Raw genomic sequence first — 143,728 nt, 5'->3', positions numbered from 1 at the left:
CCCCGTCTCTACTAAAAATACAAAAAAAAATTAGCCAGGCGTGGTGGCAGGCGCCTGTAGTCCCAGCTACACAGGAGGCTGAGGCAGGAGAATGGCATGAACCTGGGGGACGGAGCTTGCAGTGAGCCGAGATCACGCCACTGCACTCCAGCCTGGGCGACAGAGCGAGACCCCGTTTCAAAAATAAAAATAAAAATAAAATTGCTATAATAAGGCCAGGTGTGGTGGCTCACGTGGGTAGATCACATGAAGTCAGGAGTTCGAGTCTAGCCTGGCCAACATGGTAAAACCCTGTCTCTAGTAAAAATACAAAAATTAGCCAGGCATGGTGGTAGGTGCCTGTAATCCCAGCTACCAGGAAGACTGAAGCAGGAGAATCACTTGAAACCAGGAGGCAGAGGTTGCAGTGAGCCGAGATTGCACCACTGCACTCCAGCCTGGGCAACACAGTGAGACTCTGTCTAAAAAATAAATAAATAAATAAATAAAGACTATAATAATGTTACTTAAATCAATAGTAAACATTTTAAATTAACATTAACTTCACCAATAAGGCAGATTAAACTAATCTGAGAGGCAGAATGTAGGAAATGCTTCTCTCTAGTCTCTTTTCTCTATCATCTTTCTCCTCGCAGTTACTTCTAATGCCAGGTTTAGAAGAGAAGGATTCAAAAGAAATTTCCAGATTTTAAAAAGGGTTCGACCTGGAAGGCCTTAACAGAAAGTCTAAGGAATATTTCCATAAATGCTGGGGTGATCCTCAACTAGCCCAGGTAAAGTGACTGGACAGACGCCCAAGCAATTCCTTCTGCTCTTTGCCCACCCACACAAGTGCAGCGCACTGGGTTTCCCGAAGGGTCTGTTCTTCTCCCTCTCACTCTCATTAACTCTGTTCTTCAAAAATGACCTGAAACTCATTTACACTTAAGTAAAAATAATGTGTGCTACCCCTCACAGGAATATCTGTATTTTGGCAATGCTAAAAATCTTAAAGGATCTCCAAAAGCTGAGCATTTTTAAGGCATTTGAATGTGGGCATGTATGCATGACACCACTCTATTAGGGAAGCTGGGTCAAAGAGGACCTAACTTTTGTCTCCATTTAAATAAGTTTCTGGGCAGGCGTGGTGGCTCACACCTGTAATCCCAGCACTTGGGAGACCAAGGTGGGTACATCACCTGGAGTCAGGAGTTCAAGACTAGCCTGGCCAACATGGTGAAATCCCATTTCTACTAAAAATACAAAAAAAAAAAAAAAAAATTGCTGTGCATGGTGGCAGGCGCCTGTAATCCCAGCTACTTCAGGAGGCTGAGGCAGGAGAATCGTTTGAACCTGGGAGGGGAAGGTTGCAGTGAGCCGAGATCACGCCACGGCACTCCAGCCTGAGCAACAAGACTGAAACTCTGTCTCAAAAAAATAAAAATAAGTTTCTACGAGTTAATTGAATATTTGTGTGCATGCTGATGAGAATTAGAGGCAGCAACAAGCCAGAAGTTGAAGGGGCTGTAGCCTATTAGGATATTCACATTAGACAAGGGGTACCGCTTATATCATATTCTACATGAATGTCACCCCACAACACAATATAAATGGTGCTCCCTGGAACTGTGCAAGGTAGCATCCCTACTTTCTATAAGAAGTACTCTGAAGAGGAAATACAAAGGATAAAAGGATAAGTTTTGAAACGCTGAGTATAGTCTGAAAAAACTGTAATGTAATAGGAAGTTACACATCTCTGTTCCACACCATGTATTTCTGCATGATCCTGAACTAAAAGAAGCAACTGATTCTATTACTGCCCATCAGTCTGTCTCTAACTTCAAGACAAAGGGTCACCAAGTACGATAAAACAGGATTCTTAAATCCAAAAGAAAACATGTATTTAAGTCTTTACTCTGGCTCAGATCATCACTTTAACCTTCAAAATGCAGGAAAAAAGGAAGGAGGCAAGTCCATCCAGAGGTGAAGTGATTCACAAAGTAAACCTAAGAAAACAAAAACCTTAGAAAACATAATTTTATCAACCCAAAATTTTTTATTTATTAATAAAACAAAGAAATTTAAGGAATTATATTGTCATGGCTTTGAGTTTGGGGTGTGACAATAATACTGTGGTTATGTTTAAAAATAGAGTCCTCACCATTGGGAGATATATACCGAAATATTTCTAGGTGAATGATGTCTTGAATTTGCTTTAAAAAAGCCAATGGGGTGGAAGCAAACGGGTAGAGGTAGAGATGGGCCAAGAGTTGATGAATGAAGTTGAATTATAAGTACATGGGAGGCCGGGGACACACTGGCTCCCGCCTTGTAATCCCAGCACTTTAGAAGGCCAAGGAAGGTGGATCACAAGGTCAGGAGTTCGAGACCAGCCTGACCAACATGGTGAAACCCCATCTCTACTAAAAATACAAAAATTAGCCGGGCATGGTGGCGTGCACCTGTAACCCCAGCTACTCAGGAGGCTGAGGCAGGAGAATCACTTGAACCCAGGAGGTAGAGGTTGTAGTGAGCTGAGATCGCATCATTGCACTCCAGCCTGGGGGACAGGCCAAGACTCTGTCTCAAAAAAAAAAAAAAAAGTACATGGGATACTCTGGTTTCTCTTCAGATCATACAAATCTCTCACCCTTTACTAAAGATTTCTTTGAAGAGGAACAATTCTATGCCTTAACCCAATTTTTGAGGCCCTGTATCTACAAGGCTAGTAAGAAAAAAAAAATAAAGTACATGGGGTTCATACTATTTTGTAGTTTTCATTAAATGAAACACTCTCACACACAAGGTATCTCCAGAATTTACAAAAATATTTGGTACACATTAGGTAATCAATAAGCATTTGTTATAAAAATAAAATCCTGTTTACAACTAAGTAGTAAAGAAAAAGCATACAGAATGACAATCGATAAATTATTGAAGTGGAACTACATTTCTTCTCTTATTTCCAAAATGTTCTTAGTGCACAGGTTATTTTATAATTTTTAAAACCTAAGTGTTAAAATATCTGTTAGAGATCAAGATAGTAAAAACTAATTTAGTTCCTCATTACTGTAGTTCCATACTAACAAATCTTTGATTCTAACAGTCCCCATATAAGAGCTAACAAGTACCAGGTCAACAAGAGCTAAACTTAATTCAAGAACACTGAAACTTGAACTCACTAGCTTATTTTGTGAAATGGAACAATAATTTAATAACTGATACCTTTGGGAGGGCTGAATTTGTCTGTTTTCAAAAATATTTATGTCTATGGGTCACTTAGGTATACGAAACACTTAAGACTAACATCTGCAACCCCAAGATTAGGGTCTTTTCACAGACAACTCTAAGCTAAAATTTTATTATCCTCATTCTGAAAACTGGCATTATTTGGCTTTTCTTTCTCTACTATTTTTCACTCAGCCACTATTTCCTGATTCAGATCAACAGATAAACTGTCATCAAAGTTTAAAGGAGGGGAAACAGGAGACAGAAATACACTGAACCAAAAAGGTAAGAAGAATTCACAAGGCTAATGATAAAAGCTTTTCCAGGGGCAGTTTGAAGAACATAACCTTAAAACGCCAAGATTTGTTGTAGATAATAGCTCACTGACCACTGCTTTAATCAAGTTTTAAATCAATTCAGCTGCCTTTTCCCCTTCCATTAGCAGTTAATTTCTGTATAAGAATTTTTTTTTTTTTTTTTTTGAGACAAGGTTTCATTCCCATTGTCCAGGCTAGAGTGCAGCGGCACGATCTTGGCTCACCACAACCTGTGCCTCCCTGGCTCAAGCAATCTTCCTGGCTTAGCCTCCCAAGCAGCTGGGACTACAGGCACGCACCACCATGCCTGGCTAATTTTTGTATGTTTTGTAGAGACGGGTTTCGCCATGTTGACCAGGCTGGTCTTGAACTCCTGGGCTCAAGTGATCTGCCTACCTCGCTCTCCCAAAGTGCTGGGATTATAGGCGTGAGCCACCATGTCTGGCCTGAATCTTAAATAAATATATATATATATATATATATATATATTCATCTAGCAAATAATATACATTAAAAAACAGGGTATGGTTTACTAAGTACGTTGGCCCAGATATACAAAAAAATTCAAAACGACCATTTAGGCATTAATTAAGGAAGATTCATCTTGCCTATACAAATTTACTAAGAAATCTTACTACTGAGATTTGAATTAATAGATCTGTAGTTTGCTTACATAAATTCATTTTCTACCTTTTTTATAGATTCAAAAGAGCAATATAAGAAGTGGAATCTCTAAGAATGGCTTCCAGCCTCTGGAATGAAACCACTACCTCTGTTTATCAGTACCTTGGTTTTCAAGTTCAAAAAATTTACCCTTTCCATGACAACTGGAACACTGCCTGTTTTGTCATCCTGCTTTTATTTATATTTACAGTGGTATCTTTAGTGGTGCTGGCTTTCCTTTATGAAGTGCTTGACTGCTGCTGCTGTGTAAAAAACAAAACCGTGAAAGACTTGAAAAGTGAACCCAACCCTCTTAGAAGCATGATGGACAACATCAGAAAACGTGAAACTGAAGTGGTCTAACACTCTACAGAAGATGAACAAAATCTCTGAAAGCAGCTCAACCTCTTCCGAGAAAAAAAAATCTTCTGAAGCCAACTGTTGCTACAAAACAAATTCTGACTGAAAAGTTAAAAGATTTCTAGTACAAGGGGAAAAACAAGTTAAATATGCACTGTTTCTGTGTGTAGCCATGTCATTAAATATACAGTAAAACTTCAAAAATGTGAATTTATCAATCTGTTTAATACTGACACTTCGAAAACTGGATAAAAGATTCCTAGAGTTCAATATTAAACAGCAAAAGAAAGCTAAGCTGGAAAACACAAGCAAGGCTAATGATGCTAAGATAATTTTATACCTAACCAATTCACGTAGACCAAAAAATAGTGTGTTGGTAACAAAAATGCTATTTAAAATGTGTTTCTAAGCCCAAAGTAAAATACTTCCACTTATATATATATTTGCATAAAATTCTCACAAAACTGACTTACTGTTTAGTTAGAAATGCATGATATAGGAAAGGCTTAGTCTATTTTCAAACTAAAACTTACTACTACACCCCTTCATTTCCTGAGTTTGTTCTTTCATTTTACCTCTCTTATTTATACCTCAAAGGCTAAGATAACCAAGGCAGAAAGACTAAAAAAAAAAAAAAAAAAGGTGAAAATACCAAAAAAAAAGAAAAAAAAAGTTCAAAAGATAGGGCCACTCAACACCTGTTGAGAAATATGGTAGTTTTATTTCTTTGAATTCCAAGGGCTATATATTTTGTGACCCCCTAACACTACTTTGCTATCACCCATGAGCAAACCAAAGCATGCTCTTAACCAGTATACTACCCCTAAGTCAGAAATGCCACTCCTGGAAATGTATCCTGAGCACTTAGTTCAAATATAAAAAGCTCAAAGTACAAAGATTTTTACAACAGCATTACTCAAAATAACAAAAAATGGAAAATAGTTAACTAAGCCTTTAACTAAATGTGGCACATCGACTTAATGAATTATTAAAAAGCAACTGAAGGCCGGGCACAGTGGCTCATGTCTGTAATCCCAGCACTTTGGAAGGCCAAGGCGGATCGATCACAAGGTCAGGAGTTCGAGACCAGCCTGGCCAAGATGGTGAAACTCCATCTATACTAAAAATACAGAAATTAGCCGGGCGCAGTGGGGGGCACCTATAATCCCAGCTACTTGGGAGGCTGAGGCAGGAGAACTGCTTGAACCCAGGAGGCAGAGGTTGCAGTGAGCCAAGATTACACCACTGCACTCTAGCCTAGGTGACAGAGCAAGACTCCATCTCAGCAACAACAACAACAAAAAGGCAACTGAAAATTCTGGCAAGATAGAAAAGTATTTAAAAGTAAATAAATTCAGCATATAAAAGTTTTAGTACAATTATTGATGATATTATAAATTAATATGCATATGAGTAAGGTTTGAAAACAAATATGGAGAATTAGAATAGCTGGTATATTAAGAGGGCTCTGGGGACAAAAAAAGCACGAGGTATTATAAAAGACTTTTTTTTTAAATCTCCATTACTGATGGAATTTTTTGTGTATAATAAATAACTGTGTGGTAAAGAGAGGAAATCTGTTATTTTCAATTTAAAGAATCTTGGCCGGGTGCAATGGCTCACACCTGCACTTGGGGAGGCTGAGGCAGGTGGATCACCTGAGGTCAGGAGTTCGAGACCAGCCTGGTTGACATGGTGAAACCCCATCTCTACTAAAAATACAAAAAAAAAAAATTAGCCAGACATGGGGGTGGGGCCCCTGTAATCCCAGCTACTTGGGAGGCTGAGGCAGGAGAATCACTTGAACCTGGGAGGCAGAAGTTGCAGTGAGCCGAGATCACGCCATCACACTCCAGCCTCAACAAGAGTGAAACTCCATCTCAAACAAACAAAAAAAAGAATCTTAACTGCCAGTCTGAAATAACTCTTCCACAAAGTTTTTTTTGTATTTATTCTCACATTAGAAACACAAATAACGTAACCAACTTTAAAAGGACTTGTGAAGCTTGGGTATATAAAATACTTTGGTAACCAGGAACTGAGCACTGTTAAAACCATATACATTTTCATGAACGTTGGATTCTTGGCAATAGATGGGAAGTATGCAAGTCCTCTAATAACCAGATTTTTTAATAGTGTACATTATCAACTTTCTCCCCCACCCTATGCTGTAATTTATTTAGTCATCCAACAAATATTTATTGAGTGCTTACTACATGTCAGCAATTGGGCCAGATACTGAGGGCAGAATGGCAAACAAGGAACCACGTCATTACAATGGAGGACATTGGGAGCTCTGTCAGAAAGAGTGCTACGGGAACTCAAAGGTTATACACTAAATTCACACTGAAGAATGAGAATAATATGACTTTTAAGCTGAAACTTTAACAGGACAGAACCAAAAGAGGGTAGGAGATAAGAAATAATATTCCAGGAAGAGGAAATAATATGAATATTATGATATAATATGAATATTAATATGAAGCCAAGAGGCAAGAGAAAATAAAGCATGTTGGAGGAGCTACAAGTCAGTATCACTAGGACAGAGTACAAGGAGAACAGCATGATACCATGCCTAAGAGATAATTAGAGGCCAGATCAGGTAGACACGTGGCCTGCAGTAAAACATGGACTGTATCTAAAAAACAGTAACGATTAGCTTGAGCAGAAAGCAACATGATCTAATGAGAAAAATCACTGCCGTATGAAGAACGAACACAAAAGCAGCTAAACCAGGAGACCTGATCAACAGCTAATCTAGCAGTCCAATGATCGTGGCCTGAACTAGAGTGGCATGGTAGCCTTCAGTGTTTACACCCAATATTTCCAGCTCTCTTCATTAAGGAAAGCATTCACTTCAGAGCCCCCTATGGTTGGGAACATAACTTGGGCCAATGAATGACTTGTGACTAACTCTGGCCAATCAGCTGTGACAGGATGTGACGTGTGTCACCTCCAGGCCACAGCACTTAACTGCTAGTGCAAGCTCTTCCAGAGTTCATTTTCCTGCTAGCACAGGGCTCACAAACATTTGAGCTACCAGCTGCTCTATCAGCCTGGGCCCTTGAGTGACTATAACTAGCTAAGACTCCTGCCAAACCATGATAAATATGTAGTATGACGGAGAAACAAGCTTTTGTTGTTTTAAGAAACTGAGATTTTTGGGACTCTTACCACAACACAGTTTATCCTATCCTGACTGTTAGGGAAAACCCTGGCCAACCAAAGAGAAATAAAGCCCTAGAAAGGCTCTTCCTGCTGTTGAACCGGGACCTGTTTGTGTGGAAGATGAAATTCGCTACCCTATACCTGTAGCCTAAACTACAAAATGCAAAGACATTCTTGAGCAGGTCAAAGGCTCAAGTGGCTTAAGCCTAAGAGTGGCTATGTTAATGTTTAAAACAGTTTTTTACATTTCTGTTTACAATGAGTTAATTCTAAGTAAAATTCAATGGAATGACAAACCTAACATATAAGAATGACAGGCCTACTTTGATTTTTAAAAAATCTTTGCTTTAAAATCAGTTATTAAAACAGCTTGTAGGATATGTAAAAAATTAACATCAATAGAAATTATTATTACTACAATTTGAAGTAGCTAAATAATTTCAGCTGTGAATTAAGTGACTGACATTGTTTAAAAGATAATAATGTAAGAGTAAACTAAACCCAAAGCAAGCAGAAGGAACGAAAAAATAAATACTGATGTGGAAATAAATAAAATTAAAAAAAAAAAAAAACAGAAAAGCCAATGAAACCAAACGTTGGTTCTTAGAAAAAAATCAACAAAATTGATGAACCTTTAGCCAAACTGATCAAGAAAAAAGGGAGAAAACACAAATTCCTAAAATCAGAAATGAAAGAGGGTACCGGGTGCGGTGGCTCAAGCCTGTAATCTCAGCACTTTAGGAAGCAGCGGCAGGGGGATTATCTGAGGTCAGGAGCTCAAGACTAGCCTGGCCAACATGGTAAAACTCCATCTCTACTAAAAATACAAAAATTAGCCGGGCATGGTGGCACACGCCTGTAATTCCAGCTACTCTGGGGGCTGAGACAGGAGAATCACTTGAACCTGCGAGGCAGAGGTTGCAGTGAGCCGAAATCGCACCACCGCACTCCAGCCTGGGCGACAGAGCAAAACTCCGTCTCAAAAAAAAAAAAAAAAAAAAAAAGAAAGAGGGGATATCACTACTGACTTTATAGAAATCAAAAGGATTATAAGGGAATACTTTGAAAACCCTTAGATAATGTAAATGATAAAATGAATAAATTCCTAAAAAGCCACAAAGTACCAAAATTAACTCAAAAAGAAATAGAAAATCTGAGTAAACTGAAAAGAAAAAATTCTTACAAAGAATTTTCCACAAAGGAAAGCTGAAGCCCAAATGGCTTCACCAGTGAATTCTACCAAACATTTTAAAAAACAACAAAGTTTCAAAAACTCTTTCAGAAAATAGGCGAAAAGGGAGCGCATCACAAATCGTTTAAGGAGGCCAGAACTACCCTGAGAGACACAAGAGAAAAACAAAACTACAGATCAAGTTCCTCGGGAATAGAGATGCAAAAATCCTGAACGAAATACCAGCAAATTGAATACCACAACAAATAAAAACGATTATACACCATAACCAAGTAGGATTTTATTCCAGGAATAAATGCAAGGTTGTTTGAACATCTAAACATCAACTAATGTTAATATACCATATTAATAGACTAAAGGCTGAGAACATGATCATCTCATTAGATACAGAAAAAGCATCAGACAACATCCAGTACCCACTTATGACTAAAACTCTTGACAGTCAGATGCGGTAGCTTATGCCTATAATCCCAGCACTTTGGGAGGCTAAGGGGGATGGATCCCTTGAACCGAGGAGTTTGAGACCCACCTGGGCAACAAAGTAAAACCCCCTACCAAAAAAAACCCTCTACCAAAAAAAAAATTTTTTCATTAGCCAAATGTGGTGGGCATGTGCTTGTAGTCTCAGCTACTGGGGAGGCTGAGGCTCGCTCGAGTCAGGGAGTTTCGAGGCTGCAGTGAGTCATGATCACGCCGCATACTTCAGCCTGGGCAACGGAGTAAGACCCTGTCTCAAAATAAAACAAACAAAAGGCCGGGCGCGGTGGCTCACGCCTGTAATTCCAGCACTCTGGGAGGCCGAGGCAGGTGGATCACAAGGTCAGAAGATCGAGACCATCCTGGTTAACACGGTGTAACCCCATCTCTACTAAAAATACAAAAAACATTAGCCGGGCGTGGTGGTGGGCGCCTGTAGTCCCAGCTACTTGGGAGGCTGAGGCAGAAGAATGGTGTGAACCTGGGAGGCAGAGCTTGCAGTGAGCCAAGATTGCGCCACTGCACTCCAGCCTGGGCGACAGAGCAAGACTCCATCTCAAAAAAAAAAAAAGAAAAGAAAAGAAAACAAACAAAAAACAAAAAAACCCACCTCTCAACAAACTAGAAATAGAGGGGACCTTCTTCAACTGGAAAGGGCATGTACCAAAACCTGCAGAAATATCCAACATACAGCCAGTCCAGACAGGCAAAATAAATAAAAATTTAAAAGTTCACACTGGAAAGAAAGACAACTGTTCTTATTCACAGATGACATAATCTTGACGTAGAAAATCCTAGGGAAACCACACAAAAAACTACTAGAAATAAAAAACAAGTTCAGTCAGGTTATAGAATACAAGATCAATGTATGAAAAAACTCGTTTCTCGGCCGGGCGCGGTGGCTCAAGCCTGTAATCCCAGCACTTTGGGAGGCCGAGACGGGCGGATCACTAGGTCAGGAGATCGAGACCATCCTGGCTAACACGGTGAAACCCCGTCTCTACTAAAAAATACAAAAAACTAGCCGGGCGAGGTGGCGGGCGCCTGTAGTCCCAGCTACTCAGGAGGCTGAGGCAGGAGAATGGCCCGAACCCGGGAGGCGGAGCTTGCAGTGAGCTGAGATCCGGCCACTGCACTCCAGCCTGGGCGACAGAGCGAGACTCCATCTCAAAAAAAAAAAAAAAAGAAAAGAAAAAACTCGTTTCTATATACTAGCAATGAGCAACCCAAAAAAAATCAAAGAAAACAATTTAATTCATAAATGAAATTGAATCAGAATAAAATAACTGCTAGGTGCAATGGCTCACACCTATAATCCCAACACTTTGGGAGGCCGAGGTAGGAAGACTGCTTGAGGCCAGGAGTTTGAGACCAGCCTGGGCAACAGAGCAAGATCTTGTCTCTACAAAAAAAATTTTTTAAAAGCCATCCATTCATTGACTGGAAGATCTAATATTGTTAAGATGGCAATTCTTCCCCAAATTGATTTATAGATTCGATTCAATCCCTATGGAAATCCCAGCAGGCTTTTTTGCAGGTGTTGATAGACAGATCCCAAAATTTATACAGAAAAGCCAAAACAATTCTTGAAATAAAAAAGAACAAAGTTGAAGGGCTTACATTTCTCAGTCTCAAACCTTAATTACAATGCTACAGCACTCAAGAGAAATAATACTGGCATAAAGACACACATAGAAGTCAACAGAACCAAATTGAGACTCCAGGAATAAACTCTTTCATTTATGGTCTACTGATATTCAACAAGGGTGCAAAGCAATTCAACAGGGGAAAAGATCATCATTTCAAAAAACGATGCTGGGACAACTCCATAGGAACACTCAAAAAGATAAATTTTGACCCTTATGCTAACCCATAGGCAAAAATCAACTCAAACATACTATAGACCTAAATGTAGGAGCTAAAACTACAAAACTCTTAAGAGGAAAACACAGAAATAAATTTTCATGACCTGTGTCAAAGATTTCTTAGATACGACACCAGGAATAGAAATGATAAAAGAAAAAAACTGATAAGTTGGACTTCATCAAAATTAAAAACTTTTGTACATACAAAGACACCATTAAGAAGGTAAAATGACAAGCATTTGCTTGGAGAAAATATTTGCAAATGTATATCAGATCAAAGAATGATTGCCAGAATATATAAAGAATTATTAAATCAATAGGAAGAGGAAATATACCTCAGTTTTTTTAATGGGCAAAAAAATTTGAATTGACATTTCACCAAGGAATATATATGAATAGTCAATAAGCACATGAAACAATGTTCAACATCATTACTAATTAAAGAAATGCATATGAAAGCCACAGGATAGCACTTCACACCTATAGAAATGGCTAAGATAAAAAAGACAAAGAATATCAAGCAATAGCAAGGATGAGAAAAAACTGGAACCCTGATACATTGCTGGAGAAAATGTAAAATGGTACAGCTATTTTAGCAGTTTCTTAACAGGTTAAATATAAATTCGACATATGACCCAGAAATCTACTCCTAAGTCTCTATCCATAAGAGATAAAAAGATAAGTCTACACAAAGACTTGTACATGAATATTCATGGCAACACTATTCAAAACAGCCAAAAAGTGAAAATAATCCAAATAACCGTTAACTGGTGAACGGATAAACAAACTGTGGTACATATATCCATACTATGGAATACTCTTTAGCAATAAAAATGGAATGAAGTACTGACACACACTACATGGATGGAACTCAAAAATATGCTAAGTGAAAAAAAACAGGCCGGGCGCGGTGGCTCAAGCCTGTAATCCCAGCACTTTGGGAGGCCGAGACGGGCGGATCACGAGGTCAGGAGATCGAGACCATCCTGGCTAATACGGTGAAACCCCGTCTCTACTAAAAATACAAAAAACTAGCCGGGCGAGGTGGCGGGCGCCTGTGGTCCCAGCTACTCGGGAGGCTGAGGCAGGAGAATGGCGGGAACCCGGGAGGTGGCGCTTGCAGTGAGCTGAGGTCCGGCCACTGCACTCCAACCCGGGCGACAGAGCGAGACTCCGTCTCAAAAAAAAAAAAAAAAGAAAAAAAAAAACACACAAAAGACCACTTATTATACAATTTCATTTATAGGAAATATCCAGAAAAGGCAAACATATAGAGACAGAAAGCAGATTATTGGTTTTCTTGGGCAGGGGTGGGAAAAGTCACTGCAAATGGGCACATCAGATCTTTCAGGGGTGATGGGAATGTTCTAAAATTGGACTGTAATAACAGCTGCAAAATTCTGTAAATTTATGAAACATCTTTGAACGGTACACTTAAAATGAATGAACTGTATGGTATGTAAATTTAACCTGAATAAAGTTTTTTTTAAAGAGGTAATAACCTAAATTTCAACTACAGCACAAGACTATTAACATCCTAAGAGCTTAAATTCTCTTATTGTCTCATCCTTTATATTCAACAAAGTGCCTATCAACAGGAGAGCTGAACTGAAAAATGAACTAGCCATAACTAAATGGTTTCCTCCTGAATAATCTGAAGAAAAACCAAACAGTCCTAACCAATTTTACTAACCAGAATTTTGTTTAGAGCCTGATGATCCTCCATGTTCTACCTTTGTTTTCTTCTTCTTCGACGATGATGATGATGACTCAGAAGATGCTGAACGTTTTTCTACTACAGGAGTGGAAAGAGCTCGTTTTTTGAACAGCTCCCTTTCTCTCAACAGGCTTGGATCCATAATGCTACAAAGAAAAAATAAGTGTCTTTAATACAAATTCAAGTCACTCAAACCTGCACTCTAAATCCATAGATCTCAACAAGTTACTTCCCAAACAAAATTACCTTTTATTATTAATTCTCTAGCACTTGTATTTATTCACTTATTCATACACTCAAATAAATATTTCAATAGTGCTCATTACATGCCAAGCACTGTACTAGCCATTATAGGAAAAAAAGAGGCCAGGCATAGTGGCTCGAGCACTTTGGGAGGCCGAGGTGGGTAGAATGCCTGAGCCCAGGAGTTGGAGACTAGCCTGGACAACGTGGTAATACCTCATGTCTACAAAAAATACAAAAAATTAGGCAGGCATGGTGATGTGTGCCTACAGTCCCAGCTACTCGGGAGGCATAAGTGGGAGGATCGCTTGAGGCTGGGAGGTCAAGGCTGCAGTGAGTCGTGATAACACCACTGCACTCTAGCCTGGGTGACAGACCAAGACCCTTTCTCCAAAAAAAAAAAAAAAAAAAAAGGAAGAAGGAGGAGGAAAAGAAACAGAATTATTCTTTAAAGCTCCAGAACTGTGCTGTCCAATACGGTAGCCACTAGCCACATGTGCCTATTAAACACATGAAATGTGGCTAGTTAGAATTAACATGGACTTTCAAGTGTAGAAACACACAAGATTTCAAAGATTTAGTATAAAGAAAAAAACTAATTACTAACAAGATATTTTACATTCATTACATGTTGAAGTGATACTATTTTGAATATACTGGGTTAAACAAAATGTTAACATTAATTTCACCAATTTTTCTTTTAAAATATGGCTATTAAAAAAAAATTAAGAGACAGTGTCTCACTGTGTTGCCCAGGCCGGAGTACAGCGCCGTGATCATAGCTCAATGTAGCCTTGAACTCCTGGGCTCAAGCAATCCTCCCACCCCAGCCTCCTGACTAACTAGGACTACAAGTACACGCCACCACACACAGTTAATTTTTTTAAAAACTTTTTAGAGATAAGGTCTTGCTACGTTGCCCAGGCTAGTCCTGAACTCCTGGCTTCAAGCAATCCTTCTCAGTCTCCCAAAGCACTAGGATTACAAACATGAGCCACTGCACCCAGCCTAGAATATTTTCAATTAAATGTGTAGCTCATACTTCCCACTCCCATTATATTTCTATTGGACAACATTGCTGTAGAAACAACATGAGGACTACAGGGCAGAAATTCGAAGGAGGTGGATTTAGGCTCACTGCAAAAAAAGAGAACCATCAGAACTGCTTATAAATAAAACAGCATATTTTTAAAACTGGTGAACTCTTAATAATTAAGTGATGAAGAGGCTGAATTATTATACTATTTGTTAGAAATGTCTACAGGGAGCCAGGCACAGTGGCTCACATATGTAATCCCAGCACTTTGGGAGGCTGAGGTGGGTTGATCACTTGAGGTCAAGAGTTTGAGACCAGCCTGGGCAACACAGTGAAACCCTATCTCTACAAAAAATACAAAAATTAGCCAGTCATGGTGACACACACGTGTACTCCTGGCTACGCAGAAGGCTGAGGCACGAGAATCATTTGAGTCCAGCGGAGGTTGCAGTAAGCTGAGATCCCACCACTGCACTCCAGCCTAGGTGACACAGCAAGACTCTGTCTCAAAAATAAAAAAATAAAAAAATAAAAGTCTACAGAAAATTTCCAATTTGGAGGGAGGTGGTTTGAGGCAACTTCTATGTTGTGGTTGTTTGTCCAGTTCTAAAATTACAACTCTAAGCAACTTCAGTACAACCAGGGAAGCTACAGGTCAACCAAGAAGAATTCTAAACACTCCTCTCTTCTGAACTCTGCTAGAACCTTGCAGAGGGTCTATGAAGACCTCAAGCTGACTATATAAATGAATTTGACACTGTTAAGACTAGTGTCAGCTGGGAGGAAAAAGACTCATACTTTGAAAGCTTCTAAGCACAGATAGCTCAATAAATGTTAAATGAACAACACATGGAACAACATCTTTAAATTGCTCTGGTCCCATTATTACTGGTTTCACAAGCCTTTATTAAATGTCTTCTGTTTGTGAGGCACTGTGCTCTAAGCTTTGAAAGGTTATGGAGGATAAATCCTTGTCTGCGTGCTGCTTAGATTTGAGGAAATGGAGCATTCAGCTAAAAATTTAAAATATAAGCATTAGTAAGAAATAATCAGAGTGAATTCCAATTAAGGCGTGAACAATCACTGTACGGTGAATCAAAAACCTGCCTTCTCTCAGTATCAATTTTTTTTTTTTGAGACAGAGTCTTGCTCTGCCGCGCAGACTGGAGTGCAGTAGGGCAAAATCGGCTCAATGCAACCTCCGCTTCCTGAGCTCAAGCGATTCTCCTGCCTCAGCCTCCCGAGTAGCTGGGGCTACAGGTGCGAAGCACCACGCGACGCTAATTTTTGTACTTTTAGTAGAGACGGGGTTCATTCACCATGTTGGCCAAGCTGGTCTTGAAGTCCTGACCTCAAGTGATCCGCCCACCTCAGCATCCCAAAGTGCTGAGATAACAGGCGTGAGCCACCACACCCGGCCTCAGTTTCAATTCCTAAGAGCCACCTGGCTAGGCAACCCACAAGGCCTCTACATTCAATTTCATAAGTAAAATGAGGACGCTGCGAAAGCTATCCACATCCAGCCCAATTGTAAGAATGAGAAAACGTGTGTTATTTTTTAAATAGTAAAGTCATAAAAACATATGTCATTTCAGTATTACTATTTCGAGTTGGATCTGAAAGAAGAGAACGATTTACTGCGCTGAGGAAGGTAGGAGACAGCCTTGGGAGGAGGGAAAGCGTGGGGCCAAGAACAAGAAAGGAGAATTGTTAAGTGAGAAGGTGGGGGCAACAAGCTGATTGTGAATTTCTAGAACAGGAAACATTTGTGTCTTATTATTTCACGTTGCAAAGGCAGGACCTTAATCTGGACTTTTAAAAAACGACTCTAAAATATTTAAATAGGCCGGCCGCAGTGGTTCACGCCTGTAATGCCAGCCCTTTGGGAGGCCGAGACGGGCGGATCACGAGGTCAGGAGTTCTAGACCAGTCTGGCCAACATGGTGAAACTCCGTTTCCGCTAAAAAATTTTTAAAAATTGCGGGGCGTGGTGGCGGGCGCCTGTAATCCCAGCTACTCGGGAGGCTGAGGCAGGAGAATCGCTTGAACCAGGGAGGTGGAGGTTGCAGTGAGCCAAGATCGAGCCACTGCACTCCAGCCCGGAAGACAGCGCGAGACTCTGCACAAAAAAAAAAAAAAAAAAAAGATGTAAATAAAGCCGTACAGTTTACAACAAACTAAATGCTTACAGTATTTGACCCTCGCAACTCCAGGAGCAAACAGGTATTAGTGTCATTCCTATTTTAATACATGAAATCTGAAGTGAAGCTGTCTGGTTAAGGTCGCACAGATGGAATAGCCAGGGCCAGAACCCAAACCTCCTGACTCCTAACTCAAGTGCTCCTTACAACAGACCTGGAATGCTGGTAAAGGCCTTTAAAACAAAGGCCACCTATGAGGTTCGGGAACGTTCAAAGGCATCTAGAGCAGAAGGCTTCGCAGTGTCTTCACGTGCTCCGCCTAACTTTTCCTCCTTTTTCAAAGACTACTCAATATGTGTAGTACGCTTTAGATCTCTGGACCCACCTATGTAGTAAACAGGTTACATCACCATGTTCATTTTACAATTAAACAAAACTATCACAACTCAAGGAGTTGGCTGGTTCCTCCGCGGGCAGATATGGAAAACCCAAAAATTAAACTGAAATCTGCCTCCAAGCCCACGATTCTTGCCATCATTCGACCTCTTTCAACCTTCCTACCTCCCCTCTGTTTTACTTTTTCCCAGCCTCGTTAGTGTCCCTGGCACCTCAGGATCCGGCCATGAAAAGCGGGCTGCTTCGCCCTTAAATGACGGAAGTGAGGAGGTGGGCGGAAAGCGGGCCGCAGCATTGTTGTGGAAAACGTCTTTAGACTGCAGAAATCAACGACTATCGTTAATGTTTAGGGATCATCACAAACCAAGTCTCCAAAAGGTAGCCCAGAAAGCAGTCCGCGTACAAGCATCATTTTAAATCACAGCCTTGAGCTGGCTGGACCCCGTGGCTCCTCAAACTCCACACGTGGTTCGCTTGGCTACCGCGCCCGTGAACTTGGAGGCTTGGAAGAGGCACAATCAGGCAGCAAACAGCGAATTTTCCCTCTTTCCAACCCAAAAGTTTGCTCAATGAACCTCCGGCCTAAAGACAATGCTCCGGGGAACGGTTCGCGTGCTCGGTGTTTCGCTTCCAGAACGGCGGCCCCAGCTTCCCGTGGGGTGGAGGTCACGCTCAGCCTCCCGGGAGGCGGCGGCGCGCCTGGATCCTGGGGAACAGCAGGACTGGGCTCTGCGCCCCTCACCCGGCGGCCGCAGCCCCTACCTGAGTGAGGCGGGCAGCCTCTCACGACTCGCCGCCCAGTTCCTGCGCCTCCGCCTCGGCCAGCCGCCCACGCCGGCACTGCAGCCTCTTCCTGCTCCTCGTCAGCGCCCCCGCCTGCCCGCACGCACGCCCAGCGCTGACCCGCCAGGTCGGGGTCTCGCCACTGGCGGCGGCGGCGGCGGTGGCTGAGGCGACGACTCGACCCGGGACTCCGCCCGCCACTTCCCGATCTGGTGCTAGGAGCTCAGTCCCGGCAGCCACCGCGGCGCCAGGGCAGCGAAGCGAGCGCATGCGTCATAGGGTGCCCCGCCTCTGGTGCCGCGGGAGCAGAACTATCCCGCTGTGGCGTCCTGGAGCCTCCATGACAACGAGGGAAGGGCCGGGGCGGGGCCGAGGAGTGGACTGAAGTGGGAGGCGGTGCCAAGGAAGATGGAAGACAGCTTTCTTTACGCACATTTAATTAAAGCTGCTACAGCCTGCTCCCGCCTGCGCTGGGATGTGGTGAACCCAACCAGCGACGCTATCTTTCAATGGTTACTTTGTGTTTTTTGTCTTTTTCTTATTAGAGATGGGATCTCACTCGGTCGCCCAGGCTGGACTGCAGTGGCGCGATCTCGGCTCACTGCAACCTCCGCCTCCTGGGCTCAAGCCACTCTCCCACCTCAGCCTCCGGAGTAGCTGGGATCACAGGCGACTGCCACCACGACGGGCTGATTTTTGTTATTATTGTTATTGTTTGTATTAATAGGGTCTCACAGTGTTGCCCAGACTGGTCTTGAACTCCTGAGTTCAAGCGATCTGCCCGCCTCGTCTTCCCGAAGTGCTGGGATTACAGGCGTGAGCCACCGCCTCCGGCCTCAACGGTTATTTTGTGAGTTTACCCCAGTGCCACCCACCAGCACCTGCTCTCCGAGAACGCGGTTCCAGCTATTTTGCAAGCGAAGAACAGAGGGCCAGGAAGCTAATTAATAAATGACTTGCTCAAGACAGCACAGCTAGCAAAGGCAGCCTGATGTGGAGCTCAGCCCAGCCTCTTCCCTCCACCCCTGTGAACTGTCTTAGAAAAGGATTTTGGATTTAGAAGCCAGATAAATGGGTGGAAATAAAGCAATGGAAAAAATAATTGTCGTTGCTCGAACCCTGCAGCGTGGCAGGCCTTCCCTCACTCTTATAACCTAAAGCGCCAGTACAGCCAGTGCTCAGCCATTCTGTGGCTGTCGTTGAATTACTTAACTACTGGTTACTCTTCAAGTTACTAAAACTGTGGCTCAGTTTTCTCACCTGGAAAATCGGGATAATCATTGTACTACTACAATGAGTTACTTGCATTGGACTGTGGTGAAAATGAGAAATACCTAAAATTTTATTCAAAACTTGGAAAAAAGTCAAAAGATAATATTTTGTGACCTTTTTGATTAGTTTCATTCTAGAGAATTTTGTAATAAGCCTACTTGATCATCTGACACCCACAGGAAATGTAACTTTGAATAACAATTGATTAGGGCCCAGAAGATTTACAAAAGGATGAAATCAAAGATTAATTGGTAGGAAACTGATGAGGTGTAAGGGGAGAAAGGGGCAGGGAATTCAGTGCCAAGCTGAATTTATATATATAAAAATATATAAATATAAATATATTATTTATATATAATATATAAAATATATAATATATTATATATTATAATATATTTGTATATAATATATATTTATATATAATGTATAATATACATTATCTATTTATATATAATATATAATATATGATATATATTTATATATAATGTATAATATAAATATATATCATATATATTATATATCATATATTATATATTATGTATAATATACAAAATAATATATAAATATATATTTGTATATAAATATATATAAATATGTATAAATATGTATGTAATTCCAAAGGTTAAGGTTGCATTGTTCTAAGAAAAATTAACCAGTTTTGTATCAACTGAGCAGTTGTATTTCAGCACTCCTTTCCCCAACAATTGTATAAATTTCATTTTTCAGAACTGGTAGAAATCCATTTTACGATTCTGCTGGCTCCCATATTAATGAGTGAGAGACTTAAACATATGGACAATGGCTAAACTGCATATGATAATAACACTCTAACTCACATAAGCCAAACCACAACCTCTACAGCAATCAGCTCAAAATGGTCAGGATTTTCTCAAGAAGGCTGCCAACTTTTCTATTTTAATCTCTCTGTCCCCAGACACCAGTACCAGCCAGAGAAAGCCAAATATTCTCCCCCAAACCAATCCTGTTAAGTTTCCTGCTTCAAGTTAGATTACCTCCAGCTTCTCTGCCAACAACCCTAAATCAGAACACATCAGAAGCATCCCTTTTTTTCTCCACTATAAAGCCTCCCCTCTTTCCCATTGCTTTTGTGTCTCTGCCAAACTCAAGTGTGGTCGCTGCCTCCATTGCTATAGCAAGCTCTGAATAGCCTCTGTTCTCACTTGGGAGGTCTGCATTTCTTGCCTTAAATAAAACTTTGACACATATTCACTGTCTCTTCCCTTGAGACTTAGAAATCTAACAATTAGAGAACCTTTACAGAAATAAATCTGCCACATAGAAGGTGCTCGGTAAATGCTTACAGTGATTAATTTCATGTCAATATCTTGACTCATTTCAGCCAGTTGAAACAGCTAAGCTACTGATAATATCAGAATGTACTATCTATAATCCAGACTCTCAAATCTCAATTGCATCCCCTTTACCCAGAAGTTAGCTCTTGTTATTAATATCATTGAAACCCTCTCATACAAACCCCAGCACACCCTATTACAATACAAACTCCTGCTGATACTACCTGTTGCATGTGTCTAGGTCCTAACACTGAAAGCAATGGCTTCATTCATTCTGAGGCAGGAGAATAGGGTCTGGAGGCAGGGAAGCTAAGGCCAATTCACGCTGACTCCCTAGAAAGAACTGAATCAAAAGGAAAACCCTAACTTTCCACACCCAAGTAACAAAAGGACCAGAGGCTACTCTCTTTGCAACCCCTCATCCCCATTTTTCTGCCTGGCAGATGAAAAATTGAAGGTACCTCTTGCCGGGCGCGGTGGCTCATGCCTGTAATCCCAGCACTTTGGGAGGCCGAGGCAGGCGGATCACTTGAGGTCAGGAGTTCAAGACCAGACTGGCCAACACGGTGAAAGTCTGTCTCTACTAAAAAATACAAAAATTAGTGTGTGGTGGCAGGTGCCTGTAATCCCAGCTACTCAGGAGGCTGAGGGAGGAGAATAGCTTGAACTGGGGAGTCAGAGGTTGCAGTGAACTAAGACCATGCCACCACACTCCAGCCTGGGTGACAGAGTGAAATTCCATCTCAAAAAATTAAAAAATAAAGTACCTCTGATTGGACTCCTTACTGGTTGCAGACCAAGTCTTCATTTGCATAGGAGTATAGTTTTGTACCTTCACTTTAGCCTCTGATTGGTCACTTTCTGCAACCAATCAGATATTTGCATAGGATGTAACATTGTGACTTCACTTCAGCCTCTGACTGGTCCCTTCCTGCAACCAATGAGACTCATCATGGGCCACTGCTTTGTTTACATAGGGTGTACACCAAGTAACCAATGAGAAACCTCTAGAGGGTATTTAAACCCCAGAAAATTCTGTAACTGGGATCTTGAGCCACTATGCTTGGCCCGCTCCCGCCCTGTGTAGTGTATTTTCATTTTCAATAAATCTCTCCTCTTGTTGCTTCGTTCTTTCCTTGCTTTGTTTGTGCATTTTGTCCAATTCTTTGTTCAAGATGACAAGAACCTGGACACCTTCCACCGGTAACAATTCTAAACACTTTGGGGTAATATCCTGTAACCTGAAGGTACTCCTCAAGTGAAGACAAAAATGGGATAACTGTATGGCTTGTAATTATGTCAGGGGTACTTGTACATGGACACCACACTACAAATGAACTAAAACATAATTCTTTCTGTCTGCTGGTAGTGTGGACTATAATGACCAACTTAATATTGTCCAAACAGCATCCCGAATTGGCTTGATTTCAGAGAGTTCAATATTAGGAGTTAAACATAAAGTGTGCATCCTGCCTTCTCTTATTATATAACCTAGATATTACCTGGGTTCCTTCCGAGGCACCCTCTAGTCAAGGTTTAAGGAGAGGAAAATAGCCCACTCTGAGGTGAGAAATACAGCTGTTTATATGTTCTATAATGCGAACAGTCTCCACCACTGATGTTTAAATAAACCTCCATCATAATTATAACCACCTAAATGTTGGCAGTCTAAGTATTTCCAGGCCACAAGGGTGTGGCTGTCAAATTATATGAAGAACTAAGCAACTAATGCAATAGCAATTTATGTCTTACCTCACGAATGCTTGTAATATCCTGCATACTCTTTGGTAGAAAGCGTGGTGGCTCCTTTAGGGAAATATAATTTGTATATCTTACAAAACGTTATTCTTTTCAGACCTATCTAACCCTTCTCACCCTCACCTTCAAAAAGTAACTCAATATAACCACAGTTTAATTCCAATTTGGTAGATTAATTTACTGTTGTATTTGCTTGTGGTAAAAAAAATATATATATATATATATAAAAAACAAAAAATTTGCCATCATAAAATGGTTTACCATTTTAAAGTGTACAATTTGAAGGCATTAATACATTCACAATATTGCACAATCATCACCACTATTTCCACAACTTTTTATCACCCTGATCAGAAACTCTGTACCTATTGAGCAATAACCCCCTATTCTCTCCTCCTCCCAAACCCTGGTAACCTCTAATCTACTTTTCTGTCTAGACAAATTTGCTAGATATCATACATAAGTGGAATAATACAATATTTGACCTTTGGTGTCTGGTTCGTTTCACTTGGCACAGTGTTTTCAAGGTTCATCCGTGTTGCAGCATGCATCGGAACTTCACTCCTTTTCATTTAGTGGCTTAATTTTACATTTTAATTGTTTTTTCTGTTTTTAGAGACAGGGCCTTGCTGTGTTGCCCAGGCTGGAATACAGTAATGCGATCATAGTTCCCTGCAGCCTAAAAGTAGGCTCAAGCAATCCTTCTACCTCACCCTCTTGAGTAGCCAGGACTACAAGTGTACATCACCATGCCTCACTCGTTTTCCTATTTTTAATTTTAGAAGAGACGGTGCTATGGTTTGGATTTGTGTCCCCACCCAAACCTCATGTTGAATTGTAATCTCCAGTGTTGGAGGAGGGTACTGGTGGGAGGTGATTGGATCACGGGGCATATTTCTCCCTTGCTGTTCTCATGATAGTGAGTTCTCACTGGTTGTTTAAAAGTGTGTAGCACCTATATAATCCCAGATACTTGGGTGGCTGAGGCACAAGAATCGCTTGAGCTTGAGAGGCAAAGGTTGCAGTGAGTTGAAATTGTGCCACTGCACTCCAGCCTGAGAGAGCAAAACTCTGTTTCAAAAAATTAAAATAAAATAAAAGTGTGTAGCACCTCTCCCTTTTCTCTTCCTCCTGCTCTGGCCTCGTAAGATATGCCTGCTTTCCCTTTGCCTTCCACCATGATTGTAAGTTTGCTGAGGCCTCCCCACCCATGCTTCCTGTACAGCCTATGGAACCATGAGCCAATTAAACCTCTTTTCTTTATAAATTACCCAGTCTCAGGTAGCTCTTTATAACAGTGTGAGAATAGACTAATATAGATGGGATCTTGCTGTGTTGCCCAGGCTGGTCTCAAACTCTTGGCCCCAAGTCATCCTTCCACCTTGCCCTCCCAAAGTGCTGGGATTACAGGCATAAGCCACTGTGCATGGCCTATTTTAAATTTTTACTTTATATTCATTGTTTGGAAGAAGGAAACTTAGGGAAAGCTGTTGTTACAGTCAGGCATGAGCAGGGCAGGAGAGGGCTCCTCTCACCCCACCAGGAATGTCAGGTGACCATTGGTTGTCAGACTCTCTCTAAAATAATAACTGGTCACAGCCGGTGCCAGGGAAAGGCAGTCTCCCAATAGAAACACCTGAAACTGGTGATCAGCAGCTTCCCGATAAGATCTCAGGAGTTGGGTAAGAGGGCTCAAGCATGCGCATTAAGAGGCACACGGGCCAAGTTTAACTGGTATGTGACCTTCCAGGAACATCCAACTGGTAAGGGAAGAATGCTTCAAGGGAGCAGGGGTACAGTTCCAGTAAACACACTGAACATGCTCACCTCCCAAGTGCTGGTAGGCCGCTGTGCATGCAGACAGACGGCCCCGAGGGAGGAATCAGGGGAGAAGGGACGCAAGACCCCAGAAGTATGTCAACATATTACACCCTAAGTCAAAGGTCAAATGGCACACTTGATCTCTCAAGTCACACGCTTGGCCCTCTTGCCAGTGTACTTCCCTTCCTTTCATCCCTGCTCTAAACATTGAAATAAACTTTCACTGCTGCTCTAAATGTTGCCTGAGTCTCTTTCTGCCTTATGCCCCTCAGTCGAATTATTTCTTCTGAGGCGGCAAGAACTGAGGTTGCTGCAGACCTGTAAGACTGCACCACCAGTAACAAATTTACTTCATTCTGCCATCAAGTGATAACTGCCTTTGACTCCCCTCACCTGTTAATCATCTCAACCAACTAAAAAGATACCTAAATTCTCGGCCGGGCGCGGTGGCTCACGCCTGTAATCCCAGCACTTTGGGAGGCCGAGACGGGCGGATCACAAGGTCAGGAGATCGAGACCATCCTGGCTGACATGGTGAAACCCCGTCTCTACTAAAAGTACAAAAAAACCAGCCGGGCGAGGTGGCGGGCGCCTGTAGTCCCAGCTACTCGGGAGGCTGAGGCAGGAGAATGGCGTAAACCCAGGAGGCGGAGCCTGTAGTGAGCCGAGTTGACGCCACTGCACTCCAGCCTGGGCGACAGACTCCGTCTCAAAAAAAAACAAAAAACAAAAAACCAAAAAAAAAACCCTAAATTCTCAAAATACCCCACAAAGCAAATTAGTCCACACCCACACGAACCAAGAGTTATAAAGTGTGTGCATATATTACCCTTCACCTGTTCTGGGTTTCTCTAGCATTAACAGTCTCTCTGCCAGGCCCAGTGGCTCATGCCTATAATCCTAGCACCTTGGGAGGCCGTGCAAAGCTTATAGCTTGCAGTGAACGCCAAGAATTAGTTCTCAGACAATTCCAGCTGAGCGGGGCGGGAAGCAACTCTTCTGAAAGAGTGCCGCCCCAGAATCCGTCCACCAAGTATTTATTGAAGGGTTTGTTAAACTGCACACATCCACCAGATGGCCATTTGAGGTCGGGTACTTTAGGCACGTATGACCTCGTAAGAGCCCTCCAACCGCATTCTCAGGAGGCTGTTTTCAGCGTTCCTTATCACACACTCCACTCCTTGTCCTGTTTTCAGGGTCAAGGAGTTACATTCTTATGCACAAATAACATACACACAGTGCCTCAGCATTTTTCCATGCCCCGACCTCAAATGCCATGTACCTAAGCTTGAATGTGTTGCTGTGCACCCCCTACAGGCCAAGGCAGGTAGATTACTTGAGCCCAGGAGTTCCAGCCAGCCTGGGCAACATAGCAAGACCTCATCTCAAAAAAACACAAAAAAACCGTTTTTGTCCCCTCAGAACCTTTTCCCCGCCTTCTAATTCAACTTGCCCAATCCTGAAAATATCTTCCCAAGACCCTGATTCCTTCTCAAGCATTCATCCTCTATCAAACTTTAAAGGGCCAACATTTTCTTTTTTCTTTTTTTCTTTTTAGACGGAGTTTCACTCTTGTTGCCCAGGCTGGGGTGCAATGGCACGATCTTGGCTCACCACAACCTCCACCTCCCGGGTTCAAGCAATTCTCCTGCCTCAGCCTCCTGAGTAGCTGGGATTACAGGCGCCCGCCACCATGCCCAGCTAATTTTGTATTTTTAGTAGAGACGGGGTTTCTCCATGTTGGTCAGGCTGGTCTCGAACTCCTGACCTCAGATGATCTGCCCGCCTCAGCCTCCCAAAGTGCTGGGATTACAGGCGTGAGCCACCGCGCCCAGCCTCCAACATTTGCTTTTGCCTCCACTTAGTAACTTTCAGTCTTCAGGGGTTTAAATACTGGCCTTGGAACCAAACAGAACTAACTTGCATTTCTACTTCACCCCTACTGGTCTTATGACCTGGAGCCAATATTCGACCTTTCTAAGCCTGAGGCTTAGAAATGAGAGAAAAAATGGAAAGTACTCAACACAGTGTGAACTAAAATAGTAAATTATAGTTACAGGTTGAATATCCTTTAACCGAAATGTCTGGGACCAGAAGTGTTTCAGATTTCAGAAATTTTTGGATTTAGGAATATTTACATAATGGGATACTTTGGGGATAGGACCCAGGTCTAAACATGAGTTCATTTATGTTTCATATACGCCTTATATACACAGCCAGAAGGTTGTTTCATATGCCCTATATACACATAGCCTAAAGGTAACTTTATACAATTTTCTTTTCTTTTTCTTTTTTTTTTTTTTTTTTGAGACAGAGTCTTACTCTGTCTCCCAGGCTGGAGTGCAGTGGCGCAATCTCAGCTCACTGCAACCTCCACCTCCCTGGTTCAAGCAATTCTCCTACCTCAGCATCCTGAGTAGCTGAGATTCCAGATGCACGTTACCATACCCAGCTACTTTTTGTGTTTTTAGTGGAGTCAAGGTTTAACCATGTTGGCCAGGCTGGTCTTGAACTCCTGAGCTCGAGGGATCTACCCACCTTGGCCTCCTGGAGTGCTGAGATTACAGGCATGAGCCACTGTGCCAGACCTATACGGTATTTTTCATAATTCTGTGCATGGAACAAAGTTCATGTACATTGAACCATCAGAAAGCAAAGGTGTTACTCAGCTACCCATGTGGACAATCTGTGGTTGTTTGTTTGGCATCATCAACATTCCTGACTCTGAATTTATATGCTTCTGTTTAGAAATAATTTTCTTTTTTCTTTTTTCTTTTCTTTTTTGGAGACAGGGTCTCACTCAGTCACCCGGGCTGTAGTGCAGTGGCGCAATCTCAGCTCACTGCAACCTCCACCTCCCAGGTTCAGGTGATTCTTGTGCCTCAGCCTCCTGAGTAGCTGAGATTACAGGTGCATTCCACCACACCCAGCTAACTTTTGTATTTTTTGGTAGAGACGGGGTTTCACCGTGTTGGCCAGGCTGGTCATAATCCACCTGCCTCAAGCTCCCAAAGTGTTGGGATTATAGGCATAAGCCACCATGCCCAGCCATTTTCTTTTTCTTTCTTTTCTTTTTTTTTCTGAGACGGAGTCTCACTCTGTCACCCAGGCTAGAGTGCAGTGGCACAATCTCGGCTCACTGCAACCTCCGCCTCCTGGGTTCACACCATTCTCCTGCCTCAGCCTCCCCAGTAGCTGGAACCACAGGCGCCCGTCAGCATGCCCGGCTACATTTTTGTATTTTTAGTAGAGATGGGGTTTCACTGTGTTAGCCAGGATGGTCTCAATCTCCTGACCTCGTGATCCGCCCGCCTCGGCCTCCCAAAGTGCTGGAATTACAGGCATGAGCCACCGCGCCCGGCCAATTTATTTTTATTTTTATTTTTTTAGAGATGGAGGTTCATTCTTGTTGCCCAGGCTGGAGTGCAATGGCATGATCTCGGCTCATTGCAACCTCCGCCTCCCAGGTTCAAGCAATTCTCCAGCCTCAGCCTCCAGAGTAACTGGGATTATAGACATGCGCCACCACGCCAGGCTAATTTTGCAATTTTTTAAGTAGAGACGAGGTTTCTCCTTTTAGTCAGGCTGGTCTCAAACTCCCGACCTCAGGTGATCCGCCCGCCTCGGCCTCCCAAAGTGCTGGAATTACAGGGGTAAGCCATCGCACCTGGCCTATGTGTAGAATTTTTTTTTTTTTTTTTACTTGTGGTATCATGTTGGTGCTCAAAAAGTGTCAGATTTTGGAGAATTTCAAATTTTTAATTCTCAGATTAGGGATGCTGAACCTGTGTTATTATTATTAGAACCCAACTCTCCAGTTAACCTTTGTTTTTCTTTTTTTAGAGACAGGGTGCACTCATAGCTCACTATAACCCCAAACTCCTGGGCTCAAGCTATCCTCCCACCTCAGCCTCCCAAGTAGCTGGGACTATAGGCACTTGCCACCACAACTGGCTAATTTTTTCCAATTTCCTGTAGAGACAGGGGTCTCACTATGTTACCCAGGCTGGTCTCAAACTCTAGCCTGAAGTGTTCCTCTTACCTTGGCCTCCCAAAGTGCTGAGATTACAGGCATAAGCCACCTCACCCAGCCCAGGTTAAACTCTTTTTCAAAGGTCACCAGTGATTTCCCAATTGCCAAATCCAGTGGCCTCTGTGGCAGGTTGTATAATTGCTCATAATTATTCATTTCCTCTTCCTGAAGCAGGAGTACGCCTCCCACCCTGTGGAACACAACAGTGGCATGTGACTTGCTTTGGATAATAAAATATGAACAGGACACATATGGCATCCAAGGAGAAGCTTTGATGTAAGAACTAGCCGGGCCAGGCGCAGTGGCTCACACCTGTAATCCCAGCTCTTCAGGAGGCCGAGGCGGGCGGATCACCTGAGGTCAGGAGTCCAAGACCAGCCTGGCCAACATGATGAAACACTGTTTCTACTAAAAATATAAAAATTAGCTGGGTGTGGTGGCATGCGCCTATACTCCCAGCTACTCAGAAGGCTGAGGCAGGAGAATCACTTGAACCCAGGAAGTGGAGGTTGCAGTGAGCTGAGATTGCACCACTGCACTCCAGCCTGGGCAATAGAGCGAGACTTTATGTCAAAAATAAAATGAAATAAAATAAATAAAATAAAGAACTCGCTTGAGATTCACTGTCTTGCCTGTCCCTCACCCATAAGACTCTGCAGTATTCCAGACTGGGGCACTTGATCCTGGAGCAAAGATAACCTGGAGTGTTGCTGTGGCCCATCCACAATGACACACAGTAGGCATGAGATAGAAGCTTTGAGGCTAGGCCGGGTGGGGTGCCTCACGCCTGTAATCCCAGCACTTTGGGAGGCCGAGATGGATGGATCATGGGGTCCAGAGTTCAAGACCAGCCTGCCAAGATGGTGAAACCCTGTCTCTCCCAAAAATACAAAAAAAATTAGCCAGGCATGGTGGTGGGCACTTATAATCCCAGCTACTTGGAAGGCTGAGGCAGGAGAATTGCTTCAACTCGGGAGGCAGAGGTTGTAGTGAGCCGAGATCGTGCCACTACACTGCAGCCTGGGCGACAGAGCGAGACTCTGTCTCAAAAAAAAAAAGCAAAAAACCTCTACCAGAGAGCCAAACCCCATTGCCGCACATGCACACACACACACACACACACATTCTCTCTCTCTCTCTCACACACACACACTCTCTCACACACACACACACACACGTAGACTTTCCCCAGGTAGTTATTGACAGGATGGAGTCACATACCTCATCTAAATCAATCAATCCCCATGAAAGGGAAGGAAACTACCATGACAATGTGAAAGAAATTTTGATTCACCTTTCTGGAGATGGGGAGGGAGTAGCCTTCCTTGAACACACGAGGGAGCAAAGACTGAACTCACATCTTCAAAAAGTCGGGACCAAACTAGCTTCTTACCTTGCAGAAACAATAAAAAGTCATTCCATAACTCAAACTTTCTTTCAAGTTTTCTCTTTGATAACCGTCATATCTTCACATGCAATACTAAGTGTTTATGATCAACTTCGATAATAATTATCATAATAAAGAAAATAATATCTCATAACATTTACATAATTCATGATTTTTGCTAAATCAGTATATTAGAGTTCTCCAGAGAAATAGCAAATAGGATATGTGTGTGTGCGTGTGTTTGTGTATAGACAGGAGGAGAGAGAGACCGAGAGAGAGGGAAAAAAAGAAATAGAGACAGAGTTAGAGAAGGATGTATTTATTTATTATTTAAGACACAGTCTCACTCTGTCACCCAGATTGGAGTGCTGTAGCATGTTCTCAGCTCTCTGCAACCTCCACCTCACAGGTTCAAGCAATTCTCCCGCCTCAGCCTCCTGAGTAGCTGGCATTACAGGTGCGCACCACCACACCTGGCTAATTTTTGCATTTTTAGTAGAGATCGGGTTTCACCATGTTGGTCAGGCTGGTCTTAAACTCCTGAACTCAAGTGATCTGCCCACCTTGGTCTCCCAAAGTGCTGCAATTACAGGCGTGAGCCAATGCGCCCAGCCAGAGAGGGATTTATTATAAGGAATTTCTCACATAATTATAGAGGCTGACAAGTCCCGAAATGTGCAGCTGATCTGGAGGCACAGATGACTGAAGATGTCCTTCCAGTTTAAAGCCATGCAGGCTCAAAACAGGAAGAGCCAATGTTTCACTTCTAGTTCTAGTTTCAGTTCTATCCTAGCTCTAGACAGTCAGGCAGGAGGAGCATTCCTCTTACTCATGGGAGGGTCAGCTTTTCTGTCCCATTCAGGCATTCAATTGATTGGATGGGGCCTTGCCACATTAGAGAGGGGAATCTGCTTGATACATCTGCCAGTTTAAATGTTCATTTTGGTCAGGTGCAGTGGCTCACACCTGTAATCCCAGCACTTTGGGAGGCTGAGGCGGGTGGATCACCTGAGGTCAGGAGTTCAAGACCAGCCTGGTCAACATGGTGAAACCCCCATCTCTACTAATAATGCAAAAATTAGCTGGCTGTGGTGGCAGGTACCTATACTCCCAGCTACTTGGGTGACTGAGGCAGGAGAATCACTTGAACCCAGGAGGCAGAGGTTGCAGTGAGCCGAGATTACGCCACTGCACTCCAGCCTGGGTGACAGTGTGAAACTGAGTCTCAAACAATAAATTAAATAAATAAATGTTCATCTCATCCAGAAACACCCTCACAGACACACCAAGAATACTGCTTGACCAAATGTCTGGGAACCCTGTGGCTCAGTCAAGTTGACAAGTAAACGTAACCATGGCAATTTGGCACCCAGACCCCTCCTTAAACCATACTGAATAACCAAATAAAGACAATAACAAGGTCATAATTCCACCTACCATGATACCACTATCCTGCATACAAACAAAAACAAATTTAATCCCTTTCCTAGAAGAGAAGGTCAAGTCCTTGGGTCATGTTTTCTCTTTGATATCCCATAACTTTTTTTTACTTGTATAAATTTAAGGGGTACAAGTACAGTTTTGTCACATGGATATTTTGCATAGCAGGGAAGTCTGGCCTTTTGGGTAAGCATCACCCAAACAGTGTACATTGCACCTATTAGGTAATCTCTCATCCCTCATCGCCCTCCCACCCTCCCACTCTTTCAAGTTTCAATGCCTATTCTTTCATACTCTACACACTCTATGTCCATGTGGACACATTATTTAGATCTCATTTATAGATAAGAACACATGGCATTTGACTTTCTGGATTGTTTCACTTAAGATAATAGCCTTCAGTTCCATCCATGTTGCTGCAAAAGACATGGTTTCATTCTTTTTTATAGCTGATAGTATTCTGTTTTATTTATACACACCCCCCCCCCCACATTTTCTTTCTTTTTTTCTTTTTTTTTTTTTTTTTTTGATATGGAGTCTTGCTCCATCACCAGCCTGGAGTGCAGTGGCGCGATCTCAGCTCACTGCAATCTCCGCCTCTCAGGTTCAAGTGGTTCTCCTGCCTCAGCCTCCCCAATAGCTGGGACTACAAGTATGCATCAACATGCCCGGCTAATTTTTTGTATTTTAGTAGAGACGGGGTTTCACCATATTGCCCAAGATGGCCTCGATCTCCTGACTTGATCTGCCTGCCTTGGCCTCCTAAAGTGCTGGGATTACAGGCGTGAGCCACTGCACCTAGCCTACCACATTTTCTTTATCCAGTCACCCCCTGATGGATACTTACGTTGATTCCATATCCTTGTTTTTGTGTATAGTGCTGTGATAAACATAATGAGTGTAAATATCTTTTTGATATAATGCTTTTTCTTTTGGGAAATCTCATAACTTTTTAAACAATTCTTAAATACTACAATATTGCATCAATACATCTTAGGTTATATGATGCAGGAAAAAGAGAAGGAAGAAAACAAAGATAATTTATACACACACATACACACACATGTAATCATGGCAATTACAGTCCTCATTTCTATAACTGGTCACATGGCTCTCCTATGTTAAGTGGGAACATATGGTACTTGTCCTTTTATCCCTGGTTTATTTCACTTATGATAATGAACACCAGTTATATCTATGTTGCTGCAAATGACAGAATTTCATTCTTTTTTATGGCTACATAGTATTCCATTGTGTGTATGTGTCACATTTTCTTTAACCATTCATCTGTTGAAGGACACTCAGAGTTCATCTTTTTGCTGTTGAGTATAATACTCCTTAGGCTTTAGATCTTTTTCTCTAGAGTATACCAAGGCAATGCTGGCATTTCTTTCTTTTCAAGACAGAGTCTTGCTCTGTTGCCAGGCTAGAGTGTAGTGGTGTGATCTCGGTTCACCGCAACCTCCACCTACTGTGTTCAAGCGATTCTCAGCCTCCTGTGTAGCTGGGCCTACAGGTTCACACCACCATGCCCAGCTAATTTTTTCTATTTTAATAGAGACAGGGTTTCACCATGTTGGCCAGGATGGTCTCGATCTTCTGACCTCATGATCCACCCTCCTTGGCCTCCCAAGTAGCTGGGATTATAGGTGTATGCCACCATGCCCAGCTAATTTTTGTATTTTTAGTAGAGACAGGGTTTTGCCATGTTGGCCAGGCTGGTCTCGAACTCCTGACCTCAGGTGATCCCCCCCTCCCCCCAAACTCAGCCTCCCAAAGAGCTAGGATTACAAGCATGAGCCACCATCCCTGGCCTTGTTCCATGTTTTAGCCAAACAAACTAACTTTTAGAGCCCTTTCTAACCTCCTAAGCTGTAACATTAAATTGGCAGATCACTTGAGGTCAGGAGTTTGAGACCAGAGTGGGCAACATAGTGAAACTCCTTCTCTACTAAAAATACAAAAATTAGCTGGGCATGGTGGCAGGCACCTATAATCCCAGCTACTTGGGAGGCTGAGGCAGGAGAATTCCTTGAACCTGGGAGGTGTAGGTTGCAGTGAGCCAAGACTGCACCACTACACTCTAACCTGGGCAACAGAGCAAGACTCTATCTCAAACAAAAAACAAACCATTAAATTGACAGTCTCTGTTTAGTGGGCCCGTGTCAGTAAATTTGACTTGATCCAACTTTATTTTTCTTTCACCATTATCCCATAGTCTTAATATCCATTCCCACACATTTCGCCCTGGATTTCTGTATGTGTAAATTGGAAAAACGATGTACTCCTTTTGGAGTACAGCTTACCTCTTCACGGGTCATGTTTTGTACTTCACCTTTTGTGGCTGGCTGGAACTTGAGTCTAGTCATAGGTTTAGAAGCAAAGACAGGTGATGAGGGTGTGTCCTGAATAGAACCAGCAGAGTCGTGCAAGTTAATTACCTCAGAAGAGGACATTATAATATCTTCAGGCAAAGCAGAGACGGAATAGCTGCTTCTACTGGCAGAAGACTCAGCAGAATTTAGGGGTTCAGTGTCCACACCCTCATCAGGATCTTCCCATATATCCCCATTCCAATTTTCAGGATCTCATTCTTTTCCTTCCCAATCAATGCCCTCACTTTGACAGCAGATGCCCCGAGAGGTTGGGAATTTGATTTGCATTGTAATTCAGCCACTTGCTGGATAAGACTCTGGGAGTGCTTTTCAGTAATCTCAGCTCTGAAGCTACAAAGATTTTAAATGCTGCCTTAATCATATCATATATTATAATTATATATTTCTGGACTCTATTTTGATCAACCAATGTGATTTTAGCCATATATTGTGGACTTTCTTGAAGAGGGATACACATACACGACGGTGATACAGTTTTATTTCCAATGGGTGACCACAAGATGGCGCTAGGTGACTACAATGATCTGCTTACCAAACATTAAAGCCCAAAATTAAGCATAAAGGTTAAGTAATTGCCATATACACAAAAAGGAATACCTTTTAATGTAATATCTTAAAGTTAATACATTTTAAAGCCTGATATATTTTTAAAAGAAATGTGGCACATAAAAAAAAGTGCTTGATTAAAATATGCACTCAGCTGAGCACAGTGGCTCACGCCTGTAATCCCAGCAGTTTGGAAGGCTGAGGCGGGCAGATCATCTGAGGTCAGGAGCTCGAGACCAGCCTGGCCAACATGGTGAAACCCTGTCTCTACTAAAAATACAAAAAATTTGCCAGGCACAGTGGCGCATGCCTGTAATCCAGCTAGTCAGTCAGGAGGCTGCGTCAGGAGAGTTGCTTGAACCTGGGAGGCAGAGGTTGCAGTGAGGCAAGATCGCACTTTTGCACTCCAGCCTGAGTGACACAGCAAGACTCTGTCTCAAAAAAAGAAAATAAAAAATAAAAAAACAATAAAATGTGCACTCAAACAAGGAGTCTCCTCTCTTGTTATCGAGGGACAATTCAGAATCAATGCCAAATATTGTTTTAGTGTGAAAAATCCCTGCTTTAAATTGAGGCTCATGATTTTATGCTCCTGCTCTAGGGAATTAGACCTACCATGTTGTATTAGCTATGCCTTTTGTTTTCTGTATTCCGATACTTGGACATTTGGGAGCCTTGCTAATCCTGGAGGGCTGCCTGTCCCAGTCCCATTGCTAGCAAATTTCTAGAGACAGTAAATGATTAGGGGACTAATCATTTACTTCATAGGATCTGTGAGCGTAACAACTATATTTTCTTTTCTTTCTTTTTTGAGGTAGGGTCTGGCTCTTCACCTAGGCTAGGGTGTAGTGGTACGATCCGGCTCACTGCAGCCTCCGCCTCCTGGCCTCAAGGGATCCTCCCACCGCAGCCTTAGGAGTAGCTGGGACTACAGGCACTTGCCACTACAACTGGCTAAGTTATGTATGTTTTGAGGAGAGACGTGATCTCACCGTGTTGCCCAGGCTGGTCTTGAACTCCTGGACTCAAGTGATCCTGCAACCTTGGCCTCCCAAAGTGCTGGGATTACAGGTATGAGCCCCCATGCCCAGCCACAACTATATTTTCAGTGGCACTTGGCTCCTCATCTAATGACCTTGCCATACTAAATAATAATAAAACCTATATTTTTAAAGCAAGTGTCAGACTTTGCTGGTTACCTTCTCAACCATTCCCCTACTTTCTTGCTAAAGGCTTTGTTCAAGACAGCAGTGGATTCAGCTTAAATGCTTACCTTGCCAGGTTCCTTGCAGCTAGCTTGTCGTGTGACACACACATGATTTCTACATAAGGAGAAATCTCCTGGCAATTTTGGGGTAAGTTTTTGTTTCCTGATTCAGATACCACCTCTTTCTCCTTTTTCACCCTTTTTGGAACACAGACATGAGACTAGAGATAAAGGAGCTATTTTACAATCATGAAGTGACCAACTCAAGCATGAAAGCTACCTTGTAAGGATAGTGAAATGGAAAGACAAAGGAAGCTTGGGGCCACATACAGTGGTTCATGCCTGTAATCCCAGTACATTAGGAGGCTGAGGCGAGAGGATTTCTTGAGCCCAGGAATTGGAGACCAGCCCTGGCAACAAAGCAAGACCCTGTCTCTACAAAAAATATAAAAATTAGCTGAGTATGATGGTGCATACCTGTAGTCCCAGTTATTCAGGAGGCTTCAATGGGAGGATTGCTTGAGCCCAGGAGGTCGAGGCTGCAGTGAGCCATGATCACACCACTGCACTACAGCCTGTGCAACAGAGCAAGGCCCTGTCTCTAAAAGAAAATAATAATATACTAATATTTAATATTAATACTCATAGCTTTTTGAGGGGTTTCTCATTGAATCCTTCCAAAATGGTATGAGGTAGATAAAAATGTTCTGACTTTACAGATGGAGAAGCTGAGGCATAGAAGTGTTATATTTTCCAAGGACATACAACTCTAAGTGGAGGAGTCAAGATCCAAACCCACTTCTGCCTGTCTCTAAAGCCTGAGCTAACAACTATGAACTATTGCAATTAATTGAAAGGTAAACTCTTTGGAGAGTCATGTTTGTATCTTCACAGTGCCTAGTGTACTGCTAGATACCAGTGTTATTTAATCAAGATAAATAGACCGGGCGCGGTGGCTCACGCCTGTAATCCCAGCACTTTGGGAGGCCAAGGCAGGCAGATCACGAAGTCAGGAGATCCAGACCATCCTGGCGAACATGGTGAAACCCTGTCTCTACTAAAAATACAAAAAAATTAGCCGGGCTTGGTGGCGGGCGCCTGTAGTCCCAGTTACTCTGGAGGCTGAGGCAGGAGAATGGCGTGAACCTGGGAGGCGGAGCTTGCAGTGAGCCGAGATCACGCTACTGCACTCCAGCCTGGGCAACAGAGTGAGACTCTGTCTCAAAAAAAAAAAAAAAAAAAAAAAAAAAGATAAATAAAATTAAGAGTAATCAAAAGAAAAGAATTACATTTTGGGCCATATCAAGATAAAGTAAACATAACCAAAAACTTAGTTTCAGTATATTTAAATAGACTTAATCTTTATTATTTGTGGATTCCATATTTGCCAATTTGCCTACCCATTAAAATGTATTTGTAAGCCTGAAATCAATACTTGTAGCACCTTCATAGTCACTTGCAGACATGTGCAGAGTGGAAAAAAATTGGAGTGCTGGGATTACAGGTGTGAGCCACCACGCCCAGCCGATTTCACTGTTTAAAATGGCCCTACATGGTGGCTCAAGCCTGTAATCCCAGCACTTTGGGAGGATGAGGTGGGTGGGTCCCTGGGGCCCAGGAGTTTGAGACCAGCCTGGCAACATAGAGAGACCCCCATCTCTACAAAAAATATTAAAATTAGCCAGGTATGGTGGCAGGTTGTCTGTGGTCCCAGCTACTGGGGAGGCTGAGGCTGGATGATCCACTTAAGCACAAGAAGCAGAGGTTGCAGTGAGCTACTCTGCACTACTGCACACCAGCCTGGAAGACAAAGTCAGACCCTGTCTCAAAAAAGAAAAAAAAAAAGACATTTTCTCACCACAAAATAATGACAACTATGCAAGATAATGCCTATGTTAATTAGCTTGATTTAGCCGTTCCACTATATATACACAATTTATTAATTTATTATTATTTTTTGAGAGGGAGTCTTACTCTGTCACCCAGGCTGGAGTGTAGTGGTGCAATCTCAGCTCACTGCAACCTCCGCCTCTTGGGCTCAAGCTATTCTCCTGCCTTGGTCTCCCAAGTGGCTGGGATTACAGGCACGTGCCACCAGGCCCAGCTAATTTTTGTATTTTTAATAGAGACGGGGTTTCGCCATGTTGGCCAGGCTGGTCTCTTGAACTCTTGACCTCTGGTGATCCATCCACCTTGGCCTCCCAAAGTGCTGGAATTACTAGGCGTGAGTCACCATGCCTGGTCTTTATTTATTTATTTTCTGGAGACAGGGTCTTGCTGCCATCCAGGCTGGTGTGAAGTGGTGTAATCTTGGCTCACTGCAGCCTCTGCTCCTGAGTTCAAGCGATTCTCCTGTCTCAGCCTCCCGAGTAGCTGGGATTACAGGCATACGCCACCACACCCAGCTAATTTTTGTATTTTTAGTAGAGACGGTGTTTCACCATGTTGGCCAGGCTGTTCTCAAACTCCTGGCCTCAGGCCATCTGCTGCTATAAAGATACTACCTGAGACTGGGTAATTTATAAAGAAAAGAGGTCTAGGCTGGGCATGGTGGCTCACGTCTGTAATCCTAGCATTTTGAGAGGCCGAGGCAGGCAGATCACAAAGTCAGGAGTTGGAGACCAACCTGACCAACATGGTGAAACCCCATCTCTACTAAAAATACAAAGATTATCTGGGCATGGTGGTGAGCGCCTATAATCCCAGCTACTCAGGAGGCTGAGGCAGGAGAATCGCTTGAACCCAGGAGATGGAGGTTGCAGTGAGCCGAGATTGCGCCACTGCACTCCAGCCTGGGCCACAGAGCAAGACTCCGTTTCAAAAAAAAAGGAAAAGAGGCTTAATTGACTCACAGTTCCACACAGCTGGGGAGGCCTTAGGAAACTTACAATAATGGCAGAAGGGGAAGTGGACACCTTATCACCAGGCGGCAGGAGAGACACAGAGGACGTGAGAGTGCAGGAAAAGCTATCATTTACAAAATCATCAGATCTTGTGAGAACGAACTCACTATCACGAGAACCACATGGGGGAACCGCCTCCAGAATCCAATCACTTCCCTCCCTCCACAGGTGGAGATTACAGGTCCCTTCCTGTATACATGGGAATTACAATTCAAGAGGAGATTTGGGTGGGAACGCAGCCAAACCATATCAGCTGGGGTGATCTTTTTTTTTTTTTTTTTTTTTTTGCAAAGACGGTCTTGCTCTGCCGCCAAGGCTGGAGTTCGGTGGCATGATCTTGGCTCTCCGCAGCCTGGAACTCCTGGATTCAAGTGATCCTCCCGCTTCAGCCTCTTGAGTAGCTGGGACTGCAGGCATGTGCCACCATGTGTGGCTGGCGAGGGTAATTGATAATGACCACCAAGGTGAAATTGGACTGCTAGTCTACCAAGAAGCTAAAGAAGACAACCTAGAGATCCTGTAGGAGATCTGCTAGATTGTTGCTTAGCATTCCTATGCCATTTTTAAAGTCCATGGAAAACTATAACAGCCCAATTCAGGCAGCACCACTAACGCACAGACTCTTTCCAGACCAAAGATTTGGGTCACCCCAACAGGTAAAGCACCACAACTGACTGGGCGCAGTGGCTCACGCCTGTAATCCCAGCACTTCAGGAGGCCAAGGTGGGCGGATCACCTGAGGTTGGAAGTTCGAGACCAGCCTGACCAACATGGAGAAACCCCATCTCTACGAAAAATACAAAATTAGCCAGGCATAGTGGTGTATGCCTATAATCTCAGCTACTTGGGAGGCTGAGGCAGGAGAATCGCTTGAACCCGGGAGGTGGAGGTTATGGTGAGCCAAGGTCATGCCATTGCAGTCCAGCCTGGACAGCAAGAGCGAAATTCTGTCTCAAAACAAACAAACAAATACACAAAAAAACCCACAAAGAACCACAACCAGTTAAGCAGCTAAGGCACTTGCTAAAGGCAAAGGGAAAATGGAATTGGTAGTGAAAAAAGGTATTACAGATACTAGCCATGACCATGTGTCCAGTTACAGAAACAAGGACGATAACTATTATATTTCCTTGTTTTATTATGAATGTTTGTGCACAGGCACGCGTGCACACACACACACACACACACACATATGTATCAGATGTTTTTTCCCTTATCCATCTACTATGTGACATAAGATGTATTAATTTTGTTATAGTATTTAAGTGCTATTAACTTTACATTACAGAATTTGAATTATGGGATATCAAAGAGAAGAGCAAACATCAACCAAGGACTTTGTATCCTCTTCTGGGGAAAGGGTTTGTGTTGTGGTTGTACCCAAGATAGTTGTATTCTGTTAGGTGAAAGTATGACCTTGTTATGTCTTACTCAGGTATTAAGTATGGTTTAAAATGTAGGGACTGGGCTCAGTGGCTTACCTGTGCCTGTAATCCCAGCACTTTGTGAGGCCAAGTCGGGAGGACTACTTGAGCTCAGGAGTCGAGACCACTCTGGGCAACACAGCAAGACCCCATCTCTACCAAAAAAAAAAAAAAAGTAGCTAGGCAGGCCTGGTGGTGTACACCTGTAGTCTCAGCTGCTTGGGTAGCTGAGGTGGGAGAATTGCTTGAGCCCAGGAAGCCAAGGCTTTAATGAGCCGTGATCACACCACTGCACTCCAACCTGGGTCACAGGTTGGAGCAAGATGCTGTCTCGAAAAAAGAAAGAAAATTATATACACACACACACACACACACACACACACGAATGTCTCTTAGTATTCCTATACCATTATTACAGGCATAGGAATGCATATATTACACATATATTTATATATAATGTATATTATATATGATGTATATATATGTTTATATATAATATATATTTATAATATATAATATACTAATTATATATAATTATATATAATAGATAATATCATATATTATATATAAATATATATATTTATATTACATATATAATGTATATAGGTGCCAAGGTGACTGGGGTGAACTTGGAATGATTGGTCACAATGGTATCAACTTGGTGGGTATTTTTGGATAAGATATTAATCTCACAATACGTTGGTGAACTTTGTGTAAAGCAGATTGTCCTCCGTTATGTGTGTGTGTGTATGTGTGGGATGCTTAACTGGTAAGTTGAATGCCTGAGCAGAACAAAAAGACCACTTCTCTAAGCAAGGGGGCCTCTCTCTCAACCTTCAGACTGTGTCTGAACCACTGGGTCTCCTGGTCTCCAGCCTGCCGGCCTCCACAGCACATTTTGGACTTCCCAAACTCCATAATAGTATGAGTGAATTCCTTATAACAACTCTGTTTCTGCATGCGCACATATCCTATTATTCTGAAGAATCCAAATATGCCTGCTTACTCATTTTTCAAAAAGGTAAAGAATTAAAATGTTGACGTTTCCAATACTTTTGATCTTAGTGTCAAAAAATCATAGTAACACACTCTGCTGCCTTGCATCCAAAGTCGCTGCCTGACATCCCAGGAATGATACTGTGAAACACAACATCGGGAAGATGGAAATGAGTAATCTAAGTGAAAAATGTCATACACAAAGTGAATATGTAGTGCAGACCTACAATGTGACAAGATGTTATGGCAACACATAATAGAACACACAAAACTACTTACGTCTTCACAAAGGTGATGTTTTAGTCCAGTCTGATAAAATGAGTAGGAGATTGCCAGGTACAATTAAAGATTAAAGACAGGCAAATTCTTCTTCTTCTTCTTTTTTTTTTTTTTTTTTTTTGATGGAGTCTCACCCTGTTGCCCAGGATGGAGTGCAGTGGCACGATCTTGGCTCACTACAACCTCCACCTCCCAGATTCAAGCAATTCTCCTGCCTCAACTTCCTGAGTAGCTGGGATTACAGGTGGCTGCCACCATACCTGACTAATTTTGTACATTTTTAGTAGAGCCAGGGTTTCGCCATGTCGTTCAGGTTGGTCTCAAACTCCTGACCTCAGGTGATTCGCCCGCCTCAGCCTCCCAAAGTGCTGGGATTATAGGCGTGAGCCACTGCACCCAGCCAACAGGGGCAAATTCTTTACTATTCCTTTCCACCTAGAGGTGAAGTTCAATTCACTTCCTCCTGAATCTGAGCTGGCCTTAGTGACTTGCTTAACCAATATCATGTAGCAGAAGTGATGTTCTAGAACTTCCAAGGTTAAGTCATAAGGCTTGTAGCATCTGCCCAGGATTCTCAGAACACTTTGACAGCCGAAAGGTTCCACTTAAGTCCACTGCTCTGAGACCGCCATGCTGAAGAGGCAACATGTAGGCACGGCTTTCCCTCGTCTCTGCCTATGTGTCAGACATTTGAATAATTCTCTTTTGGACTCTAGACCAGCCCATTTGCCAGTTGAATATCACCAAATAACCCCTGCCAACACCAACAGAAGAACCAGCCGCTGAGCCTAGCCCCAATTACTGATCCACAAATCATGAGATTTAAGATGGTCTCTATTATAAGATAGTTTGTTATACAGCAATTTTTTTTTAAGACCGAGTTTCACTCTTGTAGCCCAGGCTGGAATGCAATGGGCCATCTCTGCTCACTGCAACCTCCAACTCCCAGATTCCAGTGATTCTCATGCCTCAGCGCCCCGAGTAGCTGGGATTACAGGCACACACCACCATGCCTGGCTAATTTTTGTATTTTTAGTAGAGATGGGATTTCACCATGTTGGTCAGGCTGGTCTTGAACTCCTGACGTCAGGTAATCCGCCTGCCTCAGCCTCCCAAAGTGCTGGTACTACAGGCATGAGCCACCATGCCCATCCAGCAATACAATAATTTATCCAATCCTTCCTTCACTGTACTTTCTACCTGCTCTGGCCTTTTCCTCTACAGCCCCCACATTTCAAATCTTACCTAACCTCCTTTGTGAACTTTTTCTCGCTTTTCCCAGCAACAGTGCACTTCTGGTCCTCTGAACCGGTATCCTTTTACCTCTCTAATAATATGTAATGAGGGCGGTAATCTCCTATTTATTTAGGGCAGTACTAATCTGTACCAATTGTGTAAACTGTCAGTGACACTCCTTTCACTCTTGAAAGTGTGCCATTTTAGTCAATAAATCATATAGTCATCCTGTACTTACTTGCTTTATTTGTATAGAAATGGTCTCTCATTCTAGATTATAAGATTACTTGAAAGCAAGTAACATGTCTTTCCTTCAGTAAACATCTATTGTGCAACTACAATGTGGTCCATATTATACAACGTGCTGCTTTGTATTTTTTTTTTTTTTTTTTTTTAAACAGAGTCTCACACTATTGCCTGGGCTGGAGTGCAGTGGTGCCATCTTGGCTCACTGTAACCTCCACCTCCGAGGTTCAAGTGTTTATCCTGTCTCAGCCTCCTAAGTAGCTGGGTGGCACCAGCCACCACGCCTGGCTAATTTTTGTATTTTTAGTAGAGATGGGGTTTCATCATGTTGGCCAGGCTGGTCTCGAACCTGTGACCTCAGGTGATCCACCCGTCTTGGCCTCCCAAAGTCCTGGGATTATAGGTGTGAGCCACTGTATCTTTACATTTCTTGGTGCTTTCAGTAATAGAGGTTGTTAAGCCACAACACCTCAAGGGCTGGACCAGTTCAAGGACTGATGAGAAAGCAGACAGGAACTCAGATAAGGGTACTGTACTTTCTTTTTGGTTTACTATGGAACCAGCACACAGGCAGCAGAAAGGATAAACGTGAGATTAAGAACACATGATGTTAAAATAGATGTTAAAATAGGGCCTCCCATTTCCCTGACAGAGGCACATCTCAAGGTTGGGGTCTGTGCACAGTGAGAAATCCACCAGCAGAATGGAGCCTAGAACCTTGGTCCACTGTCTTTTAGGCTAGGGGAAGAGGGGAGAAATGGCTACATTTGTCCACGCCCAAGTTTGGGGATCCTATTTTCTTAGCCCACCACAAATACATATAATTTCCTTGCTAATACAATATTTTTCTTTCATTGACATTGGGCCTACTTAAGAAGTCAGTGCAGGCTGGATGTGGTGGGTCACGCTAACAACTGTAAACTACTGCAATTAATTGAAAGGCAAACCCTTTGGAAAGTCATGTTTGTATCTCCACAGTGCCTAGGGTACTGCTAGATACCAGTGTTATTTAATCAAGATAAATAGGCTGGGCGCGGTGGTTCATGCCTGTAATCCCAGCACTTTGGGAAGCTGAGGTGGGCAGATCACCTAAGGTCAGGAGTTTAAGACCAGCCTGGCCAACATGGTGAAACCCCATCTCTACTAACGGTACAAAAATCAGCCAGGTGTGGTGGTGTGTGCCTGTAGTCCCAGCTACTTGGGAGGCTGAGGCAGGAGAATCACTTAAACCTGGGAGGCAGAGGCTGCAGTGAGCCAAGATGATGCCACTGCACTCCAGCCTGGGCAACAGAGCCAGGCTTGGTCTCAAAAAAAAAAAAAAAAAAGTCAGTGCAGTAACTGGCCATCACTAACCAGAAGGACAATCAGTAAAAGCTTAACAGAACACACAGCAAAGAATTCAGTGGGCCCGGCGTGGTGGCTCACGCCTGTAATCGCAGCACTTTGGGAGGCCAAGGCGGGCCGATCACGAGGTCAACAGATGAAGACCAGCCTGGCCAACATGGTGAAACCCCATCTCTACTAAAAATACAAAAATTAGCTGGGTGTGGTGGCATGCGCCTGTAGTCCCAGCTACTCAGTAGGCTGATGCAGGAGAACTGCTAGAACCTGGGAGACGGAGGCTGCAGTGACCTGAGATCGCACCACTACACTCCAGCCGGGCGACAAAGGGAGACCCTGTCTCAAAAAAAAAAAAAAAAAAAAAAAAAAAAAAGAATTCAGTAATACTGGATGACTAATGAAAATCATGGAAAAATTGAACTAGCCGGTAAAACCTAATAGAAATAAAGTGTTAAAGACCTAAATGATTTCTAGGCTTTTCTTCCAACTCAACCATTAATCTGCTAAATGTTACGTTTATACCTTTGATCTTTATTTTTATACGAGAACTCTCTTTTCACCCCCGTAAGCACAGGCAACCAATTCTCCAATGTGAAATATCCTTAGAAAATAAACCAATTTCCTGTGTACCAGTTAAAGCTCACGGTAACAAATTTTATAAGAAGAAAAAGCTGTTAATTTTATTTTCAAATTTTTGGAAGATTTTCAGAAAAAATAAAATGACAAGAACACATACAAATACTGAAATTATTCATTGAACTATAAACACTGAGCAGAGGAAGGGACTTTTGAAGTATTTGAATCCACCTCCTTCTGAAAGTAGGAATCACTTCTAAATCTCTCGTATCTGTTTTCAAGGTGGGTTTTCCCAGGAGGGTCCCAGCCTCCTCAAATCTTTCCCAAGTTTGATGCACTTCATCTCATAAAAATAATGCATACTTTTTTTTTTTTGAGACAGGGTCTTGCTCTGTTGTCCAAGATTGAGTGCAGTGGCATGATTAGGACTCACTGTAGCCTCACCTCACCCAAGCTCAAGTGATCCTCTCACCTCAGCCTCCCAAGTAGCTGGGACTACAGGTGCACACCACCACACTCGGGTAATTTTTTTTACTTTCTGTAGAGATGCAGTCTTGCTATGCTGTGCATGCTGGCCTCAAACAAGTGGGCTCAAGTGATCCTCCTGCCTTGGCCTCCCAAATTGCTAGAATTATAGGCCTGAGCCACTGGGCCTGGCCACAAACCATTTTTAATGATTAAAAAAAAAAAAGAAAAAAGAAAATAAGGCAGGCCGGCTTCTCACATTACATACCTTTAGAAAAAGGTCACATCCTTGAAACAGCTTTGTTATATGAAGAGCACAGTACTGGTTTCAAAAAATATATAAAGGTTCTGTGCACTGGTATTGTTTACACGTGAAGAATTGCCATCAACTTCTATGAAAATTAGCAGGCCGGCACAGTGGCTCATGCCTGTAATCCCAGTACCTCAGGAGGCTGAGGCGGGCAGATCACCTGAGGCCAAGAGTTCGAGACCAGCCTGACCAACATGGAGAAACCCCATCTCTACTAAAAATACAAAATTAGTCAGGTGTGGTGGTACACGCCTGTAATCCCAGCTATTTGGGAGGCTGAGGCAAGAGAATTGCTTGAACCTGGGAGGCAGAGGTTGTGGTGAGCCGAGGTAGTGCCACTGCACTCCAGCCTGGGCAATGAGAACAAAACTCTGTCTCAAAAAAAAAAAAAAAAAATAGCAAGTTCTGTTCATTCAAGTACATTAAGTTAATTGTACTTCACAAAGTTTTATATTTGGGATGAGGCTAAAACAGAAAAAAAAAAAAAAAAACTAGCACAGAGCTGTTAATAAAAAAAAAAAACTTGAAAATATTAATTATTGTGAGATGTGATCAAATGAAAATCAATCCTGGATAACATTACAAATCTCTAACTCCATAAATAAGTTCTACTATGTACTAAAAATTTCCACTATCAGAAGATCCTGATTAAAATAAAGAAATACATAAAACTGAAACAGTAAGTCAGTGTGATTATTTGTTTCATTTCAGAAGATCTATGGGTCCTGCTGCCAGCCACACGCGTCTCAGGGTTCTCAACGAAGTGTGACTAGCTCTTCTGAAGAGGTAGGGTGAATGGCGACTGTGTTGTCAAAGTCCGCCTTCGTTGCTCCCATCTTCACTGCAACGGCAAAACCTTGCAGCATTTCATCACATCCAAGTCCCTGCATATGGATCCCAACCACCTGGGAAAAAAAGAGAAACATCTTCTTTTCTTTTTCTTTTTTTTTTTTTGAGACAGAGTTTCGCTCTTGTTGCCCAGGTTGGAGTGCAATGGCATGATCTCGGCTCACTGCAACCTCCACCTCCTGGGTTCAAATGCTTCTCCTGCCTCAGCCTCCCGAGTAGCTGGGATTACAGGCACGCACCACCACACCCAGCTCATTTTGTAATTTTACCAGAGATGGGGTTTCACCATGTTGGCCAGGCTGGTCTTGAACTCCCGGGCTCAAGTGATCCACCCACCTCACCTCCCAAAGTGCTGGGATTACAGGCATGAGTCACGTTGTCTGACCGATATTATGATCTTAATTGATCTTAATTGAACCTATAAAGAGCCTCTGGTGATGGCCGGCTCTTCATATTATTCCTCTCCATATCACAGTTCTTAGTCTTGAGAAGAATGGACTCATAATGTTTGTCAACTGGTATGAAGAAATAACTAAGAAGGAGCCTTCATGATTCAAAATCCAGAAATCACAGGCTACTGAGGAATGTTCATGGCACCACCATGCCCAGCTAATTTTTGTATTTTTAGTAGAGACAGGGGTTCACCATGTTGCCCAGGCTAGTCTCAAACTCCTGAGCTCAGGCAATCCGCCTACCTCGGCCTCCCAAAGTGTTAGGATTATAGGCATGAACCACAGCGCCTGGCCTCTCCTCTTCTTTGTTTTTTTTGTTTTTTTTTTTTTGCTTTGAGATGGAGTCTCACTTTGTTGCCCAGGCTGGAGTGCAGTGGCATGATCTTGGCTCACTGCAACCTTTGCCTCCCAGGTTCAAGTGATTCTCCTGCCTCAGCCTCCCGAGTACTTGGGATTACAGGTGCCTACCACCATGCCAGGCTAATTTTTCTATTTTTAGTAGAGATGGAGTTTCACCACGTTGGTCAGGCTAGTCTCGAACTCCTGACCTCAGGTGATCCACCCGCCTCAGCCTCCCAGCGTGCTGAGATTACAGGTGTGAGCCACCATGCCCAGCATCATCCTTATTTTTTAAAAGGAGTGGAACCTCCTTCTCGATGAAATATTATGAAGAACCCCAAAATACATATAAGACAGATCAAAGTGGGCCTGCCCAGTTGAATCAGAAGGTTTACCGGCTTGGTCTCCCTCCTTTCCACCCCTGCAAAATACTGCCATCCCTGTCCATTTTGCAGAGCACTATTTAGTTTGCTGGATTTTTCCTTACCTTTTCTTCCTTGTTAGCACAGACCATTTTCATCACACATTTTGTTTTCCTTTTGGTAACTGCGTGATACATCGGGGTAAAGCTGGTTGAATAGATCTTCACATTTTCTTCTCCATATTTATGAATGGCCTCATCTACAATGCACATTAAAAAAAAGCATCTATCAGAAAACTAAACAATTACACTGAACTATCAAAGAGGGAGATGGCCAGAAATAACATAACCTGAATCAAACCACGAGGAAATATCAAACCACACCAAAATGACAGACATTCTACAAAATAAATGTCAGTGTCATGTAAGACAAAAGAAAGGCTGAGGAATTTTGCCTCTAGATGAAAAGAAAGGCCGGGCACAGTGGTTTGTGCTGGTAATCCCTGCACTTTGAGAGATGGAGGCAGGCAGATCGCTTGAGCCTAGGAGATTGAGAACAGCCTGGGCAACACAGTGAAACCCTGTCTCTACAAAAAATTAGCCAGGCATGGTGGTGGTGCAGGTCTGGCAGTCCCAGCTATTTGGGAGGCTGAGGCAGAAGAATTGCTTGCGCCCAGAGGCAGAGGTTGCAGTGAGCCGAGGTCATGCCAATGCACTCCAGCCTGCGTGACAGCGGGAGAGCTTGTCTCAAAAAAAAACAAAAAAACAAAGAAAAGAAAATGATACTCAGTTTACGTAAGGGCCAGTTCTTAGGAAAGATATATTTGTGTGTGTGTGATGTGTGTGTGTAGAGCGAAAAAATGAAAAAGCAAAAATATTAAGGTTAGAGAGGAGTCCTTTGGACTATTTTTAGAGCTTTCCTTTAAATTTAAAATTAGTTCAAATAAAAAAGCTAGAAAAAAAAGACGAAAGAGATAGGGTGGTGTGAAGGAAAGATACTGTACATTCGAAGTAATAGTAGGTGAAAAAACTGGAACTATGACAAGAGAGGAACCAAAAAGCAACGTAATCTGGGACTGAGATAGGTTTCATCAGCTGACAGCGACCTAATTTAAAGTTGGGGGCAGGGGAAAGAGGAAGGAAACCACAAATTACCTTCAGTTTTTAAATACCTACCTTCTGTGAGTCCCACTGTCCCAATAGGGGGGTGGCTGAAGACCACAGTTGGGATGTTGTTATAATCCAATTTGGAATCTTCCTTATGTTCAAAAAGTCGATGGGCAAGTTTTCGGCCAGCAGCTATTGCAACTATGGAGATATTTTAAAATCAGTGTTTATCTTACTGTCTATTTTAATATAGCTAAATTGTTCCACTAGCCATTTATCCATCTAGCTTAATGCCCTAGTTCTGACAGTTTCATGCCATTGTTCATTACACTATCTAGACTACAGTGAAGACATACATGCCTCAGCAAACAACTCAAAATGACTGGCTTATGAGAATTCTATACATTCTATTACAGGTTGAGCATCCCTAATTCAGAAATTCAAAATCCAAAATCCAAAATGTTTGAGCACCGTGATGCCACAAATGGAAAATTCCACACCTGACCTCATGTGAAGGGTTGCAGTCAAAAATGCAAAATTATGTCTCATGCACACAATTATTTAAAATATCGTATAAAATTACCTTCCGACTATGCATATAAGGTGTATGTAAAACAGATGAATTCCGTGTTTCGACTTGGGTCGCATCTGCAAAATATCTCATTATATATATGCAAATATTCCAAAATCTGAAATTGAAAACACTTCTGGTCCCAAGCATTTCAGATAAGGGATGCTCAACCTGTCTGGCCCCACTCCCAAAAGACACATTCACAAGTTCTCACTTACCTGGCAGTTAATCTACTTAATTAAGATATTAGCTTTTCAATACAATATTTATGGAGCAAACTATATTAGTTTTGAGCATCTTTAGTTCTATTTTATAACCTTGTATTAACTTGACAGTAATTAGTTTTGTTTTGTTTTGTTTTGTTTGAGACGGAGTTTTGCTCTTGTTGCCCAGGCTGGAGTGCAATGGCGTGATCTCGGCTCACCACAACCTCCACCTCCCAGGTTCAAGCGATTCTCCTGCCTTAGCCTCCCAAGTAGCTGGGATTACAGGCATGCACCACCACGCCCGGCTAATCTTGTATTTTTAGTAGAGATGGGGTTTCACCGTGTTAGGCAGGCTGGTCTTGAACTCCCGACCTCAGGTGATCCGCCCACCTTGGCCTCTTAAAGTGCTGGGATTACAGGTGTGAGCCACTGCACCCGGCAACAGTAATTTTTTTTTTTTTTCACTTAAAAGTTTATTCTTGGCTGGGTGCAGTGGCTCATGCCCGTAATCCCAGCATTTTGCAGGGCCGAGGTCAGGAATTCCAAACCAGCCTGGCCAACATGGTGAAACCCCGTCGCTATTAGAAATATAAAAATTAGCCAGGTGTGGTGGTGTGTGCCTGTAGTCCCAGCTACTTGGGAAGCTGAGACAGGAGAATCACTTCAACCGGGAGGCAGAGGTTCCAGTGAGCTGAGATTGTGCCACTGTACTCCCAAAGTGCTGGGATTACAAGCATGAGCCACTGTGCCTAGAATCTTTATTATTACTATTATTATTATTATTGTTGTTGTTGTTTTTAGACGGAGTCTTGCTCTGTTGCCAGGCTGGAGAGCAGTGCGCCATCTCGGCTCACTGCAACCTCTGCCTCCCAGGTTGAAGCAATTCTCGTGCCTCAGCCTCCTGAGTAGCTGGGACTACAGGCTTGAGCCACCACGCCCAGCTAATTTTTGTATTTTTAATAGAAATGAAGTTTCACCATGTTGGCCAGGATGGTCTCGATCTCTTGACCTTGTGATCCGCCTGCCTTGGCCTCACAAAGTGCTGAGATTACAGGCGTGAGCCACCGTGCCCAGCCAAATCTTTATTTTTTTTAATAGAGAAAACATCTCACTATGTTGCCCAGCCTGGTCTCAAACTACTAGACTCAAGCGATCCTCCTCCTTCAACCTCCCAAAGTGCTGGGAGCCACCACACCCAGCCAAGAGCAAGAACTTTCTAAAGGAACTAAAAGGGTTTGAGTGTGTGACTGGCATAGGTTTCATATCCTGATATAAGGCCCTGGGACGTACTGGAATCACTGATGAGGTTCCAGAAGGGTACAGATTAATAGTAGATCAACTGGCATCATTAATGGATAGAGACAGGACAGAGCTTGAAATGGTGCTTAGGAAGCGGGTTGAGGTATGGGATGCGGGAGAGAAGGAAATCAGTCTTGGTTGCATCAAGACCAGTCATACAAGAATGACAATCTAGGCTGTGTGTGGTGGCTCATGCCTGTAATCCTAACATTCTGGGAGGCTGAGGCAGGCGGACTGCTTAAGCCCAGGGGTTCAAGACAACATGGTAAAATACTGTCTCTACAAAAAATGCACCTGTGATCCCAGCTACTTGGGAGTCTGAGGTGGGAGGATCACCTGAGCCCAGGAAGGTTGAAACTGCAGTGAGCCCATGATCACGCCACTGCACTCCAGCCTGGGTAACAGAGTGAGACTCTGTCTCCAAAAAAAAAAAGCCAATCTAAATTACTTCTTCCAAATGCCACTTCCTTCCACTGCCACCAAGCACAAGTCTGCTCCTAACTTAAGAGAGTTCCGCAAAGGGTCATCATATTGTCTGCATGAAAATTTCAGTCTCTGCTAAGCATTTTAAGTCTTTTATTCAGATAATGTCAGGTATCCAACCAATATCTATTTCAACACATTGTACCATTTTGACAACGTAAAGACACTCATCCTTTTAACTTTGCTGAAGCAGACTGCAGATTTGACAGTGAAGAGCTGGATGGATCAGGTAACACACAGACCCTCCCTCACCAAGAAGGCAAGAGACCTTACCTGGAGTGAGAAGAGCTTTTCCACATACATCCCCCACTGCATAGATGCCTTTTACGTTGGTATTCTGGAATTCATCTACTATGATATGACCCTTGTCATCGGTTTGAATTCCCTATAATTACAAAGAGACATCATGTAAACACTTGGCCCACCTACAAAAAAAGGTAGATCAAACCTCTGGATCGCCCTCCCTCATTTCACATGGGAACTGCAGCGAGAATCTCCAAGAAACCCTGAGACTCAGCTGCAACATGGAAGGCATTTAAAGCTGGCAAGTTTCAAGCTGGGTACAGTGGGCCCACACCTGTAATCCCAGCACTTTGAGAAGCTGAGGAGGGAGGATCCCTTAAGCCCAGGAGTTTGAGATCAGCTTGGGCAACATAGTGAGATCCTGCCTCTATTAAAAACTTAAAAATTAGAAAAAAAAGTTGGCAAGTTTCATATCTTCCTTAATGGACAAGGTAGTATTTTATCCACTTCTGAGGCGTTTTAATGGGATTTGACATTGCAATGTACAATTCAACTGGCCAGGTAGACATGAAGAGGAATCACTCAACTATCAGGTGTGCCACTTGGAATCCCTCTGGAGTCCAGCTTTTCAACTTGTCCCATGGAAGCACTGCTCCTGAGGCACACTGACTTAAGCAGTCACCAAAAGCATATTTGTATGCTTATTTAGGTTTTTTTAGAGACAGGGTCTCACTCTGTTACCCAGGCTGCAGTACAGTGGCGTGATCATGGCTCATTGCAATCTTGACCTCCTGGGCTTAAGCAGTCCTCCTGCTGCCTTAGCCTCCCGAGTAGCTAGGACTAGAGGCATGTGCCACCACCCGGATAATTTTTTAACATTTATTTATTTATTAATTATGAGATGGAGTCTCGCTCTGTCGCCCGGGCCGGAGTGCAGTGGCACGATCTCGGCTTACTGCAAGCTCCGCCTCCCCGGTTCACGCCATTCTCCTGCCTCAGCCTCCCAAATAGCTGGGACTACAGATGCCTGCCACCATGCCTGGCTAATTTTTTTTGCATTTTTAGTAGAGACAAGGTTTCACCATGTTAGCCAGGATGGTCTCGATCTCCTGACCTCGTGATCCACCCGCCTCAACCTCCCAGAGTGCTGCGATTACAGGTGTGAGCCACCACGCCTGGCCTTTTAAACATTTTTTTATAGAATAGGTCTTGCTGTTTCCCAGGCTGACCTCAAACTTCTGGCCTCAAGTGAGCCTCACGCCTAGATCTACCAAAGCACTGGGATTACAGGTGTGAGCCACCATGCTGGGCCAAAAGCACATCACTATGCAGCTTACCATTTTATCTTTAAAAATCCAAGCAACTTTTGCATTTTACTCTAAAACATACTGATGTTTTTTCCAGACTCTCAGAATAAAAGCAAAAACAAAACAAAACAAAAACCACATACTGATGTCTCCCTTAACCAAAAATCTTTCCCTACATGAGGTCAAATTTTTGCTTTAAGAAGATGTATAATGCTTATCATGTGGCTTTGCAAATCCTAAGCACATGTGAGCAGTAGAGAGATGGCAGAAGTAGGAGGTAAGTAGCCATAGAGCTTAAGAGTACAACCAACCGGGTGCAGTGGTTCACGCCTGTAAATCCTAGCACTTTGGGAGGCCAAGGCGGGCAGATCACCTGAGGTCAGGAGTTCGAGACCAGCCTGGCCAACATGGTGAAACCCTGTCTCTACTAAAAATACAAAAAATTAGCCAGGTGTGGGACTTCCCTACTTGGGAAGTCCCAGCTACTTGGGAAGCTGAGGCAGGAGAATCACTTGAACCCAGGAGGCAGAGATTGCAGTGAGCTGAGATGGCGCCACTGCACTCCAGTCTGGGCAACAGAACGAGACTCTGCCTAAAAAAAAAAAAAAAAAAAAGTACAACCTTTGGTACGGACAGACCAAAATTCAAATCCTAGCTCTGCAACTATGAGACCTTGTATAACCTCCTGTTTATCAACAAATATTTGAGCTTCTATTACAAATGAGACTTTGACTTCATCACTGACAATACAGACATTCTCCCTACACCACAGAGTTTACAGCCCGGTCAATTATCTAGTATCTCTGTGCTCCTGGCTTCCTTATACCTTGCTGGTTGCTAGCAAGATTAAATTAGATTAGTAACATGTTGACAAGACCTAGCACATAGTAATCACTCAGTTTGCATTATATAAATATATCTTAATGTCAAATGAGACTGAACCTTTTTTTTGGCCCCATTCTTCAAAAATTTAGCAAATATAGGCTGGGTGCAACGGTTCATGCTTGTGATCCCAGCACTTTGGGAAGCCGAGGTGGGAGGACCGCTTGAGCCCAGGAGTTCAAAATTAGCCTGGGCAATACAGCGAGACCTTGTGTCTACAAAAATTTTTTTAAAAAATTAGCCAGGTGTGGTGGACAAAGGTAGAAGAATCACTTGAACCCAGGAGTTTGATGCTGCAAGGCTGCAGTGAGCCACGATGGCACCACTGTACTCCAGCCTAGGTGACAAAGCAAGACCCTGTGACAAAACAAAACAAAACAAAGTTAGCAAATTTAGTTGAAAACTGGATCTACCAGTGCTTATATCTGTACAATGGCAAAATGTCTCTTGAAAGGTGAAAAGCGGAATGACTAGTTTTTTGTTGTTTTCTTTTGGTTTTTCTTTTTCTTTTTTTTTTTTGAGATGGAGTTTTGCTTTTGTCGCCAGGGCTGGAGTACAATGGTGTGATCTCAGCTCACTGCAACCTCCACCTCCTGGGTTCAAGTGATTCTCCTGCCTCAGCCTCCCAAGTAGCTGGGATTACAGGCATGCATCACCATGCCTGGCTAATTTTTATATTATTAGTAGAGATGGCATTTCACTGTGTTGCCCAGGCTGGTCTCGAACTCCTGACCTCAGGTGATCCACCCGCGTCAGCCTCCCAAAAAGCTGGGATTACAGGCATGAGCCACCACGCCTGGCCGACAAGTTTTGTTAATATGAAAATAGGAAACTAGTTTTACTAAGTGTCATTGAACAAGATTACAATCAAAACATCTCCCTGAATATTTTCTAAGTTAACATGCAGAAAAATGACCTTTTATAGAAACAAAAAAGGAATCCATATTACAACAGAAATTTAGTATTAGAACATAAATCAAAATGGTATACACTGCTCAAGCAGCTCTATCAAATACATACACTCAGGCCGGGTGCAGTGGCTCACGCCTGTAATCCCAGCACCTTGCGAGGCCACAGTGGGCGTATCATCTGAGGTCAGGAGTTCGAGACCAGCCTGGCCAACATGGTGAAACCCTGTCTCTACTAAAAAAATACAAAACTTCAATGGGAGTGGCGGTGCACGCCTGTAATCCCAGCTACTTGGGAGGCTGAGGTAGGTGAATTGCTAGAACCCAGGAGGCGGAGGTTGCAGTCAGCTGAGATCACAACACTGTACTTCAGCTTCGGCAACACAGCAAAACTCTGTCCCCCCTCCCAAAAACAAAACAAAACAAAATAAATATATGCACCTCAAACATAAAATATTCTATTATTACTAATAGAGTAGTATAGCATATCAGAAAAATCATCATCATTATCAACAGCAGGTGAACACTCACTGTGTTCATAATGTAAGCTAGGGTCTCAGTTATAAATTGCTTTGCATGCGCTTTTTCATTTACTCTGCTCTATAACCCAGTGAGGCAAGGACTTTTTTCATTCCCATTGTGAATATGAACCACTTGAGGCAGAGAAATTAAGCTGCTTGCTCAAAGCCATGCAACTGTTATGTCGCAAGAACTAAGGTTCAAATTCGGGTCAAACTCTGGGAACCACACCCCAAGCTCCCATTCTAGATTTTACTTCAACATTTAAAAGAACAAGTAAAAATGCCAACTGTCCACAAATATAGACAGTGTGGGTAGAGCCAAGAGAGACAGCTTCGTATCTGTTACCATCCCTGTGTACAATGTACAAGACAGTTACCCACCCAGCAATCTGGATTACCTACTGTAGACGCTAAGAGATCAGCACAGGACTTGAAAGAGACATTCACATAGTGAAAACGAAGTCTGTAAGAGGGAGGCCAGTAGGAAACTAGGTTAGAGGTGGCAGGCTGGCTGGGCATGGAGGCTCATGTTTATAATTCCAGCACTTTGGGAGGCCCAGGTGGAAGGATCACTTGAGGCCAGGAGTTCAAGAGCAGCCTGGGCAACATAGTGAGACTCCATCTCTACAAAAAACTTAAAAATTAGCCAGGTGTGGTGGCACACTCCTGTAGCTCCAGCTACTTGGGATGCTGAGGCAGAAGGATCAGTTAATCCCAGGAGTTCAGGACTGCAGTGAGCTATGATCATGCCACTGTACGCTAGCCTGGGTGACAAAGCAAGACCCTGTCTCAAAAAAAGAAAAGAAAACAGAAAAGAAAAAGGCCAGATGTGGCAGCACATGCCTATAGTCCCAGCACTTTGGGAGGCTGAGATGGGCGAATCGCTTGAGCCGAGGAGACCAGCCTGGGCAACATGGTGAAACCTCATCTCTAAAAAACATAAAAAATAAAAAAATTAGCTGGGCATTATGGCACACATGTAGTCGCACCTACTCCAGAGGCTGAGGTGGCTGGATCACTTGAGCCCAGGAGGTTGAGACTGCGGTGAGCTTTGATCACACCACTGAACTCCAGCCTGGGTGACAGAGCAAGACCTTGTCTCAAAACAAAAAAAAACCAAAAACTAATAACAAAACCAGACAAGAAAGGAAAAGGAAATAAAAGAAAACTCTTTTTTTTTTTTTTTCTAATTTCAAAGGAAGAAGCAAAGAAATTTGATCACAAGCTGAATACATGGAAAAAAGAGAAAAGAATCCAACGGAATCCACCCAAGTTTTGGGTGTCTGGGGGAAAAATAAAACCATAGGGCTCCTAGTAGATTCACGAATGTTTTGGGTAGACCAAGCCAGCTTACCAGTTTGTCTAAACTCAGACCCTTGGAATTTGGGTCCCGCCCAATGGCCCAGAGCAGGCAGTCAACATCTGGAATCATGGTCATGACGGGTAGGCTACCAGGAACTGCAGTAACCATGCTGACTTCCAAGCCTGATGAAGTCTTTTTAACCTCCTTGACCTATTGGCAAATAAAATGTGTTACACGTGTGTGGAGGCTGGGGGAGGACAGGGGAAGAAGGAAAGCAAATACTGAGGAAACTAGAATTTTTAGCGTTAAAGAAAATTCCCACTGAATCCCACATACGAACATAGACATACACTTTTACGCAAAGACCACCAACACTAGAACTCCCTTAAATCAAGCCTGTTCCCTGGGTTGATCCAAATCTTCTAGTCAGAGGTTGGGAATGTCAGCTCATGACACCATTGTAATGCCTCACTTTAAAAACAAGTATTTTAAAGTGTACTTCTGGAAAACTGTAATAACAATTTTTTTTTTTTTTTGAGACGGAGTCTCGCTCTGTTGCCCAGGCTGGAGTGCAGTGGCGCGGTCTTGGCTCACTGCAAGCTCTGCCTACCGGTTTCGTGCCATTCTCCTGCTCAGCCTCCCGAGTAGCTGGGACTACAGGCGCCCGCCACCACGCCCGGCTAATTTTCTATGTTTTTAGTAGAGACGGGATTTCACTGTGTTAGCCAGGATGATCTCGATCTCCTGACCTCATGATCCACCCACCTCGGCCTCCCAAAGCGCTAGGATTACAGGCATGAGTCACGGTGCCTGGCCCTGTAATAACATTTTAAGTGGTAAACCTAAGCACAGTGCTTTGAAAATGGGCCATTACTGCATCACTAGGAAACTTTTCCAAACTGCACAATTAGTGCCTCTCCCTGGATATATATATATGTGTATATATATAAAATAAATATGCACATATGTATATATAAAAATATATATTTATAAATAAAATATACATATAAGAATATATATTTAATTAAAACAAATATACAAATACATATTTATATAAATAAAATATAAATATATAAATACGTATTTGTATATAAATAAAATATAAATATATAAATAAAATATAAATATATAAATAAAATATAAACATAAATATGTATTTATATATAAATAAAATATAAATATATAAATACATATTTATATATAAATAAAATATAAATATATAAATACATATTTATATATAAATAAAATATAATATAAAAATATATTTATATATAAATAAAATATAAATAAATAGATATAGAAATAAAACATATATTTATGTATTTATTTATTTTTCTTTAAGAGACAGGGTCTTGCTCTGTTGCCCAGCCTGGAGTGCAGTGGCAAGATCAGCTTCCTGGGCACAGGCTCTCCTCCCACTTCAGCCTCCTGGGTAACTGGGACAACAGGCACGTGCTACCTCATCTGGCTAATTTTTAAACTTTTCATAGAGATGGCGTCTTGTTATGTTGCCCAGGCTGGTCTCTAACTCATGGCCTCAACTGATTCTCCTCCTGCCTTGGCCTTGCAAGTGCTGGGATCCCTATATATTCTTAAGTGGAATGAAGGGAGGTAAGACTTGGGCTGGGAGAAGAAAATAAATAGTCTACTGAAGGTCCTAAGATGGTTATGATGGTAGCCTCCACCATCAGCCCAGCATTTTTACATTCACAATTTTATTTGATGTGGTCTATACTGAAAAGGTGAGGCTGTGTGGGGTTAGGGAAGATCATTTTTAAAAGGCTAATTCTCTAGGAAAATTCTGCCTGAAATTCAAGTGATTGCTTGAGGAATAAAGCACTTTGTAATTCTATCTACAAAATTCAAAGGGTATGATTTAAAATTAGATTCTAGGCTGGGCATGGTGGCTCACACCTGTAATCCCAACACTTTGAGAGGCCGAGGCCACAGGATCACTTGAGCTCAGGAGTTTGAGAACAGCCTGGGCAACACAGCGAGACTCCATCTCTACAATTTTTTTTTTTTTTTTAATTAGCCAGGCATGGTGGCATGCACCTGTAGTCCCAGCTGCTCAGGAAGCTAGGTGGGAGGATCGCTTAAGCCCAGGAGTTGGAGACTGCAGTGAGCAATGATCGTGGAACTGCACTATAGCCTGGGCAACACAGCAAGACCTTGTGTCAAGAAAAATAATTTTAAAAATGAAAGATAGAGGCCGGGCACGGTGGCTCATGCCTGTAAGCCTAGCACTTTGGGAGGCTGAGGTGGGCAGATCGCTTGAGGCCAGGAGTTCAAGACCAGCCTGCTAACATGGTGGAACCCCATCTTTACCAAAACAAAATACAAAAATTAGCTGGGCATGGTGGCAGGTGCCTGTATTCCCAGCTGAGGCAGGAGAATCACTTAAACCTGGGAGGTGGAGGTTGCAGTGAGCTGTGACTGTGCCACTGCACTCCAGCCTGGGTGACAGAGCGAGACCCTGTCTCAAAAACAAAACAAAACAAAACAAAACAAAAAACCCAAAAAGATAGGCTGGGCACAGCGGCTCACGCCTGTGCTCCCTGAGAGGCTGAGATGAGCAGATCACTTGAGGTCAGGAGTTGCAGACCAGCCTGGCCAAAATGGCAAAACCCCATCTCTACTAAAAATGCAAAAATTAGCCAGGCATGGTGGTGCATGACTGTAATCCCAGCTACTCAGGAGGCTGAGGCAGGAGAATCCCTTGAGCCTAGGAGTCGGAGGTTGCAGTGAGCCGAGATGGCACCACTGCACTCCAGCCTGGGCAACAGAGCAAAATTCTATCCCAAAAAAAAAAAAGACAAAAATTAGATTCCATATTATTTCCTAAAAAATAAGTATAAATCTAAAAAAATTAAGGATGTATAATAAGGCATCTGAGCACAAAAATCAAAGTTTTAAAATCCAAATTTTAAAAAATCAGAGGCTGGGTGTGGTGGGTCATGCCTGTAATCCTAACACTTTGGGAGGACAAGGTGGGCAGATCGCTTCAGCTCACGAGTTCAAGCCCAGCCTGGCCAACATGGCAAAATCCTATCTCTACAAAAAATACAAAAAAATTAGCCAGGCATGGTGGCATGTGCCTGTAGTCCCAGCTACTTGGTGGGGGCAGAGATGGAAGGATTGCTTGAGCCTTGGAGGTTGAGGATGCAGTGAGCTGAGATTGCACCACTATACTCCAGCCTGGGTGACAAAGTGAGACACTGCCTCAACAAGAAAAAAAAAAAAAAATCAAAGTTCATCTAAATTCAATTGCCAGGTTTCTAATATTTTACCCTTGACTTCAATGCTGTCATGTAAAATATGGCTTTTTTTTTTTTTTTTTTTATTTTGAGATGGAGTCTCGCTCTTGTTGCCCAGGCTGGAGTGCAATGGGGCAATCTCAGCTCACCGCAACCTCCACCTACTGTGTTCAAGTGATTCTCCTGCCTCAGCCTCCGTGTAGCTGGGATTACAGGCATGCGCCACCATGCCCGGCTAATTTCGTAGTTTTAGTAGAGATGGGGTTTCTCCATGTTGGTCAGGCTGGTCTCGAACTCCTGACCTCAGGTGATCCACCCGCCTCGGCCTCCCAAAGTGCTGGGATTACAGGTGTGAGCCAACGCACCCAGCTGGGTTTTTTTTGTTTTTTGTTGTTTTTTGGTTTTTTGAGACGGAGTCTCACTGTTGTCCCCCAGGCTGCAGTGTAATGGCACAATCTCGGCTCACTGCAACCTCTGCCTTCCGGGTTCAAGCAATTCTCCTGCCTCAGCCTCCAGAGTAGCTGTGATTACAGGTGCACAACACCATGCCCGGCTAATTTTTGTATTTTTAGTAGAGACAGGGTTTCACCATGTTGGCCAGGCTGGTCTTGAAGTCCTGACTTCAAGTGATCCGCCCACCTCAGCCTCCCAAAGTGCTGGGATTACAAGCGTGAGCCACCGCGCCCGGCCAAAACACAGCTTCTTAGGAGGAAGGAAATAATCAGGAGTACTCTAGAGGGGGAATATATGGACCGGGGTAGACAGAGTGTTCCTGTTTTAAACAACTGGGTGAAGCCACAGGCAGAAAGTGTGATTGACTGGGGACCATGTGCGTGACTGGGCTCGGCACTGTACCTGGGAGAACTTCAGCACCTCCACGCCAGCGTTCTCCAGCTCCTCCGTGCAGTTGGTGCTGATCATTGAATCAAAGCTTCTAAGAACCTGCACATCAACATAGGGATGGGTAATGGGAGAGGAAGAAACCTTGAGCAAAGCCACACTACAAACTTAGCAGGGAAACTTCAGCATATCTCTCCCCTAATTATTTCCTCCTTACTTATGTCAATATTGGGAGTGGAGTATTAATAAATTCCCTACTTTCCTACGTCACCACCACCATCTGCAACACATATGACTTCACCAACTCCTGTCTTACAGTTAAATGGACAGTCATTGTCCACTGTCTTCTCGCAAAGCTTGCTTCCCTTTTCCTTAAGTTCAGGGAACAGAAATTCTCTTTCCACTTTTCGTATCTCAAGGTCTGCTTTCTCTGATATGATGGAAGGGAAGGTTCACTAGCAAAATCTTGTCTAGCCATAAATCTCAACAGGTTGGCCTTGAAGATATATCTATGATCATCCACATATGGAGTTCAGGTGGGAGGTCATGAGTTCTTCACAGAGTAGTTCTTTTCCTTTTCTTTTTCTTTCTTACTTTTTTTTTTTTTTTTTTTTTTGGAGAGGGAGTCTTGCTCTGCCACCCAGACTAGAGTGCAGGGGTACCATCTCAGCTCACTGCAACCTCCACCTCCCAGGTTCAAGCAATTCTCCTGCTTCATCCTTCCGAGGAGAAGGGATTACAAGCACCTGACATCATGCCTGGCTAATTTTTGTATATTTTTGGTAGAGATAGGGTTTCACCATGTTGACCAGGTTGACCTCAAACTCCTGACCTCAGGTGATACGCACACCTCGGCTTCCCAAAGTGCTGGGATTATAGGCATGAGCCACATGCCCGGCCAGAGTAGCTCTAAAATGGAGTTAACACTGGGACAGGAAAAAGGAGAATGAACTTGGTGCATTCGGGATGGGAGAGGGCAGGAAGCCCAAGTAGGATGTGGCTCTCTGCAAAGTAGCCAATTTGACAGATGCAGGAATTGCCCCCTCTATTGACAGACTGCTGCAGTTTATTTACGTATTTACATATAAATTCCAGCTAGGAACTCCTCTGCCTTTCCCCATCCTTCTAATTTGCTGGATATATTCTAGCAAAATAATACTTACCTGTGAAAAAATTTTTCAGGACCTAAACCTCGTGGAGCTAATTATACAACCAGTTTCAAAGTCACAGAGAAAGTTCCTTAAAGTACATACTGCCTAGGATTCTCAGAATCCCTGTCTCCCTCCATCTGCTCACATAAGAATTAGAATCAGGCCAGGTGCCGTGACTTACGCCTGTAATCCCAGCACTTTGGGAGGCTGAGACGGGCGGATCACAAGGTGAGCATCCTGCCTCGGCCTTGCAAGTGCTGGGATTACAGGTGTGAGCCATTGTGCCCGGGATCCCTGTATATTCTTAAGTGGAATGAAGGGAGGTAAGACTTGAATTGGAAGAGTGGAGAAAATAGTCTACTGAAGGTCCTAAGATGGTTATGATGGTAGCCTCCACCATCATCAGTCCAGCATTTTTACTGGTCTTGAACTTGAAAGACCATCCTGGCTAACATGGTGAAACCCCATCTCTACTAAAAATACAACAAACTAGCCAGGCATGCTGGTGGGCGCCTGTAGTCCCAGCTACTCAGGAGGCTAAGGCAGGAGAATGGCGTGAACCCAGGAGGCGGAGCTTGCAGTGAGCTGAGATCGCATCATTGCACTCCAGCCTGGGCAACAGAGCGAGACGCCATCTCAAAAAGAAAAAAAAAAGAATTAGAATCATAGCATCTTGGTAATTAGGGATCTGATAAATTCTGTCCCTGCAGAACTAGGTCCCAAACGCATTATGTGGCTTACCTAAGTCACAAATTTGTTAGGAACAGTCAGCTGCCCAGGCTAGAGTGCAATCATCTTTGCTCACTGCAGCCTTGACCTCCTGGATTCGAACGATTCTCCTACCTCAGCCTCCCAAGTAGCTGGAACTACAGGCGTATACCACTATGCCTTGCTAATTTTTAAAATTTTTTTAGTAGAGATAGGGTCTCACTATGCTGCCCAGGTTGGTCTTGAACTCCTCCCTGCTATTTGGGAACCTGAGGCAGGAGGATAGCTTGAGGCCAGGAGTTCGAGACCAGCCTGGGCAACATAGTAAGACCTCATCTCTAAAAATAGATAAAAATTAGTCAGGTGGCACATGCCTGTAATTCCAAGCACTTTGGGAGGCCAAGGTGGGCAGATCACTTGAGCTCAGGGGTCTGAGACCAGCCTGGGCAACATGGCAAAACCTCACTGGGTGTGGTGGCATGCTCCTGTAGTCCTAGCTATTTGGGAGGCTGGGGTGGGAAGATCGCTTGAGCCCAGAAGGCTGAGGCTGCAATGAGCCATGATGCGCCACTGCACTCCAGCCTGGGCAACACAGTGAGACCCTGTCTCAAAAAAAAAAAAAAAAAATTAGTCAGGGCATGGTGGCCCACACCTGTAGCCTCAGCTTCTTGGAAGGCTGAGGCAGGAACATCCTATGAGCTCAGAAGCCTGCAGTGAGCTATGATCACGCCACTGTACTGCAGACTGGGTGACAGAGCAAGACTCTGTCTCTAAAAAAAAAAAAAAAAAAAAAAAAAAGAAGTTCAAGTGTATGATCTACAAGATTGCCTTTAATGCAAGTTCATTCAATCTGCAGCAGCCTGCAGGCCAGAGTGCGGACCAAGATGACTTTGAATGTGGCCCAACACAAATCTGTACACTTTCTTAAACTGCTATGAGATTTTTTTTGCATTTTTTTTTTTTGAGACACAGTCTTGCTCTGTTGCCCAGGTTGGAGTGCAGTGGTGCGATCTCGGCTCACTCATTATAGTTACCTGCCACCATGCCTGGATAATTTTTGGATTTTTAGTAGAGATAGGGTTTCACCACGTTGGCCAGGCTGGTCTCCAACTACTGACCTCAAGTGATTCGCCTGCCTCGGCCTCCCAAAGTGCTGGAAAGTAGAGGCATGAGCCACTGTGCCCAGCTTGCAATTTATTTTATTATTAGCTCATCAGCTATTATTTGTGTCAGTATATTTTATATGTAGCCCAAGACAATTCTACTTCTTCCAGTGTGGCTCAGGGAAGCCAAAAGATTGGACACCCCTGCTTTAATGCAAAGAATTTAGTAAATTGTTTGGAATGAGTGTCAACCAATCTAACATTACTTGATCATATAAAATTGATTTCCAGAAATTAATAAATTAACCTGGCAGGGCTCAGTGGCTCACACCTGTAATCCCAGCACTTTGGGAGGCTGAGGCGAGCAGATCACGAGGTCAGGAAATTGAGACCATCCTGGTGAACACGGTGAAACTCCGTCTCTACTAAAAATACAAAAATTAGCCGGGCATGGTGGTGGACACCTGTAATCTCAGCTACTCGGGAGGCCGAGGCATGAGAATCACTTGAGCCCAGGAGGCAGAGGTTGCAGTAAGCTGAGACGGTGTCACTGCACTCCAGCCTGGGCAACAGAGTGAGACTCTAATTAATTAAAAAAATAAATTAACCTAACAGTGTGTTTAATTTAGCTAATAGTTATGTTTAGGCCCCCACGTCTCCCTATGAGGGCATCTCATATCTACCACTTAGTGATGAAATTACCAGCCAATTTGACCAACTCAAAATCATCATCAACCAGCAACTGGGAGGGATATTGGCCAAATTCAGGTAACTTGGATACAGCACCATGTGAAACCAACCAACTGACCCCCACCTGTTTTGCACCCTAGTATTTAATGACAACATAAGAAAAAATTCTTCATTTTTTAAATTAACATCAAGAAAAGGGAAAAGGAAAAGGTGGAATTTACCTTATCATGCCGTATCATGAGTGATGTCTTAGAACCCAGGGCTGAGAGGATCCCTGCTATCTCCACAGCAATGTAACCTGCACCAACAATGACGCTGCGGCTGAGATGCAAGCACAGGGTTAGAACTTTTAAATAAACTAATTTTGGAATAATTTTACATTTACAGAAAAGTTGCAGAGATAGTGCAGAGATTTCCCTCATTATACCCCTTGATCAGTTTTCCCTAAAGTTAACGTTTTACTTAACTAGGGTACCATTGTCAAAATAAGAAATTGACATTGGTACATTACTAATGACTAAACCCTAGACTGCAGATTTTCACCACTTTTCCCCGGTTTTTTTGAGACAGGGTCTCACTCTGTCACCCAGGCTGGAGTGTAGTGGTGTGAACACGGCTCACTGCAGCCTCAACCTCCAGGACTCAAGCGATCCTCCAGCCTCAGCCTCCCGAGTAGCTGCGACTACAGACATGCATTGCCACACCCAGCTAATATATATATATATATATATATATATATATATATATATATATTTTTTTTTTTTTTTTTTTTTTTTTTTTTTAACTAGAGACAGAGTCTCACCATGTTGCCCAGGCTAGTCTCAGCTCCCGGGCTCAAACAATGCTCTGACCTTGGCCTCCCAAAGTGTCGGCATTATAGGTGTAAACCACCTTGCCCAGTCCAGTTTTTCTATTAATCTCTTGTTTTCTGTTCCAAGATCCAATCCTGGATACCACCACAATTTTAAGTAGAAAATATCCCTTTGGGCCTGCCCAACATAGTGAGACCCCATCACTACAAAAACGAAAAAGTAAGGCCAGGCACGGTGGCTCATGCCTGTAATCCTAGCACTTTGGGAGGCTGAGATGGGTGGATCACCTGCGTCAGGAGTCCGAGACCAGCCTGGCCAACATGGTGAAACCCGTCTCTACTAAAAATACAAAACGTTAGCCAGGCACAGTGGCGCATGGCTGTAATCCCAGCTACTTGGGAGGCTGAGGCAGGATAATCGCTTGCCCTCGGGAGACAGAGGATGTAGTAAGCCAAGATTGTGCCAATGAACTCCAGCCTGGGCAACAGAGCAAGGCTCTGTCTCAAAAAAAAAAAAAAAAAAAAAAAACCCTAAAAGTAAAAATAAAAATTAGCCAAGTATGAAGGTGTGTGTCTGTGGTCTCAGTTACTTGGGAGGTTGAGGCAGGAGGATAACTTGTGTCTGGGAGATGGAGGTTGCAGTGAGCTATGACTGCACCACTGCAGTGTAGCCTGGGTGACAAAGCAAAAGACCCTATCTCAAAAGAAAAGAAAAATCCCTAACATTCCCTCACAGAAGAAGGGAAATATATTTTTCATTGTTTTTAAAGCTCTTTAGCCTCATTTCCTCAGAGAGGACACAAAACCTTTGGAAATAAGGAATGATTCCTTATGCAAAGATCCTCACACCTAAAACTAAAATCAGGGTCACAGATCTCACCACCATCACTCTCCTCTATTCAGTGTACCTCCTTGTTTGCTATTTAGTTCTATCAATCATTGCAATATGATCAAAGGCCAATTTACACAAGCCAGTTGTAATCTGTAGGACAAAACTGTAGTCAAGCTAAACTGCCTGAATACATTTTGGTCTAAAAAAAGAATCTTGGCCAGGTGTGGTGGCTCACAACTATAATTCCAGCACTTCGGGAAGCCCAGGTAGGAGGACTGCTTGAGGCTAAGAGTTCAAAACCAACCTGGTCAACCAAGTAAGACCCCGTCTTATTTTTTAAAGATTTAAAACAATTTTAAAAACAAAAAATAATATAAAAAATAAAATATATAAAATAATCTGAAGTACTAGATACATGCTTGGGTCTAAATTGCTGGTAGAGAAGCTCTGGTTCCTGCCCTAGAGCAATAATGTTGACTTCCATACTACAGCCCAGGCTATAAGTACCTTCGGCTGAAGCTGTCCCATCAGGGACTGGAGTCTTCTGAAGTTTCAAACACTGACCTCTACCATTGCTACAGTGCTAATCAGAGACGAAGGAAACCGTTCTTTAATACCTCCCATAGGCAAGGTATTCGGAGTTCTGAGGGCTTAAGGTCAGGATGGATTATAAAGTAAGAACCCAAATGGCTACAGGTTAGAAGTGATGACTCTCTCATCCTGCAATGCACAGTAAGAAAAGACTAATTTTCTCCTTTTTTTTTTTTAAGAGTCTCGCTCTGTCACCCAGGCTGGAGTGCAGTGGCATGATCTTGGCTCACTACAACCTCCACCTCTGGGGTTCAAGTGATTCTCCTGCCTCAGTCTCCCGAGTAGCTGGGACTACAGGCGTTCACCAGTACGTTCAGCTAATTTTTGCATTTTTAGTAAAGATGAGATTTTTATCATGTTGGCCAGGCTGGTCTCAAATTCCTGGCCTCAAGTGATCCACCCGCCTCGGCATCCCAAAGTGTTAGGATTACAGGCGTAAGGCACTGCGCCTGGCCTAAAAAGACAAATTTCTATGTAGTTCAAAACTGTGAAATCGCTCTTTTTCTATCTCCACTCCCTCCTTCCTAACAATGTGTTGATCTCTTTTCCTTCCTCTGAATTTTCCCTCCTTATTTCCTGTGTCTTCCCTTTCTTCCCCAAACATTTATTATGTACATTCTACTTTGAGCTAAGCTTTGCACTACACTGGATGAACAATGGCCCCCATCCTTGAGGAATTTTGTTTTTTTTTTAGATGGAGTTTTGCTCTTGCTGCCCAGGATGGAGTGCAATGGTGCAATCTCCACTCACTGCAACCTCCACATCCCGGGTTCAAGCGATTCTTCGGCCTCAGCCTCCCGAGTAGCTGGGATTACAGGCATGCGTCAACCATGCCCGGCTAATTTTGTATTTTTAGTAGAGATGGGGTTTCTCCACGTTGGTCAAGGTGGTCTCGAATTCCTGATCTCAGGTGATCCACCTGCCTCGGCCTCCTGAAGTACTGGGATTACAGGCGTGAGCCACCGCGAGTCACTGTGCTCGGCCTTTTTTTTTTTTTTTTTTTTTTTTTTGAGACAGCGTCTCGCTGCGTCGCCCAGGCTGGTATGCAGTAGCGTGATCTCAGTTCACATCAACCTCCGCCTCCCAGATTCAAGTGACTCTCGTACCTTAACCTCCTGAGTAGTTAGGATTACAGGCGCACATCACCGTGGCTGGCTAATTTTTGTATTTTAGTAGAGACAGGGTTTCACCATGTTGGCCAGGCTGGTCTCAAACTCCTGACCTTAAGTGATCTGCCTGCCTCAGCCTCCCAAACTGTTGGGATTACAGGCATGAGCCACCGTACCTGGGTGTGGAATTTCTTCTTTAATTTTAAAATTTGTGTGTAGAGGCTGGGCGCAGTGGCTCATGCCTGTAATCCCAGTACTTTGGGAGGCCAAGGGGCTAAGGCAGGAGAATCGCTTGAACCTGGGAGGTGGAGGTTGCAATGGGCCGAGATCACGCCATTGCACTCCAGCCTGGACAACAACAGTGAAACTCTGCCTTAAAAAAGTTCTGTGTAGAGACAGTATCTCCCTATGTTGCCCAGGCTGGTCTCAAACTCCTGGGCTCAAGTGATCCTCCAGCCTGAGCCTCCCAAGCAGCTGAGACTACCAGCACATGCCACCATGCCCAGCTAATTTTTGTATTTTTTTGCAGAGATCAGGTTGTGCTGTGTTGCCCAGGCTGGTTTCAAACTCCTGGGCTCAAGCAATTCGCTCGCCTCAGGCCTCCCAAAGTGCTGGGAATACAGGCATAAGCCACTGCGCCTGGCTTCTGGAACTGACCTTTCAGGCGGCTGAATCCCTAAAAGATTTCTCTTTACCTCAATACGGCCCCAGGACTACTCATGCCACAGTATTCCACGGTGTTCATGCTCCATCCAACCAGAAGCCCCTCAGCGCAAAAACTAAATCATGCTATCTTCCCCACATTATTTACTCACTTGCCCAATTATTTACTTATTCACCAACACCGAAACAAAGATAAAGTAGACTTGAAAAATCACATATCCATTGTAAATTCATTTTCTTGTGTTTCAGAGCCTTTTGTTGATGACATGCATAAATGTAAATATTTAAAATCGCTAATGAACAACTATCTATAATGAAACTTCTTTGAGGGTGAGTCCGGAATGAAATTACATTATCCAAACATAATGAGTCATGACTGCATGTCTCACTACATCCTCACATATGTCATGTTATTCAACCCTAAAAATCAAACAATGCAGGGTGGATCACAGGGAAGGAAGGCTGTTCTCTAACACATTTCTACGACCTGATAGCAAACCGAGAAAGATTGTATGCTTTTCTTAGAACTCCTCCAAGTCAGAAGCTTCCCTGGTCTGAGTATCTTCAAGGGACATTTTCACCACCCTATGGAACTGCAAAGCGGCTCCCTGGTCGTTTCTGAACTGCCTCGTGCTGTCTGAACTGTCTGTGACTCTGGGTGATTCAAAGTGAAGACAGGCTCATGGACTATTAGTCACTCTCCCTAAAAGACTTTCTGAGAGCATAGGATTAGGACCTCAAACTGGATTAGCACAGCCCCTGAGGGAGCAGAAGAGTTGAGCAATGCGAACTCCACAGTCAGTGCCACCCAGAAGACGAATGAAGGCCAGACCCTGCGCCAACATGTTGGGTCCCTCCACCTGTTTCCAGGCATCACCTCTTCTCACAAGTGACAGGAGGATCCCTCTAAACTAGAAAGCCTGCAATGTGCTGCAACTTCAAATCAGAGAAACAAACTTTCTCATGACCTTTTTCCCCCCTCTATGAATCTGAATCCATTCAGCACGGTGGCCCATGCTTGTATGTGTACTGCTTTGGGAGGCCAAGGTGGGAGCATTGCTTGAGGCCAGAATTCTAGACCAGCCTGGACAACAGAATGAGACCCCACCTCTATAAAAATTCAAATTAAAAAGTTACCCAGGTATGGTGCTGCACGTTTGGAGTCCCAGCTACTTGGGAGGCTGAGGTGAAAGGACTGCTGGAGCCCAAGAGCTCAAGGCTACTGCAAGCCACGATGGCACCACTGCACTCCTGCCTGGGCAATGCAAGAAGACCCTGTCTCTAAAGAAAATAAACGTTTTTTCATGAAAAGAAAATCTGGCCGGGCGTGGTGGCTCACACCTGTAATTCCAGCACTTTGGGAGGCCGAGGCGGGCAGATCACCTGAAGTCAGGAGTTCGAGACCAGTCTGACCAATGGAGAAACCCCATCTCTACCAAAAATACAAAATTAGCTGAGTGTGGTGGCGCTCTCTCTCTTTCTCTCTTTCTTTCTTGGTGTGATCTTGTCTCACTGCAACCTCCGCCTTGAGAATTCAAGTGATTCCCCTGCCTCAGCTTCCCGAGTAGCTGAGACTACAGGCCCGCACCACCACGCCCAGCTAATTTTCAGTTTTAGTAGAGATGGGGTTTCACCATGTTGTCCAGGCTGGTCTCAAGCTCCTGACCTCAGATGACCTGCCCGCTTCAGCCTCCCAAAGTGCTGAGATTACAGCCACGAGCCACCACATCTGGCCAAAACCAGCTATTCTATTCTAAAATACAAGCTCCTTTAGACACATTCTTAATTGATGCTGTATCAAGTTGAAGAAAGGAGACAGTTTTAGGACTCTGTTATGCAGTCTTCAAATTACTCTGCATTTGACTTTGGCCTCTGATTGAAAGCATGAAAGATTTGAGGGATCTACTGAGGAGTTCCAGGAATGAGATATACAAGGTCATGGTAAGAGGATGGAATTCAGGAAAGGCCTACATTAAATGCTTGGGAGGAGAGGACAAAGAAAAGCCACCAGGAGACACTAAGGAAGAGTGAGTCACTGCAGTCAGGTCAGGTTGGCTTACCTAGGCAATTCTTCCAGTTGAAAAAATCCATCACTGGTTATTCCTAAGCTGGCACCTATGTAGAAAAAGGCAACATAGATCACACAAGACTGCTCTTTCTCTTGCAAAATAATCACAACATTTTATGCAAAAACCAAACACTTTCACAGCCAACATAGTCTCCGTTTTGACAAGTTTTGTTAAAGTCTCTGCTTGGAAAGCTGCCAACCAAATCCTCCCTGAGTCAACATTTTTATTTTCTCTCTAGAAACAGAAGCCATGATGGCTAAATAACTTTTACATTTCTCTGAAGAATGAAGATCTCAGCAGTCATGAACAGACTCTGCTGGATCTGTTCACCCTCCCACCCTGAGGGTAGGAGGAACCCTGGGGCTTAGCTCATTACAGGCATGAGCCACCGTTCCCGCCTGAAAAGACAAATTTCTATGTAGTTCAAAATCTATGTGGCCTGGCCAATGTGGTGAAACCCCGTCTCTACTAAAAATACAAAAATTAAAAATTAGCTGGGCATGGTGGTGTGCACCTGTAGTCCCAGCTACTCAGGAGGCTAAGGCAGGAGAATCACTTGAACCTGGGAGGCGGAGGTTGCAGTGAGCTGAGATGGTGCCACTGCACTCCAGCCTGGGAATAGAGCAAGATTTCGTCTCATTAAAAAAAAAAAAATAGATGTGGCCCTTTCCTCTCTGCTTATTCTTTCAAAGGTTTCAACCTATATGGTATATACATTGAATTACAAGAGGTACAACCTATATAGTGAAATAAACATGTAGTGAAAAGCAGATTGAAACCTTTGGATATAGGATAGCAGGTCCTATCTTATAGGACTTCCAAATGCATTATTCCAGGTTTGACTTTCTTCCCAGGTTGCAGTTCCATGTTTCTAATTATCTCGCCACACAATTTTACATTGGCTTCAACCTTAGTCTATTTAGAACTGAACCTTAATTTTATTTTCCAACCTGTATCTCTCTCCAGTTTACCACTTCAGTTACCATCTGCCCCCAATAATGCAGACAAAGCCTTCAGCTGTCAACTGCTGATTCCTTCTCTCAGTAGCCCCCCTACCTTCATTTCTCATCAGTTATTAAATATATTAGGCTGGGTGCAGTGGCTCACACCTGTAATCCCAGCACTTTGGGAGACTAAGACAGGCAGATCGACCGAGGTCAGGAGTTCGAGACTAGCCTGGCCAACATGGTGAAACCCTATCTCTACTAAAATTACAAAAATTAGCTGGGTGTGGTGGCGCATGCCTGTAATCCCAGCTACTCAGGAGGCTGGGGCAGGAGAATCGCAGGAGGCAGAGGTTGCAGTGAGCCAAGATCCTGCCATTGCACTCCAGCCTAGGTGACAAGAGCAAAACTCTGTCTCTAAACAAACAAACAAACAAATATATATGTTGCATTTTGGCTGGGTACAGTGGCTCATACAGCACTTTGGGAGGCCGAGGTGGGCGGATCACCTGAGGCCAGGAGTTTGAGATCAGCCTGGACAATGTGGCAAAACCCCACCTCTACTAAAAATACAAAAAAAATTAGCTGGACATGGTGGCATGTGCCTATAATACCAGCTACTAAGAAGGCTGAGAAGGCCGGGCGCGGTGGCTCAAGCCTGTAATCCCAGCACTTTGGGAGGCCGAGACGGGCGGATCACGAGGTCAGGAGATCGAGACCATCCTGGCTAACACGGTGAAACCCCGTCTCTACTAAAAAATACAGAAAACTAGCCGGGCGCGGTGGCGGGCGCCTGTGGTCCCAACTACTCGGGAGGCTGAGGCAGGAGAATGGGGTGAACCCGGGAGGCGGAGCTTGCAGTGAGCTGAGATCTGGCCACTGCACTCCAGCCTGGGGGACAGAGCGAGACTCCGTCTCAAAAAAAAAAAAAAAAAAAAAAGAAGGCTGAGGCAGGAGAATCACTTAAATCCAGGAGGCAGAGGTTCTAGTGAGTGGAGATTGTGCCACAGCACTCCAGCCTGGGTGGCAGAGCAAGACGCTGTCTCAAAAAAAAAAAAAAAATTCACGTTGATAATGTATCTTATGAAGCCAATCCATGGAGAATTCAAAAGATGTATAAACTACGTTCACCATCCATAAAGTCCTTACAATCTAGCTGGGAAGAAAGAAAGAGATCACTTGAGCAATCTCCCATCTAAATCTCCTGGTCAAGGCCTTAGTGAGCTGTGATCACACCACTGCACTCCAGCCTGGACAACAGAGCAAGACCCTGTCTCAAAAAAATAAAGTAATATAAAATAAAATAATAGGCCGGGCACAGTGGCTCACGCCTGTGATCCCAACACTCTGGGAGGTTGAGGCGGGCGGATCACTTGAGGTCAGGAGTTTAAGACCCACGTGACCAACATGGTGAAACCCTGTCTCTACTAAAATACATAAATTAGCTGGGCGTGGTGGCGGATACCTGTAATCCCAGCTACTCAAGAGGCTGAAGCAGGAGAATGGCACGAACCCGGGAGGCAGAGGTTGCAGCGAGCCGAGGTTGTGCCACTGCACTCCAGCCTTGGTGACAGAGCCAGACTCCGTCTCAAAATAAATAAATAAATAAATAATAAAATGCAAAAGCAGTTATGACCATCTCTGAGATTCCTTACAGCTTTCATCTTCTATAATTCTCTACTTAAAAGAGAAAATATGTATATAAAAGCTTACTTAGCTACTTAAGCTACATCCTTAGAAGATTTCTCTCTCTGGAACAAAACAATAAATTATCACGTGTCTTATAAATAACAACCCATCTGACAAACTGAGGCTGGAAACAATGTATGCTAAGCTGAGAAGGAAAGAATGAGGCTTTCATTGATTTCTCTCCCTGTTACCTACAATATGTCTGAGCCTGGGGCCAAATGAAATCTCTTGGCCGGGCACAGTGGCCTGCAATCCCAGCACTCTGGGAGGCCAAGGTGGACGGATCATCTGAGGTCAGGAGTTCAAGACCAGCCTGGCCAATACGATGAAACCCCATCTCTACTAAAAATACCAAAATTAGCCAGGTGTGGTGGTGGCGTGCCTATAGTCCCAGCTACTCGGGAGGCTGAGGCAGGAGAATCGCTTGAACCCAGGAGGCGGAGGTAGCAGTGAGCCAAGATTGTGCCACTGCACTCCAGCCTGGGTGCCTGCATCATAAGCTACCACTAGGCCAACTGCAGTTAGGTTCTGCAAAGACCTTCTCCCATGGCCTGGCTCCAAAGAGAGAACTGGTTTAGGCAGATCCCCTGGCATGGCTTGTCAGGTTGAAAGCAACGGTAAACTCTTGACTGCTGTTAATGAGTACCTGCTGTATGACTCACCCGGGATCTGGCTCTCATGAGGGATGGAGGGCACACCACCTGTGGCGATCAGGATGTGAGGCGCGGTGTACTTCTTCCCACTGACCTCTATCGTGGGCTTGGGATCACTCGTGAATGCCGCATGGCCACGGATGATTTCTATATGGGACTAGAGAAGGAACCATGACATTAGCCTGTTCTTAGAATAAAAACAAAGACACCTGCTGCAACTTATCAGAACTTTCATTTATCTACTGAACATTTTGATTCTTGGTTTGCTGATGCCAACACAATTCTCTATTGTTCAAGTTTCTGCAGAACTCCTAATTGGCAACCTATACTTAGGAAAGGCGTTGCCATTAGATGCTGGAAGTACACAGTAAGATGAAATAGGCTGGGCACAGTGGCTTACAACTGTAGTCCTAGCACTTTGGGAGGCAGAGGTGGGTGGATAGCTTGAGCTTAGGAATTTGAGACCAGCCTGAGAAACATGTCAAAACCCAGTCTCTACTAAAAATACAAAAACTAGCCAGGCATGGTGCTGCACACCTGTAGTCCCAGCGCTTTGAGGGGCTGAGGCAGGAGGATTGCTTGCGTCTGGGAGGTTGAGGCTGCAGTGAGCTGAGATGGCGCCACTGCATTCCAGCCTGGATGACAAAGTGAAGAGGATGAGGAGAAGGAAGAAGAAGAAGGAAGGAGGGAAGAGGAGGAGGGGAAGGAAGAAGGAGGAGGAGGAGAAAGGGGAGGAGGAGAAGGAGGAGGAAGAAAGAAGAAAGAAGTTAGGAGAAAGGAGGAGGAGGAAAAGAGGAAGAAAAGGAGGAGAAGGAGAAGGAGGAGGAGGAGAAGGGGAGATGGAGGAGGGAGGAGGAGAGGGGAAAAGGAGGGGGAGGAGGAGGAGAAGGGAAAAGGAAGGGGAGGAGGAGGGAGGAAGAGGAGGGTGAAGGAGGAGAAGGAAGAGGAGGAGGAGAGGAGAAGGAGGAGGAGAAAGAAGAAAGAAGAAGAAATACAAGTGCTACCTTGGGCCGAAACCCAGAGACAAAAAAGTATATGTGAGGCACCCCCGTAAGAAAGATGACATCTTTGCCCCCAATAATTGAAGGTGAAAGTTCCTTATGTGCAATGTGAACATATTACAGAATGGTGTGTCTGGGCTGGGCGTGGTGGCTCACACCTGTAATTCCAGCACTTTGGGAGGCCGAGGCAGGCGGATCACCTGAGGTCGGGAGTTCAAGACCAGCCTGACCAAAATGGAGAAATCCTGTCTCTACTAAAAATGTAAAAATTAGCCAGGAGTGGTGGCGGGTATCTGTAATCCCAGCTGCTCAGGAGGCTGAAGCACGAGAATCCCTCGAACCTGGGAGGCAGAGGTTGCAGTGAGCCGAGATTGTGCCACTGCACTCCAGCCTGGGCAACAGAGCCAAGACTCTCTCTCAAAAAGACTGGTGTGTCTGGAGGAGAGACAGAAGGCTGAGAAAGACAACTGGATAAAGCTGAAATGAGCAGAGGCAAGACCAAGACAGGAATACTCTGGCCAAGGGAGGGAAACGCAATGCTTGTGCTTTCGTAAACTGGGAAAAATACCACAAAAGTACATGACACAGAAGTTCTATGCTGGAGACAGAGAGAACTCAGACTCTTACTTTTGGATGTGCTCTTACTGGAATCCTCTGCACCAAGGCCTTCACTTAGGGGGTGCTGGCATGCTTCTGCCAGCCACGATATATGCAGGGGCATGCAAATGTGGTCAACTTATAAGAATAATGGAACCATGTAAGCATGATTACAAAGTGGAATGCTTTAACATTTTGGAACATGCTTGATTCTGAATTTAGTTATCTTCTCCTTTCCCTGCACCCTCCAGGCCTGTTCCTGCAGGTGCCAGGCTTAATCAAGCTGAATCAAGGTCAAAGACAAAACCCACAGGCCTCCAGAACACCATTCCCTCGGGTCGTAATGACGTCCTCCGCAATGCTAGACAAAAAGGAGTGTGGCTCACATGGCAATAGGACAGACACTAGTTCAGAGGAAGAAGCAGTGAGATTTTTACTTTCACTTTCTAGGACATTAAATAGAAAGTTTCCTTTGCAATATAGAATTTCTGGGTCAACTGTAAGTAATTCCTTCCCCATAAGATCACCATAAACTATAGCACACACCAAGATTTCTAAGTATTACAAAATGCTGGTTCCTGAATAATTTTCCTACCTCTTTTGAAAAAGTATTTCAGCTAGCTCCATTAAAAAAAAAAAAAAAAAAAAAAAAAAAAAAAGGCCGGGCGCGGTGGCTCAAGCCTGTAATCCCAGCACTTTGGGAGGCTGAGACGGGCGGATCACGAGGTCAGGAGATCGAGACCATCCTGGCTAACACGGTGAAACCCCGTCTCTACTAAAAAATGCAAAAAACTAGCCGGGCGAGGTGGCGGGCGCCTGTAGTCCCAGCTACTCCGGAGGCTGAGGCAGGAGAATGGTGTAAACCCGGGAGGCAGAGCTTGGGCCTGGGCGACAGAGCGAGACTCCGTCTCAAAAAATAAAAATAAATAAAAAATAAGTAAATAAATAAAAAATTAAAAACCTGGTGTGTTTTAGTACTGCCAGTGTTACTCTATACTCAGACTTAAAATCTCCTGTGCATAAGGACTGCAGGCCTCTAAATATTTTTCCCTGGATTGCGGATCAAGGTTGGAAAAGATCACCCTCCAAAAAATAAACCCAATGAATAAGAATATAAAACTGCATACAGTTAGCTACCTATGAAGTAGCTTGTCCTAAAAATTGGTTTATAAATATGCTGCTACTGAGATCACAGTGGCCCAATTATCATCAAGAATCCACTGATCTAAGCCAGGTATAGTGGCTGATGCCTATAATCCCAGCATGTTGGAAGGCCAAGGCAGGAGGATCACTTGAGCCTGGGAGGTCCAGGCTGTAATGAGCTGAGATCATGCCACTGCACTTCAGCCTGGGTGACAGAGTAAGACCCTTCTCAAAAAAAAAAAAAAAAAAAAAAAGGCCGGGCGCGGTGGTTCACGCCTATAATCCCAGCACTTTAGGAGGCCGAGGCAGGTGGATCACGAGGTCAGGAGATCGAGACCATCCTGGCTAACACGGTGAAACCCCGTCTCTACTGAAAATACAAAAAATTAGCCAGGCGTGATGGAAGGCGCCTGCAGTCCCAGCTACGCGGGAGGCTGAGGCAGGAGAATGGCGTGAAACCAGGAGGCAAAGCTTGCAGTGAGCCGAGATCGCGCCACTGCACTCCAGCCTGGGCAACAGAGCAAAACTCTGTCTCAAAAAAAAAAGTTTCTGATCTAAATATAACCTAAGAGGGCCAAGGGTGGTTGCTCACCCCTGTCATCCCAGCACTTTGGGAGGCTGATGCAGGCGGATCACTCAAGGTTAGGAGTTCGAGACCAGCTGGCCAACATGGTGAAATCTTATCTCTACTAAAAATACAAAAAAAATTAGGCAGGTGTGGGGGCACGCGCCTGTAGTTCCAGCTACTCAGGAGGCTGAGGCACAAGAATTGCTTGAACCTGGGAGGCAGAGGTCGCAGTAAGCTGAAATCACACAACTGCATTCCAGCCTGGGGGAGAGAGCAAGATTCTGTTTCACAAACAAACAAAACCTAAGAAATCTTAGAAACAGCAAAGTGAGACCACAAAGACAAATGAAGAGTGGTAGAAAGATACTTTCAAGAAAAAGGAGAGCTAAGTGATGCACAGGTTGTGAATGTCACCCACATGGTCGTGGTGGGAAAGGTGTCACATCCTAGCACTAGGGGGGAAACCATCAGGATAGTGAAGGATGACATACAGTTGCTGGAGGCAAACACACCTCTGCCCAGTTTTCTTGATCAGACGTCATTCATAAAAACAACCTTCTGAATCCGAATTTGGTCTCTTAAGGAGGTCTTACTCTAGGCAAATAAACAATGGCAGGTTTGGCTGGGCACAGTAGCTCATACCTGTAACCTCAGCACTTTGGGAGGCCGAGGTGGGCAGATCACTTGAGATCAGGAGTTCGAGACCCCTGGCCAACATGATGAAATCCTGTTTCTACTAAAAATACAAAAATTAGCTAGGCGTGGTGGTGCACGCCTGTAATCCCAGCTACTTGGGAGGCTGAGGCAGGAGAATTGCTTGAACCTGGCGGGAGGCAGAGGTTGCACTGAGCTGAGATTGTGCTCTTGCATTCCAGCCTGGGTGACTAGAGAAACTCTGTCTCAAAAAACAAACAAACAAACAAACAAACACACAATGGCAGGTTTTCAGCTAGATGGCACTCCTCTTTTTAATTAATAAACTGCCACACCGGTGCACAAAATCTCTCGTATGTGACTTCTGAATCTAAGTGCCAGGCCAGATCGACTCAAGGTGCAGCCATTAGGTGAGGCCTGGTCTACCAGCTCTGGCACACGCCACCCTCTCTCTGCAGAAGAGACTGGCCAGCTGGGTCAGAGGTTTCTGCTCTGACAGGTCAATTTCAATAAGAGAAAAAGTAAGAGGCCAGGCACAGTGGCTCATGCCTATAATCCCAACACTTTGGGAGGCTAAGGCAGGAGTTTAAAGACCAGCCTAGACAACATAGTAAGAAATCTCTACAAAATATTTTTAAAATTAGCCAGGTGTGGTGGTGCGTGCCTATAATCCTAGCTACTAAGGAGACCGAGGCGGGAGGAGCCCAGGATTTGGAGGCTGCAGTGAGCTATGATTGCACCACTGTACTCCAGCCTGGCGACAGATAGAGACTTGGTCATTAAAAATAAAATAGAGCCAGGCACGGTGGCTCACGCCTGTAATCTCAGCACTTTGAGAGGACAAGGTGGGCAGATCACCTGAGATCAGGAGTTCAAGACCAGCCTGGCCAACATGATGAAACCCTGTCTCTATTAAAAAATACAAAAATTAACTGGGCATGGTGGCACACCATGTAGCCTGTAGACCCAGCTACTCAGGAGGCTGAGGCAGAAGAACTGCTTGAACTCAGGAGACGGAGGTTGCAGTGAGCTGAGATCATGCCACTGCACTCCAGCCTGGGCAACAAAGCAAGACTCCGTCTCCAAAAAAAAAATAATAATAAAAATAAATAAATAGAGCTACAGTCTGGCAAGACTTAGCTGAGTACTCAACAAGGGAATAGCTTTTTCTCAAAGTTAAAAACTCAGCATACACACCTTGGTGAGATTGTTTTGATAGATGGTGTTCAGGCGGCTCACATAGGCATCCCGCTTTTCCTTAATAACGCTGCAATGAAACTCGAGTCAGTACTCAGAAACAGGATCTTCCCCTTCCAGTTAGTAACTAAGGCATCTGTCCCTGAACACCCGAGCAGAGAATCACTGACTGTCAACAGGAACCACAGTGAATGAATGTCTCCGAAGACAGTCATCCCTTCCCTGTGTCATTCTGCTGCCCCATGTTAAAAGCCTCTGTGCCACTCAGTGGAGAACGCACTCAGCTGGCATCGTCTTTCTGCACAGCAGACAAGGAGAAATGCTTTGGCACAGTCCCTAGAACACGGTGTGCGTAGGACGTGGTGGGTACTTAATAAATACCTGTTACATAAATTTGCTAAATTTCTTCAAAACTGTTATGGCTTCAAAAGATTTACAGCAGTTCCTTAAATAGTTAAACACAAAACTGCCATATGACCCAGCAATTCCACTTCTAAGTACAGACCCAAAAGAAACTGGAAGCAGAGACCCGAACAGATAGATACCTTTACACGAATGTTCATGGCAGCATTCTTCATAATAACCAAAAGGTAAAACAGGCTGGGCGCAGTGGCTCACACCTGTAATCTCAGCACTTTGGGAGGCTGAGGTGGGTGGATCACGAGGTCAGGAGATCGAGACCATCCTGGCTAATACAGTGAAACCCCGTCTCTACTAAAAAAAAATACAAAAAATTAGCTGGGCGTGGTGGCGGGCGCCTGTAGTCCCAGGTACTCAGGAGGCTGAGGCAGGAGAATGGCGTGAACCCGGAAGGTGGAGCTTGCAGTGAGCCGAGATTGTGCCACTGCACTCCAGCCTGGGCGACAGAGCGAGACTCCATCTCAAAAAAAAAAAAAAAAAAAAGCTAAAAACAACCCAAAAATTCACTAACGAATACATGGATAAACAAAATGTGGTTTTATCCATATGATGAAATCTTAATCTGCCTTTAAAAGGAATGAAGGTTGGGCGCAGTGGCTCACACTTGAAATCCCAGCAAATTGGGAGGCTGAGGCGGGAGGATTACTTCAGCTCAGGAGTTCAAGACTAGCCTGGGCAACACAGTGAGACCTCATCTCTACTAAAAATAAAAATAAAAAAAGTAGGCAGGCATGGTGGCACATGCCTGTAGTTCCAGCTACTCAGGAGGCTGAAGTGGGAGGATAGCTTGAGCCCAGGAGCTCAAGATTGCAGTGAGCTATGATTGCACCATTGCATTCCAGCGTGGGCAACAGAGCAAGACCCTGTCTTAACAACAACAACAAAAAAAGCAATGAAGTTCTGATACATACTACAACATGGACAAACCGTGAAAACAAAATACACTAGACATAAAGGAACAAATATTGTATGATTCCACTTATATGAGTTTCCTAGGATTGGCAAATTCATAGAGACAGAAAGCAGAATAGAGGTTCCCAGGGGCCAGCAGGAGAAGAGAACGAGGGGTTATTGTTTAAAGGAATAGAGTTTCTGTTTGGGATGGCAGGAAAGTTCTGGAAGTGGTAATAGTAGTGACGACTGTACACCTATGTGAATGTGCTTAATGGCACTCAATTGTATACTTAAAAATGGCTAAACTGTAAATCTCATACTGTGAATATTTACCACAATTCCTCCTCCATCCCTAAAAAAGTTTACGGCTCACTTAGTTATGAAAGAAAACTATGTCTTCGGTCCGTACATCCAAGATGACAAAGAAAAGAAGGAACAACGGTCGTGCCAAAAAGGGCCGCGGCCATGTGCAGCCTATTCGCTGCACTAACTGTGCCCGATGCGTGCCCAAGGACAAGGCCATTAAGAAATTTGTCATTCGAAACATAGTGGAGGCCGCAGTGGTCAGGGACATTTCTGAGGTGAGCATCTTCGATGCCTATGTGCCTCCCAAGCTGTATGTGAAGCTGCATTACTGTGTGAGTCGTTCAATTCACAGCAAAGTAGTCAGGAATCGATCTCATGAAGCCCGCAAGGACCGAACACCCCCTCCCCGATTTAGACTTGTGGGTGCTGCCCCACGTCCCCCACCAAAGCCCATGTAAGAAGCTGAGTCCTTAAAGACTGAGACAGACTCTTCTCTGGAGAAAAATAAAATGGAAATTGTACTTTAAAAAAAAAAAAGAAAGAAAGAAAAATATCTATTCTTGGAAACTGAACCCTCTTAGTGTTGACACTTACCGCCAATTGAATTTACCCTCACAACTTGGAAAGCCATAATCAGCATGATCGTGCATGAATTCGGAGTGGACAGCTGTGTTCCACATTACCTGTTAAAAAAAAAAAAAAAAAAAAGGATCAAAAGCAGCAGTAAATGAGTCCTGAGGGAAAAAAGAAATCATGAATGAATGGTAACTAGGTAACAGCAGATAAAATACTGCCCTTTAAATTAAAAATAAACCTGGCTAGGCGGGGTGGCTCACACCTGCAGTCCCAGCACTTTGGGGAGGCCGAGGCAGGTGGATTACTTGAGGTCAAGAGTTCAGGCCGGGCGCAGCAGCTCACGGCTATAATCCCAGCACTTTGGGAGGCCAAGGTGGGCGGATCACGAGGTCAGGAGTTCGAGACCAGCCTGGCCAACACGATGAAACCCCATCTCAACTAAAGATACAAAAAAACTTAGCCAGGCGTGGTGGCACACGCCTGTAATCCCAGATACTCAGGAGGCTGAGGCAGGAGAATCTCTTGAACCTGGGAGGTGGAGGTTGCAGTGAGCTGAGATTGTGCCATTGCACTCCAGGCTGGGCGACAGGGCGAGACTCCATCTCAAAACAAAACAAAACAAAACAAAACAAAAACAAAAAAATTAGCCAGGCATGGTGGTGCACACCTGTAGTCCCAGCTACTCGTGAGGCTGAGGCAGGAGAATCACTTGAACCTGGGAGGTGAAGGTTGCAGTGAGCTGAAATCACATCACTGCATTCCGGCCTGGGCAACAGTGAGACTCCATCTCAAAAAAAAATAAAATAAAATAAACAAACAAACAAAAAGAAACAAAAACATATATAAATGAACATACATAAATGTCTACCACATGTGATCAGAAGGAATAAGTAAATACGAAAATAAAACATTACAAAATCAGTTTACTGTACAGTATTAGCCTAGCAGTATATTTTTTAAAAAATAAACTTGCACCAATCAACACGAAATTTACTACCATAACTGGTTTTAACTACATAAAACCACCTTATAATGAATTTATATAATTCATACAGTCATAATTGCATGGTTCCAAGTAGAACAGATTCCAAAAAGTATGACTAATAGGAAAGGAAACAGTTGAGGGAAAACGTACCAGAGAAAAAAAGTCTTCCTAAGACAGAAAGAAAAACATCACCTATACCAGGGAACAGATTTCAAAAAAGCTTTTTGGAATTAAACTCAGGTATGCATCACTGATGAGATTAAGAGATTTGCTTACATAATACCAAAAAGATGACAAGTTAAAATGGAATGCCATTAATAAAGGTGGTAAGCTTGAGATTACAACATATGTTGAAAGTTCATTCAAACGAGTGGCATTCTTTGCAAGTATAAGCAAGAGGCGGCTTTAGAAATAAGAGCTGCTGTTTTTTCCTCTTTGTCAAGGGTAAAAAAAAATGAAATCATTCAATGTGACCTGCACCACAGATATTAATACCAAAAAAATCACCAACATGATACAGAAAATCCATGAATCCACAGAACTTCAGAAGATTCCATTCAACAGTTTGGTTTGCTGGCTGGGTCTTCCTGCTGAGAAAAAACTATCCTGCGGTGTAGATGACCAAACTAAATTACTAGGCCGTGGCCGGTCTTGGTGGCTCAGGCCTGTAATCCCAGCGTTTTGGGAGGCCACGGTGGGTGGATCACCTGAAGTCAGGAGCCCGAGATCAACCTGGCCAACACGGTGAAACCCCATCTCTACTAAAAATACAAAAATCAGCCGAGTGCTGTGGCGCGCGCCTGTCATCCCAGCTACTTGCGAGGCTGAGAAAAGGGAATCACTTGAACCCAGGAGGCAGAGGTTGCCGTGAGCCGAGGTCGCGCCACTGTATTCCACCCTGGGCGACAAGAGTGAAACTCCGTCTCAAAAAAATAATAATAAAAAAAATAAAAAGTAATTAAAAATAAACAAAAAATTTTAAACACAAATCAAACAAAAACAATCCTATTGCTTAAGCCACTTTTAGTGGGGTCTAGGGTTTTTTTTGCAGAATGAATTTTAATGGATACATTTGGAAACATTCTTATTCGGATTATGATTTACAAATAGAAAAAGGATTGTAAAGGGAAAGAGAAATAAAAATTCTACCTTTTTGGGTACACATCCAACATTCACCTGGAATAAAAAAAAAAGAGACAGACTTTAACAATATTGAATTCAAACCATCAAACAAATCTGCAAGAAATGCACACTAAGCATCAAGCGAGGAAGCTTCCTTGGGTTCTAAGTCACAGTATACTAAATTCTAGTTACTTTCTTTGTTAAAAAAGGATAAGAACATTATTTTCCTTCTGTGATGAGGGAGAGAAGTTTATTCATCAGCATTTTCTCAAGGAAAGCAGACAGAGAAAGGACAATCAGCCCATCTGAGCAGCTGTCTAAGAGGACTTCTGGGGAAAGTACTGCAGAATACATGGATAAACACCCAAGACGGGCCAGGCCTGGTAGTTCACACCTGTAATTCCAGCATTTTGGGAGCTGAGGCAGTTGGATTGCTTAAGCCCATGAATTCGAGATCAGCCTGGGCAACAAGCGAGACCAGGTCCCTACAAAAAAAATTAGCTGGGTGTGGTGGTACATGCCTGTGGTCCCAGCTACTCAGGAGGCTGAGGTGGGAGGACCACTTGAGCCCGGGAGGACAAGGCTGCAGTGAGTCATGATCATGATCGTGCCAGTGCACTCCAGCCTAGGTGACAGTGCAAGACCCTGCCTCAAAAAAGAAACACACACACACAGGCCGGGCGCGGTGGCTCAAGCCTGTAATCCCAGCACTTTGGGAGGCCGAGACGGGCGGATCACGAGGTCAGAAAATCGAGACCATCCTGGCGAACACGGTGAAACCTCGTCTCTACTAAAAAATACAAAAAACTAGCCGGGCGAGGCAGCGGGCGCCTGTAGTCCCAGCTACTCGGGAGGCTGAGGCAGGAGAATGGCGTGAACCCGGGAGGCGGAGCTTGCAGTGAGCTGAGATCCGGCCACTGCACTCCAGCCCGGGCGACAGAGCCAGACTCCGTCTCAAAAAAAAAAAAAAAAAAAAAAAAGAAACACACACACACGCAAAGGTTGAACACAGAGATACTGGTGAATACTCACGAGAAGCACAAGAATTTAAAGTACATGGCATGGAACTCGGGATGTTGATTAACCCTTAGTAAAGAAACTTGAGAAAACCTAAATAAATATTAGATCTCATAAAATGACTTTGATTTATAACTACTTGGCATCTGGCCTAAAGAAGTAACCAAAGATGTAGAAAAGCGAAATGCACAAATGCACAGATTATATCATGTTATGTACAAATACATATTTGGTTACAATCATTTCCATTTCACTGTTAGTTAATATATAGAAAAATACTTATGGAATAAAAGTAGGAAAAGCAAGACCAGAAAACTACTTTTTTTTTTTTTTTGAGACAGAGTCTCCCTTTGTTGCCCAGGCTGGAGTGCAATGGTGCGATCACAGCTCACTGCAATCTCTACCTCCCGGCGATTCTCCTGCCTCAGCCTCCCGAATAGCTGGGACTGTAGATGTGCACCACCACGCCCAGCTAATTTTTGTATTTTCAGTAGAGATGGGGTTTTGCCATGTTGGCCATCCTGGTCTCGAACTCCTGACCTTAGGTGATCCACCTGCCTCAGCCTCCCAAAGTGCCGGGATTACAGGCGTGAGCCACTGTGCCCAGTCAGAAAACTGCATTATTTTGTTTGTTTGGGTTTTTTTTTGAGACCGAGTCTCACTATATCGCGCAGGCTGGAATACAGTGGCAAGATCTCGGCTTACTGCAACCTCTGCCTCCCGGGTTCAAGCGATTCTCATGCCTCAGCCTTCCGAGTAGCTGGAATTACAGGCGCCTGCCATCCTGCCTGGCTAATTTTTGTATTTTTACTAGAGATGGAGTTTCACCTTGTTGGCCAGGCTGGTCTCGAACTCCTGACCTCAAGTGATCTACCCACCATGGCATCCCAAAGTGCTGGGATTACAGGCATGAGCCACCACACCCAGCCGAAAGCTACATTTTTTAAAAGTAAAGATAACAGATAATTTAAATAATGAAATATTTTTCATCTGTCAGATTGGCAAAAATTTTAAAGGTTGATTATAACTAGTGTTAGCAAACACATCCTGATTGGCCCAGCAATTCTCCTTTTAGAGTAACCTAGAAAAGTAGTCACATATTATGCTCCTGTGTCCAAAGATGCATTTATAGGGATATTCCCTGAAGCTTGGTGATAATGGGTAACTACAGACACATTAAATATCCATCAGCAGGGAAGTATCAAATAAATTGTTATACACTGAGTCTGTGGAATATTCTGCAGCCATTTAAAAAGGGCAAGGTAGATTTCTATGCACTATATGGAAAGAGTTCTAACATATACTGTTATGCATCAAAAGAAAGTTGCAGAATAGTAGTTATGCCATGACCCAATTCGTATTTATATGCAGTATGTGTATGTATATATATATGGGTGTAAACACAATTTGGCTATACTCCAAGCAATCAACAGTGTTTCTCTGGAAAGGGAGAAAACTTTCACATTTTGTTCTATATTCTTTTTTTTTTTGAGACAGTCTTGCTCTGTCACTCAGGCTAGAGTGCAATGGCGCAATTTCAGCTCACTGCAACCTCTGCTCCCCAGGATCAAACAATCCTCCCTCCTCAGCCCAAGAGTAGCTGGGACTACAGGCGTTCACCACCATGCCTGGTATTTTTAGTAGAGACAGGGTCTTACCACATTGCCCAGGCTTGTCTTAAATTCCTGAGCTCAAGTGATCCACCCACCTTGGCATCCCAAAGTGCTAGGATTACAGGCATGAGCCACCATGCCTGGATATACTTTTTTTTTAAAAAATAAAAAATATTTTTCTAAAAATACAGAGACAGGGTCTCACTATGCTGCCCAAGCTGGTCTCAAACTCCTGGGCTCAAGCAATCCTCCTAATTCGTCCTCCCAAAGTGTTGAGATTACAGGTGTGAGCCACCCCATACATGGCCTATATATGCTTTTTATTTTATAAATAAAAATTAAAACTACTTTACAAAAATAGAGACAAGGTCTCAGTATATTGCCCAGGCTGGTCTTGAACTCCTGAGATCAAGTGATTCTCCCGCCTCGGCCTCCCAAAGTGCTGGGATTATAGGCATGAGCCACCGCGCTTGGCCTGTATATGCTTTTGGAAAACAGTTTAATGATCACTCACCAAAATTCACAGGAGAATCTTAGATGTTTACAAGCAGCAATTATTCCACTATTCCTGTCAGCACCGCATCCTTCATGGTAGAGTGTCACAAGTAAAAGTTTCTGGCTGTTTCATCTACTTAAAACCAGATATAAGGAACAACCTAAGTCTTAGCAACTTTAGGCTTCAATGTAAAATCACGAAAGCTCTCGGCACTTTAGGAGGCTGAGGCAGGAGGACTGCTTGAAGCCAGGAGTTCATGACCAGCCTGGGCAACAAAGCAAGACCCCATCTCCATAAAAAATAAAAATAAGTTAGTTGGGCACAGTAGTGTGCCTGTAGTCCTAGCTACTCAGGACACTGAGGTGGGAGGGTCAAGAGTTCAAGGTTGCGGTCATGCCGCTGCACTCCAGCCTGGGTGACAGAGCAAGACCCTATCTCCAAAAAAAAAAAAAAAAACTCTCTTGGAAAGGTTTCTCTCTGAAAGCAGTTCCCCTGTCCAGAAGATGCTTACAGCCCACACATCTTCTTCCAACTGGCCAAGACAGTTAAAAACTTCAAAATGCCCCAAGGGGTCCAAAAATGTAGTCAAGGCAAGTATCAAACAGGCTATACACTTTCTAGTTGTGACAAATCTCAGAGTTTTGAGAAAGACATTAAAATCATCATGGAATCCTCGGAGGACTGAGACACTAAAGCACCAGTGCAGACGGTCTTAGAGGAAGTCTGGAACCAATACTTCTTCTGTCAGTAATAGGCCTTTCTAGACTTCAATCTAGAAGAAGATGATTTTTTTTTTGTGCTTTGAGTTAGGAATCTGTCCTTTTGATTTTGACTTTCTAACAGCTTCCCTCATATGTTTGGGTTGTAGTGGTGGCATTTCTCCCCACTTCTGACACACATCCAGTGCTGCTTCTACCACCTCCCAGACAAAAACCTTGGAAAGACCAGACAGCAATAACAACATTCTGAGACACAGAGGTGCCACTGATGGACTGGATCGGCCTTTTGATGGCTGCCTTAGGGAACACTGAGTGGCAATACATTTCATAATGGTTCAGCTGCTCCACAGAAAAAGAAGAAACAGCTAGGCGCGGTGGCTCATGCCTGCAATCCCCGCACTTTGGGAGGCTGAGGCGGGTAGATCACGAGGTCAGGAGTTCAAGGCCAGCCTGGCCAATATAGTGAACCCCATCTCTACTAAAAATACAAAAATTGGCCGGGCATGGTGGCATGCGCCTGTAATCCCAGCTACTCAGGAGGCTGAAGCAGGAGAATCGCTTGAACCCGGGAGGCAGAGGTTGCAGTGAGCCGAGATTATGCCACTGCATTCCAGCCTGGGCGACAGAGAGAGACTACATCTCAAAAAAAAAAAAAAACAGAAAGAAAAAGAAAAAGAAGAAACCAGGATTTGCATCTTCTAAATCTCATCTTCATCTACTTTCTTTTCTTTGGTATCTATTTTCAGTTTTTTGGCTGCAGGAGTAAATAACAATGAGTTTTCCCTTTCAACTGTTGTTAAATTTGAGACATCCTGACTCTTGAGCTCGCTTTCCTCTTCTTTCAAGTCCGCATCTGCGTCTCCATCAGTTTCCTCTGGGATTCCACCCATGTCGGTAGCCCCCGGGTCCCCGGGAGCAGCGGCTGTCTCATTTGGCTCCCCTGTCTCTCCACCTTTGTCCGTGGATGACTCGCAGGCATTGTCCATCGCCAATAGGATTGGAGGGGAGAGGAGATCGCGGCGTTGTCAGAGGCAGGAGCTCGAAACCCCGAGCTACACAGACTCTACATGCTTTTTATAATGGAAAATAGTCATTTGTCACTTGTTTAATTGTTTTTAGACATTTATAAACCAGAATAACCAAAAATACACTAAAATGATTTAATTTGGGAAGTGGAATTTTGGTGAGTGACTCTCCAATCCTTCGTCTGTAACACAATTATTCTTTTATATTAAAATGAATGCCTTCTAGACATAATTTATATTAGGGGCGTGTAGCTCTGCCGATCATGACCATAGGAAACTAGACTGGCTTTCTGTATGCCCCAGTAATACTAGCCTAGCTCTCATAATAGAATGCTTTCTGGGTATCCTTCTATGGTGGATCCTGAACCACATACATACTAGCCAAGGCACTTCATACAAAAAGCTAAATTCAAAGAAACCTGCCCAAAGCTCATGAAGATCGCTAATGTTTGAAACAGATGGTCTTCCTGAACAGTAATCTTCTATTCCTTTAGTTGTTTCAAAATTCTAACGGCGTACCTGCTACAATTTCATTATAATCCTATTATTTGTTATTATCCTACACTCGGTTATTATAAAGGAATGAGTGATGGCCGGGTGCAGTGGCTCATGCCTGTAATCCCAGCATTTTGGGAGGTCGAGGCGGGCGGATCACTTGAGGTCAGGAGTTCGAAACCAGCCTGGGCAACATGGTGAAACCCCATCTCTATTAAAAATACAAAAATTAGACGGGTGTGGTAGCGTACGTCTGCAGTCCCAGCTACTCAGGAGGCTGAGGCAGGAGAATCGCTTGAACCTAGGAGGTGGAGGTTGCAGTGAGCTGAGATCCGCCACTGCATCCAGCCAGGGCAACAGAGTGAGACTCCGTCTCAAAAAATAAAATAAAATAAAATAAAATAAAAGAATGAGTTATGTTTCCATACAGTCTCAAGTTATCAGTTACATGGGATTTTTTTTTTTTTTTTTTTTTTTCCTGGAAAGAGATAGGTCATACACTGTCAAGTTTTGGACTTGGATTATTTTTAATGCAATTATGCTACAATAAGAATACTAAAGGCAACAGAAACAGGAACTCATAGGATTGAGAAAAGGGTACAGAATTCAAGCCTCATAAAAGAATCAACACCTACAACAAGCGCAAGCACACTATTCAGAAAGTACTTCATACTAAAAATTAGAATAATTTATGGGCTGGGCGTGGTGGCTCACGCCTATAATCCCCATGCTTTGGGAGGCCGAAAAGAAAGATGATTGCTTGAGCCCAGGAGTGAGGGACCAGCCTGGGCAACATAGTGAGACCCTGAGACCCCATCTCTGCAAAAAATTAAAAAATAAAAAATTAGTTGGGCTTGGTGGTGCATGCCTGTAGTTCCAGCTATTCAGGAGGCTGAGGCAGGAGGATCTCTTGAGCCCAGAAGCTGAAGGCTACAATAAGCTCTAATAACACCACTGCACTGCAGCCTAGATAACAGAGCCAGACCCTACCTCTAAAAATAAATAATAATAATAATAACAATAATAATAAATGTATGGCTTTCTATCTAGAGTGCCCTTTCATCTGGCCAAGCTGAGGATATGCTATTTCTCAACCCCCAAGCACCTGACATTACTGGGATAAATAGAATAAGCCATTTTGAAGAAAGGAGGACGGCAGGGATTTCTTAATGGTAAGAGCAGAGAAAGGAGGTCGAAACTCTGTGGGAAGAACAACGCTGGCCCCATAATGGGAATGATTTTCTCTTCCAACCTGCCTTTTCCAGTTATTTGGCAGGCAACGTGCTTCCCAGTGCCCTCCACCCACACCTTTATATCCTGCAGTTCACCATTTAAGTTTACTAAGTGGCTTCGACTAGGACAGACTCCAAAAGCAATTTTCCCAAAGGTAGAGATGATTTGTCTGCTAAATAAATACTGCTGGTCCTCCAGCCACCGTTTCTTGTTTCCCAAGAATCATTAAAAGAAATCCAAGGGTGTCATAAAGCACTCAATGTTCTAAACTACTCTCACATACCATGAGTTTGTTCCTCATGTGTATTTGAAGCTACTTTAAAGTTATTTAAGTCTTCTTTTTTTAAGTTTTTTAAAAATATGTTTTTAAAGTTTTTTAAAAATATGTTTAATTTTAAAACATATTCTTTTTTTGGAATATGTTTCTTCAAAGCGCCAAGGTGGGCTTTCACTGGTGCCTGGTGTCTGTAACTCTGGTTTGTTTTTTAGAAGTTTCTGCCTTTTTCGCTTCTACATAGTCTTAGCTTGCAGTCATTCATTCAGAGGTACTGAGTAAGTACCCACTTGTGCCAGGCATTATGCAAGGTAAGGCACTAAACAGATATAGTCCCTGCTCTTGCGGACTGTATTAGTATCCTGGCCTACAGTGCCAGCCAGAGAGAGGTTCTGAGCCTATCTAAGATACTGCCTCAAGGGGCAGCAGCAGAATCACCACATTCCCTAAAATTGAAGAGCACTGGGCCAGAAACCAGAGGAAGAGGATGGTGGAAAATTGTGGCCTCGTTGGGTCACAGGAGCTGCGCCCCAGCACAACACTTTGGGGCCTGGGGCACTGGTTGAAAGGAAGCCTATGACCCTGAAAAGCCACCGTCCTATTTTGGCAGCTCCTATGAACAGGCCTCCAGGGATTTCCATTGCTTTTAGAGAACTATTTACATGCCAGCAACATGACGTGACTTCAGCACCTCTGACTTGGAAGGAATGAAAAGCACATTTAGGCTGGGAGTGGTGGCTCATGCCTACAATTCCGGCACTTTGGGAGGCCAAGGCAGGTGGATCGCTTGAGGCCAGGAGTTCAAGATGATCCTGGGCAACATGGTGAAACACCATCCCTAGAAAAAATACAAAAATTAGCCAGATGTGTGAGCCTGTAGTCCCAGCTACTGGGGAGGCTGAGGCAGGAGGATCACTTGAGCTTGTGGGTCAAGGCTACCATGAGCTGATATAGCACCACTACACTCCAGCTTGGGCAACACAGTGAGACCCTATCTCAAAACATAGATACACACACTTAGTTCCACTGAGAGCTGGGGAGGCCAGGGGTGAAAAGCTGGCATAGTCTCGTTTACCCACCCCCTCTGCTGCTCCCTTCTCTTTCCCCCATTTTTTTTTTTCAATTTCTTACAAATTAGAGAGGGAGGCTGGGCATGGTGGCTTACACCTATAATCCCAGCACTTTGGCAGGCTGAAGCGGGCAGATCACCTGAGATCAGGAGTTCAAGACCAGCCTGACCAACATGGAGAAACCCTGTTTCTACTAAAAATACAAAATTAGCTGGGTGTGGTAGCACAAGCCTGTAATCCCAACTACTTGGGAGGCTGAGGCAGGAGAATCGCTTGAACCGGGGAGGTGGAGGTTGCCATGAGCGGAGATCACGCCATTGCACTCCAGCCTGGGCAACAAGAGCGAAACTCCATCTCAAAAAAAAAAAGGAAAAAACCCAACACACACACAAATTAGGGACAGGGTCTTACTATGTTGCCCAGGCTGGTCTCAAAATCCTGGGCTCAAGCAATCCTCTTACCTTAGCCTCCCAAAGGTTGGAATTACAAGCATGTGCCACTGCACTCGGCCTTCTTTCCCCTTTCTCTAGCTCAGGGGTCCCTGTCCCCCAGGTGCCTATTAGGAACCAGGTTGCACAGCAGGAGATGAGTGGCGGGCAAGTGAGCGAAGCTTCATCTGTATTTATAGCTGCTCCTCATCGCTGGCATTACTGCCTGAGCGCCACCCACCTCCTTTCAGATCAGTGGCGGCATTAGATTCTCATGGGAGCACGAACCCTATTGTGAACCGCGCGTGCAAGGGATGTAGGTTGCACACTGCTTATGAGAATCTAATGTCTGATGATCTGTCACTGTCTCCCATCACCCCCAGATGGGACCAACTAGTTGCAGGAAAACAAGCTCAGGGCTCCCTCTGAGTGTACATTATGGTGAGTTGCATAATCATTTCATTATATATTACAACGTAATAATAATAGAAATAAAGTGCACAATAAATGTGATGCAGGCTGGGCGTGGTGCCTCAAGCCTGTAATCCCAGCACTTTGGGAGGCGGAGGCGGGCAGATTATCTGAGGTCAGGAGTTCAAGACCAGCCTGGCCAACATGGTGAAATCCCATCTCTACTAAAAATACAAAAATTAACCAGGTGTGGTGGTGGGTGCCTGTAATCCCAGCTACTTGGAAGGCTGAGGCAGGAGAATCGCTTGAACCCAGGAGGCAGAGGCTGCAGTGAGCCGAGATCATACCATTGCACTCCAGCCTGGGCAACAAGAGTGAAACTCCGTCTCAAAAAATATAAATAAATAAATAAATGTGATTCACTTCATTCCCCAATCCTCCTGAAACCATCCCCCCACTCCTGGTCCGTGGAAAAATTGTCTTCCACAAAACTGGTTCCTGGTGCCAAAAAGGTTAGGGACAGCTGCTCCAGCTGACCTGTGCATCAGGTTGTCAGAGGGAGCACAGGCCTCAAGTCAGACAGATAGGAATTTAACTCTCAGCTCTCCCATTTAGTGGCTAGAGGTGGGTGAGTTTCCAAATTTCTCCTAGCTCAGTGAAGGAAATAATGCTTCCATTATGGAGATTTTTGAGCAGGTCAGAGGTAAGGTATATAAAGCATCTATTTCTAGTCTATGATAGATGTGATGATGACTCTGACACCTCTGAATTATTTCTGCGTCTGCTGGCTCCTCACACGCACACAAAGCACACGGAAAGGAGGAGATAAATTCCCCAGGCGCCTTCCTACCTAAAACACATCAGCTGATCACAAAGGAAGTTTGCCTCCCAGACTGGAGCATTATCCAGGTAAGTTCTCAGGGCTCTGGTTGCCCAGAGTTGCACATTGCTGAGACCCTAAGCATACAACACTGGCAGATTCCCTAGTTCTCCAGGTGGGCATTAATGAGGGGGAAGAAACAAGTTTCTTTTTTTTTTTTTTTTTCCCCTTCAGACAGAGTCTCGCTCTGTCGCCCAGACTGGAATGTGCGGTGGCACAATCTCAGCTCACTGCAACTTCTGCCTCCCGGGTTCCAGTGATTCTCAGCCTCCCGAGTAGCTGAGATTACAGGCACACACCACTATGCCCTGTTAAGGTTTGTTTTTTTGTTTTGTTTTGTTTTGTTTTGCTTTGTTTTCAGATGGAGTCTCACTCTTGTTGCCCAGGCTGGAGTGCAGTGGCATGATCTCGGCTCATCGCAACCTCTGCCTCCTGAGTTCAACCAATTCTCAAGCCTGAGCCTCCCAAGTACCTGGGATTACAGGTGCCTGCCACCACACCCAGCTAATTTTTTTTTTTTTTTTTTTTTTGAGACGGGGTCTCACTCTGTCATCAGGCTGAAGTGCAGTGGTGCTATCTTGGCTCACTGCAACCTCTAGCTCCTGGGTTCAAGCGATTCTCCTGCTTCAGCTTCCCGAGTAGCTGAGACTACAGGTGTGTGCCACCACGCCCAGATAAATTTTTTATTTTTTATTTTTTAATTTTTAGTAGAGACAGAGTTTCACCGTGTTAGCCAGGATGGTCTCGATCTCCTGACCTCATGATCTGCCCACCTCGGCCTCCCAAAGTGCTGGGATTACAGCCATGAGCCACCATGCCTGGCCAATATTTGAATTTTTAGGAGAGATGGGGTTTCGCCATGTTGACCAGGCTGGTCTCAAACTCCTGGCCTCAAGTGATCCACCCACCTCGGCCTACCAAAGTGCTGGGATAACAGGTGTGAGCCACCACACTCAGCTAAGAAACAAATTTCACAGGCCGTTCAGTAAACATATCATCAAGGAGACTCCTGTAACTCGGCCTCCCTTTCCAAACCGATGGTCCATTCCTGAGAGCTTCCTCTTCCAACCAATCTAGTGTTCAGAATCCCAATCAGTGGGCCTGCTGGCATTAGCTTACAGTGAGGACAGGGCCCCCCTCCAAGAAGGGACTGAGCAGGTATAGAGTCTGGTGATAACAGGTGGCAAAATTCAGAAGCTTCACCATTTTTCCTAGGGCCTGCCTCATTACCTTCAATCCTGCCTAGCCAGGTAGAAACTTCACATTGCCCATGTTGGCAGTAAAACAAGAACTTGGTTAATTTGCAATTGCACCTGCCAAGAACATCATCTGTGTTCAATAGTGAACTTCCGCCTGGGTGTGGTGGCTCAAGCTGTAATCCCAAAACTTTGGGAGGTGAGGCAGGAGGGCTGCTTGAACCCAGGAGTTAGAGACCAGGTTGAGAAACACAGTAAGGCCTCGTCTCCACAAATAAAAAATTTAAAAAGTAGTCGGGTGTGGTGTTGCACGCCTGTAGTCCCAGCCACACGGCAGGCTGAGGTGGGAGGATCGTTTGAGCACAGAAGTTTGAGGCTGCTGTGAGCTATATTGCACCACTGCACTGGGTGACAGAGCAAGACCCTGTCTCAAAAAACAAAATTGTTAACTTCCTTCCTCTGGTTCCCCTCAACCCCCCACCACAGAACTGCCTAGTTTCCTCCCTCTGTCTTCCTTCTTTGCTACCAGAAATCAAATTCAAGACCAGAATGAGAGAACTACTTAGAAAATAGACGAGTCATAATTTCCAAAGCAAAACACTATTGATCCATCAACTCAATTCTTTCAGCAACTATATATTGAGTACTTGCTATGTGCAAAACACTGTTCTAGGGGCTTCAACTATACTGATGACTTAAACAGATAAAGATCCCTGTCTCTGTTGCATTTCATCAGCTTTACACCAACCATGACTAAACAGAATGCTGTCTGGATACGGCCCTGCCCCTGGCACATATTCGCTATTCAACATCCATGTCTCCACCTTCAAAGTCTTTTTTTCATTTCAGATGAAGGTTCCTTCAGGGGGGCATCAAGCTTGAGAAAGAAAGAAAAAAGAAAAGCACTCTGCGTAAAGCAGAATCTAAAGCAAGAAAATCAACGGACACATTTGCAAGAGATATTAACAAAGGCTGTTTTTGTTCAATTCTTAACTAAGTAAAACATTAGATTAACCTGAACCTTCCAGTCTCAGGAAATCACCAGATTTTTAAAAAGTGTGAGTGGGTGTAGTGGCTCCCACCTGTAATCCTAGCACTTTGGCGAGTCAAGACTGGAGGATCCTTTGAACCCAGGAGTTTGAGAGGAGCCTGGACAACACAGCGAGACCTAGTCACCATAAAAAATAGCCCGCAGTCTCAGCCAGTTGGGAAGCTGAGGCAGGAGGATCACCTGAGCCCAGGATATTGAGGCTGCAGTGAGCCATGATTGTGCCACTGCACTCCAGCCTGGGCGACAGAGTGAGACCCTGTCTCAAAAAACAAACAAACAAACAAAATTTAAATAAAAAGAATTGTTACTCTGGGGCATTCAGGGAGAACAATAAATAGTTTTGTGAGAAAACTCTTCTGGGATGTCAGTCCCCACCATTACCTGATGCCCACCATCTCCCGTTCCCCCCAAAAGAAAAGGACCTGGGACCTCTACATCCTATTAGGCTAGTGCAAAAGTAACTGCAGTAATATTTAATGTTGCAACACCTAGTGAACAGAAGGTAATTATTTGTCACTGATTGGAATCCACTTACAAATGCCAAAGTGGGCTGGGCATGGTGGCTCAGGCCTGTAACCCCAGCACTTTGGGAGGCCGAGGCAGGCAGATCACTCAAAGTCAGGAGTTTGAGACCAGCTTGGCCAACATGGCAAAACCCTGTCTCTACTAAAAATACAAAAATTAGTCAGGTGTGGTGGCATGCACCTGTAATCCCAGCTACTCAGGAGGCTGAGGCAGGAGAACCACTTGAACTTGGGAGGTAGAGGTTGCAGTGAGCCGAGATCGCGCCACTGCACTCCAGCCAGGGTGACAGAGTGAGACTTTGTGTCAAAAAAAAAAAAAAAAAAAGCCAAAAGGTATCAGTATTTCCATATCATTCCTTTAGTTTCGCTCTATAAAAAAAGTTCTTGGATTCTTGGCCAGACACGGTGGCTCATGTCTATAATCTCAGCACTTTGGGAGGCCAAGGTGAGTGGATCGGTTGAGGTCCGGAGTTCGAGACAGGCCTGGCCAACATGGTGAAACCTCATCTCTACTAAAAAAAAAAAGAATTAGCTGGGTGTGGTGACGCACCCCTGTAGTCCCAGCTACTCAGGAGGCTGGGCAGGAGAATCGCTTGAACCTGGGAGTCAGAGGTTGCAGTGAGCCGAGATGGCACCACTGCGCTCCAGCCTAGGCAACAGCCTGACTCTGTCTCAAAAAAAAAGGATTCTCTGTGGTTACTTTTCAAAGTATGTTTTACAAAGAAACAGACACCCCGAAGGATTCAGAGGCAGTCTTTCTTTTCCTAGCCCTGCAGATTTAGTGGGTTTTGAGGCAGATGGCAAAGCAACAGTATACAAAGACCAGTACAAAAAAACTAAGCAGTCAACAAGGTAAGTTAAAAGCCAAATTTCAACAATAGCATTTGCTTGCTTTAGCCCCACCCTTTATGGCCACTCCTTTATTTGTCACTTATGAATATGAGTGGGCCCCATTCTATGAAATTCTAAACCCAGGAGACACATTAGGGTACCCTTCTATTTCGGAAAGCTATCTGTCAATATTGTAGGAACTGATGACAGAGTTCCTTTAAACTGACCTCCTTTTAGTAATTTAATATTTAATAATGTATGTTTAAATTAAAACATTTAATAATGCATGTTCAGGCTGGGCACGGCAGCTCATGCCTATAATCCCAGCACTTTGAGAGGGTGAAGTGCGAGGACTGCTTGAGCTCAGGAGTTTGAGACCAGCATGGGCAGCGAAGCAAAACCTTATTGCTACTGAAAATTTAAAAAATCAGCCGGGGCATGGTGGTGGCCATGTGCCTGTGGTCCTGACTACTAGGGAGGCTGAGGTGGGAGGATCACTTGAGCTTGGGAGTTCAAGGTTGCAGTGAGCTATGATCATGCCCCTGCACTCCAGCCTGGGTGACACAGTGAGACCCTGTCTCAAAAAAAAAAAAAAAAAAAGCATGTCCAGTGTTTAGCTTTCTCAGGGTATAGACATAATATCAAAGTACACAGTATCACTTCCAAGTGAGGTTATGATTTACATGTTGCTGGGTAATTGTTTTCAGCCTAGACGAACAATGATTCACTGAGCAGCCTGTTGTTCACTGATCTTTCAAAGCCCCTACTTCTCTCCCCCACAGGCCTCTCCAACTGGGGCTATGCAGCACAGTTCACTGTGACTTGGCGATCATGAACTTTTGTCACATGATCAACCCTCACTACCCAACTCTCACTGGTGAGAACTACTCGCCAAAACCACAGGAACCTGGTTATTCTTATCACAGAATCAGTACACTCAGCAGGAACCCGGGACCACAAGCTCCCCAGGCCCTGGGGCAAAGGGAGCAGCAATTCAGAAAGAACTTTTCCTTAAGCTGACTCTCCCAACACCTGTGTAGGCAGAGAAGCGAACCACAGAGGCAAAGCTCCCAGAAGGCTCTAATTCACCTTGGCTTTGGGCGATCTTTGCATTTCTCTCCAGTCTACACGTGATCATGAGAGAAGCAATTTATTTAACCTTTTGGAGATTTCAAATACTGAATTCAAGCAAGGCTCAGTGGTATCTACCTGCAGAACCAGCTAGTCAGGAGGCTGAGGTGGGAGGATCGCCTGAGCCCATGAGTTTGAGGCTACAGTGAGCTCAGATCACACCACTGCACTCCAGCCTGGGAAACAGAGGGAGACCCTGTCTCTTAAAAATGAAACAACACGACAGACGCGGTGGCTCATACTTGTAATCCCGGCACTTTGGGAGGCCGAGGCAGGTGGATCACTTTAGGTCAGGAGTTCGGGACCAGCCTGGCCAACGTGGTGAAACCTCATCTCTACTAAAAATACAAAAAATTAGCCAGGCATGGGGGCATGCGCCTGTAGTCCCAGCTACTCACGAGGCTGAGGCACATGAATTCCTTGAACCCAGGAAATGGAAGTTGCAGTGAGCCGAGATCACCCCGCTGCACTCCAGTCTGGGTGACAGAGCAACACACACACACACACACACACACACACACACACACCCCCAGGTCTGCTGGGACCTGGTACAGGAGGCTGGTCCAAAACAATGGCCTCCCATAAACTTTAACAGTTGAACAATTAAATGAAGGAACACTGATAAAACAATGAAAAACCAACCAATTTCACTACCTGTAAATGACCCCTGCTAGACACACATTCTAATTTGAACCTTCCGTGTGAGTTCATTAACCACAACTTTAAAATTTCCCCAAGCTTTAGAAATTAATGGATTTTATTTAGGAAAGAACTCATAGGAGAACCAATCTTAAACTTCTGCCATGCACAGTGGCTCACATCTGTAATCCTAACACTTTCAGAGACCAAAGCAGGAGGATTGCTTGAGTCCAGGAGTTCAATACCAGCCTGGGCAATGTAGTGAGACCCTATCTCTATAAATTAAAAGAAAAAGAAAAAGAAAGACAAACTTCTATTGGGCATCACCAAGGGTGAGATCTCAATCCTATGGCTTACTACAAAACTACTTTCACTGAGTCACTGGTTTGCTCAAACCCGCCCCCACCCCCAGTTCACTGTGTGTCCAGAAACTCCACATTTTTCAAACCACAACCTACCTATCAGCTTCTCATCTCTTATTTCTATTAAAGAGACAGTCTTTGCTCCAAATTTGATTACACAACATATCCCGTTTCCAAGCCTAGGCGTGGGACCCATCTTTTGAGGTTCCGAATGTCAAAGAATACTACCCAACCCACCACCTTTTTTTTTTTTTTTTCTTTTTTTGAGACAGAATCTCACTCTGTTGCCCACACTGGAGTGCAGAGGCATGATCTTGGCTCACGGCAACCTCTGCCTTCTGGCCTCAAGTGATTCTCGTGTCTCAGCCTCCCAAGTAGCGTGTGCCACCACACCCAGCTAATTTTTGTATTTTTAGTAGAGACGGGGTTTCACTATGTTGGCCAGAATGGTCTCAAACTCCTAGCCTCAAGTGATTCGCCCACCTCGGCCTCCCAAAGTGCTGGGATCACAGGCATGAGCCACTACGCCCAACCCCATCTTTCGAGGTCCCGAAAGATACCATCTCCTTCATGAAATCTTCCCATGGTGCCCACACATAAGTGATCACTTCAACTGTTCTCTGGACTACCGTAATTTCTTATTACTTGCAGCAATTAACACAAACCACTCCCCTTCGGGGTTGACTGTCTGTATTTTGTCTTCCCCACTGCAAACCAAAATGTGATTGAGGCAGGTCTCAATCTACAGAGATTTATTTAGCCAAGGTTGAAGATGCACGTGGGAAAAAATACAGATCACAGGAGTATCTATGACCTATGCTTTTTCCAAATGAGGTTTTGGGAATGTTAGCATTTAAAGGGGAATGAACAAGGAGGAGGAAAAAGAAAAGAGAGGAGCATAGTCAGTAAGGCAAATTATTACATTTTTTTTTTTTTTTTTGAGACGAAGTGTCACTCCATTGCCCAGGCTGGGGTGCAGTGGCATGATCTCGGCTCACTGCAACCTCCGCCTCCCAGGTTCAAGCAATCCTCCTGCCTCAGGCTCCCAAGCAGCCGGGATTACAGGTGCCCGCACCACGCCCAGCTAATTTTTGTATTTTTAGTAGAGACGGAGTTTCACCATGTTGGCCAGGCTGGTCTCGAACTCTTGACCTCAGGTGATCCGCCCACCTGGGCCTCCCAAAGTGCTGGGATTATGGGAGTGAGCCATCACGCCCAACCTAGATGGCTACATTCTTGTGAGGTTCTTATGAGCCTCAGCAAATCTACATTTTACATAAGATAAAGTGAAAACAGGGAGTAGAGGAAATGAGGCTATGACATGGGATTGTGAAATTACAGCTGTCTGGGAACAAAAGGAAAAGCAGTTTTTGCGTGATTCAGTTCCCAAACCGAACTTTCCCTATGGCATAGTTTGGGGTTCCAAGATTTTTTTCTTTCACGACCACAAAATTCCTTAAGGGAAGGGACATATCTCACAAACGTTTATATCTACCGTTTTCTCCCTACCCGCCCCCAATCCAAGCACTTAAAATACAAAAAAATGGGACAGGAGTGGTGGCTGATGCCTGTAATCCCAGCATTTGGGGAGGCCAAGGCAGGCCAACTGCTTAAGCCCAGGAGTAAGAGACCAGCTTAGGTAACATGGCAAAACCCTGTTTCTAAAAAAATAAAAATAACGAAAATAGGCCAGGTACAGTGGCTCACGCCTGTAATCCCAGCACTTCAGGAGGCCAAGGTGAGTGGATCACGAGGTCAGGAGTTCAAGACCAGCCTGGCCAACATGGTGAAACCCGTCTCTACTAAAAATACAAAAATTAGCTGGGTGTGGTGGTGGGCACTTGTAATCTCAGCTACTTGGGAGGCTGAAGCAGGAGAATTGCTTGAACCTGGGAGGCGGAGTTTGCAGTGAGCAGAGATTACACCACTGCACTCCAGCCTGGGTGACAGAGCAAGACTCCATCCAAAAAAATAAAATAAAATAAATAAATAAAATTTAAAAAATAAAAAATTAGCCAGATGTGGTGGCTCATACTTGTAATCCAAGCACTTGGGAGGCCAACGTGGGTGGATTAGCCGAGGTCAGGAGTTTGAGACCAGCCTGGCCAACATGGCGAAACCCCATCTCTATTAAAAGTACAAAAACTAGCCGGGCATGGTGGCGTGCACCTACATTCCCAGCTACTCGAGAGGCTGAGACAGGAGAATTGCTTGAACCCAGGAGGTGGAGGTTGCAGCGAGCCCAGATTGCACCATTGTACTCCAGCCTGGGTGACAGAATGACTCCCTCTCAAAAAAAAAAAAAAAAAATCGTAACAGGAAGGTAAAGTGGGTGACCCTCTGAAGCAGATTATAACATGAGCAGAGAAAGAGGAAGAGAAAAATGTGGTAAGCAGAACCGAAGTGAGCAGTGATCAAGTACTCTCACGAGGTGTGGAAGGGGGCACTCAGTGGGACCCTACAATCTGCCTTCTGGAGAGACAGACTTCTAACCTTCAGTCTGGACTATGGTGTCAAAGTGCAAGTTGATAATTAATAGGGATTTTTCCTTCCTCTTCATCTCCATGTTCATTTTTTAAAAAGGGCACTTAACAATGAAGTCAGCCTTTTCCTAACTGTCAATTTCTAGTTTCATTCATTGCACAAGTGCTTATTGAGCAAGGGATTTTAAGGTGATAAGAGATACACAAACATAGAAGCCCATCCCTGTCCTTAAGTTCCCATTTTGACATAATTTAAATATTAATCTCCAAAGGAATTTAGAGAACCTATCCCGAATCCCAGGTTCCTCTTGGATACAGCATTTTAATCGTCAACACCCAAATCTTGTGATAGAAAATGGTGGGCACACCAATAACTTGGAAACAACATTTATTTTTAGGATGAGTGCAGTGGCTCAGGCTTGTAATCCTAGCACTTCGGGAGGCTGAGGCGGGAAGACAGCTTGAGTCCAAGAGTTTGAAATCAGCAGGGGCAACACAGCGAGACCCCCATCTCTACAAAAAATAATAATTAACTGGGTCTGGTGGTTCGCCCCTTGTAGTTCCAGCTACTCAGGGGCCCGAGGCGGGAGGATCTCTTGAGTCTCAGACTCTCAGAGTTCGAGGGTGCAGTGAGCTATGATGGCCACTGCACTCTAGCCTAGGTGACAGGGCAAGACCCTGTCTCAAAAAACAAACACACACAAACAAAAACCCTTATTTTCAAAAATTATGAATTTTGTAAATCTCAGGATTTACATCCGTCTGTTTTTAGTTTTGCAATCCACATGAAACCAAGACAAAACAAAAGCTCTGAGAACTCACCTAATCAAGGTCGCCTTGGCTGCAATTCAGATCACCTGAAAATCCCAAAGCCCAGGCTGCACCTCAGACCAATTAAGTCGGGAATCCAGGCACCCTCAGGTGATTCGAATGTGCAGCCAAGGTTGACAACAACCGCTATAAATCATTCTGCCCTTGAAACGGGAGAACCAGGATCTATATTCTTCAAGGGTACCCTTGAACGTCTTCAACGACACCGTCACCCTCGTCCCTACACACAGGCCACCAGCAATGTTCCCAGATGCAGTTTTGTGTTTGACGCGGTCAAGCATAGAATCCAATCCTCTCCCACTTGGACAAGTGAGGATGGAGGAAGGTTAATCTAACCCGCCCCGGCCATGGTCAATATCGCATTCCTGCGGAAGCAGACGCTGGCTCGGCTTTGGGGGCCGCAGAGAAGCCCCTAGACGCTTCTCTCTTCTCCACCTTCTGGGGTCCCGGCTTCGGAATGGGGAGTTGCGGGGGTGGAAAAGAGGAAAGCGCAGCTCGGGGAGACGGAATCGCCATACGAACGAGCACAGGCTGTCCTCCGAAAGGCCGAGACAAAGCGGCGCCCCCTGACCGAACAAACGGCGGTACTCACGCAAGTGCCACCCAGCTTGTGGCTCTCCACCACGGCGGCCCTGGCGCCCAACTCGGCTGCCCTGCGCGCGCTGGCCAGCCCGCCCGAGCCGCCCCCGATCACCAGGTAGTCATAGGAGGCCACGGCACCAGCGGCGGGCGGCGGGCCCTGCGGCTGCGGCTCCTGCCTGCAGGCCATGGCACGGGAGAGGGCGCGTGTGACGGCCGCGGGCTCAAGCAGAGGCAGCTGGAAGCCTGGGGACGCGCGCGCCGCCCGCCGCCAGCTCGGCCCCGCGCGGGCGCTCAGGGCTCGGGTGAGCAGGGCCATGCACGCGGAAGTGGCGCGCCGAGGGGGGCGGGCGGCCCGGGGGCGGTCCCTGGAGAAGGGGGGCGCTGGCCTCCGGCAAGCGCAGCCTCACGGTGACTAAGCACGCGCCAGCCGCTAGGCGAGACCCGGGGGGGTGCCCAGAGTAGGGGCCGCCTCCCTATTTCCCGCCCCGGTGGCGGAGCCTGAGGGGTTTCTCCGCCTCCGTCCTCACCCCGGCACCTGGATCCCGAGCGGCGCCTGCAGCGTGTAGCTTTCTGAAGTCCGGTGGAGCGAGGCGGGGGACGGTGAACGTCCTCTCGTCCTCTCGTTCTCTCGTTTCAGCTGGCTTTCCCCGAGCTGGGCCCCTGGGGAGTTGCCAGTGGCACTGGCTTCTCCAGGAATAAAAATTTGCCTCTATTCGGGGGGTTGTTTCTCCAGGTTTGTTCCAGAGACCACTTTTGATTGTTGTTTTTTCTTTGAGACTGGGTCTCACTCTCCCCCAGGCCGGGGTGCAGTGATGTGATCTCTGCTTATTGCAGCCTCCACCACCCGTGTTCAAGCAGCGATCCGCCCGCCTCAGCCTTCCCAGTAGCTGGGACTACAAGTGTCCGCCACAGCGCCCGGTTAATTTTTTGTTGTTGTTTTTTGTAGAGATAGGGGCTCGCTATGTTACCAGGACTAGTATGGAACCCTTGGCCTCAAGCGATTCTCTCACCTTGGTCTCCCAAAATGCTAGGATTACAGGTGCCAGACACCGTGCCCGGCCTTATTTTCCTTTTAAAGTCAGGGGTCTTGAACTCCTGTCCTAGGCTCAAGAGATCCTCTGGCCTCAGCCTCCTGAGTAGCTGGGATTACAGGCGTCCATGTGCCCAGCTGGGAACTACATTTTGACCAACACTGTTTCTTGCCTTCAGGTGACTCTTAAATTTGAGAAACATTGGAATAGTGGATTAATTCGGAGTAGCGGTTTCCGTGATTCACAGATGAAGCACAGAGAAAAGGATAGAGATGGAGACACAAAAACATTGACCTCCCAAGCTGTAGAGACTGATGTCTCCTTTGGGAATATCTACAACTACCAACTGCACAACAAAGTAGTAAGTGCAGCTTCGAATTTGTCTTGTGGTAGGCCACAATCCTGTGCCCACAAGGACTGTGCACAGGTCATCCGAGCACACGGCTGAGCCCGGTAGGCAAAGGAAGGAAGGTCCAGGTCACAGGGCAGCAAGGCCCAGCACAATGAGGGAGAATGGGAACATACCACACCCCAATTAGAATGGGATCCAATTCTTTTACAAAATTTTTTTTCTGATTACAAAATGTAAGGGAAGAAGGGAAAGTTTTTCCTTCCTACAGGCTGACATGTAATAAATGGAGACAGGAACACAGAAAAAACACCATTTTGGACTGGGTGCAGTAACTCACACCTGTAATCCCAGCACTTTGGGAGGCTGAGGCGGGAGGATCCCTTAAGCCCACGAGTTCGAGACCAACCTGGGCAACATAGGGGAGTTCCTCATCTCCACAAAAAAATTAAAAATTAGCTGGGTGTGGTGACATACACCTGTAGTCCCGGCTACTCTGGAGGGTGAGGTGAAAGGATCACTTGAGCCCAGGAATTCAAGGTTACAGTGAGCTATGATTGCACCACTGCACTCCAGCTTGGGTGACAGAATGAGACACTGTCTCTTTAAAAAATTTTTTTTTTCTTTCAAACACTAGAGGATGTCAGGCACAGTGGCTCATGCCTGTAATTCCAGCACTTTGGGAAGGGAAGCCACAGGAGGAGGATCGCTGGAGCCCAGGAGTTCGAGACCAGCGTAGGCAACATAGTAAGACCTGGTGTCTACAAAAAATTTAAAAATTAGTCGGGTGTGGTGGTGCACACCTGTAGTCCCAGCTACTCAGGAGGCTGAGGTAGCAGATCACTTGAACCTGGGAGGTTGAGGCTGCAGTGAAATGTGATCACACCACTGTATTCCAGCCTGGGCAACAGAGACGCTGTCTCAAAACCCCACTGGACAAACGTAGGTGATTTCTATGAAGACACCATGAAATATTTCTCAAAATAATAAGCCCATAATTAATATGTATGGAGCTAAGCACTGTGCAAACAGCTTTATATGTTATCCTCCCTCAACCCAATAAATACTGTTATTGTCTCCATTTTATAGATATGGACACTGAGGTCCAAAGAGGTTAAATAACTTGCACAAGATTAAACAGTTGGTGACTTGTGGATGTTTTTCTAGCATAGTCAAATAAAAATTCTGTAACGATAAAAAAATTTAAAAATTAAACAACTGGTGAATGGCAGAGCAGGAATTCAAATCCTGAAGGCCTAACTCAGAAGCCTATTAACCATTATTAGAAAGAAACCATCACTGAATATGTCTTAAGGTGAAAATAAAAGACCAGCTTGGGCAACAGAGGAAAACCCGGTCTCTGCTAAAAATACAAAAATTAGCCAGAGTGGTACCTGTAGTGCCATCCACTCAGGAGGCTGAGACATGAGACTTGAACCCAAGAGGCCACAGCTGCAGTGAGCTGAGATGGCACCACTGCACTCCAGCCTGGGCAACAGAGTGAGACTCTGTCTCAAAAAAAAAAAAAAAAAAGGCCGGGCGCGGTGGCTCAAGCCTGTAATCCCAGCACTTTGGGAGGCCGAGACGGGCGGATCACGAGGTCAGGAGATCAAGACCATCCTGGCTAACACGGTGAAACCCCGTCTCTACTTAAAAATACAAAAAAACTAGCCGGGTGAGGTGGCGGGCGCCTGTAGTCCCAGCTACTCGGGAGGCTGAGGCAGGAGAATGGCGTAAACCCGGGAGGCGGAGCTTGCAGTGAGCTGAGATCCGGCCACTGCACTGCAGCCTGGGCGACAGAGCCAGACTCCGTCTCAAAAAAAAAAAAAAAAGAAAAGAAAAAAGAAAAAAGGAAAAACAACGCTGAGCTCGGTGGCTCACGCCTGTAATCCCAGCACTTTGGGAGGCCGAGGTGGGTGGATGACTTGAAGTCAGGAGTTCAAAACCAGCCTGGCCAACATAGTGAAACCCCGTCTCTACTAAAAATTCAAAAATTAACCAGGTATGGTGGCGTGTGCCTGTAATCCCAGCTACTCGGGAGGCTGAGGCAGGAGAATCGATTGATCCTGGGAGGCAGAGGTTGCAGTGAGCTGAGATGACGCCACTGCACCCCAGCCTAGGGGACAGAGTGAGACTCCGTTTCAAAACAAAAAAATCCTTTCCCACTAATAGCAACTAATTCATATTACAACTCTGTGTTGAGGTTGTAGGTCAAGAGATATTGTGTCACCAGAAAGGTGGTGATGGTACTTCTATAAACAATTTGAGAAATCTATGCAGGAAATAGTGGTACAGAAATAACTTTGCAAATACAGGTTGCTCAATAAAATTTTTCATGTTCCATGTATGAAAATAATTGCAGTCACTTAGAAGGATAAAAATAACATGAGGAAAGGAATAATTGAATATTACTCAGTTACCCAATATCAGTGTTTAATATTGAAATGAAAGATAAACACTGAAGAGGCAGAGAACAATAACTAAATATGGAATTAAGAAAAAGCAAGTTATACAGTAAAGGGAAAGAAATTTTCAGAGGGACATAGCAAGTCTGCCTTGTTGAGAAAACTGGATACAACCTCAGAAGATAACATCTAAAGGGAAATGACACGTGCACTGAAGATCTCTTTTAGATCTGATTGTTTCAGTAACATATCTTGAAAGATCATGGAGGAGATCATAAAAAGTTTTGGAAATAACACTACTATTCCTATTCTGAATATAAATATGTGGTATTTTTTCTGTAACTGTTTATTTTTATTTTATTTTGTTTTTTTGAGACTGTTTCACTCTTGTCTCCCAGGCTGGAGTGCAATGGCACAATCTCAGCTCACTTCAACCTCGCCTCCTGGGCTCAAGCGATTCTCCTGCCTCAGCCTCCTGAGTAGCTGGGATATCAGGCACCCGCCACCATGCCCAGATAATTTTTGTATTTTTAGTAGAGACAGGGTTTTATCGTGTTGGCCAGGCTAGTCTCGACCTCCTGACCTCAGGTGATCCACTCGCCTTGGCCTCTCAAAGTGTTGGGATTACAGGCATGAGCCACTGCACCCGACCCTCTGTTTATTTTTAAATTGTATTTTGCAATATTTAAGATAAACAAAGTACCTGTATAAAGAATAATACAATGGCACATCCACACCTCTTAGCTTAAGAAATGTAGTACTACCACACTGTCTAGTTCTACATAGTTATCCCAGTTGCATCCTTCTCCCTGTCTCTCTCCCCCAAGAGGTAATCAATGTCTTAAATGTGGTGTTTTATCATTTCCTTCATTTATCTGTTCTTGGGAATAAATGTCCATCAAAAAATAGATATCCATATAAGGGATTAATGTTCTTTTTGTTTAATTTTCATATATTTAGAAAAATAAGAAAAAATCATAATTTCACCAGTCTGACATAACCATTTTTCCTTGTTGACATATTTAAAGTTGTGTCTGTGGATTCCATCAGCTCTGTCATTTCTGGGTCTTTTTCTATTGATTGATTTTTTTTCTCCTGCTTGTGTTACCTTCTGCTTTTTGGCATGATGGTGCAGTTCCAATCCAAAGGCAGTCTGTTGGGAAATCACTCTTATTCGGGGAGGCTGGTCTTCTCTATTTAGGCATTTAGCTGACTGGATGAGGCCCACACACATAATGGAGGGCAATCTGCTTACTCAGAGTTCAGCGATTTAAATGTTAATTTCATCCTAAAACACCCTCCCAGCTGACATCTAAAACTAGTCATCACACACTAGTGTACAGACTCTATGGTGTGCAAGAATCTTGTCTGTCTCATTTGTGGCTATATCTCCAGCATCTGTAACAGCACCTGGGGCATGGTAGGTGTATCATATTTATTGTTCATTGGATGAATCAAGTCTATGTGAGCCCAGAAGGTCAAGGCTGCAGTGAGCCATGATCTCACCACTGCACTCCAGCCTGAGCAACAGAGCAAGACCCTGTCTCAAACGAACAAAAAAGTTAGGTATGGTAGTGCACACCTGTGGTCCCAGTTACTCAGGTGGCCGATATGGGAGGATCATGTGGGTCTGGGAGGTGGAGGCTACAGTGAGCCGTGATTGTACAACTGCACTGCAGCTTGGGTAATGCTATTAGACCCTGTTAAAACAACAACCAAAACACACACACACACACACACACACACACACACACACACACACACAGCCATCTTATTTTTTTAGGGGGGAAAAAGAGACTACTAAAAGAATAATTTCATAAACCTAAATGTAAAAGTTAAAATACAAAGCTTTTAGAAGAAAACATAGGAGGCCCAGCACGGTGGCTCACACCTGTAATCTCAGCACTTTGGGATGCCAAGGAGGGCAGATTGCTTAAGCTCAGGAGTTCAAGACCAGCCTGAGCAACATGGTGAAACCCTATGTCTATTTTTAAAAAAAAGAAAAAAAAAAATAGGAGAATCTCTTGACTTCAAGATAAGCAAAAGTTTCTTAGGACACAGAAAGCAATAATCATAAAAGAAAATTTAGGCCGGGTGCGGTGGCTCACGCCTGTAACCCCAGCACTTTGGGAGGCTGAGGCGGGCGGATCACGAGGTCAGGAGATCGAGACCATCCCATCCCGGCTCACACAGTGAAACCCCGTCTCTACTAAAAATACAAAAAACTAGCCGGGCGTGATGGCGGGCGCCTGTAGTCCCAGCTACTCGGAGGCTAAAGCAGGAGAATGGCGTGAACCCGGGAGGTGGAGCTTGCAGTGAGCCGAGATCGCACCACTGCACTCCAGCCTGGGTGACAGAGCGAGACTCCGTCAAAAAAAAAAAAAAAAACTTAGATAAATTGTCATCAAAATTAAAAAGTTCTACTCATCAAAAAGTCAATAAGAGCTAGGTGCAATGACACATTCCTGTAGTGCCAGCTACTCAGGAGGCTGACGCAGGATTGCTTGAGCCCAGGAGTTTGAGACCAGCCTGAGCAACAGAGCAACCAAGACTCTGTTAAAAGAAAAAAAAAAAAGAAAAAGCCAGGCATGGTGGCTCACACCTGTAATCCCAGCACTTTGGGAGGCTCAGGTGGGTGGATCACCTGAGGTCAGGAGTTTGAGACCAGCTTGACCAACATGGTGAAACCCTGTATCTACTAAAAATACAAAAAATTAGCCAGGCATGGTGGTGGGCACCTGTAATCCCAGCTACTCGGGAGGCTGAGGCAGGAGAATCACTTGAACCCAGGAGGCAGGGGTTACAGTGAGCTGAGATTGTGCCATTACACTCCAGCCTGGGCAACAAGAGTGAAACTCCGTCTCAAAAAAGGCTTTTTGTTGTTGTTGCTGCTGTATGATTCATTTATATAATATTCTTGAAATGACAAAATTGAAGAGATGGATTTTATCTGTCAGTTACACCTCAATTAAGATGGAGGGGAAAAAAGGAAATGGAGACCAGATGAGTGGTTTCATGGGGGTTGATGGTGGTGAGGGTAGAAAGTGAGGTGGCTGTGGAAGGGTAGCATGAGGAATTCCTGTGATGGAACTACTCTATATCTTGATTGTAGTGCTCAGAGGAATTGACACAGGTGATAGTATTGCATAGAACTAAATCACACACACAAATGAGTATCTGTAACTGGTAAAATCTGAATGAAGCCACTGGATTGTGTCAATATATATTTCCTATTTATGATATTATACTGTCCTTATGCACAATTTTAACATCGGGGGAAATGGTAAAGGATTTATGCAACCTCCATGACCTCTTATAACAGCATGTGAATCTATAATTATCTCATAAAATGTTGAAAAGTATGCAGTGTGAACAAAGCCTTATCCAAAGAGTACATTTTGTATAATTTACAAAAGTCCTAGAAGAGGCAAAATTAACCTACGGTGGAAAAAAATCAGAGCAACGCTTGCTGTCTGTGCAATGCTTTGTTTTTTGTTTTTTGTTTTGAGACAGGGTCTCTCTGTCGCCCAGGCTGGAGTGCAGTGTCACAAACACGGCTTACTGCAGCCTCCACCTTCTGGGCTCAAGTGATCCTCCTGCCTCAGCCTCTGGAGTAGCTGTGACCACAGGTGCATGCCACCACACCCAGCTAATTAAAAATTATTATTATTTTTTGGGGGTAGAGATGGGGTCTCACATGTTGTCCAGGCTGGTCTCAAATTCCTGGGCACCTCAGCCTCCCAAAGTGCTGGGATTACAGGCACGAGCCACCACGGTCAGTCAATGCTTTGTACTTTGCTTGGGATTTAGGTTGCACTAGGCATGCATACATTGGAACTCAAGGAATGGTATGCTCATGATGTGTCCATTTCATTGTAGTTAATGATATGCATGATGAAGTATGTAGATCATATGAAGTATGTGAAGGAAACCAGAAGGTGCCACCCCAAAATATGCCTCTTTGACATAAAAATTATTTTTTGGCCAAAGGCAATTAAGGAGCAGAAAACAGGCCAGTGCGGTGGCTCATGCCTGTAATCCCAGCACTTTGGGAGGCTGAGGCGGGCAGATCATGAGGTCAAGAGATCGAGACCATCCTGGCCAACATGGTGAAACCGTGTCTCTACTAAAAATACAAAAATTAGCTGGGCGTGGTGGCACGTGCCTATAGTCCCAGCTACTCAGGAGGCTGAGGCAGGAGAATCTCTTGAACCCGAGAGGCAGAGGCTGCGGTGAGCCGAGATGGTGCCACTGCACTCCAGTCTGGCCACAGAGCGAGACTCCATCTCAAAAAAAAAAAAAAAACTAAAAATAAATAAATAAAGCAGCAGAAAACAGAGAAAAAGCTCTCCCTATCCTCTCACTTTTCTGCCTAAAGACAGGACATACATTCTCCTTTACTGGAGGCAGCTTAAGACTGTTACCAGCCCAAAGTGGCACCAGAAGAATCTACAAACAAAACTTACCCATTAGTTTCCTTGCATATACTGTGCTTACCTTCCCACAGCCTCCCACCTTCTGAAGCCTAAAACCACCTTCCTTTGCCCTGTCATTTCCCCCCAAATTCACTGCTCTTTGTTAAACTCTCATAAGACAGAATTCTAAGCCATTGCTTTCAGTTACTTTTCATTGAGATTTCTCCTGTCTAATGCACACAGTATGCGTTAATAAACTTGTTTTCTTCTTGTTAATCCGTCTTTTATTATACGAGTCCCAACTAAGACCTAAGATGGGGAGAGGTGATCTTTAGCCTCTTCTACGTATATACTTGTGACATAGTTAACGATATACATGTTGAAGTATTTCAGGGAAAGTCTGCTAATGTTTGCAACTTTGAAATGCATCAAAAACTAAGACTGATGAAAGGATGGAAGGATTGATAGGTATGTTATCAAATAAGGAGAATAAAATGTGAGTAAAAATATTTTCAACTGTTGGTCTGAAAATTTTTATAAAATATTGAAAAAAAATAATTGACTTTTTAAATGCAAAAGTTCTGTAATAGTTGGGTGTGGTGGTGCACACTTGTACTCCCAGCTACTCTGGAGGCTGAGGTGGGAGGATTGCTTGAGCCCAGGAGTTTGAGGCCAGCCCGGGGGACATGGTAAGACCCTCATCTTTAAAAAAAATAAAATATTGTGATCTGAGAGACTAAAATAGACAATCATTTACCCCTTTATCAACTAAGATGGATCCTAAGGTTAAGGAAACAAAAAGTCAGCTACTTGTTGAGGGTTTAGGGCAGAGCTGGTAGGGCAATTTTCTAAATTCCTACAAGAAAAAAACACATATTTTCAGGTGCCGTGGCTCATGCCTGTAATCCCAACACTTTGGGAGGCCAAGGCTAGAGGATCACTTGAGACCAGGAGTTCAAGATCAGCTTGGACAATATAGTAAGACCCCATCTCTTGGAAAAAAAAGAACAAAAAATTAACCAGTCATGGTGGCATGTGTTTGTAGTCCCAGCTACTTGGGAGGATGAGGTGGGATGATCGCTTGAGTCCAGGGGTCCCAGGCTGCAGTGAGCTATGCTTGTGCCACTGAACTCCAGCCTGTGTGACAGAGTGAGACCGTCTCATAAACAAATAAAAATCACCCGTGACGTCCCCTCTGAGACACTAAGATTATGTCAAAGCAATATTCTTTTTTCTTTTTTTTATTTGACACTGAGTCTCACTCTATTGCCCAGGCTGGAGTACAGTGGCGTGATCTCACTGCAACCTCCACCTCCTGAGTTCAGGCGATTCTGGTACCTCAGCCTCCCAAGCAGCTATTACTACAGGTGTGAGCCACCATGTCCGGCTAATTTTTGTATTTTTCGTAGAGACGGGGTTTCACCACGTTGGCCAGGATGGTCACAAACTCGACTTCAGGTGACCCACCCACCTCAGCTTCCCAAAGTGCTGGGATTACAGGCGTGAGCCACCGCGCCCGGCTGCAATGTTCTTTTCTAACGCAGTAAGAAAACTCAGATTTACTTAGTGACAGGTTATTCTGGTGGTCTTTGGTGGGGAGACCTGGCAGTTGCAGTGAAGAGAGTTCACAAACAACTAAGTTTGGGAAATGCTGGCTTCCCACATTAAGACAAAGTAAATTTGGAATGGTTAGGAACTTCCTTTTGCAGTCCAGAGATTCAGTGGTGCCATCAACATATTAAATTAGGTAATATGGAAGTCCAGGGAGGAAGAAAACAATAAAGGAGGTGGGTGGTTAAGAACCGTAGAACTTCCTTTCCTGTCTTCCTCCTTATGCATGATGAACACAAGATACAGACAACGATGGGAACATCTGAACTAGTCAATATAATTAATTATTTTATAGTATGTATGCTGTAATTTATATTACCTCACCCTTACTAATCTTGAGACTGTGCCCTAATATTTTGCACCTTTACTTGGAGGATAAACTTCTTAGCCTATATACAATGGAAAGCTTCTGCGGCTCTAGCAACAATCTACCTCTAAAAGCCTTCATTCAGCTTTATTTTTAGAGAGAGGGTCTCGCTATATTGCCCAGGCTGGAGTGTACTGGCATGATCTTGGCTCACTGCAGACTTGACCTCCTGGGCTCAAGGGATTCTCCCACCTCAGCCTCTTGAGTAGCTGGGACCACAGGCTACGCCACCACACGCAGCTATTTTTTTTTTTTGAGAGACAGGTTTAGCTATGTTGCCCAGAGGGGTCTCGAACTCCTGAGCTCAAGCAATCTGCCTCCCTCGGCCTCCCAAAGTGCTGGGAATACAGGAGTGAGCCACCGAGTCCGGCCTCAAGCTCTAAACTGCAGCAATAATCACTGGTAGTTCCTTTGCACTCAGTTTCCTAACCTTGAAATCCCACCCTTCCCGGGCACCCTTGCCAAGATTCCTAACCTTTCAACACAATGTACGCGGGACTTCCTTTTGGAAAGCCTTCTGCAAGCCTTCTGCAAGCCGTCCGGGTATGGTTCTGCAACACCCTGTGTATATCTCTATCACAGCACTCAGGCACTGCATTATATTTATTTGCTTACACGGCTATCTTTCCCACTCAGTTTATTTTCTTCTCCACAGAACCAAAGTCGAGTAAGCTGAGTTTCTTGAGGACAAATTCAGTAACGTGTATATATTTCAATCTCCAAGAGTTGTAGAGTACCAAACTGTGGAGCTCAATGTCAGATCAACTAAACTGGAGTGAGGTGGGAGGATAGATGGATGGGTCAGGAAAAAGAATTTTTCTTTTTTTCTCCCTGTGTGCTGGATTACAGGTGTGAGCCACCGCGCCCAGCAAGGAAATATAATTTTTTTCTTTTTTTGAGACGGAGTCTCATTCTGTCACCCAGGCTGGAGTGCAGTGGCGCAAACTCGGCTCAAAGCAAACTCCGCATGCGGGTTCAAGCAATTCTCCTGCCTCAGCCTCCCGAATAGCTGGAATTACAGGTGACCGCCACCATGCCTGGCTAATTTTTGTATTTTTAGTAGAGACGGGGTTTCACCATATTGGCCAGGCTGGTCTCGAACTCCTGACCTTGTGATCCGCCCACCTCGGCCTCCCAAAGTGCTGAGATTACAGACGTGAGCCGGGCCAGGAAAGATAATTTCTAAGTAGGAAATGTTGTAGGTCCTGGGAGGACCTCAGTAGGTTGGGAGAAGTGCACAGTGGTGAGTTACAGGATGGCAATGAGGTCACAGAACTATGAAGTCAAGGTCAACAATAACGCATAAGAGAAAAACTGACAAGTGGCGCAACAAGGGGTAGCGGGTCTCCAGGACGTGGCATTAGGACGTGCTTGTTGAGGGGCAGGTATTTGGAAGCAGGCCCCACTTTCGAGTTGTCTTTCCGCAGGAACCAGAGAGTGCGGTCGGGAACAGGAAGCAGGAACTGTTAGGGAGATAAGGAAGGTGCTACAGCCCACATCCATCCTCTACAGCCACAAGGTCAGGGGGGCCAGGCTGCCTCCTCACAGCATCAGCGTTTTCTTCGGCTTCACTTCCCTCTGGAAAGCGCTTTCTCACCGACGCTGCAGAGACCTTAGGGGCAGCCCCTGCCCTCCTACCCTCCAAGGAGCCACCACTCTAGAGCCCACGCTCCTCTGGATACCATGTGACTTGGGGGACTACTTGCCTTTCTTTTGAAACACGGCTACAGACTATGAGTTAAAAACACTGGGCTTAGCGCCCCCTCAATAACAACGCAGCTATAGGACGGTACCCTCTCCCAGCCTGCCCGCCGCAGGGAGAGTTCCACTTCCTTCCCAGAAAACGAGGCCGGAAGGGGCGGGCTTTCAGCCTGGACCAGGCGCTTCCGCCACCATGGCTGCGCGTGGGGTTGTTGGTATTTTTTTCCTCTCTGCTGTCCCCCTTGTGTGTCTGGAGCTCCGGCGTGGGATCCCGGATATAGGTAAGTGTTGACTTTTTCCCTTCGACAGTTACAGCTGGGTAATTTTCACAGGAATGTTGCATAGAATGACCGCTTCTTCGGCTGCGTCGCTTCGGAGCGGCTTTGACTACAACTCCCAGACTGCATCGTGCCTGCCTCCCACTTCCGGAGCCGACTTCACTTCGGGGAATTTTTCCCTCCAGGTGTGCTGGTCTTGCGTGTAAGAGAGTAGCGGCAAAGAGCACAGGGGCAATCATAGACAGTGCTTTCGTATCCTGGTGAACATTCAAAAGGAAATCAACAGGTTGATAAGATGAAGGCCTTCTGAGAATTTAGGCTGAGAGGTTTTTTGTTTTGTTTTGTTTTTAAATTAGAGACAGGGTCTCACTATGTTGCCCAGGCTGGTCTCGAACTCCTGGGTTCAAGAGATCCTCCTGCCTCGGCCTCTCAAAGTGCTGGGATTACAGGCCTGCGCCACTGCGCCTGGCCCTGAGATTTAAATAAGGGGCCACACCCGTGAAAAGCCAGTGGGGGCAGGGAAGGGGTTGGGGAGGGGAGGAGTATTCTAGGCAAAAAGATTGTGACATGTTGGAGGAAAAGGTGAAGGCCATTGTGGCTGAATCAAGGAGAGCTGGGAAGAGGAGGAGGAATTGGCTCAGGATAATGACTTTTGTTGAACACCTATTATAAGCCAAATACCAGGTGCTAGTTATTATCTCATTTAATCTGCCCTGCAGTCAGAGGAGGGTAGCACTATTATAATCCCCATTTTACAGCTGAGGGAACTGAAATTTAGGGAGATTAAGTGACTTCCCTAAGGCTTTAAAAAGGTCACTCGATTCTGTATGGAGAGTGCTTTGGACGGAAGCTATGGTGGAAGCAGTGAGGCACGTCAGGCTTTGGAAGTTGACAAGTGGTGATGATGGGCTGGACTAGGACAGTAAAAGAGGAGATGAAATGTAGACAGATATTGACGAAGCAGGATCACCCAACAGGCTTTGTTTATGGGTTGATGTTAGGGGCAAGGGAAAGGAAGGATTCAAGGACGACTGCCTCATGGGGGATTGAACAAACCTAGGTATTTGGTAGTGCTACTGGTAAAGGGAAAATGGAAAGAAAAACAGTGGAGATGCTGAGAATCATGAGTTGATTTTTGGACATTTCAGTGATCAGTTTACATGTCTGTCTCCCTTTTTAAGGTCAATTCTAAAGTTAGGGACCATAATGAAACTTGGCTTTGTGTACTCCCTCTCTTACTCCACCTTTTCTCCTTGCTCACAAAGAGTCAGATGCCTAGAAATGTTGCCTGCAATAAGAAATGAAAATAAAATGCTTTAAAAAAAAAATGTACAAAGACTTTCCTAATGCTTCCCACTCACTCAAGCTGTGTTGGAATGTAACAAGACTTTTATCCAAAGGATCAGAAATGTTGATTTCACACTCACTATTTCCAAAATTCACCTGTTCCCTTGTCTTTTCAACATCCACCCCTACTCTGCTCATTTATTATTTATCTGAGACAAGGTCTTGCTCGGTCACCCAGGCTGCAGTGCAGTGGCACGGTCATGGCTTACTGCAGAGCCTGGACCTCCCGGCTCAAGTGATCCTCACACCTCAGCCTCCTGAGTAGCTAGGACTACAGGTGCCACACCACCATGCCCAGCTAATTTTTTGTATTTTTTGCAGAGAAGTGGTTTTGCCATGTTTCCCAGACTGGTTTGGAACTCCTAGGCTCAAGCAATCTGCCCACCTCGGCCACCCAGAATGCTGGGATTATAGGTGTGAGCCACCATGCCCAGCCAGAAATATGTTTCTTGAAAGCAGAGACCAAATGGAATTTGTTTTTGTATTCCCAGCACTTACCAGTCTCTAGTTTAATAGAACTAGGGACAAGGGTTCTAGAAATTGCACCTGGGCTCCTGGCAGCATCTTTGTCTAGTTCTTGAAATTTTCATGGAATTAGCTTCTTTCTCAGAATTCTGAATGAATGATTGTTTCCTTTGGATTGTTTTCCCTTTTTAAGTTTTTTTTGTTAATATATTTTTTTTCCTTTTTTTTTGTTTTTGCTACCTTTGGATTCTTGATAGTGAGCTTCCAATAATTATTTGTTAACAGTATTTAAGTCTGTTTTACATATCATACTTTATACCAGCAACAGGGCTGGTTATGCCTATACTAATATTCAGACATATATTGAAAAACTAGCCTTGTCTTTTTTTTTTTTTGAGACGCAGTCTCGCTCTGTCACCCAGGCTGGAGTGCAGTGACACGATCTTGGCTCACTGCAAGCTCCGCCTCATGGGTTCATGCCATTCTCCTGCCTCAGCCTCCCAAGTAGCTGGGACTACAGACGCCCGCCACGATGCCCAGCTAATTTTTTGTATTTTTAGTAGAGACAGGGTTTCACTGTGTTAGCCAGGATAGTCTCGATCTCCTGACTTGGTGATCCACCCGCCTCGGCCTCCCAAAGTGCTGGGATTACAGGCGTGAGCCTCTGTGCCCGGCCTGCGTTGTCTTTTTCTACTGTGTAAAAAAACCTTTGTTGTCAATACATTTTACTTGTACTTAAGCTAAATTTTTTTTTTTTTTTTTTTTAAGATGGAGTCTTACCCTGTCACCCAGGCTGGAGTGCAGTGGTGCAATCTCGGCTCACTGCAACTTCCACCTTCAGGGTTCGAGCAATTCTCCTGCCTCAGCCTCCTGAGTAGCTGGGACTACAGGCATGTGCCACCATGACCGGCTAATTTTTTTTGTAGTTTTAGTAGAGACAAGGTTTCACTATGTTGTGCCAGGTTGGTCTCCAACTCCTGACCTTGTGATCCACCCGCCTCGGCCTCCCAAAGTGCTGGGATTACAGGCATAAGCCACCATGCCTGGCCTAAGCTAAATATTTTAAGGCCAGTTCCTCATGTTTGTTATCCATTGAAGTACACTGCTTATGGGGTCTGTAGTTTAAGTACACAGAAAAATCCCAGCACTCTGGGAGGCTGAAGTGGGCGAGTCATGAGGTCAAGAGATTGAGACCATGCTGGCCAACATGGTGGAACCCTGTCTCTACTAAAAATACAAAAATTAGCGGAGCATGGTAGCGCACGCCTGTAGTCCCAGCTACTTGGGAGGCTGAGGCAGGAGAATCGCTTGAATCTGGGAGGTGGAGGTTGCAGTGAGCTGAGATTGCAGCACCATGCTCCAGCCTGGCAACAGAGCGAGACTCTGTCTCAAAAAAAAAGGGAAAAAAAAAAAAAAAAACCTTAAAAATTTTTTTTTCTCAAAAGATATACACACAAGTAGAGTTCTTTCGTATTCCCATGTGGTGTTTGCAGGTTGCTTGTTAGAACAAACAGCAGTAGTATGAAACATAAATCCCACGCCTCAATGGTTTTTTTTTTGAGACAGAGTCTTACTCTGTTGCCCAGGCAGGTGTGCAGTGGTGCAATCTCAGCTCACTGCAATCTCTGCCTCCCAGGTTCAAGCCATTCTCATGACTCAGCCTCCCAAGTAGCTAGGATTACCAGTGTTCACCACTATGCCTGGCTAATGTTTGTATTTTTAGTAGAGATGGGGTTTCACCATGTTGCCCAGGCTGGCTACGAACTCCTGAGTTCAAGTGATCCACCCACCTCAGCCTCTCAAAGTGCTGGGATTATAGGTGTGAGCCACTGCGCCTTGCCTCAGTGGTTTCTTTCTTTTTTTTTTTTTTTTTGAGACGGAGTCTCGCTCTATCGCCCAGGCTGGAGTGCAGTGGCCGGATCTCAGCTCACTGAAAGCTCCTCCGCCTCCCGGGTTCACGCCATTCTCCTGCCTCAGTCTCCCGAGTAGCTGGGACTACAGGGGCCCACCACCTTGCCGAGCTAGTTTTTTGTATTTTTTAGTAGAGAGGGGGTTTCACCATGTTAGCCAGGATGGTCTCGATTTCCTGACCTCGAGATCCACCCGTCTCGGCCTCCCAAAGTGCTGGGATTACAGGCTTGAGCCACCGCGCCCAGCCACTTTTCTTTTTTTTTTTTTCTGAGACGGAGTCTAACTTTGTCGCCCAGGCTGGAGTACAGTGGCGAGATCTCGGCTCACTGCAAGCTCCGCCTCCCAGGTTCATGCTATTCTCCTGCCTCAGCCTCCGAGTAGCGAGGTCTACAGGCGCCCGCCACAATGCCCAGCTAATTTTTTGTATTTTTTAGTAGAGATGGGGTTCACCATGTTAGGCAGGATGGTCTCTATCTCCTGACCTCGTGATTCTCCTGCCTCGGCCTCCCAAAATGCTGGGATTACAGGTGTGAGCCACCGCGCCCGGCCTCAGTGGTTTGTTTACATACCAATACTCTAGACATTAAACTACTTTTGTATTGGCCAGAGATAAAATAAATTAAATTATATGTCATATTGAATAACACCTGAATCAATAGTTAATACTGTCAAGTTGGAAGAGCTGTGATTTTTTTTTTTTTAAGTCATACTTCTTCTCTAAACAACTTTAAATTGGTAGGGTTTTAAAAAGAATAATATTAGGCCAAGCATGGTGGCTCATGCCTGTAATCCCAGCACTTTGGGAGGCCAAGAAGCGGGCATCATTTGGAAATATATATACATATATATATAATCTGATAGCCCACATCTGTGGTGCCAGCTACTTGGGAGGCTGACATGGGACCATTGCTTGAGCCCTGGAGGTCGTGGCTGCAGTGAGCTATGATCAGCTGCTGCACTCCAGCCTGGGCAAGAGAGTGAGATTCCATCTAAAAAAAAAAAAAAAAAGGTAAGAATATACATCTGTTTTCAGTTTAAAATAAAACATTTATGTCTGTAAACTCTGTCGCCCAGGCTGGAGTGCAATGGCCTGATCTCTGCTCACTGTATTCTCCACCTCCCGGGTTCAAGCCATTCTCCTGCCTCAGCCTCCCAAGTGGCTGGGATTACAGGTACCCACCATCATGCCTGGCTAATTTTTATATTTTGGTAGAGGTGGAGATTTCACCATGTTGGCCAGGTTGATCTTGAAGTCCTGACCTCAGGTGATACGCCTGCCTTGGCCTCCCAAAGTGCTGGGATTACAGGCATGAGCCATCTCTCCCAGCCTATATATATGTTTTTCTAATTCCTTCTTTAAGTTTTAGTTAATTGACTACCAGCCTTGATCACATTGGATTCCTCTGTATCTCTGCCATTTATCTTTTGAGAATTAAAAACACAAGAGTAAAAATTCCGAAAGGATGGAAATCATTTTTAACTCAGCTTTGTCTCCTGTCCTTCAACATTTGCCAAATTGTATTATGCAAAGTAGGTAGTAGATTTTTGCTCAAATAATTTTCACTTTGATTCTTAATATAAGACCAAATACTGGCTGGGTGTGGTGGCTTATGCCTGCAGTCCCAGCACTTTGGGAGGATGAGGTAGGCAGATCACCACCCGCTCCTGGTCAGGAGTTCGAGACCAGCCTGTCCAATGTAGTGAAACCTTGTCTCTACTGAAAATACAAAATTAGCGAGGCATGGTGGTGCATGCCTGTAGTCCGAGCTACCCAGGAGGCTGAGACAAGAGAATAGCTGGAACCCGGGAGGCAGAGGTTGCAGTGAGCCAAGATTGCACCACTGCACTCCAGCCTGGGCAACAGAGTGAGCCTCCGTCTCAATAAATAAATAAATAAATAAATAAATAAATAAATAAATAAAAAGACCAAATACTAAATTTTTACTTTTTCCTCGGCAAGCATGTAAATTGTAATTTTACTTACAAGTGACTAAATGTCAAGAAATACAGAAGCACACAGTTACACAATTGTGAGAAATAAGGATTTGGTGTTTCAGTGAGAATGTTTATCATAGAACTAGAATTTGAATTTGACAGGATGATTTCTTTTTTTCTTTTCTTTTTTTTTTTTTTTGAGACGGAGTCTCTCTCTGTCGCCCAGGCTGGAGTGCAGTGGTGCGATCTCTGCTCACTGCAAGCTCCGCCTCCTGGGTTCATGCCATTTTCCTGCCTCAGCCTCCCAAGTAGCTGGGACTACAGGTACCCACCACCACTCCCGGCTAATCTTTTGTATTTTTAGTCGAGACAGGGTTTCACCGTGTTAGCCAGGATGGTCTTGATCTCTTGACCTCGTGATCTGCCCACCTCAGCTTCCCAAAGTGCTGGGATTACAGGCGTGAGCCACCACACCCGACCAACACGATATTTTCACAATTTTATTTCTAGTTATGTAATTTTCTCTATATGGGAAACTACAACTTATACATTACTGATATTCATATTTTTAGTGTAGCTGATTGCTCTAATTATAACTGTATTCCCAAGATAGTGTTTATTCTAGAATTATGCTCTGTACATTTGTTCTGGAAATGACAACCATTATGAGTTTTTTAATGCCCAAAGGAGAACACAGTAAGCCCTCTGTATCCGTGAGTTCCACATCCGAGGATTTAAGCACCTGTGGATTGAGACTATTCAGAAAGGGCTGGGTGTGGTGTCTCACTCCTACAATCCCAGGACCTTGGGAGGCTGAGGCGAGCAGATTGCCTGAGTTCAGGAGTTCAAGACCAGACTGTACCACATGGCGAGACCCCATCTCTACAAAAAATACAGAAATTAGCCGGGTGTGGTGGTGCGTGCCTGTAGTCCCAGCTACTTGGCGGGGCTAAGGCAGGAGGATCATTTGAGCCCCAGGAGGTTGAGGCTGCAGTGAGCCGTGTTCTCACCACTGCACTCCAGCAGCCTGGGTGGCAGAGCAAGACCAAGAAGAGCAACACACTGTCTCTTAAAGAAGGAAAGAAAAGAAAATATTCAGAAAAAAAATGGGGTAAATGAATGTTTGTCTGTCTGTCCCGACCATGTACAGACTTTTTTCCCTGTCCATAAACAGTAAAGTATAGCAACTATTTATAGAGCCTTTACGCTGCATTGGGTAGTATATGAGTAATCTATAGATGATTTAAAGTATGTAGGAGCATAGACTATATGCGAACACTATGCCATTTTATATCAGGTACTTGAACATCCGTGGATTTTGGTATACTCAGGAGTCCTGGAACCAATACCCCATGCATACTAAGGGATGACTATATATGAACAAAATCATAAGACAGTTATATAACTTTACTTTCCCAGTACAGATAATCTTCTAATGTGTTATAATTTATTAGGAGTATCAAGAAAACTGTTTTGGGTTGGGCATGTTGGCTCACGCCTATTATCCTAGCTAGCACTTTGGGAGGCCAAGGCAGGAGGATCACTTGAGCTCAGGAGTTTGAGACCAGCCTAGTCAACATAGTGAGACCTCGTCTCTTAAGACAAAAAGTTTTGAATTTTAATTTTTTTTTTTTTCCTTCGTCAGGAATCAAGGATTTTCTTTTGCTTTGTGGCCGGATTTTCTTACTGCTTGCTCTTCTTACTTTAATTATTTCTGTGACTACCTCATGGCTTAACTCATTTAAATCTTCCCAAGTTTATCTGAAGGGTAAGTTTATTATTTATGCTACCCTTTTATGCCATTCTACTCAAATTTCTTTCCTTTATTTATTCTAGAACTTTGCACAGTAAGAACCATTTTACTATTAATTTGTGATGTGTAGTTTCAGGGAGAGTAATCATCACAGCTTTAGTCATGATTTTGTGTGTGGTTTTTAAAAATTAGTGATGATGGCTTTGCATGGACTATATCCCAACATTTTTATGAGAAATTGTACATTTTTCTCATATATGTGTGTTTTTAAGCTATATCATTTCTAAGTTGTTATATGGTAAATTCCCTAATTTTAAATTGTGTGTTTGTGTTGCTTAACTGCCGTTTGATACCTACAGTTTATGAGCTGTTCTACCGAGTGAAAGTATCTATCATTAACCTTTTTTTTTTTTTTGGAGATGGAGTCTCGCTCTGTCACCAGCTGGAGTGCAGTGGCGCAATCTTGGCTCACTGCAACCTCCGCCTCCTGGGTTCAAGCGATTCTCCTGTCTCAGCCTCCCGAGTAGCTGGAACTACAGGCATGCACCACCATGCCTAGCTAAATTTTGTATTTTTAGTAGAGATGGGGCTTCACCATGTTTGCCAGGATGGTCTTGATCTCTTGACCTCGTGATCCGCCCGCCTCAGCCTCCCGAAGTTGGGATCACAGGCATGAGACAGCACGCCCTGCCGATCTACCATTAATCTTGAAAGGCTTTTCATCCTAATTTTTTGTTCCATTCTAGCAGTTTTTACTTAGACACCTTTGTCTTTTATATGTAAATGTTTTTAATTTTAGGAAATCATGCTTGCTTTTGGTTTTTAAATTTGAGACAGAGTCTCGCTCTGTCACCCAGGCTGGAATGCAGTGGCATGATCTTGGCTCACTGCAGCCTCCTCCTCCCAGGCTCAAGTGATCCTCTTGCCTCAGCTTCCCAAGTAGTTGGGACTACAGGTGTGTACCACTGCATCTGGCTAATTTTTGTAGTTTTTGTAGAGGTGGGATTTCGCCATGTAGCCCAGGCTGGTCTCTAGCTCCTGAGCTCAAGTGATCCACCTGCCTCAGTCACCCAAAATGCTGGGATTGCAGGCTTGACCACTTCGCCTAGCCTATTTCATTTTTGATAAGCAAAAGTTTGTGAGTCCTAGAAGCCTTTTAAAATAATATTGTACTTAGCCTCAGAATCTTAAAACCAAAAACTACATATTTTCTATGCTACTAGGAAGAAGCTTGTCATTAGTGAATTTGGTACATTGTGTTTTCACTGTTTATTTAAATGTAAGTAAATAAAAGGAAAGTGACCAGTGTTGAATGTATAGCCCTTTCAAATTAACTATGAATAAAACCATAATCCTAAAAGGTTATATTATTCAACCCAAACATAGATGACAGTGTGATATGTTAGGGTCTCCCAACCATAGACTTCAGATTTTTTTTCTTTCTTTTGATAAATTATTTGATTGGTTATACTTCAAATGAGATATTTGGGAAGTAAAAAGCACTTTCATGTTTTGATGTCTTAGAAGAAGAAGAAAAGAATGAGAAAAGACAAAAACTTGTGAGAAAAAAACAACAAGAGGCACAAGGAGAGAAGGTAAGCCAGAATTTTTAGAGACTTTATGCATAGAGAAATACAAAAATCTCTGAGGCAATTAAAAATAAGGTCTGTTGCTTCTGTGTTTGTGCTAAGATTTAAAAAATATATATTGAGGTCAAATTCATGTGACATAAACTTGACCATTTTATGTTACTTGTTTTTGAAATGGAGTCTCACTCTGTCACCTAGGCTGGAAAGCAGTGGTGAGATCTTGGCTCACTGCAATCTCCACCTCCCAGGTTCAAGCGATTCTCCCGCCGCAGCCTCCCAAGTAGCTAGGATTACAGGCATGCACCACCACACCCAGCTAATTTTTGTATTTTTAGTAGCGATGTGGTTTCGCCATATTGGCCAGGCTGGTCTTAAACTCCTGACCTCAGGTGATCCGCCTGCCTTGGCCTTCCAAAATGCTGGGATTACAGACATGAGTCACTGTGCCCAGCCACAATTGACCAGGCTGTTCAGTGACATTTAGTACATTCACAAGGTTGTACAACTACCACCTCTGTTCCATCTCCCATGAAGAAAACCGTATACTCTTTAAACAGTCACTCCCCACTTTCCCCTCCTCCCATCCTCTGGCAACTACCAGTCTGCTTTCTGTTGGTATGAATTTACCTATTGTGGATGAATAATATTGCATTGAATAGATATACTTTTTTTTTTTTTTTTTTGAGACTGGGCCTCTCTCTGTTGCCCAGGCTGGGGTGGAGTGGTACAACCATAGCTCACTGTCACCTCAAATTCCTGGGTTCATGGGATCCTCCTGCCTCAGCTTCCTGGGTAGCTGGAACTATAGACACAAACACACCACCACGTTCAGCTAATTTTTTTAAAATTTTGGGTCAGGCATAGTGGTACATGCCTGTAATTCCAGCACTTTGGGAGGCTGAGACGGGTGGATCACGAGGTCAAGAGATCAGGACCATCCTGGCCAACATGGTGAAATCCCATCTCTGCTAAAAATATAAAAATTAGCTGGGTGTGGTGGCATGTGCCTGTAGTCCCAGCTACTAGGGATGCTGAGCCAGGAGAATGACTTGAACCCAGGAGGCAGGGGTTGCAGTGAGCCAAGATTGTGACAGTGCACTCCAGCCTGGCGACAGAGTGAGACGCCATTTAAAAAACAAAAAATTTGACCAGGCTTGGTGTTTTCCACCTGTAATCCCAGCACTTTGGCAGGCAGAGGCAGGTGGATCACTTGAGGTGAGGAGTTTGAGACCAGCCTGGCCAACATGATGAAACCCCATCTCTACTAAAAATACAATAATTAGCTGGGCATGGCGATGGGCACCTGTAGTCCCAGCTACTTGGGAGACTGAGGCTGGAGAATCACTTGAACCCAGGAGCCGGAGGTTGCAGTGAGTGGAGTCTGCACCACTGCACTCCATCCTGGGCGACAGAGTGAGACTCCATCTCAAAACAAAAACAAAACAAAAACAAAACAAAAATGAAGGATGTTGGCTTCCCTTTCCAGATTTAAGACCTGAAATTCTGAAGATGACACTTGGTTTCCCATTTGTGACAAATCCTTGGAGTTACCATACTGGCATTCCATTTGAATCAGGATATGGGATTGTTCCCAGCATGAAAACCACAACCTGGTTGATAGTTTCATAATCAGGCAGGTAAAAAACCAATGTCTGTCCAGCTTGCTGTCTACCTGTTGGCACGAGCCTCCCCGCAACCAAGCAGCCAAACAGGGTGGCAGTGGCTCTGTTCAGCCAGCAGGGCTCTTACTTGGTTCTTATTTACAACTTTATAGATAGCGTACATTTTAAGGAACTTTAATGTATAGTAACAACGCCTAATTTGTTGTTTTGAACAGGCCAGCAGATACATAGAGAACGTTTTAAAACCTCACCGGGAAATGAAATTGAGAAAACTGGAGGAGCGCTTTTATCAAATGACGGGTGAAGCCTGGAAATTAAGCAGTGGTCACAAACTTGGGGTTGGAAAATATTCTCATTTTATATTTTGAATCCTCTTACTGTGTTTCCTATTACATGATTGATTTGTAATTGAAACTGATGTTAGTCTGTTTTTAGGAGTTTTTATTGATAATGATTGTCTATCAGTTTTTGTTCAGCATACTTGTTTATCGCATGGTTAAGGGGTTGGTCTTTGTTTTTAAAAGACAGGGTGTCTCTCTGTTGCCCAGGCTGGGGTGCAGTGGCACGATCGTAGCTCACTGCAGCCTCAAACTCCAGGGCTCAAAGGATCTTCCTACCTCAGCTTCTTAAGTTGCTAGGACTACAGGTGCACCCTACCATGGACTGCACCTGGCTGGTGAAGTGTTTTTTGGTGCCTAAAGAGCATATAACTTGGTTCCTTAAAAAGCTGTTGTGGTGGCTTATGCCTGTAATCCCAGCAATTTGGGAGGACGAGGCAGGCAGATTGCTTGAGACCAGGAGTTTGAGACCAGCCTGGGCAACATAGGAAGACCTTGTCTCTAAAAAAAAAAAAAAAAAAAAAAAAAAAATTAAAAATTAGCCAGACGTGATAGTGTGTGGCTGTAGTTTCAGCTACTTGGGAGGTTGAGGCAGGAGGATCACTTGAGCCCAGGAGGTCAAAAGGCTGCAGTGAGCTGTGACCACCACTGCACTCCAGCCTGGGAGACAGAGCAAGACCCTTTCTCCAAAAAACAAACAAACAAAAACTGTGGCATAAGATAGTCTTTAAAACTGTTGAATAAATTGCTGTTGTCTTATACGAGGGCAAGAACATTCTGATCTTTCCTCAAGTCAAGATCTCCAAGGTATTAAGCTCATGTTATGTATGTTATTATATATTCTGATTTTTAAGTCAAATTAAACTTTGGTTATGTTTTCCTTCAGCATTGAATATGAATTTTATCAGTTTCTACAGAAGTTTACAATTTTAAGTTTTCTTTTTTTTTTTTTTTTTTGAGGCGGAGTCTCGCTCTGTTGCCCAAGATGGAGTGCAGTGGCGCCATCTCAGCTGACTGCAACCTCTGCCTCTCAGGTTCAAGGGATTCTTCTGCCTCAGCTAATTTTTGTTTTTGAGACAGAGTCTCAACTCCATCACCCAGGCTAGAGTGCAGTGGCGTGATGTCGGCTCCCTGCAACCTCCGCCTCCTAGGCTCAAGCGATTTTCCTGCCTCAGTCTCCCGAGTAGCTGGGATTACAGGTGCCTGCCACCATGCCTGGCTAATTTTTGTATTTTTTTTAGTAGAGGTGGGGTTTCACCATGTTGACCAGGCTGGTCTCCAACTCCTGACCTCCAGTGATCTGCCCACCTCGGCGTCCTGAAATTCTGGGATTACAGGTATAAGCCACTGCACCCAGCCAATTTCTGTATTCTTTTAGTAGAGACAGCGTTTCACTGTGTTAGCCAGGCTGGTCTTGGACTCCTGACTTCAGGTGATCTGCCTTCCTCAGTCTCTCAAAGTGCTGGGATTACAGGTGTGAGCCACAGCACCCTGCTAAAGCCTCGTGTTTTCTTGTTGACGGAGATAATGCTTTAATTTTTTGGGTCTCATAATGGCTTGCAAATATTTTTCTGCTGACATGCCATCAGGGTAAAAAAAAAGAAAAAGGAAAAACAATTGTGAATATAATAAAGTTGATAGAAAACATCTCTTTAGAAACTGTCTGTTGTGTTTGACCAGGGTGATGAAGGTACAAGTCAGACATCTTTTGAAACATCAAATAGAGAAGCAGCAAAGAGCCAGAACTTGCCTAAACCTTTAACTGAATTTCCATCTCCTGCTGTACAGCCCACATGCAAGGAGGTAAAGTACTTCATGCCTGTCATTGAATTGTGTTTGTGTGCAGTAGGAGGATCAAACTCTGGGTGAGGTGGTGTACTGGGTGAAGATCAGGACTGGCCTTTTATCCAGATGGTGTCTTCCCACTACCTTACAAAGTGATCACCTTTATTAAGAATAGGCTGGGCGCCGTGGCTGATACCTGTAATCCCAACACTTTGGGAGGGTTGAGGCCAGGAGTTTGAGCCCAGCCTGGCCAACATGGTGAAACCCCATCTCTATTTAAAAAAAAAAAAAAAGATTTTTCCTTGTTCAATATTAATATTAATGCTCTGAATCCAACTTGGAAGCAATAAAGACAAATGCTAATAGGTTTAGAAAATACTCAATTATTGACCGGACATGGTGGCTTTACGCCTGTAATCCCAGCACTTTGGGATGCCAAGGCAGGCAGATCAGCTGAGGTCAGGAGTTCAAGATCAGCCTGGCCAACATGGTAAAACCCCATCTCTACTAAAAATACAAAAATATTAGCTGGGCGTGGTAGCAGGCGCCTGTAATCCCAGCTACTGAGGAGGCCGAGACAGGAGAATTGCTTGAACCCAGGAGGTGGAGGTTGCAGTGAGCCGAGATTGCACCATTGCACTCCAGCCTGGATGACAATAGTGAAACTCTGTCTCAAAAAAAAAAAGGGCTGGGCGTGGTGGCTCATGCTTGTAATCCCAGCAGTTTGGGAGGCCGATGTGGGTGGCTCACAAGGTCACGAGTTCAAGACCAGCCTGGCCAAGATGGTAAAACCCCGTCTCTACTAAAAATACAAAAATTAGTGGCAGGCACCTGTAATCCCAGCTACTTGGGAGGCTGAAGCAGGAGACTCTCTTGAACCCGGGGGAGGGGAGGTTGCAGTGAGCCTAGATCACACCACTGCACTCCAGCCTGGGCGATAGAGTGAGACTGTGTCTCAGAAAAAAAAAAATACTCAATTTTTTTTTTTTTTTTTTTTTTTTTTTTGAGACGGAGTCTCGCTCTGTTGCCCAGACTGGAGTGCAGTGGCGAGATCTCAGCTCACTGCAAGCTCCGCCTCCTGGGTTCACACCATTCTCCTGCCTCAGCCTCCTGAGTAGCTGGGACTACAGGCACCTGCCACTGCACCAGGCTAATTTTTTTGTATTTTTAGTAGAGACGGGGTTTCACCGTGTTAGCCAGGATGGTCTCCATCTCCTGACCTCATGATCCTCCCACCTTGGCCTCCCAAAGTGCTGAGATTACAGGTGTGAGCCACTGTGCCCGGCCAAAAATACTCAATTCTTTTTAAGGAATTTGATTATGTAAAAATGAAAAATATAATGCTTACGAAGGGAAGCGTTCCTGTTGACTTAAGACATTATCAAGCCCTGTCTTGTGAGTGGCTAATAGCTGTCATTAACATGAGTGTATAATTTTCCTTATCGGCCCTTCTAGGGAATAGATTAGCAATCAGTCACTTTGGGTTAGTGCCCAGGTTTATTATACATGTTTTTCATTCAAATCTTCAATCCCTAACGTAATTCCGATTGGAGCTGGGAAAGATTGGAAATAAGAAATCTGTTTTTACCGGCCCTTAGGGAAAGCTGGGAGGCTGTCTATTCCCTGAAAATAGTTTCTAAGATACTCCTTCTCAATCTGAGATTTCCTGGTCCCATAGTGGAGATTAAGCAGAGGAATCAGATTATTGAACTATCACTGACATTTGAAAAAGGTCAATATGAACTAAACGGACTGACTAAAAACTCATGTTTGTGTTTTGTTAATAACACTATCTTATTGCTGATGGCAGATTTTACTTGGCAGTCACATATGCTTTTGATACCAAAGGAAAACAAATGAGTTATTTAGTAAATGCAAGTAAGGTTAGATTACATGTTATAAAATATATTCTGTGGCATTAATCAATAAAGAGAGTTCCTGGAGATGAAGTCATTGGTAACAAATGTTTTAATGAAAGAAAATGGTCTAAATATCTGGATTGTTTTATTTTTATTTTTTTGAGACAGGGCCTCACTCTGTCACCCAGGCTGGAGTGCAGTGGTGCAGTCATGGCTCACTGCAGTCTCTGCCTCCTGGGTTCAAGAGATTCTCGTGCCTCAACTTCCTAAGTAGCTAGGATTACAGGCATGCGCCAGCACTCCTGGCTAATTTTTGTATTTTTAGTAGAGATGGGGGTATCATCATGTTGACCAGGCTGGTCTTGAACTCCCGACCTCAGGTGATCTGCCTGCCTCAGCCCCCGAAAGTGCTGGGATTACAGGCGTGAGCCACCACACCCAACCCAATATCTGGATTCTTAATAGATTAATGGAAATAGGGAAACATGAGTAAATGACAGAAGCAACCAAAGTAAATGGTTTCTGTCAGTCACCTGGGAGTGTGAGTGACAATAAGTGCATATTCATGTTAAAATTTGTATATGGGCCAGGCGTGGTGGCTCACACCTGTAATCCCAGCACTTTGGGAGGCTGAGGCGGGTGGATCACAAAGTTAGGAGATCAAGACCATCCTGGCTAACTCGGTGAAACCCCGTCTCTACTAAAAAATACAAAGAATAAGCCTGGCATGGTGTGGGGCACCTGTAGTCCCAGCTACTTGGGAGGCTGAGACAGGAGAATGGTGTGAACCCGGGAGGTGAAGCTTGCAGTGAGCTGAGTTCGCGCCACTGCACTCCAGCCTGGGCGACAGGGCAAGACTCCGTCTCAGAAAAAAAATAAGTAAATAAAATAAAATAAAATGTGTATATGTTTGAAGCAAAATAATTTTGGGGTCTAATTTTGTTTTTGTTTTTTTTAAAGACGGAGGCTTGCTCTGTCACCCAGGCCGGAATGCAGTGACACAACCTCAGCTCATTGCAACCTCTGCTTCCTGGGTTCCAAGTGATTTTCCTGCCTCAGCCTCCTGAGTAGCTGGGATTATGGGCACCTGCCATCATGCCTGGATAATTTCTGTATTTTTGTAGAGATGGGGTTTCACCATGTTCGCTACGCTGATCATGAACTCTTGACCTCAAGTGATCCATCCGCCTCGGCCTCCCAATGTGTTGGGATCACAGGCGTGAGCCATTGTGCCTGGCTGATTCATGTTAATATTTATCCTGTTTTTATGTAAATGTATGTGTATATGCATACACATCATGTTTTTTGTGTTTTTTTTTTTTAAGTGACAGTCTTGCTTTGTTGCAATGGTTAGCCTTGAACTTCTGAGCTCAAGTGATCCTCCTGCCTCAGCCTCCTGAGTTGCTGGGATTCCAGACATGAGCCACTGTATCTGGCTGTTTTTAAAAAAATAGTACATTTTTATATATTAGTAATATTTTGGAACATAATAGAAGCAAAATCCTTTAAATATGTATAGCTTGGGAGCTATTATCTCAAATCCTATTTTTATGATTAATTTTAGCACACTTGCCCAAAAATGTTTATTAATTGAGCTATTTGCATTATAAACTTTTTATAGATGTATAAAGATTTAAGTAAGCTTAGATGTGTGTCTAAACCCTGTATTAAGAGGAACTCTTCTCGCTGACACTTTTGTTTGCTTCTTGAAAATGTTTACATTCCTCTTACCAATCCTTTTCTTTAGATTCCTGATTTACCTGAAGAACCTTCTCAAACAGCAGAAGAAGTAAGTCTGTTATTCTCCTTGAAAAGTAAACTTATTTTCTATTTTCTTTGCTTAACATCCATTAAATATGTCTTATCTAAGCTTGGGTTTAGAAAGATATGATAGCGTAAGTGTTCACGTGATTATACTGTAACTAGGTCTTTTTTAGAACATAGAGACAGGGTCTCACTATGTTGCCTAGGCTGGCCTTGAACTCCTGGGCTCAAGTGATCCACCTGCCTCCGCCTCCTAGTTAGTCAGTCTTATTTGGAATGCAGTGTAGTATCAAATTCCTCAGCATGAGTCCTATTTTGCAAGCCTGCTGTGTGCTGAGTTTTTTTTTGAGATGAAGTCTCGCTCTTGTCACTCAGGCTGGAGTGCAATGACATGATCTCAATTCACTGCAACCTCCGCTTCCCGAGTTCAAGCGATTCCCCTGCCTCAGCCTCCCAAGTAACTGCCACCACACCGGGCTAGTTTTTGTATTTTTAATAGAGACGGGGTTTTACCTATTTGGCCAGGCTGGCCTGGAACTCCTGACCTCAGGTGATCTGCCTGTCTTGACCTCCCAAAGTGGTAGGATTACACCCACCCACTGCCTCAGGCATAGGATACACGTGGGCTTTTCCAGAAGTTTAGGTCAGATAATGCATGGCTTACTAAAACAGAATCAAAATAGGCATATGTCCCAGCACTTTGGGAGGCCAAGAGGGGAGGATTACTTCAGCTTAGGAATTCAAGACCAGCCTGGGCAACATAGTGAGACCCTGTCACTACAAAAAGGAAAAAAACTAGGCAAATGACTTCAAATTGCAGTTCTCCTTTTCAAAGGAGAAAATGAAGAGGGCAACTACGTTGTAAGCTGTTTTAATTTAGGAGTGGTTTGCCGTTGGGGGCTGGGCTAGGACTGATCCCCAGCTGTGTCAAGCTGCCTTCTTCCCAGTTGCTGAGTCATAGTCCGTGGTGCCCTCCTGTCACTGGCCACCCTACTTAGAGACACTTCCTCATGTATGGGGAGCACACACCTGTCTTGAAAGCCATTAAGTCATTTGGGCAGTAAATCCAGGAGAAGCCACTTCTTGGGGCTCGGCAACAGCTATACTCCTTGGAAACCTTTTTTTTTTTTTTTTTTTTTTTTTGAGACAGGCTTTTGCTCTGTCTCATAGGCTGGAGTGCAGTGGCATGATCATAGCTCACTGCATTTTCAACCTCTCAGGCTCAAGTAATCCTCCTACCTTAGCGTCCCAAGTAACTAGGACTGCAGGCACATGCCACCAGGCCTGGCTAATTTTTAAATTAAAAAAATTTTTTTTGGGCCGGGCGCGGTGGCTCAAGCCTGTAATCCCAGCACTTTGGGAGGCCGAGACGGGCGGATCACGAGGTCAGGAGATCGAGACCATCCTGGCTAACACGGTGAAACCCCGTCTCTACTAAAAAATACAAAAAACTAGCCGGGCGAGGTGGCGGGCGCCTGTAGTCCCAGCTACTCGGGAGGCTGAGGCAGGAGAATGGCGTAAACCCGGGAGGCGGAGCTTGCAGTGAGCCGAGATCCGGCCACTTGCACTCCAGCCTGGGTGTCAGAGCGAGACTCCGTCTCAAAAAAAAAAAAAAAAAAAAAAAAAAAAAGAAAAAAATTTTTTTTGGTAAAGATTGGGTCTCACTGTGTTGCTCAGGCTGGTCCAACTCCTGGTCTCATGTGATCCTCTCACCTTGGCCTCCCCAGGTGGTGGGATTATAGGTGTGAGTCACTGTGCCTGATGGGAAAGCTTTTTTTTTTTTTGAGACCAAGTCTCACTGTGTTGCTCAAGCTGGAGTGCAATGGCACGATCTTGGCTCACTGAAACCTCTGCTTCCCGGGTTCAAGCCATTCTCCTGCCTCAGCCTCCTGAGTAGCTAGGACCACAGGTGTGTGCCACAATGCCTGGCTAATATTTGTATTTTTAGGAGAGATGGGGTTTCACCATGTTGGCCAGGCTGGTCTTGAACTCCTGACCTCAAGTGATCTGCCCACCTCGGCCTCCCAGAGTGCTGGGATTACAGCCTGAGCCACTGCACCTGGCCTGTTGGAAATATTTTCTAACATAGCTTTCCTGAGAGGGAGGGGTGCTGCTCTAAAACCACCACTTATACATAATATGATACCCACATAACTCCCAGCACAGTTAATGATCATGTTAGTCATAAAGGGTTTCTTGACAGTTGAAAAATAAACACTAATTTGTCATCTTCTCATTTTATAATGTCTTTTTTTTTTTTTTTTTTTTTTTTTTTAAAAAAAACAGTCTTGCTCTGTCATCCAGGCTGGGGTGTAGTGGCATGATCACAGCTAACTGCTGTCTCAGATTCCCTGGGCTCAGGCAATTCTCCCACTTCAACCTCCCAAGTAGCTGGGACTAGAGGAGTGCACCACCACGTCTAGCTAATTTTTCTATTTTTTGTGGCAGGGGGGTGTCTCAAACTCCGGGCCTCAAGTGGTCCGCCTGTCTCAGCCTCCCAAAGTCCTGGGATTATAGGCGTGAGCCACCACCATGCCCTACCTATGTCTTTTAATAATTAGCAAAGCAGCATCTAAGTCCTTTTTAGCTGCTTAGCTGTTTTATAGAATGAAAGGGATTGCAAAGAGCAATGGATCGGAGTTCTTATGTGAATCTTTCTTCCTCAGGTAGTTACTGTTGCTCTCCGATGTCCCAGTGGGAATGTCCTGAGGAGAAGGTTTTTGAAGTCCTGCAGCTCACAGGTAAGTGAAGGAATTCGCATTTTGAGAAATATCTTTGTTGAATTTGGCAGTAGTTTATTCACATGCCTTTGGGAAGGTGTGATCACATTGTCATCCTGCACCTCCCATCAGGTATGGATAAAGGACATTTCCAGGTACTCCACAATGCAGAAATTTGGCTAACTAGGCATGCATGCCGGATGTCTCTGAATTGTGATCTCTGCATTCACATTTTACTTATTCTTTCCCTTTGGTGTATTTTTCCTTTGTTGTTTGCTTTCATTACATTTTCATAATTTGATGGGCAAGATGCTTTTAAATCCTTAGGAAGTAGCCACTATTAACTTTAGACTTTTTTTTTCTTTTAAAAACAGTACCGTGGGCTGGGTGCAGTGGCTCACGTCTATAATCCCAACACTTTGGGAGGCCAAGGTGGGCAGATCACTTGAGGTCAGGAGTTCGAGACCAGCCTGGCCAACATGGTGAAACCCCATCTCTACTAAAAATATGAAAATTAACCGAGCATGGTGGCGGACTCCTGTAATCCCCACTACTTGGGAGGCTGAGGCAGGAGAATCACTCGAACCTGGGAGGCAGAGGTTTTAATGAGCCGAGATCGTGCCACCGCACTCCAGCCTGGGTGACAGAGCAAAATTCTGTCTCAAAAATAATAAATAATAAAAAAGAATACTGTGGTTGTTAGTGATAATTTGGAAAATATGGAAAAGTAGAGTGAAAAAAATTTGATCTGTAGTCTCATGCCAAAACCAGTTACTAACATTTTGGTATATTTCCATCTCTAATTACATTTAAACATAAAATTATGTGTGCATTAAAAATATATGTAAATAATTTTCTGTCCTGTTTGTTGTATTTAACCTTCAATGACAATAATGCTATAAACCGTAATGGAAAATACTGGATTTGACTACATAAAAAATCCGGCCAGGTGCGGTGGCTCACGCCTGTAATCCCAGCACTTTGGGAGGCCAATGCGGGCGGATCATGAGGTCAGGAGATGAAGATCATCCTAACATGGTGAAACCTCGTCTCTACTAAAAATACAAAAAAATTAGCCAGGCGAGGTGGCGGGCACCTGTAGTCCCAGCTACTCGGGAGGCTGAGGCAGGAGAATGGCGTGAACCCGGGAGGCGGAGCTTGCAGTGAGCTGAGATCGCTCAAAAAAAAAAAATTAAAAATTCCGTAAAGAAACTATTCATAAAGTTTAGGGTTTTTTTTGTTTTTTTTTTTGTTTTTTTTTTTGGAGACAGAATCTTGCCCTGTCACCCAGGCTGGAATGGAGTGGTGCGATCACAGCTCACTGCAACCTCCATCTCCCGGCCTCAAGCAATTCTTGTGCCTCAGCCTCCTAAGTAGCTGGGACCAGAGGCACATACCACTGTTCCTGGCTAATTTTTGTATTTTTAGTAGAGACGGGGTTTTGCCATGTTGGCCAGGCTGGTCTTAAACTCCTGGGCTCAAGTGATCCGCCCACCTTGGCCTCCCCAAGTGTTGGGATTATAGGCGTGAGCCACCACAACCAGCCCATTTTACTATTTATGTGTGACAGTCATTTTTTATAAGGAGCTTAAATCAAAGAAAAGATAAACACCTCAGTAGACTGACAGGGAAAGAAACATATGAATATCATGTTTCCTAAAGAAGACTCAGTGACAGATAAATATATGAAAAAAAGTTTGGCCTCACACAGAATCAATGAAGTACAAATAAAATGAAACTGTATTTTCTACCTAACTGGACTGTCAGAGATTAAAAAGAAATAGTACCCAGATTGGAAAACAGGGATTCTTAAAACTTTAATAGTTTTTTGGCTGGGTACTGTGGTTCACACCTGTAATCCCAACACTTTGGGAGGCTTAGGCAAGCAGATCACGAGGTCAAGAGATTGAGACCATCCTTGCCAACATGGTGAAACCTTGTTTCTACTAAAAATACAAAAATTAGCCAGGCATGGTGGTGGGCGCCTGTAGTCCCAGCTACTCAGGAGGCTGAGGCAGGAAAATTGCTTGAACCCGGGAGGCGGAGGTTGCAGTGACCCGAGATTGTACCACTGCACTCCAGTCTGGGAGACAGAGCAAGACTGTCTCAAAAAACAACAAAACAGAAAACCTTTAATATTTTTTATATTTTAAAAATAGAACAGGGTCTCACTATGCTGACCAGGTCAATCTTGAACTCCTGGGCTCGAATGATTCTCCTGCCTCGTCCTTCCAAAGTGCTGGGATTACAGGTGTGAGCCACTGTGTCTGGCCATCATAACTTGTTAATGTGAATGTAAATAGGATCAGTGTTCCTGACAGATAATTTACAATTGTTTTTATTTATTTTTGTGAGATTGGTTCTCACTCTGTCACCAAAGCTGAAGCACAGTGGTACAATCACAGCTCACTGAAACCTTGACCTTCCCGGGCTCAGGTGGTCCTTGCACCTCAGCCTCCTGAGTAGCTGGGATTATAGGCACGCACCACCGGACCTGGCTAATTTTTGTATTTTTTGTAGAGACTGGGTTTCGCCATGTTACCCAGGCTGGTCTCAAACTTCTGTGCCATTATATGTTTGGAAAAAAATGTATACATACGTGTGTGTGTGTGTGTGTGTGTGTGTGTGTGTGTATATATAGTTTTGAGACAGAGTCTTGCTCTGTCACCCAGGCTGGAGTGCAGTGGCGGGATCTCAGCTCACTGCAACCTTCGCCTCCTGGGTTCAAATTATTCTCCCTCCCCAGCCTCCTGAGGGCCTGGGATTACAGGTGCCCGCCACCACGCCTGGCTAATTTTTGGCTGGGCACAGTGGCTTATGGCCGTAATCTCAGCACTTCAGGAGGCGCAGGCAGGCAGATCACTTGAGGTCAGGAGTTCAAGACCAGCCTGGCCAACATGGTGGAACCCCATCTCTACCAAAAATACAAAAATTAGCCGGGCATGGTGCCAGGCGCCTGTATAATCCAAGCTACTCTGGAGGCTGAGGCAGGAGAATCGCTTAAACCCAGGAGGTGGAGGTTTCAGTGAGCCGAGATTGTGCCATTGCACTCCAGCCTGGGTGACAGAGCAAGACTCCCATGTCAAAAAAAAAAAAAAAAAAAAAGAATATTCCTATCTCAAAACTCATGGCAAGCTATTTTCCTTTAAGCTCTAGAAAGTTTCTTTGAAAGGTATGAAAATTCTGTCTCATGACTCCTAGGGATGTGATTTTACACTGACAAAATTATAAAATGTTATGGTGGTCTAAAGGGACACGGTGTGTAAAGTATTTGATAATGACTAAGCCAAGCTTTTTATCTTCTAGGTCTTACTTGACTGGATGATGAGAATTGGGTACCACACATCTCTATACAGCCTTTCTACTTCCTTTCCCAGACGGCCTCTGGCAGTGGAGGGGGGCCAGTCGCTGGAGGACGTAGGAATAACTGTGGACACTGTGCTCATCCTGGAAGAGAAGGAGCAGACCAACTAGGAAAGAAGTTTGAGACCAGCCTGGGTAACATGGCGAAACCCAGTCTCTACATGCTCCCTGTTCTGCTTGAAGTCAGCTATGCCATCACCTCCTGGCACAATAAAGGCTTCACATTAAAACCACACCATACCTTGATTGAGCTCATGGCAGTAAACATTGAACATTGATATCCATGGGAATAGGATTAGAAAAGGATTGCTTTCTGCATACAATAATCTGTGGACTGTGCCATTTTACAGTGTACCAAATGAGAACGAGGTAAAAATGTATGCAGTAAGGCACTCCGTAATTGCTATTTTTTCCCAGCTGACATGATTTCTCAGTGTTAGAAAACAAACCCATAGAACTTTGCTTTCTGCCTCTTCAATCCATCTTACCACACAGTATTTCATGATTCAGTCAAATTCTTCAAAGTCTTATAAGCAGGAGTGTTTATTCTGCTGTATATCTGTGAAATTGAAAACTTGGAAGAAGCTTCAAAGCTCTTGGAGGCTTTAAAGTTCTTTCTGATGGGTATGCATTACAGTTAACTGATGTTTGCGATTTATATAATTTTGACTTGTATTAAATGTTATATTTACAAAGTTCCAAATGAATCAATATTTTTAAAAAAAAAACTATGAAAGCATTAAAATATAGGTGAATTTTAAAAAATGTATCTGATCATTTCCCTCTCCTGCTTCTAAGGTTATAATGATAAAGTCATGCACTGTTCAGACTCCAAGTGTGGTTATAAAAGGCTTTTAACTTTGTTCTACTCACTCCTTTTTTCTTGTCTCATGCTCTGTTTTAAAAGTCTGCTCAGGCCTGGTGTGGTGGCTCATGCCTATAATCCCAGTACTTTGAGAGGCTGAGGCGGGCGGATCATGAAGTCAAGAGATCGAGACCAGGCTAGGCACAGTGGCTCACGCCCATTATCCCAGCACTTTGGGAGGCCAAGGCAGGTGCATCATGAGGTCAGGAGTTCAACACCAGCCTGGCCAAGATGGTGAAACCCCATCTCTACTAAAAATACAAAATTTAGCCAGGTGCAGTGGCAGGTGCCTGTAATTCCCAGGTACTCGGGAGGCTGAGGCAGGAGAATTGCTTGAATCTGGCCAGCAGATGTTTCACTGAGCTTAGATCATGGCACTGCACTCCAGACTGGGTGACAGAGTGAGACTGTGTCTCAAAAAAAAAAAAAAAGAGTTGAAGACCAGCCTGACCAACATGGTAAAACCCCATCTCTACTAAAAGTACAAAAATTGGCCGGGCGCGGTGGCTCACGCCTGTAATCCCAGCACTTTGGGAGGCCGAGGCGGGCGGATCATGAGGTCAGGAGCTGGAGAGCATCCTGGCTAACACGGTGAAACCCCGTCTCTACTAAAAATACAAAAAATTAGCTGAGTGTGGTGGCGGGCGCCTGTAGTCCCAGCTACTCGGGAGGCTGAGGCAGGAGAATAGCATGAACCTGGGAGGTGGAGCTTGCAGTGAGCTGAGATCATGCCACTGTACTCCAGCCTGGGTGACAGAGCAAGACTCCGTCTCAAAAAAAAAAAAAAAAAAATTAGCTGAGAGTGGTGTTGTGCACCTGTAATCCCAGCTACTCAGGACGCTGAGGCAGGAGAATAGCTTAAACCCAGGAGGCGGAGGTTGCATCGAGCCTAGATCGCACCACTGTTTTCCAGCATGGCGACAAATCGAGACTCCATCTGAAAAAAAAAAAAAAAATCTGCTTATCTGGCTCTCTTGGGCATTCCCTTTATCCCCTTCTGTAGAATTTGTCACACTGTATTATAGCTGTGTTTTGTTTTCTCAAATAGGCACTTTCTCAAAGGCAAGGACTGTGTTTTTTTGCCCTCAGAAGTACCTACTGTATGTTAGATACTTAATACTTCTTTGAAAATAAATAGTAAGTTGTCTCAACCTTAAATTTGGGGTGGGAGGGCAGGTTGGTTCTAGAATACCTCACATTGAAAAAAATGAGGCCAGGCGCAGTGGCTCATGCCTATAATCCCAGCACTTTGGGAGGGCAAGATGGGCAGATTGCTTGAGCCCAGGAGTTCAAGACCAGCCTGGGCAACATGGTGAAGCCCTGTCTCTACAAAGAATACAAAATACAAAAATTAGCCAGGCATGGTGGCACGTGCCTGTAGTCCCACCTACTAGGGAGGCTGAGGTGGGAGGATCTCTTGAGTCTCAAAAAAAAAAAAAAAAGTGGTAGCACATCACTTCTGAGATTAGATTATAATAGACCATGGCTGTCCTGGTGGTCTCTCTTGGGTCCCTCGCTCTGGGGGGAGGGGAAGAAGTCCTGTTGTGAGTGACCCCATGGAGAGGCCCACACAGCAAGGAACTGAAGCTTCCTGCCCACAGCAATGAGAGAAAGCTTAGAGGTGGCCCTCAGGTCCCAGCCAAGTCTTCAGAGCTGGTCACTCTGGCCAACAGCTTGAGTACAACTGCATGCAAGCCTCAAGCCGGAACCACCGGACTAGGATGCTCCCAGATTCTGAGATCTCAGGATTTGTGAGGCAGCTAAGTTTTGAGTTCATTTGTAATGTATGGAGCAATATATAACACAGATTTGTGTATCTGTTAGCAAGGTGCTACCATAACAAAACCCTTCAGTGCAGGAGTGCCTTTGGAATCAGGCAGTGGACTTTGAGGAGAGTGCTGCTGAAAGCCCACAGTGCTTTGAAATTGGATAAATGCCTCACAGTTGGAGGCAGGCATGGTGGTGCATACCTGTAGTCCCCACTACTCAGGAGGGCTAACACAGGAGGATTGCTTGGGTCCAGGAATTTGAGGACAGACTGGGCAACATAGCAACACCCCTATCTCTAAAAAATATTTTTTTTGTTTAGGCATGGTGACTCATGCCTGTAATCCCAGCACTTTGGGAGGCCAAGGCAGACAAATCACCTGAGGCCAGGAGTTTGAGACCAGTCTGGCCAACATGGCAAAACCCCATCTCTACTAAAAATACAAAAATTAGCTGGGTGTGGTGGCAGTTTCCTGTAGTCCCAGCTACTTGGGAAGCTGAGGCAAGAGAATTGCTTGAACCTGGGAGTATTCCTGGGCACTGGAGAAAGGGAAGTCCTGGTTAGAGGCAGTAAGTTCAGCAACGCTATCACCTGCAGTTGTGTGGAAAGTGGAAAATACAGCTAAGGAGTGAGTGATCTAGCTAAGTCTGTTTCCAACTAGAGTGAAAATGCCATTGGTTTCTTCCTGCCACTTGTAATAAAATAAGACAGGAATGAAATAAGCTAAAGAAAGAACTGTTGAAAAAGAAACCAGTGCTCACTGGTTTAGAAGATTCACAGCTTCTCCAGGTGGCAAATGATTACACTAACATTTAAAAGTGGCTTCAGAGCAAAGATTAAATTCAGAACACTCAAGAAAATATGGTTTAAAGATTAAAGTGAGGGTATAACTATAAAATCCTTTGTTAAAACCGGAGAAAAGACGAAGGTGGGCCAGGCACAGTGGCTCACGCCTGTAATCCTGAAACTTTGTGAGGCCGAAGTGGGAGGATCGCTTGAGTGCAGGAGTTCGAGACCAGCATGGGCAGGATGGTAAGACCCCATTTCTGCAGAAAATTATTAGCCTGGCACAATGGCATGTGCCTGTAGTCCCAGCTGCTCGGGAAGCTAAGGTGGGAGTTTTGCTGGAGCTCAGAGATTGAGGCTGCAGTAAGCGAAGACCATGCCACCGCACTCCAGCCTGGGCAACAGAACCAGACCTTGTCTGTAAAATAAAAAAGAAAAATCAAAAGGTGATGCCTCAATATGATTCACAGGAGACAAAGTTTAAAAAAATAATTACATCAGCAGTAACTTGGTCAACTTGAACTGAAAGAGACAAAGTAAAAAAAAAACAAAAAAAACCCAAAAACACCGGCCGTGAGATTTCCAAGATTCTACAGGCAGGAAACAAGGTGAGAAAAATGCTTTGCTGTAAATCCACACCCCCTTTCATGTAAAAGCCTGACTCCTAAGATGAAATTAAGTCTCCCAGGGCAGAGTCAACAGTCTGGAAAGTCATTTCCTGGCAGGAGTAGCACTGGGTTTCAGTGCTCGCCCAGCTGGATTTCAGAACTGCCTATGGACCAGCAGTGTGTGTGCCTTTCATTTGCAGCCTTTCTGAACAGGAGCGTCTGGGCATCATGTAACTGTCCCACCACTGCATGCTGGGTGTTGGGAGTGTGATAACATATCTAGTTCTCAGCCTTGCAGATCAGGAAGAACTGTCTTAGAGCTGTACCTGAGAACAGCCTAGGGTCATCATCTGCCCCTGCACCTAACACAGATAAGATGAACTCTGAGCTGATGCTGTGAGCTGATGGGACTGTCTTGTTCCTTGGAAGGGGTGAATGTACTTACATATGGGAGGACTGGATTTACAGGGGCTAGAGAGCAGAGTGGGAGCCAGCCTCCAAGATAGACCCCAGCAATCTCTCTCTCCTGATATTCAGACCTTATGCCGTCATCCCTTCCCGCAGTGTGCCAAGATAAATATTTGAGATAAATCTTTAAGACCAATAGAATTGGCTAGGCACGGTGGCTCACGCCTGTAATTCCAGCACTTTGGGAGGCCAAGGTGAGTGGATCAAGAGGTCAAGAGATCAAGACCATTCTGGCCAACATGGTGAAACCCCATCTCTACTAAAAATACAAAAGTTAGCTAGGCATGGCGGCGCACGCCTGTAGTCTCAGCTACTTGGGAGGCTGAGGCAGGAGAACCAAGGAGTCAGAGGTTGCAGTGAGCCAAGATCGCACCGCTGCACTCCAGCCTGGTGACAGAGCAAGGCTCTGTCACAAAAACAAACAACAACAGAATTAACCAGAAGTCATGGTATGTCTCTTCCTAGGTGAGATGATCAAGGACTGCACTTCTTTTGGTTCTCTATTCCTGTCTTTGGTCTAATCACATGCTCTGGCTGAAACCATGTTAGTGCACTGGGGAGGACCACATGCCAAGGAACTGGAGCCTCATTGCCAGTAGCTCCATGAGCTAGCTGGGAGTGAACCCTGCAGCCCCAGTTGTATCTTTAGAGACTGCAACCTCATGACAGACCTTGAACCAGAACCATTCAGCTGAGCTGCTCCTGGAGCCCAGACTCACAGAAACTACAGGAGATAATGAATGATGTTTCGTAATTGCCCAGTGGCTTTCTCCCACCCTCTGCACAAACAAAAATCAAATCACTGAGGCCACGGCATTGCAGCAAAGAGAGTGTAACTGATATGAGGCCAACCACGCAAAAGAGGGAGTTAGTACTCGAGTCAGTCTCCCTGAAGGCTCGTAGGTTAGAGTTTTTCAAGGATAGTTTGGTGGGCAGAGGGCTAGGAAACAGGGAATGTTGATTGGTTGGGGATGGAATCATAGGGGTGTGGAAAACGGTCCTGGGGGCTGAGTCCCCCTCTGGGTAGGGCCACAGGACCTGTTGAGTCACAAGTTGCAAGCCCAGATGTGGTCAGTCAGTTGCCCGAATGCAAAAGTCTGCAAAAACGTCCCAGAAGACCAATCTTAGGTTCTACAATAGTGATGTTACTTACAGGGGCAACTGTGGAGGTTGCAAATCTTGTGACCTCAGAATAATGGCTGGTTATCATTTAATAACTCCATATTATCAGAATTCAGGCCGCTTTCATAATCCTAACCTTGTGGCCTGTTCATTAGTTTTACGAAGGCTGTTTAGTTTTGGGAAGGGCTAGCATCATCCTTGCTTAAATAAACTAAACTCCTCCCAAGATTAACTTGGCCTGTGCCAGGAATGACCAAGGACAGCTTGGAGGTTACAAGCAAGATGAAGTCAACTATGTCAGATTTCTCTTACTGTCTTAATTTTGCAAAGGCAGTTTCTCTTTAAGCTGTTATGTTTTGGGAAAATGTGTTATGTGGCAATAGATAACTATTATAGGAAGTATTCAGGGCATTTTCCCCAACAATATGAAAAGGCCCTTAGGAATGGAATGACATTTACTTGAGATGGAGTCTCACTCTGTCACCAGGCTAGAGTGCAGTGGCAGGATCTCAGCTCACTGCAACCTCCGCTTCCTGGGTTCAAGCAATTCTCCTGTCTTAGCCTCCCAAGTAGCTGGGATTACAGGTACTGGCCACCACACCCAGCTAATTTTTGTATTTTTAGTAGAGATGGGGTTTCACCATATTGGTCAGGCTGGTCTTGAACTCCTCACCTCAGGTGATCCACTTGCCTTAGCCTCCTAAAGCGCTGGAATTACAGCCACCATGCCCGGCCAAGTTCTTTAGTGGTGGTTTCTGAGATTTTGGTGTACCTACCACCTGAGCAGTGTACACTGTACCCAATGTGTAGTCTTTTGTGTCTCACCCCCCTGCCACCCTTTCCCTGGAGACCCCAAAATCCATTGTATCATTCGTACGATGGGCTCTATTTTCCATTGTCCCTCTATATCCATTTTCAAGGATTTTGAGTACAGAAAATGATTATCACTAAAAAATTGGTCTTTTATACAGCAAAAATTTCAGTAAATAATTCATGACTTTTGTGGAATAATGGTTATCCTCTGCCCCTCCTCCCCAGTTCCTAACATAAAAATCATTAAAGCCATTTCTTGACATGGTAATGCAGATACTTTTCTTCAACAGAAAGGACAAACATCAGTTGCATGTATAACTAAAGGGCTAAAAATAGAGATGCTTGTTTCCTTAGTTAGAAAAGAAGCATTCTTCCTCTGCATTTAGGGAAAGGAACTACTGATCTTTAGGTTCTTGGTTAATTATACTTTTTTTTTGTACTGTAGCCCTCTCGCAATGAGACGGAAAAATTAGAAACATATGATTAAAACCAGGCAAGATGGCTCACACCTGTGATCCCAACACTTTGGGAGGCTGAGGCAGTAGGATCGCTTGAGCCCAGAAGATTGGGACCAGTCTGGGCTACTGTATTAGTCCATTTTCACACTGCTATAAAGATACTACCCAAGGCTGGGTAATTTACAAAAAGGTTTCATTGACTCACAGTTCCGCAGGGCTGGGGAGGCCTCAGGAAACTTACAATCATGGCGGAAGGGGCAGCAAACATGTCCTTCTTCACAGGTGGCAGGAGAGAGAAAAGTGAGGAGGGAAGGGGAAAGAGCCTCTTATAGAGCCATCAGATCTTGTGAGAATTCACTATCATGAGAACAGCATCGGGAAACTGCCCCCATAATCCAATCACCTACCTTCCTCCACATGTGGGGATTACAGTCCCTCCCTCCACACACAGGGATTACAATTCAAGACGAGATTTGGGTGGGGACACAGAGCCAAACAATATCAGCAACATAGTGAGACCCCATCTCTACAATTTTTTTTTTTTTTTTTTAATTAGCCAGGCGTGGTTGCCTGCACCTGTGGTCCCAGCTACTCTGGAGACTGAGGTAGGAGGATCACTGGAGTCCAACAAGTTGAGGTTATAGTGAGCCGTGATCTCACCTCTCTGCTCCAGCCTGGGTGACAGAGTGAGATCCTGTCTCAGTAATAATCACCACCGTCTGGGGCAGCACGTGCAGATACAGATGAGGAAATATTAATGCTAAGGGATTGCCTGGGCATGGTAGCTAACATCTGTAGTCCCAACACTTTGGGAGGCCCAGGTGGGTGGATCACCTGAGGTCAGGAGTTCGAGACCAGCCTGGCCAACATGGTGAAACCACATCTCTACTAAAAATACAAAAATTAGCAGGGCATGGTGGTGGGCACCTGTAATCCCAGGTACTTGGGAGGCTGAGGCAGGAGAATCGGTTGAAATTGGGAGGTGGAGGTTGCAGTGAGACGAGATCGTGCCATTGCATTCCA

General features: G+C 44.3%; 4 protein-coding genes, 1 non-coding gene and 1 pseudogene across 16 annotated transcripts in view; 4 read left to right on the top strand and 2 right to left on the bottom strand.

The window, feature by feature from the left end:
* The window catches only part of LOC105481965 (small integral membrane protein 18), a 10,996-nt gene extending 4,966 nt beyond the window's left edge, over positions 1–6,030 (top strand). Inside the window, exons 2-3 of one of the 3 annotated variants that reach the window (XM_071068438.1) lie at positions 3,403–3,492; positions 4,226–6,029. In XM_071068438.1, coding sequence (XP_070924539.1) covers positions 4,263–4,550 — 288 coding nt within the window. In that variant the 5' untranslated portion in view covers positions 3,403–3,492; positions 4,226–4,262 and the 3' untranslated portion in view covers positions 4,551–6,029. Of the gene's footprint in view, positions 1–3,402; positions 3,493–4,225 lie in introns of all 3 variants that reach the window. The other 2 variants (XM_071068439.1, XM_011741763.3) reach the window with 2 other exon arrangements.
* Positions 1–40,359, bottom strand: part of LOC105481966 (general transcription factor IIE subunit 2) — a 106,336-nt gene extending 65,977 nt beyond the window's left edge. For 2 of the 7 annotated variants that reach the window (XR_003018087.2, XM_071068433.1), the window contains exons 1-2: positions 20,918–20,937; positions 12,943–13,112 (exon numbers count right to left, since the gene is read on the bottom strand). Coding sequence is in view for 6 of the 7 variants with exons in the window: in XM_071068433.1 (XP_070924534.1) it covers positions 12,943–13,108 (166 nt within the window). In the remaining variant the exon portion in view is untranslated. Of the gene's footprint in view, positions 1–12,942; positions 13,113–16,947; positions 16,967–17,544; positions 17,795–20,917; positions 20,938–29,056; positions 29,076–40,340 lie in introns of those variants that run through there. The other 5 variants (XM_071068432.1, XM_071068430.1, XM_071068429.1 and 2 more) reach the window with 5 other exon arrangements.
* LOC112426516 (U5 spliceosomal RNA) lies at positions 2,592–2,705 on the top strand. Its single transcript, XR_003017867.1, has one exon. It is a non-coding gene; the product is annotated as a U5 spliceosomal RNA (small nuclear RNA).
* Positions 40,360–44,547: 4,188 nt separating the features above from the next.
* LOC105481963 (glutathione-disulfide reductase) lies at positions 44,548–101,540 on the bottom strand. The gene is made up of 13 exons (XM_071068428.1): positions 101,220–101,540; positions 81,946–81,972; positions 79,830–79,918; positions 77,616–77,685; positions 72,465–72,612; positions 69,161–69,215; positions 63,316–63,415; positions 59,458–59,544; positions 55,397–55,555; positions 50,455–50,566; positions 47,692–47,823; positions 46,642–46,775; positions 44,548–45,419 (listed from the first exon to the last, which is right to left on the bottom strand). Exons 1-13 carry the CDS (start codon positions 101,523–101,525, stop codon positions 45,270–45,272), a joined length of 1,569 nt encoding a protein of 522 aa, XP_070924529.1. The 5' UTR covers positions 101,526–101,540; the 3' UTR covers positions 44,548–45,269.
* LOC105481961 (small ribosomal subunit protein eS26 pseudogene) lies at positions 79,346–79,715 on the top strand (annotated as a pseudogene).
* An 11,200-nt stretch (positions 101,541–112,740) lies between the features above and the next one.
* On the top strand, positions 112,741–136,050 carry LOC105481964 (UBX domain protein 8). Of its 4 annotated transcripts, none has more exons than XM_071068435.1 (8): positions 112,741–113,369; positions 120,670–120,792; positions 122,305–122,372; positions 124,204–124,326; positions 126,007–126,129; positions 129,718–129,759; positions 132,401–132,475; positions 135,761–136,050. In XM_071068435.1, the coding sequence occupies exons 1-8, from the start codon at positions 113,282–113,284 to the stop codon at positions 135,926–135,928; spliced, it is 810 nt and encodes a 269-aa protein (XP_070924536.1). In that variant the 5' UTR covers positions 112,741–113,281; the 3' UTR covers positions 135,929–136,050. The 4 variants fall into 4 exon arrangements, with proteins under 4 accessions (XP_070924536.1, XP_070924535.1, XP_011740064.1 ...); XM_071068434.1 differs by having other exon boundaries at positions 122,302–122,372; XM_071068436.1 differs by lacking the exon at positions 112,741–113,369 and adding an exon at positions 113,390–113,551 and having other exon boundaries at positions 122,302–122,372.
* Positions 136,051–143,728: the final 7,678 nt, after the last annotated feature.

Source organism: Macaca nemestrina, chromosome 8 (assembly GCF_043159975.1).
Source record: "Macaca nemestrina isolate mMacNem1 chromosome 8, mMacNem.hap1, whole genome shotgun sequence".
Classification (NCBI taxonomy): Eukaryota; Metazoa; Chordata; class Mammalia; order Primates; family Cercopithecidae; genus Macaca; species Macaca nemestrina.
The sequence above is the reverse complement of the archived record's forward strand: the minus strand, read 5'-3'. Positions and strand labels throughout refer to the sequence as shown.

Excerpts from the sequence above, each read along its gene's own strand:
- LOC105481964 (XM_071068434.1), top strand. The coding sequence starts at position 113,282 with ATGGCTGCGCGTGGGGTTGTTGGTATTTTTTTCCTCTCTGCTGTCCCC. Across the intron at positions 113,370-120,669 it reads GCGTGGGATCCCGGATATAG|GAATCAAGGATTTTCTTTTG; the intron begins GTAAGTGTTGAC and ends TTCCTTCGTCAG. Across the intron at positions 122,373-124,203 it reads AAGAGGCACAAGGAGAGAAG|GCCAGCAGATACATAGAGAA; the intron begins GTAAGCCAGAAT and ends TGTTTTGAACAG.
- LOC105481963 (XM_071068428.1), bottom strand. The coding sequence starts at position 101,525 with ATGGCCCTGCTCACCCGAGCCCTGAGCGCCCGCGCGGGGCCGAGCTGG. Across the intron at positions 72,613-77,615 it reads ATCAAAACAATCTCACCAAG|TCCCATATAGAAATCATCCG; the intron begins GTGTGTATGCTG and ends TTCCTTCTCTAG. Across the intron at positions 50,567-55,396 it reads GTCTGAGTTTAGACAAACTG|GGAATTCAAACCGATGACAA; the intron begins GTAAGCTGGCTT and ends TTGTAATTATAG.